General features: G+C 41.1%; 2 protein-coding genes across 2 annotated transcripts; one reads left to right on the top strand and one right to left on the bottom strand.

Moving 5' to 3' along the window:
* Positions 1–43,113: 43,113 nt before the first annotated feature.
* NRSN1 (neurensin 1) lies at positions 43,114–44,965 on the top strand (the record flags this gene model as incomplete). Its single annotated transcript, XM_081325388.1, has 2 exons — positions 43,114–43,305; positions 44,567–44,965. The coding sequence occupies 2 exons, from the start codon at positions 43,114–43,116 to the stop codon at positions 44,963–44,965; spliced, it is 591 nt and encodes a 196-aa protein (XP_081181514.1).
* Positions 44,966–62,359: 17,394 nt separating this feature from the next.
* DCDC2 (doublecortin domain containing 2) lies at positions 62,360–114,866 on the bottom strand (the record flags this gene model as incomplete). Its single annotated transcript, XM_081325389.1, has 11 exons — positions 62,360–62,464; positions 63,331–63,627; positions 65,709–65,809; positions 72,713–72,863; positions 73,205–73,259; positions 74,648–74,794; positions 82,299–82,430; positions 82,787–82,863; positions 94,077–94,091; positions 113,120–113,171; positions 114,574–114,866. 11 exons carry the CDS (start codon positions 114,864–114,866, stop codon positions 62,360–62,362), a joined length of 1,425 nt encoding a protein of 474 aa, XP_081181515.1.
* Between the last annotated feature and the right edge of the window lie 12,447 nt (positions 114,867–127,313).

Below are 127,313 nucleotides of genomic sequence, written 5' to 3' on the forward strand. Positions count from 1 at the left end.
ATTGCTACCATTTTGATAGCGTATAATTTTAAGCACAAAAGGGACTTGTTATGTAAAATGCTACACATAGCATCTATGTGCCTACATATACATATACATATACATATACATATACATATACATATACATATACATATACATATACATATACATATACATATACATATACATATACATATACATATACATATACATATACATATACATATACATATACATATACATATACATATACATATACATGCACTGTGTGTGTGTATCTTAGTACATTCAAAAAATGGCTCAGAAAAAGGATTTCAAACCTTGAGTGTTGTGTCTGTAAATAGTTGCAAACATGGAAAAAAAGCAGGTTGCAAAAGTTGGGTTTAGAAGCGGGAGATTCTGGTGCAACCATTGGTTAAAGTAACAAGAAGCGGGAAAATAGCGTTTGATGATTGGTTACAGTTTAAACAGTTCTACTATAAAAGCTTGAAACATTTAACAGTTGTCAGTTGACTTATGCGTATTCAATAAACTCATTCATTGTGAACCACTCTGAGTCCTCGTCTATCTGAACCAAACAATTGGCGACGAAGGTGGGATAGACGGAAGACCAGAGAAGATTGGCGAAACAGCTGCGCAAAGGCGGCAAATTTGAAAGGTGTCACAGTCAACCAAGCGGCCGCGGCGGAATAAAGAAAAATTCTCCGAATGGCGCAAATCGGGTCATTGAAAGAATTCGACCCAAACTTCCCAGAGGACTGGGAAGAATATATTGGACAGGTCGAAGGGTTCCTGCTTGTGAACGGAATAACGGACAACCGGAAAAAGGCGGCAGCGTTACTGACAATTTGCGGCACACCAGTTTATCGGATCGCTGTAGGACTTTGTCAACCACAGCCGGTCTCAAGTGTTCCGTATGCTGACCTGCTAGCCAAACTAAAAGTACATTTCACGCCTAGGAGATCCGAACTCTTTTGGCGTCGTATTTTTGAAAAAAGGAACCAGAGACCTGGAGAATCAATTCAAAAATTCGTTGCTGCCGTCAGGGAAGCCGCAGTACGATGCAAATATGACAATTTGGAAATAAGAATTCGGGACCGAGTAGTACTGGGCTTGCGAGACGAGCAGCTGCAAAACAGAATAATCGCCAAACCCACCGGCGATTTGCAAGAAGTGTTGGACGAACTTTTAACATACGAATCCACCGGGTATCGCGACACACCCCCCGTAGTAGCATGGCCGTGTCTGCCGAGATCAACCAAGAAGGCTATGTGGACTGCGGGGAGGTGGACCAGCAATGGGAAGACGACATCGCCGAAGTCTCCAAACGATTCGGAAAAATGGTGCCAAAACCATCCCGAAGTGAGGGGTCTGAACTGAATCGCCGTCACCAACCCGCAACACCGCAACGACAATCGACAGGGGCCCAACGACCATGGAGAGACTCCACAACGAGACCGCACGACAATGACAACCGGTGCGGCAGCTGCGGGGGCAACCATCCCCGCGCCACTTGCCGATTCCGTACCGCCAGATGTAGATCGTGTGGGAAGACCGGCCACATCCAGGCCATCTGCAGGAGTCGAGCACGCGACAACCGCCTTCATGAAGTCGATGTGTGGCCCGAAGGTAAGGTAACCCCTTACTATAGTGGCAAAGAGACCCCTAGACTGAGGGCTAAAATTCCAAACTGCGGGGAGGTGGCGCGAGTCAATCGCAGTAGGAAAGGGAAAAATAGCAATTTTCCAGAAGGGAAATTAAAAATCATAGTCCAATTGCAAGGGGTTCCTTGCAAAATGGAAATAGACTCAGGGGCTTCAGTGTCCATAATATCCAGTGAAACCCTTGAAAGGATTGAACAAATAAGTGGAAGAAAAATTCCACTTAGTTCAACAAAAATCCAATTAACCGATTTTCAAAAAACCCCAATAAAAATAAAAGGGAAGATTACCCTTAGCGTTAAATTTAAAGGGTTTAAGGGGGTTTTAGATTTAATAGTTACTGAGGGACAGAGGACTAGTCTAATTGGCCTTAACTGGTTCCCGGCCCTGGGCATTTGGATTGGGGGAATAAATTCAGTTATTAAAAATAAGACCCTCGAATCAGTCTGCAATGAATTCGCAGACGTATTCGATGGGTCTTTAGGTAAATACAAAGGGCCCCCAATTAAATTTAATCTAGACCCGTCGGTTAAACCCATCAGGCTTAAGGCCCGAAGGGTGCCTTTCGCCCTGAAGCAAAAAATCGAGGCCGAGCTCGATAAGCTTGTAGGCCAAGGCGTCCTAGAACCAGTCGAGGGTGGTTTGTGGGAAACGCCGATCGTCACACCCCTTAAACCTAATGGGGATGTGAGGATCTGCGCTGACTACAAGGCCACCCTGAACCTGGGAATGAAAAAACACGCTTACCCGGTCCCGACGGTGAAGCAGGTCCTCGCCACGATACAGGACGGCGCCATTTTCGCCAAGCTCGACTTGGCGCAGGCGTACTTGCAATTAACTGTTTCTGAAGAGGCTGCTGAAGCTCAGACGATAGTTACCCACAAGGGGGCGTTCCGAGTCCATAGACTGCAATTTGGTATTGCAGCAGCTCCAGGCATTTTTCAAGAAGTGATGGAGAGGACCTTAAAGGGCATACCTGGTGTATGCCCTTACTTTGATGATGTCTTGATAGCTGGGAAAAATGAAGAAATATTAGCAGAGCGGCTGGAAAAGGTATTGGAAAGATTTAGGAGGGCTGGACTGAAATTAAAAAAGGGAAAATGTTGCATTGGGGTTAAGTCCACTGAATTCCTTGGATTCAGGATAGACAAAAATGGAATTCATCCTACCCCTGATAAAATCAAAGCAATTAAATTGGCTCCTGAACCAAAAAACAAGGCTGAATTACAAGCCTTCCTTGGCTTAGTAAATTTCTACCATACATTTGTGCCACACAAAGCTGCCATTGCAGAACCCCTCCATAGACTTTTAGATAAAAAGACCCCTTGGCAGTGGCTTAATAAGCATAGAGTTAGTTTCCAAACTTTAAAGGACATTCTTTCCAGCCAATCAACAGTAACCCATTTTATTGAAAATAAACCAATTTATTTAGCATGCGATGCTTCACCTTATGGTGTGGGGGCTGTTATCAGCCACTTAGACAACCAAGGTATCCAAAAACCAATCGCATATTATTCCAGGACGCTGACCAAAGCAGAGCGGAATTATGCACAGATAGATAGGGAAGCATTAGCAATCGTGGCAGGAGTAAAAAAGTTCCATGATTACCTTTATGGTAGGAACTTTACTATACTCACTGACCATAAACCCCTATTGGGACTGTTTACCACGGATAAACAGACACCCCAAATCATGTCACCCAGGATGCTGAGGTGGTCCATTTTCCTCTCAGCATATTCATTTTCTCTCCAACACAGACCGGGCAAGGACATGGGACATGCTGACGCCCTTAGCAGACTGCCATTAAATATCACTGAGGAAGACCCTGCCCCTGTGGGACAAATAATGTCCCTACTGGACATTCCTGACTGGCCTTTAACCGCTAAAGATATAGCTGTGGCAACAAATAATGACCATACTCTAAAGAGAATTATGGCCTGGGTCCTTAGTGGGTGGCCAAATACCAACCCGGACGCCAAGTACATTCCTTATTTTAGAAGGAAGGATGAACTGTCAGTTCATTTGGGATGTGTACTTTGGGGAAACCGTGTGGTCATTCCCGAAATCCACAGACCCTCAATTTTATTAGAACTACATGAGGGGCACCCGGGAATAGTACGTATGAAGGCATTGGCTAGGAGTCACTTGTGGTGGCCAGGACTAGACAAAGACATCGAAGAATGCGTTTCTAATTGCTATTTGTGCCAACGTTCTAGGCCTGAGCAGCAACACACACGTACGCATAAGTGGGAGTTAGCCAGGAATCCTTGGTCCAGGATTCATATTGATTTTGCTGGACCTTTCCAAGGGTTAACCTTCCTGGTAGTAGTGGATAGTTTCTCTAGATGGCTAGAGGTAGTACCCGTCAGTTCATTAACTTCAGGTAAAACAATACAAGTATTAAGGGGCCTCTTTGCCACTCATGGGTTACCTGATGTAATTGTGTCAGATAATGGGCCCCAATTCACCTCTGTTGAATTCCAGGATTTCCTCAGGGCCAACTCGATTAAACACAAGACATCAGCACCCTTCCACCCGTCCACCAACGGCTTGGCTGAACGGAATGTGAGGACCACTAAGGACGCATTAAAGAGAATCATCCGTGGCGACTGGCACCAAAGACTGGCCGAATTCTTGCTGACCCAACATACGACCCCTTGCACGGCTACCGGTAAAAGCCCAGCTGAAATGAGGTGGGGGAAGAGACTAACCACCAAATTGGACAGGTTACACCCTGACAGACTTCTACCAAGTGCGGAACTGGACATTCCAAACAGATCATTCAAAATTGGGGATTTAATCTGGGCCAGGAATTATGCACAAGGGGACAAATGGGTCCCAGGGGTGGTCACTGAAATATTGGGTCCCTTGTCTTACACTATTGAGGGGGAAGGGAATAGGATCAGCAAAAGACATATAGATCAGCTAAGAAAGAGAACTACTGGCTGTATGCCAGTTGAAGGGGATCAAAGTTTACACGGGGGAAACTTTGCTTCAAGGCTTATTGATAATAACACGCCAGATAGTGGGGAAGCAGGAACGCAAAATAACCCGGCCACTGGTAACCAACAACAACATAGTCAAATTGACTGGGAAATGCCCCCTCTGAGTAGGCCAGCAACAGCTGATCTTCAAACACAACAACATCCACAAAGTGTTAACAGAGAAGCGTCAGAGCCAGTTAGCCAAGAGTCCAGGTCCACCAGAGTAAGCCAGCCAAGCAGACAATCAGATAGGAATGACTCTAGTATCAATAGCAATAGATACCCTTCAAGAGTCCATAGACCGCCCAAATATTTAAAAGATTATGTCCATAAATAACAACAACTGGGGGGTAAGGGGTGTTGTGTCTGTAAATAGTTGCAAACATGGAAAAAAAGCAGGTTGCAAAAGTTGGGTTTAGAAGCGGGAGATTCTGGTGCAACCATTGGTTAAAGTAACAAGAAGCGGGAAAATAGCGTTTGATGATTGGTTACAGTTTAAACAGTTCTACTATAAAAGCTTGAAACATTTAACAGTTGTCAGTTGACTTATGCGTATTCAATAAACTCATTCATTGTGAACCACTCTGAGTCCTCGTCTATCTGAACCAAACATTGAGTAAGTACACATCTTCTCTTTTATACAATACAGGTCCCCCTCAACTTACAATCATACATTTAGCAACTGTTTGAAGTTACAACAGTACTGAAAAAAGTGACTTACAGCCAGTTCTCATGCTTATGACCATTGCAGCATCCCTATAGTCATGTGATCAAACTTTGAGTACTCAGCATATACTTATGAAAGTTGCAGCATCTTGAGGTTATGTGATCACCATTTGTGACATCCCCAGCTGGCTTCCAACAAGCAAAGTCAATGGGGGAAGCCGGAATCACTTAAGGCAGGGGTGTCAAACTCGCAACATCACGTGATGTGTCACGACGTATCACAACATTTTTTTCATTGCCAGCAATGGGGTGGGCACGGTTTCGCCATGACGCATCTGGCCCATGGGTCAGCAGTTTGACACTCCTGGCTTAAGGCATGATTTGCTTAACAACTGCAGTGACTCACTTAAAAACTATGGGGGGGAGTCATAAAATTGGGTGCAACTCATTTAAAACTGTCTTGCTTAGCAATGGAAATTCTGATCCTAACTGTGGTCATAAGTTGAGATCTACCTGTATAGTGGATGGATTGGTTTCCAGTTTTGGCATGAGCCAGAAAAAGGGATACCGCTGGGTCAAGAAACCCTATTCCCCACTGATGCCAAGTAGTGGGTTCTTTAAATAAGGTTAAAGTTCAGTTTATTTACAGAATAACTCTATGTATAACAGAAATAAGTCTCATTCAGTTCTATCTAACCTGTTTTGGTTTTGGATTTTTTTAAAAAAAACTGCAACCAAGCAATGACAGTGTGAATTGAATATAAGAGCATTTACTCTTACATAAACAGGCCTGGGATTTAACTTTATTTTTAAGTTTGCATTGAAACCATTTCTGTGTGTGTGTGTGTGTCATTTTTAGGGCTTGGAATTGAACAGTGTCTGAGAAACATTTTCTAAAGTAAAAGATTTCTTGCTTTCAGCCCTCACTCCTCTCTCCTCCATCCCAATATAATATGTCTAGGTTATTATTATTATTATTATTATTATTATTAATAATAATAATAATAATAATAATAATAATAATAATAATAATAATAATAATAATACATCAAGAAATTGCAGCTTCCTGCAATAACTCCAGCAAAGCTACAAAAAACTGCGCTCCTCGGAACATCTTACATTTTAAGGAGACACATGGTTGATACCTAGGATGCTGGCAGCAACCCGTGTCAACCATTAGTGCCAGTCAATTTGAGTGTTCAGTTGACTGAGTTTCATGTTTTATGAATAAAAGTTTTATATAATAATAATAATGTTGGAAGGGATGTTGGAGCATTCACCACTTCTGGAGGCAGGTTGTTCCACTGGTTAATTGTTCTAACTGTCAGGAAGTTTCTCCTTAGTTCTAGGTTGCTTTTCTCTCCTTGACTAGTTTCCATCCGTTGCTCTGCCTTCAGGCGCTTTGGAGAATAGTTTGACTTCCTCTTCTTTGTGGCAGCCCCTGAGATGTTGGAACAGTGCTATCAGGTCACCCCCAGTCCTTCTCTTCATTAAACTACACATACCCCACAACACTAGACCACCCCGATGCCCTGCCTGGCAGCCCTGTTGGTTCACCCCACAGTCTGGTGTCCCAGACGAGACTGGACGAACCACCAAAGGCCGCCGGATTGCAGCAGCTCCGAACGCTAGCCACCGAACAGCTCCCGGGCGCGTTTGCACAGATGGACCTTTCAAGAGGCCCCGCAGGCGCTCGGAAAGTCAGGCCGGGCTGCATCTATGCTTGCTTGACAGTAGAGAGGTCTGCACGGATGGATTCTTCAGCAGGCCGCGCAGGCACCCAGAGGGGCAGGCTGGGCTGCATTATTGCCTGCTCGTTGGTGGTGGGGGCCATGGCAGAAGGGCCAGTATCTGGCTGCATTCTGGCTTTGCTGGCCTCCTCAGATCCAGGTGTTTGAGTTTGAGTTTGAGTTTTATTAAATTTTTATACCGCCCTTCTCCCGAAGGACTCAGGGCGGTGAACAGGGCATATAATAAAAAATACAAAAATACAAAAGTTAAAATAGAATTAAATTAATGCCCAAAATAAAACAATAAAATATACAAATATTTAAAACCCTAAATTAACTCCCCATCAGGCCAGGCCAGCTTGTTCGAATAGGTGGGTCTTTAACCCGCGCCGGAAGGAGCGGAGATCCGGTGCCATCCGGAGCTCAACCGGCAGTTGATTCCACAGAGCCGGGGCGCCCACAGAGAAGGCCCTCCCCCTGGGGGCCACCAGCCGGCATTCTCTGACCGGAGGCACCCTGAGGAGGCCCTCTCTGTGGGAACGCACAGGGCGGAGGGGAGTTGACGCCAGCAGCAGGTGGTCCCCGAGGTATTCCGGACCCATGCCATGTAAGGACTTGAAAACCATCACTAAGACCTTGAACCTCACCCGGAAGACAACTGGTAACCAATGCAGCTCGCGGAGCAAAGGTGTAACATGGGAGTACCGGGAAACTCCCAAGACAACTCTCGCGGCCGCATTCTGTACCAGTTGGAGCCTCCGAGTGGTCTTCAAGGGAAGCCCCATGTAGAGAGCATTGCAGTAGTCAAGACGAGAGGTCACGAGCGCATGAGTGACCGTACACAAGGCCTCCCGGTCTAGATAGGGCCGCAACTGACGCACCAGGCGAACCTGAGCGAAAGCCCCCCTAGTCACGGCAACTATATGATCTTCTAAGGTAAGCCGCGAATCTAGGAGGACTCCCAAGTTGCGCGCCCTATCCACGGGGGGTAAAGACTCACCCCCCATAAAAAGAGATGGAACATTTTGAATGTCCCGGGATGCCGGAATGCACAGCCACTCAGTCTTGTCAGGGTTGAGTTGAAGTCTGTTCCTCCCCATCCAGACCCGAACCGCCTCCAGGCAACGGGACATCACAGCGAGGGCATCACTGGGGTGGTTTGGGGTCGAAATAAAAAGTTGGGTATCATCAGCATATTGATGATACCCAACTCCAAAACCACGAATGATCTCACCCAGCGGTTTCATGTAGATGTTGAACAGGAGAGGCGAGAGAACCGACCCCTGAGGAACTCCACAAACGAGAGACCTAGGGGCCGATCTCTGCCCCCCTGCCAACACCGACTGCGAACGTCCCAGGAGATAGGAGGAGAACCACCGAAGAACCGTGCCTCCCACTCCCAATCCCCTGAGACGCCGCAGCAGGATACCATGGTCGATGGTATCGAAAGCCGCTGAGAGGTCTAATAGGACTAGGACAGAGGAACATCCCCTATCCCGGGCCCTCCAGAGATCATTCACCAGAGCGACCAATGCCGTCTCCGTGCTGTACCCGGGCCTGAAACCCGATTGGTACGGATCCAGATAATCCGCTTCATCCAGGACCAGAGGGAGCTGGTGCGCCACCACACTCTCAACAACCTTCGCAAGAAAGCGAAGGTTGGAGACTGGACGAAAGTTGTTCAACACAGCTGGGTCCAAGGCTGGCTTCTTGAGGAGGGGTCTCACCACCGCCTCCTTCAAGACGGTGGGGAAATTACCCTCACTCAAAGAAGCAGATATCACCGCCTGGAACCAGCCTCGTGTCCTCTCCCTAGCTGCATAAACCAGCCAGGAAGGGCACGGGTCCAATAAACATGTGGTGGAGCTCAGCCTCCCCATAATCCTGTCCACTTCATCAGGGGTCACAGAATCAAACTCCTCCCAGATAACATTGACAAGACCGCCCGTGTCCTGATCGTCAGACTCTGCCCAGCTGGAGTCCAAACCGGTCCGAATCCGAGCGATTTTATCCGACAGATGCTGACCAAACTCCTCGGCACGACCCTGCAAGGGATCCCCCCTCACCTCCTGATTAAGAAGTGAGCGAGTCACCCTAAACAGGGCGGCCGGGCGATTATCTGCGGACGCGATGAGGGTGGAGAAGTAATTACACCTCGCCGCCCTCATCGCTGCGAGATAAGACCTAATATAGGTTCTTAACCGCAACCGGTCGGATTCGGATCGGCTGGACCTCCAGCAGCTCTCTAGGCCCCGTTTCCGACGCTTCATCTCCCGGAGCTCCACGGAAAACCATGGAGCTCGCTGGGATCTGCACCGGGTCAGGGGCCGCAAGGGTACAACTCGGTCCAGTGCCTCAGTGGCTGCCCTTTCCCAGGCTTCCACTAAGGCATCCGCCGAGTTGTGAGCGACGGAGGCAGGTGGGGATCCCAGCGCTGCCTGGAACCCGTCAGGGTCCATTAAGCGCCTGGGGCGGTACCATCTGATTGGTTCCGTATCCCCACGGCGGGGGGTGGTAAAACGGAAGACCAGCCGCAGGAGGTGATGATCGGTCCATGACAGGGGCATAATAAATGGAGAGCCCCCACCAAGATCATCCAACCATCGTCCAGATAAAAAAACTAGGTCCAGGGTGTGGCCCCCCTCATGAGTTGGTTCAGAAATTACCTGCGTCAGGTCCATGGCCGTCATGGAAGCCATGAACTCCCGAGCTAACTCAGATGACCCTCCCAGGGATGGTAGATTGAAGTCACCCAAAACTAAAAGTTTGGGGAACTCAATCACCAAACCGGAGAGGACATCGAGTAGCTCAGGCAGGGCTGCCGCTGTGTGACTAGGCGAAACGTACACCAGCAGCAAGCCCAACTGCGCCCCCGAACCAAACCTCAAAAAGAGAGACTCACACCCGACTATCTGAGGGACGGTGGTCTCCCGCGGACATAAGGTCTCCCTGATAACTACCGCCACTCCCCCGCCCCTACCTTGAGCCCGAGGCTGGTGTAACGCTCGGAAACCTGGTGGGCAAAGATCAACCAAAGGGACCCCACCCTCTGGGCCCAACCAGGTTTCGGTGACACAAGCCAGGTCCGCATGCTCACCCTCCACCAAATCCCGCACAAGGGGAGCCTTATTAACCACGGACCTGGCATTCAGGTAAACCAGCCGGAGCTCAGGAGGCTGCACATCCTCGCTCCCGGCACCTCGGGGAAGAACCAGAGGTGGTTGCGAGCCAAGCCCAGATGGATTAGTGGCTATGGACACATGGACCGGGGTTGTAGGTCCCTTGCTGGGTTTGGCTAGGGGTGAGCGGGGGTCAGCCGGTTGGGGAGGGGTGGTCTCACAGTGGGGCCTATTTAGCATGGCCGCATGAGGTGGGTCTCCAGGGGGTTGCGCAGGGGTCACCCGGAACACTTACCTCATGGAGGACGGCACACTGGGGAGCACAGTCACGGGAGCACATGCGGACAGAGCACAGGGGAAGGGGAGTTTATGTGCACATGGCCGGACACTAGCCTGTGCCGGGAGGGGGTGGGGCCGTTGTGTAAATAGGCCATAAAAGAGCGTTGGGAGCGTGTTACTTCCAATGCTGACTTTTTCCTTGTTTCGCGGTGACAATAAAACGTTTCTTCATTGTTACCCGTTCCTACGGCCTACTGTCTGTGATTACGTCGAGGACAGAGTTGACAGTATTAATACTTCATGTGATCTTGATTCTAGGTATAGAACGACAAAGTAATTTTATATACATGCTCATATATATATTTTTAATAAAACTTTTTCTTTTTAAAATGTCAGCATTTTGTTAATCATTAAGAATAAACCCTAGCTGAAATCGCTACTTGGAACTATTTAGGTGCATGTTATGCTTTGTTGAAAAAGCTAGAATTGGCTAACGTTGCACAATCCCTAAGGGTTACCAAATGTTAAAGCAGCACAAGGAAGAATATTTACTTTGCTGTAAACATTACTTAGCGTAGCATTACCAATTTCCAAGTTAATATACTATATACTGTAAATCCTGGGTTATGAAATTCTGAATTGCTTCTTCCAGTCTTTCCAAAAAATAGTTTTGAACTTTTGCTACCTAGATCAATATGCAGTTTCTGAGATGGTGCTTTTTGAAGAGTTGGTGAAAAGTACTGCATACATTTTCACTAGACAAGAAACTGAAGGATAAAAATAAATCCCTTAGACATTTTGGCCTAGAAAAAAAAGCAATGTTCATTTAATTTTGGGCCTGGATGAGTCAGCAACTAGAAAATAGGTCCCAGTTATAACTGCTGGGATGCAGGCAAAAACGTACATCACGAAGCAAAGTTGAAGGATTACCAGGCTGGAGAAGAGAAAAACTAACTCCTCTTAAGAAATTACCAACAAGGTAATTTAAAAAGTCGAGGACTTTTTAAATATAGTCCTCAATGTACGACCACAATTGTGCCCAACATTTTTGTTGCTAAGTGAGACATTTGTTGACATTTGCCCCATTTTAAGTTCTTTCTTGCATCAGTTGTTAAGTGAATCACTGCAGTTGTTAAATTAGTGACATGGTTGTTAAGTGAATCTGACTTTCCCATTGACTTTGCTTGTCAGAAGGTCTCAGAAGATGATCACATGACCTGGGACACTGCAACCATCATAAATGTGACTTGGAATTTGGTAATTTCTTTGTCTCTTGACATTTTTATCAATTTTGTAGTGCTATGTACAAAAAAACTCTAGTGTATAAATTACATGGTTAAAATAAAACTTTTTTTTAAAGATACCATTGTTCTGTCGTTACTACACATTACTAGCCTGACATGCAGCTAGATTTGAATGCTTTATTAAAGGAGCAGGATGAGTGAAACCGGGGGAAAATAGAAATACATATAATAAAAATCCAAATACAAAATAAGCGGTATTGTTCTGTACCAGCCTGCTACCGGCCCTGCAGAAAAGGCAGGGACAACCCCTTTTACAAGAAGGCAAGAGGCTGGAATTACGCCTGCCAAATTTATTGCTACAAAAACAAATAGAACAAGACACGAACCATGAAACAGGAGCTTTTCAAGCGGTTGCCTTCAGCAAACCAGCCCTCCCACGCATTTCCCCTTAAATACAGTTCAGGGCGTGGCTTCTCTCTGCCTCCTTCCGAGGAGCCCCATTGCCTTCCTCTGTTTACTCCTGATTGACTGCCTCCTGCGTCGGGCGTCCTTGAACAGGGCCAGCTGTGGGTCATCTTCATCTTCGGACCGGTCTGGACTCTGACTGGGCAGAGTCTGGCGATCAGGACGCGGGTGGTCTTGTCGATATCACTTGGGAGGAGTTTGATTCTGTGACTCCGGAGGAAGTGGACAGGATTATGGGGAGACTGAGCTCCACCACATGTTTATTGGACCCGTGCCCTTCCTGGCTTGTTTATGCAGCCCGGGAGAGGACACGCAGCTGGTTCCAGGCAGTTATATCAGCTTCTTTGAGTGAGGGTAGCTTCCCTGCCATCTTGAAAGAGGCGGTGGTGAGGCCCCTCCTCAAGAAGCCTGCCTTGGACCCAGCTGTATTGAACAACTTTCGTCCGGTCTCCAACCTTCGCTTTCTTGCGAAGGTTGTTGAGAGTGTGGTGGCGCATCAGCTCCCTTTGGTCCTGGATGAAGCGGATTATCTAGACCCGTACCAATCGGGTTTCAGGCCCGGGCACAGCACGGAGACGGCATTGGTCGTGCTGGTGAATGATCTCTGGAGGGCTCGGGACAGGGGTCATTCCTCTGTTCTAGTCCTATTAGACCTCTCAGCGGCTTTCGATACCATCGACCATGGTATCCTGCTGCGGCGTCTCAGGGGATTGGGAGTGGGAGGCACGGTTTTACAGTGGTTCTCCTCCTATCTCCAGGGACGCTCGCAGTCGGTGTTGACAGGAGGGCAGAGGTCGACCGCGAGGTCTCTCGTTTGTGGAGTTCCTCAGGGGTCGGTCCTCTCGCCTCTCCTGTTCAACATCTATATGAAACCGCTGGGTGAGATCATTCATGGCTTTGGAGTTGGGTATCATCAGTACGCTGATGATACCCAGCTTTTTCTTTCTACCCCAAACCACCCCAGTGATGCCCTCAACGTGATGTCCCGTTGCCTGGAGGCGGTTCGGGTCTGGATGGGGAGGAACAGACTTCAACTCAACCCCGACAAGACCGAGTGGCTTTGCATACCTTCATCCCGGGTCTATCTGGATATTCCATCTCTTTTTATGGGGGGTGAATTATTACCCCCCATAGATAGGGCTCGCAACTTGGGAGTCCTCCTAGATTCGCGGCTTACCTTGGAAGATCACATGGTGGCTGTGACTAGGGGGGCTTTCGCCCAGGTTCGCCTGGTGCGCCAGTTGCGGCCCTATCTAAGCCGGGATGATTTATGCACGGTCACTCACGCGCTCGTGACCTCTCGTCTAGACTACTGCAACGCTCTCTACATGGGGCTTCCCTTGAGGACCACCCGGAGGCTCCAACTGGTACAGAATGCAGCCGCGAGAGTTGTGTTGGGAGTCTCCCGATACTCCCATGTCACACCTCTGCTCCGTGAGCTGCATTGGTTGCCAGTTGTCTTCCGGGTGAGATTCAAGGTGCTAGTAATGGTGTTCAAAGCCCTCCATGGCATGGGGCCGGAGTACCTCAGGGAACATCTGCTGCCGGCATCAAGCTCCCTGCGCCCTGTGCGTTCCCACAGAGAGGGCCTCCTCAGGGTGCCACCGGTCAGAGAATGCCGACTGGTGGCCCCCAGGGGGAGATCCTTCTCTGTGGGCGCCCCGGAGCTATGGAACCAGTTACCGGTTGAGCTCCGGACGGCGCCCGATCTGCGCTCCTTTCGCCGCGATCTGAAAACATACTTGTTCGAGCAAGCCGGCCTGGCCTGAGGGGGGATTGGTGGGGGTTTTTTATCATTTTTATTGGGGTTTTTACTGTGTATCAATTGTATTTTAATCGGGCATGCATTTAATTATTTTTTAGTTTTTGTAAATTTCTGTGTTTTATTCTTGCCCTGTACACCGCCCTGAGTCCTCCGGGAGAAGGGCGGTATAGAAATATTAATAAATTAAATTAAATTAAATCCACGCTGTCAGGCTCACACAGCTGGGTCTGCGTCGTGACCAGATGAGAGGGGCCTGGCTGAGGGCTCTCCTCAAGCTGTCCAATCCCCTCAGCAAGCTCTTCAACACCCCCCTCTTCCTCCTCCTCTGAGTCGTCCGACCCAACTGCCGAACCCACAGGCTGACCCTGAATCACAACAGGTATTGAGTCACTGGTGGACATAACAATTAACAAATATAGATAAATCTAAATCTCAACAGCGATGCTGTGTGTATAGGATGTGGGTTTTGTCCTCAGATGACCATGTGCCACAGATTAGGCTGGATTCTTCCTGGTGTTTCTGCTTCCCTCCAAATGCTAAAGGAAATGAAGTCAGGCTTCCCAGCATGCACTTGTTCTGGGAGTGAGAGTTCATCAGTGGTGGGATTCAAATACCTTAACATCCAGTTCTCTGCATGGATGCAGGCCTGGGCCTCCGAGGCCTAGAATAGACTTCTGAAAGTGACATCAATGCACTTCCTGTGGGTTATTCTAGGCCTGGGAGGCCTCCTCTAGGCCTCCCAGGCCTAGAATAGACTTCCGGAAGTGACATCAATGTTGTGTTGTGGGTTCTGAAGAGCAGTGAAGATGCCAGGCAGATGAGTACAGAAGAAACATAGCTTTATTGTAATGAGACTGGACTGTACTGAGGCTTTGGGGTAACGTTGCACAATATATATAGTCCACATGCTCTGAACAACCAATCAGATTGAACCCATTATTCCCGCCACATTAACTGCTGCCAGGACTGGAGACGTCCTGTCTGGGTTGCTGGAGAACCATTAGTTCTCCAGCAGCACACGTGATTAAACCCCCAAAAGCTCAGTACATAACACCCCTCCCCCTTTTAAGAACAAATAATATAACCCTCACAAGTTTAAACAATTCAATTCACTCCCAACTTCCAATATATAAGTGAATGTTTGACCCCATTCAAGGTAGTAGATTCATAATGTGACCTTCTCGGACGTGTTATGCACAACTGCATGCAATGAGACTAATGACAGTTCTGCTGTTCTGCCAGTAGTGTTACAGTACCTAACAGTACCTTATGATAGCTACAAAGAAATTAAAGAACGTCTCGATGAAAAGACCCGCCCTCTGTTAATCCCTTTTCAGTGTGCAATGCATCACAACTCTTGTGTTGATTAACAAAAGAATCAAAAAAATATCTTAAATGAGCAGGTATGCCTAAGAACTGGTAATCATTTTACACAATACATTGTCCTTTATTTAACAACATAGTCTGTAAGATTTGCAGCAGGTTTGTGTGGCCATGAGGAATGCCTTGGGGTTCCAACCACTTTGTGGTCTACCCACTTATCTGGTATGCCATGTGCATTCATGTTCTCCTGTGCTGCAGAATCTGAAGACGGAGAACTGCTCTAGCTGGCCTCTCCAGGTTGGCCCACCCCAGAGTCAAGACTTGGAGCAGAGTGAGCACAGCTGTCACTGATGCATGGCTGATCCGACTGATCAGGGGTCCCATGTTACACCTCAGATAAGTTTTGGTCCTCCTCGGACTCGAATTCTGCTGTGTGCTGAAAATACTGGTGGTACGGATGAGAGCTAGCTTGTATGCCAGCTGGAGAACTACGGGAGGGACTTGTGCCAAAGTTCTCACTCAGTGACCGTTCTGGAAATCTTTTCCTTAACTGGTCAACATGCCGTCTGACCAGTCACCCTCCCTCCACCCCTACTGTGTAATATAGGGGTCCAGTTTTGTCAACCACCTGTCCTGGGACCCACAAGTGTCCGGGCCTCCCACAGGCCCTGCACGTGGCCATACGGAATCTGCAGTTTGCGCGGGAATGGTTGCCTCTGCACCCCATACATCTAGAGAAGAGAACTGCCATGTAAGTGTTTTCTTTTTGTTGATTTCCACGTTCTTGTGTGCCCGGCTGTTTCTGTAGGTTGTCTATCTCCGTCTCTTCTTCCACTGCTGGTTCACTGCCAAATTTAGCGACCTCGTGGTGAACGATTTCTTCGGCCTTGATAGGTTTGGCGGTTTGCACTACTTGCACGGCTCCTCCGGCTGCTTCGTCAGCCATTATTTTGTCTTGTGCTTCCAAGAATGTTAAATTGGGTCTGGCAAATAATCTCTGTTGGAGGGCTTTGTCTCTGAGGCCACAAACGAGCCGATCCCTCAGGAGTTCTTCAAGGTTTGAGAATTTGCAAAGATGCGCAGCCTGGCGCAGGCCCACAATGTATTCTGACGCTGATTCTCTTGGACGTTGTACCCTCTGGTCAAACTTGAATCTCCACGCCATTTCTGACATTTTTGGCTTAAAATGTCCATTAAGTTTTTGTTTGAGGTCGGCAAATGATACTGTTTCAATTGGTGTGGAGGCAAACAGGTTTTCTGCGAGGTCGAATGTTGCTGGCCCACAGACGCATAGCAGCTTTGCAGCTTTGAGCCCATCTTCAGCGATCTGATTTGCCTTTAAGTAATTCTCGACTTGAGAAAGATACGACGACCATTCTTCTGGGTGGCGAATGTCAAACTCCCTTAATTTGCCAACCTTTGGCATCTTGACTAATTCCTGCGTTTCTGATCCTGCTTCTTGAGCTCAGATGGGTAATTCTGAGCAAATGGCCACTAGCATAGTTTGCTAGCCAGCCGAGGGAGAGGGGGGGGAGATGCCTCTTTCCACTAGCACGTAAAGCTGACCCCTCGCGAGTTCAGCTCTTTAAGGTGAAGCAGGATCCCACCTTCGTCGCCACTGTTGTGTTGTGGGTTCTGAAGAGCAGGGAAGATGCCAGGCAGATGAGTACAGAAGAAACATAGCTTTATTGTAATGAGACTGGACTGTACTTTGAGGTAACGTTGCACAATATATATAGTCCACATGCTCTGAACAACCAATCAGATTGAACCCATTATTCCCGCAACGTTAACTGCTGCCAGGACTGGAGATGTCCTGTCTGGGTTGCTGGAGAACCGTTAGTTCTCCAGCAGCACACGTGATTAAACCCCCAAAAGCTCAGTACATAACCATCAACACACTACCAGCAGGCCATTCTAGGCCTGGGAGGCCTCCACCAGGCCTAGAACAGACTTCCAGAAGTGACATCAATGCACTTCCTGTGGGCTGTTCTAGGCCTGGGAGGCCTCCTTCAGGCCTCCGGGGCCTAGAACAGACTTCCAGAAGCAGCATCGGTTCAGCCGGTTCTCTGAACTCAACAAAATTTAGCTACCGGTTCTACTGAACCAGTGCGAACCGGATCCCACCACTGGGGTTCATGGGCAAAAGGGTTGGGTTAGATTCAAAACAATAGATTGGTATTTGCTCCCTAGACCACTAGATGGGGCTAGAGAGCAACAACAATATATACAGTATATACAAATTATATTCTGAGGCATGACAGCCATGCTAGTCCATACTGAAGTTTTTGAATTCAGAGTGTTCACTAAATGATTGTCTGGGTTTTACACATCATTAGATTTTGCAAAAGTTGTCGAGAGTTCAGTGCTTGGAAACATACCTTATGCTGAATATTTGTCCTTTGTAGAACTGGCATTTACCAGATCCATAAAACCACATTAAACGCTGGCCTCTTACCAAGAGCTTACTAAAACAATCACTAATTGGGGGTTATTTCAGGATTTCCTATCTACAAGAACAAACAGTTCTGCAACCTGCTAGCTATACTCTAACTGTACCAACAGTAGTAGATTACACTATGGTTTATATTCTCTTTAGTCCTTTTTGCTGGATCTTTCTGAATGCCCTTTACTAGAAGTACTTCTTGAATTATCACCAGGAATGAGATGCCTTTTTTCTTTTCACTTGCCATTTTCTCTAGGTGTCCCTGAATTCCTGCCAGGCACCTTTAAGACAAAACACATGGCTTAGTTGTGGAGAGAAAAAAGAGAAAATTTTGGCTCCTTTGGTGTATTACTCACAATATTTTAAAAGTATGCCCTGCGACAACCTAGGACAGATTTAAGGAATATGGTTTATATCTTCCAAGAAATCCCTGTTAGCAATATATGTGGTAGCTCTTCCTGCAGTTTATTTTCATAACAGCCCTGTGAGGTTTGTCAAAATAAGTAATTGTAACAAGCCTAAAACCGTATAGTGTACACTGTAATTTTGAATTTGGATTTTTCCAAGTCATCTGACACTCGGATAGCACACTACTTTCCTAATTTTTTTCATAGACAGTTGATTGGTATGTGCACAATTGCAGAAGAACATTTGATTTGATTCACACATAATGCTAACCTGTGAATCATTGTTTAAAAAGCAAAGTGGCTAATTGTATTAATTAGGCACTCTATTGATCCATAATTCAGTTTGTTTAGTTTGGAGTTAGTATAATGTCTAAACTGAGCTATCGTGATTTATTTCACAAGCCTAGATAAAGGAGAGCTTAGAATGATGGGAAAAGAGTGTATGGTGGGCACTTCATAGATGTTACCATACAGTTTATATAAAGTAGGGTGATGCTTCAGTAGTGCTTTGGTGATGCCAATTCTATTTTAGTATCCTATAACCAAAGAATAAATTACAATATTAAGGAACAAATCACATTTTTAAATATGTACTGTGTACATAGTGCACTGAGATTGCATATTTCTCTGACAGTATCTCAAAGAAGAGGTGTCATCTAAGTGAATGGGACCAGCAAATAAATGAATATTGTTCTGTTCAAGATGTAGCTCTTTAATTCAATGACAGTTACCAAAATTATCAAATTATATTGGCTAACTCACACAAACACCAGCCTTCCTGGGTGTTTTGCACTCAGTTCATCCCAAATGAATGTACAGGTGGTCCTTGACTTACAACCATTCATTTAGTGACCTTTAGAAGTTACAATGGCACTGAAAAAAGTGACTTGTAATCAGTTTCCACACTTCCACTGTTACAGCATTCCCCATGATCATGTGAACAACATTCAGATGCTTGGCAACTGGTTCTTATTTATAACCGTTGCCGTGTCCTGGTGTCATGCAATCACCTTTTGTGTTCTTCTGACAAGCAAAGTCAATGGGGAAGCCAGATTTTCTTTGCAACTTAACAACTGCACTGAATCATTTAACAACTTTGAGAAGAAAGGATATAAAGTGGGGCAAAGCTCACTTAACATCTGTCTCACTTAGCAATAGAAATTTGGGGTTCAGTTGTGGCCAAAAGTCCAGGGCTACCTGTATAACAATCAGTGCTACTAACACTGTATATATTGTTCTGCCTTCTGTCAATGGAAGGATGGGAGGAGGAACAAGAACAAAAAAGGATCTGTGTCTAGAGGAATAATAATAATAATAATAATAATAATAATAATAATAATAATAATAATAATAATAATAATAATAATAATAATAATAATAAAAGTTGGAAGGGACCTTGGAGGTCATCTAGTCCAACCCCCTACTCAGGCAGGAAACCTTATACCATTTCAGGCAAATGGCTGTCCAGTCTCTTCTTAAAAACCTCCAGTGTTGGAGCATTCACTGTTGTGTCCATAGTTAATGGGAGTGGTTTCCCTAGGCGGGAAAACCTGGTGCAGTTATTGGTTGTTACATTCTCGGCGGGAGATTCTGGGCTGCGGCCCTGCGGCCCTGCGTTGCAAATACGATAACCTCGAAATTCGAATCAGGGACCGAGTAGTTTTGGGACTGCGAGATGAACACTTACAAAACCGGATAATCGCAAAGCCCACGGGCACACTGCAAGAAGTTTTAGACGAGCTACTCACGTACGAGTCTACAGGCAGACGCGACCCCCCCCCCTACAACAGCATGGCTGCCTCGGCTGAAATCAACCTCGAGAGCCATGTGGACGGTGGGGAGGTGGACTACCAGTGGGAAGCCGACGTTGCAGAAATTGCCCGAAGGTTCGGGAAGATGGCGGCGAGACCCTCACGCTCCGACGGACCCGACCAAGGGAGAAGACAGCAGCCTCCAGCACCACAACGACCCCAGAAGGACAACCAAACCAGGCCTCGCGACCCCGAAGCGAGGTGCGGCAGCTGCGGCGGAAACCACCTCCGAGCAACTTGCAGGTTCCGAACCGCGAAATGCCGAGGGTGCGGAAAAACGGGCCACATCCAGGCCATTTGCCATAGCCGACCGTGCGACAACCGTCTCCACGAGCTCGACGCATGGGCCTCAGGTGAGGTAACCCCCAAAGGGAGTGGCGGAAGACCCCAAGACCTAAGGCACGCACTTCCAACCATGGGGCGGGGGTGGGGGTCAACCACGTGGGAACCCCTAGAATTAATCACACCCCTAGAATTAATCACATTCTGAGGCCTAAATTAAAAATTGGAGTCCAACTGCAGGGCATCCCCTGCAAGATGGAAGTGGACTCGGGGGCCTCAGTATCTATAATTTCCAGTGACACCCTTAGATACATTGAGAATAAAAGTGGCCGTAGAATTCCCCTAAAACCCACTAAACTACAGTTAGCCGATTTTCAAAAAAACCCCATAGAACTAAAAGGCGAGGCCACTATTAAGGTAAAATATAAGGGGTTTAACGGATTTTTAGACCTCTTAGTCACCGAGGGCCAGAGAACCAGTCTAGTAGGCCTCAATTGGTTCCCGGCCCTGGGAATCTGGGTAGGGGGAATTAACACAATCAATAGTAAGACCCTTAAGTCTGTCTGCGATAACTTCGCAGACGTGTTCGATGGGTCATTAGGGAGATACAAAGGACCCCCCATTACTTTTAATTTAGACCCCGCTGTTAGGCCCATCAGGCTTAAGGCCCGGAGGGTGCCTTTCGCCCTTAAACAAAAAAAACGAGGCCGAACTAGATAAGCTAGTAGGCCAGGGCGTCCTAGAACCCGTAGAGGGAGGCCTCTGGGAGACACCAATCGTCACACCCCTTAAACCGAACGGGGATGTGAGGATTTGTGCCGACTATAAAGCTACCCTAAATTTAGTGATGAAAAAACACACTTACCCGGTCCCGACGGTGAAGCAGGTCCTCGCGACGATCCAGGACGGCGCCATTTTCACCAAGCTCGACTTGGCGCAGGCGTACTTGCAACTCACTGTGTCTAAGGAAGCCGCCGAGGCTCAAACGATAGTTACCCACAAGGGGGCATTCCGCGTTCACAGACTTCAATTTGGAATAGCAGCAGCAGGTGATGGAGAGGACCTTGAAGGGCATTCCAGGTGTTTGCCCTTACTTCGATGATGTCCTAATCGCTGGAAAAACTGAGGACATCTTAGCAGACAGGCTGGAACAGGTACTGGGGAAATTTAGGGATGCAGGGCTTAAATTAAAAAAAGACAAGTGTTGCATAGGTGTAAAATCAACTGAATTTTTAGGATTTAGAATTGATGCCCTGGGTATACACCCTACTGAAGGAAAAATTAAGGCAATCAAATTAGCACCTGAACCCAAAAATAAGGCGGAACTACAAGCCTTCCTAGGCTTAATAAATTTCTACCATACTTTCTTGCCTCACAAAGCAGCTATTGCTGAACCTTTACACAGGCTGTTAGATAGGAAGACCCCTTGGCAGTGGCAGGAAAAGCACAGAATCAGTTTCCAAACATTGAAGGACATATTGTCCAGTAACTCCACAGTCACCCACTTCATTGAAAACAAACCAATCTTCCTAGCATGCGACGCCTCTCCTTATGAAGTAGGGGCAGTCATAAGCCACATGTACGACCAGGGTCAACAGAGGCCTATTGCATATTATTCCAGGACCTTGACTAAAGCGGAACGGAATTATGCACAAATTGACAGGGAAGCCTTGGCCATCGTGGCAGGCGTAAAAAAGTTCCACGATTACCTGTATGGTAGGAACTTTACAATATACACAGACCATAAACCCCTCCTAGGACTATTCACCACAGATAAACAGACACCCCAAATCATGTCTCCTAGGATGCTGAGATGGTCAATTTTCCTTTCAGCATACACGTTCTCCGTCAAACACAGACCTGGCAAAGAGATGGGGCATGCAGATGCCCTTAGCAGATTGCCCCTAGCAGATACTGGCACGGACCCAGCACCTGTGGGCCAAATCCTGTCTCTACAGGAACTCTCAGAATGCCCACTGACAGCCAAGGACATTGCAGCAGCTACCAGAAAAGATCACATCCTTAGCAGAATAGCAGCGTGGGTACAGGGGGGGTGGCCTAACAAAAATCCTGACCCCAAATTCACGCCATACTTTAGAAGGAAGGATGAATTGTCATCACACCTGGGATGTATACTGTGGGGAAATAGGGTTGTCATTCCTGAGGGCCATAGGAACGCAGTGATTGGGGAATTGCATGAGGGGCATCCTGGGATTGTTCGGATGAAAGCCCTAGCGAGGAGCCATTTATGGTGGCCGGGGTTAGACACAGCAATTGAGGACAGAGTAGCCGGGTGCTATCAGTGTCAACGGTCTAGGCCAGAACAAGCGCACACACCTGTACATAAGTGGGAAGTGGCTAGGAACCCTTGGTCTCGCATTCATATTGATTTTGCAGGCCCATTCCAGGGCCTCACATTCCTAGTTGTTGTGGATAGCTACTCCCGGTGGTTGGAGGTCGTGCCTGTAAAGTCCATGACTTCAGCAAAAACCATACAGGTCTTGCGGGGACTCTTTGACACCCATGGGTTACCTGACGTGATTGTTTCTGACAATGGGCCCCAATTCACATCCAATGAATTTCAGGACTTCCTCAAGGCCAACTGGATTAGGCACGCGACATCGGCACCTTTCCACCCCTCCTCCAACGGATTGGCTGAACGAAATGTCAGGACAACCAAAGACGCCTTAAGAAGGATCATCCAGGGAAATTGGCATCAGAGACTGGCTCAGTTCCTGTTGGCCCAACACACGACACCTTGCACGGCCACAGGGAAAAGCCCAGCTGAAATGAGGTGGGGCAGACGTCTAATTACCAAATTGGACAGACTACACCCTGACAGGCTACCTGTGGAACCTGAACTGGACATTCCGACCCGGTCTCTAAATATCGGGGATGCAGTCTGGGCATGGAACTATGGACAGGGGGACAAATGGTCACAAGGGGTAGTCATTGACATAACTGGACCGTTATCTTACTTAATTGAGGGGGAAGGGAATCAGCTGATCAGGAGACACATCGATCAGCTAAGGAAAAGGTCCCCTGAAATCGTTCAGGCCAACAATGACAGGAGCATCACTACACCAGACAATGCATTCAGTCATGACCAGTTAGGGGCAGCACCAGGGGGTGAGGGAATGGGAATACAAATCAGTGCAGCTGAAGCAACTCCCCAAAGTAGCACAGCAGAAATTGAACCATGTTCCCCGGGCAGCCCAACAGAGTTCCCTGGACAGTCCTGTGAACCCCAACAACCCATAAGTGTGGCATTGCCTGAATCAGTGCCACAAGCAACAGGCCCTGAAGCAGAAACAAATAGCAGAACAGTAGGCACCCCAGTTGCCGGCACAGCTGGCAGATACCCAGCCAGGAATCATAAGCCACCAAGTTATCTAAAAGACTATGTTAAGTAATTAACATTTATCTGGGGGGGAAGGGGTGTTGTGTCCATAGTTAATGGGAGTGGTTTCCCTAGGCGGGAAAACCTGGTGCAGTTATTGGTTGTTACATTCTCGGCAGGAGATTCTGGGCTGGGGATTGGTTATGTTTAAAGGCACCTTAGTATATAAGATAGGGCTCAACGGCTGCTAGCGAGTTGACCCATGTGCATTCAATAAACGTTCTCTTGTTCAACCTCGCTGTCTACGCCCGTCATTCCGGACGTAACATTCACCACCTCTGGAGGCAGGTTGTTCCACTAGTTAATTGTTCTAACTGTCAGGAAGTTTCTCCTTAGTTCTAGGTTGCTTCTCTCCTTGACTAGTTTCCATCCGTTGCTTCTTGTCCTGCTTTCAGGTGCTTTGGAGAATAGCTTGACTCCCTCTTCTTTGTGGTAGCCCCTGAGATATTGGAACAATTGCTATCATGTCACCCTTCACCCTTCTCTTCATTAAACTACACATACCCAATTCCAGCAACCGTTCCTTATATGTTTTAGCCTCCAGCCCCCTAATCATCTTTGTTGCTCTTCTCTTTACCCTTTCTAGAGTCTCGACATCTTTTTTACATCGTGGTGACCAAAACTGGATGCAGTATTCCAGGTGTGGCCTTACCAAAGCAGATGCTGGAGCACAAAAGAAAACATTACTCATTTGACCAGAGTGTTCCTGAATATCGGTCATCAAAAGCCCATGATCTTCAGTCTGCCTGAGGCAGTACAATAAAAATTCACAAAGCAGCTCCTTTGTTATAGTTTCGCACTCTAAAATTACAACGTAGTGTTGCCAGTATGAGTAAGCTTTAAAAGATAGGAGGTTGGAAAATAACCTGTGAAACCATTAAGTTCCTTCCTGAAAATTCTGAACAAGTTGAAGCCCACAACATTTTAGGCTGTATAATGATAGTTCCAGCACAGCCCCATTTCTAAGTAACCATGCAAGTTTTGAATCCATTTACTTTGCCCTGACAGAAGGAACAAAGTGAATACAGGTACTTCTCATTTAGCAACCACAATTGGGACTAGTAACTTAGTTGTATATAGTATGGTTAGGTGTGTGTCATGTATGTGTTCCACTTTGAGATCGGGCAACTAAATTTCATTTTTGATGTGTGCCGTTGTGCCCACGGTAAAAAAAATGACAATAAAGGTTATCTTATCTTATGTGAAACTGCAGCTGTGCTTACAATCTTGCTTCAGCTTACTTTTGTTTTGCAGACCTGCAAAGGTGGTAAATGCAAGGATTAGTTGCAAAGTTACTTTTTAATCCCTGTTGTAATTGTGAATCGTCACTCTACAAAGCAGTTGCTAAATCAGGACTCCCTGTGCAAAATTAATTACCACAACAGGACAATAATATAGAACAGATTCTCCCTACAAATGTTTAATATATTATTTTATAGATTCTTCACATATCTATTTTGGTGCCAAAGTATTACATGTCAACATATCTGCCTAGAAAATACTCTAAAATTGTGAGGATTCCTCCAATTTTAAAGCTGCATGACCACCAGGAATTCAACAGCTGAGGTTTTTCTCAACAAAAAGGTTTTGCCAATAAAGGTTTTACCTGTTAAATTTCTTCTGTTTTTTGTTTTTGTTTTGTTTTGTTGTTTTGCTCTATAACTAAAAGTAAGGGTAACGCCTGAGAGAAAATGGAATATTAAAGATGAGTATGTTGTGGGTTACAAGAAAGAATTATAGGAGCAGAAAACATCCCTTGAAAATTAAAGGATCAGTGTCACTCCCAGAAAAATAGTTCCACCTATGTCACAAAGCCACATGATCACCTTGGGCCAGTCACTCTCCCTCAGCCCTAGGAAAGAGGCAATGGTAAACCATTTTGAAAAACCTTGCCAAGAATACTGCAGGGATTAGTCCAGGCAGCTGCCAGGAACCAACATTGACTCAAAGGTACAAAATAAATGAAGTTACTTTGACACATAGGACAGTGAAATACAGTATAAATGCTCAAATAAGTGAAAGATAGGGCTGGCCAGCCGGAATACCACAGAAATGCAACCTCAATAATTTCAAGCATCACCTTGGAAATATTAAAACTCCCCTGTCACTGCCAAAAGTACACCGTGCGCTATCAGCTGGCTCCATCTGTATTCCCTTGGTGTGCAGATCTGAAAGAAAATAATTTTATGTATTCATACCTAACTGGACATTCTCTGTCTACTCTGTACCTTATTTCATGTTCTTAAATTTCCATACTGCTTCCCAACAGGACATCAGCCGCAATCATCTGAATACTTTATCACATTTTAATTAACCTCATGAGTATTTTGACTAGAGACAAAATGAAACTCTGGACATACCTCATTTAGCATCACACTACAGTTACTGATGCATCAGTGCTACAGTCTTTGACTATAATGTGTGAACTCAGCTACTGTCATTAAAGAGGCAACAAAAAAGGCTACTTCAGATATTTCAATGTGGCTAATCCACTGAAACAGATTCCCAATCAGTTTAAAATTAAAGTAACATTAAGTTTGCCTAGAAGTCCCATTGAGTTCAAGGGATATTTTTTGCCATATGCACAAATATGGCATCAGTGACATCAAAAGGATATATTTTTAAATAGGCATTAAAGTATGGGATTAATGTATTAGAAAAGGCTATATTCCTGGAGGTTATTAATTACTATAAATTTGGAGATGTCCTGAAGTTCCTCTATGAGAAGAGTTTTACAAGGCTCTTATTGGAACAAACAAAAAAAACCCCTCAAATCCATGATCCTATGTCTGAGCAGCATTAGTGTTTGGATACTTAAATAAAGCAAAGTAAGAGGCCTTTGATTTTACTGTTTTTACTGGTTTATTAACCCAATAGTCTGAGATTCTAGCTCCATTTACCTAATACCACCAATGTGAGAGCTAGTTTGGTTTAGTAGTTAAGGCACCAGATTAGAAAGCAGGAGACTGTGAATTCAAGTCCTGCCTTAGCCATGGAAGCCAGCTGGATGACTTTGGGCCAGTCATTCTCTCTCAGCCCAATCCACCTCACAGGGTTGTTGTGGAGAAAATAGGAGGGAGACATATTGGATATGCCTTCAGTTATTTGTAAAATAAATAAATAAATGATGATTGACAAACTTCTACCCATGAAGCAGCCTAATCCCCATTTAATATTACCCCAATATTTATTCTCTTTTTTAACTTAATGATGCAGATTTGATCTCTGCTAATGCATGTTTCTTCTTGCTCTTCTTCTTCGCCGTTTAAAGTGTTATAATATTGATCAAGGACACTGTAATTTTATGCTTATAGCATAATTTAAGTTTTCTAATATTATTTTGTATTCTTCTATGATAGGTAAGAGATTGTTATTTTTTTAAAAAAACATCCTAGTAATAAATACACATAGTAAGCATATAACTACAGAATGACTGTAAGAGAAGAGCAGGCAGAGCTGGGAGGTGGAGTTAAATGTGCTATCAGCTTAGAGTCCTTACATTACCACAAACCCATTTTGAATTCATTGATTCTTACCTAGCAGGATTTTAGCTAACGAGATTGTTGTATATAGGCTTGAATAATTTTTTTGTGCTGAAACTTAATGTATGGTCCTGATCCTTTGCACCTGACAATGACATAATTACTGAACAAAGAGTTGACTGTATAAGAGGGTGAGAGACAGGTATCTTGGTCTATATACCAAATGAATGACCCATTGGGATCCCCATATCAAAACAACTTACCTTATGTCTGGCCAGAACTTGAAAATAACATTTAACGCAGCACAGTATTAAACAAAATGGTTCGGTTGAGATCTGCATATGTGGGACTGATTGGGGGTAGATTGCAAGGGTGACTCCAAAATATAATTTTATCATATTTTATCTATATCTTAAATTATTGTACAAAATTACAATTTCATTTTAGATTGTATTTTATTCCCATTTCCTTTTAAATCGTATTTTATTCTAATTCCATTTTATATTGTATTTTATCAATTCCATTTTAAATTGCTTTTATCAAATTTTAGTAACATTTTGTTGCTGGAACTTTGCACTTTGATATGGCCCAAGGGCTAATCAATAAAGCCTTATTATTACTGAACTCAGAAACCCAGCCATTTATCCAGGGAACAGCATGCTCATTTTATCAGATGTTTAGATGTACATTTACACAGATGTTTGAATTTCTCTCATAAACACTTCTAATTCAGCTTTCCCAACCAGTCCTCTCTCTCTAGATCTATTGGACTACGGTTTCCATCATATCACAAGTCAGTGTGACATGATTTGTAATCCAATACATAATAGGGGGTTTAGAAAAAAGGCTGGTTTAAATAGATTAGCTACAAGAAGTCTCTGTATATTAAAGTTGTTGGTCAAAAGTATCTGTGTCCTTTGGTGAACACCTGATGTAATCCAAAACTGTCTAACCCTAAAATCTTATAATGTCATTTGAATAGAATCTTACCAAGTAGATATTTACAAGGAAAACTGAGTATTGCAATAGTAAGATACTAGTGAGGAAGCCAAATTAGGACTAGAAAGACTATGGTTTGAATCCTCATTGACCCTGTCACTCACAGAGTGTTTTGGAGGCGCTACTTCTTTATCAGTCTCACTGATTTGTGAGGATATAATTATTGTGAGAATACAATTAATTGAGGGACAAGAATCATACATATTATCCTGAATTCCTTTAGGAAGGAAACATGTTAAAAAAACAATATAAACCAGGGGTGTCAAACTCAATTTCATTGAGGGCCGCATCAGCATTGCGGTTGCCCTCAAGGGGCCAGGTGGGTATGGCCAGGGTGGGCGTGGCCTACTGGCTAGGCGTGGCTAGAGTGCGTATGGCCTACTGGGTGGGCATGGCCAGCTCTATAACATTCACATCAAGGGTGCCTATGGGGGCCTGGGCAGGAGTGGGACAGATCCGAGGGTCTCTGGCAGGAGGGTCTCTGGGCCAGGGCCAAGGCAGTGGGGGCCGTTCCCTCACTGTTTCCAGGATGGCTTCGTGGGCCACATGGGACCACTTTGTGGGCCGGATCCGGCCCCTGGGCCTTGTGTTTGACATGTCTGATATAAACAATGAAGTCTAACTAAGGCTAAGGAATGGCAAATCTGAGTGCAAAAATCCATGTAACCACTATATGGCAACAGGAACTTAGAGAAAACTGTGATTATCCTTAGTGTTCCTGCCCTGATACAGTATTCCTAACAACCCCATTCCAATCAGCTCAGAAACTTTAACGTGGTAGTATTAGATCTTTATAGCACTTAAATGAATGAAATTAATTTGCATTACTAGATTTCATGGGTGAACATCTAAAAAGCAAAGTGGAATGCGATTTTATCCAGACGTTAATATGCTTTTCATCAACCAAGTCATCTTCTCTGCTCAAAGAAATCAGGTATATTGCATGCATAAACTGACAAATGAACCTTTGGCCATCTCAAATCATGATTCCCTTTTATAAACAAGTAAATATCTTATAAAGAACAAAATAGAAGTCTTGACCAATTTCAGATCAGAAAGGAATGTCTGCGCAGATGTGTTTTTAAAAATATTAACATACAACACAACCATCTGTCTATCCCAGATCCCCAGGAAGTACTCAATAGGCAGACAAAAATGCCAAATCCAGTCTGAACATCTGGCTGACTTTGAGACAAACCACCATAATAAATTATTAAATATTTTAGTAGTTGGAAACCAACCAAGAGGCAACTGTGGACTGTTGGATGAAAAGGGAAAAGAAAAGCAAACTAAAACTGGCTAAAGATGTGTAGAAACTGAATGAATATGCTCCAGATTGCATTAAAAAGCAAATTAATTCACTTAAATATGAAATGAATGATCTTCAAAGACCCTAACAGTGATCTCTAGATCAAAGGATTGGAAAGTAGCCAATGTAATAGCCATTTTAAAAAAAATGGATTAGGGACAAATGCAGGAAATTACAGTCTAATCAGTTTTTTGTATGTGCTGGAGAACTTAGTGCTAAACAAATCAAGTGGTAGGTGGTAGGGGAAGCCGACTGTCAAGCCCCGCCGGTCCGCCGCCCGCTCGGGCCTCGACACTGCCACCGGCAAGTCCCGAAACCGGCTGTGATGGGCGTGGCTTCGCCCGAACACCGCGGAGCGCGCCGCGGCTCCGCCGAACTGCTGGCCAGCGCCCAGCTGACCGGCGCGCTCCCTCCGGATCGGCGGCAGTCCCCTTGTCAAGCCCCAGAACCCACCGGGATGGGCGTGGCGTCGCCCGAACGCCGTGAGGCGCGCCAAGGCTCCGCCGGCAAGTTGGATGCCGATGGGATGGGCGTGGCGTCGCCCGAACACCGCGGAGCGCACCGCGGCTCCGCCGAACAGCTGGCCGGCGCCCGGTTGGTCAGCGCACCCCCTCCGGACCGTCAGCTCCGTCGGGTCCCGGGAGTTCGGTCGATGGGCGTGGCCTCGCCCGAATCCTGCAGGATGCGTCGCAGCCCCGCCGCACAGCTGGCCGGCGCCCAGCTGATCGGCGCATCTGTCTCACCTCGGCGGCAGGACTCTGGGCCGCAGGAGGTGTCCAGGCAGGAACAGACTGGGGGCAACGCGGGACCGAACGGACAGACAGGGCCGCCCCAGAAAAACGTGGAGGGGGGTGTGGCTATGCCCGTGTTGCCACCCTCATTCCCTGAGCGCCTAGAAGGACTGGGGGGGGAGCTCGCAGCCGCAATGCCGGCACGGATTGGGGCGCACGAGGGAGGCTTACCGGGAAGGGGGCTTGGCGGGCCGCAGCGGTGCACACGGTGGGTGGTGGCTATGCAAGGTGATGGGTGGGGCATTTATGGGGAGGCGGGCGGATGCCGGTTTGCTTTGAAGGGGTGGGGTCAGGGCGTGGTAACCTGATAAAAGAGCGTTGAGGCTGGATGCCTCAACGCTGACTTTACCGCGGTTTGCTTTGGAGAAGAAATAAACCTTGTTACTCGTTCCTTTTGAAGTGCTTTTGTTTCCTGGCAGAGGACGTTTGTGACAGTGTTCTCCTTCTAAACAAATTTGGTTCCTACAAAGTCAAATCCGATCTCACCAATCCATTAGGATGTTTTGAGAGTCATAAGTAGCACATGGGTAAAGGGAGCCAGCAAATATTGGCAGGGTTCACTAATCACATTGTCACTGTGCAATTTGGGGGCTTTGGCTTAATATAATATGTAATCCCAGCCAATAATGACTCATTTGTTAAATCATTATTGAGCCAAACCTTGTACTAATAGGGATTAAATAAATATTGCTACTTTATTAAAGTCTGCTGGTTAATTCAGTTGCATATTGACGTTTAGGTATCTCTGGTCAAATTTTAATGAATCTATAAGCAAACAGAAGTTAACAGTTTAGCCTAAATGGTAAAAAGTTAAATCGGATGCTTTTCTGCAAATTTGGATGGTTATTTACTACACAGGTGCAGTTTACAGTTGCAAAATAACAAAATAGTAAGGCGAATGCAAAAGTTTGGACTTCTTTCCAGCCACTGCTTTGTAACACTTCCTTTGGCAGAAATAGCACTTCCCAAATGATTTCTGCAGACAGCTAAGAGTTTTTCTAATTTGCTTTGGAATGTTTTTCCCCACTCTTCCTTAAAGAATTCTTTTATTTCAGAAACATTATTAGGTCTTCTTGTATGTACTACATGACTGAGATCACCCTACAGATTTTCAATATGTGTTGTTATGAATAATATTCTGGTGATTTGCAAAGGCCATTCCAAAACATTTATTTATTTATTTCTGCAATTGGTCACTGACACAATGAACATGAATTTGGGCAAACTGCAGGAGACAGTGGAGGACAGGGGGCCTACTGTGCTATGGTCCATGAGGTCATAAAGAGTCGGACATGGCTTAACAACTCAACAACAGCAATACAATTCTCATATTATGCCATCCAAAAGATAGCATGTAATTGCATTCCTTCTTCTTTTGTTGCTTAGGTGCAAGCATTGTAGAGCATGAAGGCCACAGAACTGGTCATGGGAACATATCAATATATCAATTTGTTTTTGTTTTAAACTTTTGGAGAGGAATAAAATGCTCTGAAATAATAACCTTCTTCAGACTTATAGGCAGAAAAGCCCTACAGTTCCTTTCAAGCCAAAGGTAACATCGTAAGATCTAAAAGTAGAATAGTTCTCATGCACAAAATTGATTCTGAAATTGCTTATTGGCAGTTCTATGCATGTGTATAAAAGGGGAAAACATTTCAAAATGAAACACCTAGAGAAATAAAACATAGCCAAAATCTTATTCTAGCCACATAACAAAACCCAGAACACATTTTTTAATTGTTTTCACATAGGAGCATTCTAACACACGGGTGTCAAACTGCCAGCCCACGGGCCAGATACATCATAGGGAAACTGTACCCACCCCATTGCCGGCAATAGCAAAAAAGTCGTGATACGTCGTGACACGTCACGTGACGTTGCAAGTTTGACACCCCTGCTCTAACAGATACTTTTGGTATTAAAACAGCCTCTTTCTGATGTTGTTCTCTATGCCTGGAGTATTGTTGCTACATAAAATATAATACTGAAAGCATGTGTTTTGCATGTTCATTATTGAGTTCCAAATAGGGTGAAGTAGGTTGCACCTATAAGACACTGTTTCCCAATCATTATTATGACTTTCTCTTAAAATCCCACAGTTATAATTTAGTGAATGTGTAGAATTCATATTTGTATACCCACTTTTGTCAACTGTCCTTCAGATTCCCTAAGATAGCAGGAAAAGTAAAAGGTAAAGGTAAAGGTTCCCCCACACATGCATGCTAGTCATTTCCAACTCTAGGGGCCGGTGCTCATCTCCGTTTCAAAGCTGAAGAGCCAGCGCTTGTCCGAGGACGTCTCCGTAGTCATGTGGCTGGCATGACTAGATGCCAAAGGCGCACAGAACGCTGTTACCTTCCCACCGTAGTGGTCCCTATTTTTCTACTTGCATTTTTACGTGCTTTTGAACTGCTAGGTTGGCAGAAGCTGGGATGAGTAACAGGCACTCAACTCTGTTACGTGGCACTCGGGATTCGACCCGCCAAACTGCCAACCTTCTGACTGACAAGCTCAGCATCCTAACCCACTGAGCTCATTGGAATAATTATTCCAGAGAATATCAGAACAGCAGCTGAGATGAACAGAAAAGAGCAGGTGCAAAGACCAAGGAGTCTCAGAAGCCCACTTCTGAATTTCTCCTGGGCCCAAGAAGATGCACATCAGAGCTAATATCTTCCCTTTGTATACAAAGGGCAGATGTCACAGAGGAACCTCTTCTTGCAGGCCTTTGAAAAAAAGGCAAGTTAGGAGATGTGCAAATATTTACTCCGGTCTCCAAAAAGTTGTTTATCCTCCAGGATGAATGGGTCACCTATGGGAAGAGGGCAAAAGGACCATCCACTTTCCCTTCATGCCCCTTCCCCACTTCCCTTTGAATGGCAACAAGGAGAAATTATAAGAAATAATTATGTAACGCTTGAACACACTTTTCCTTCAGGAGGTTGTATCTCCCTACTTTCCTTTGTATTGGATAGTGCAGCTGGAAAGATTGGACCCAGCTGGATTGCACTGAGTCAGTGAGAAAGCAAAAGCTTCTTTCTCCAGTCTCTTTGTTTTGGAATGCTCTGGGCTCTTTGTACCGCTTTACACTATTGGATATTTGGAGGGAGGAAGCAAATGAGCTATCTGTCAGTTCTACCCAATTGCACTTTTACACCCTTTCTCTGTGAATCATAGTAATGTGGATGAGACCAAGGTGCCACATGGTTCCAAGATGTCTTCAGTTGTACAACAGACTAAGCCTCTAGTTACATAACCTTGCTTTATTGGATATCCCAGTGGTGTGGGTTTGTACCGGACAATGAACTAGAAATTAGCCAACCAAACTGAGATTGCTAGAGCTTTCAGTCTGTTCCTAGTTGAGTAGCAGGAGTTTACTGCTACCATTGGAGGAGCCGAAAGGGACTTTCTGGACTGTAGGCAAGCTTTGCTCATGTGCCTTTCCACATCTACAATTCTAGTGAGATGTGTATGCGTGGCAGAAAGAAAAAGGAGTGTGTGATGGTCCTGCCCACTGAAGCTTTGGCCCCAATGCATTTTCCATCTTCTTTTCCTTGAGCCAGAAGGAACCCCACCATGCCTGACAGTGAGAACAATTAATCAGTGGAACAGCCTGACTTCAGAAGTTGTGGGGGGGAGGGGCTCCATTACTGGAGTTTTTTTAAGAAGAGATTGGACAGCCACCTGTCTGAAATGGTATAGGGCAGGGGTAGGCAACCTTGGCTCTTTTATGACTCGTGGACTTCAACTCCCAGAATTCCTGAGCCAGTCATGCTGAGGGGAAAGGGAGAGGTTTCCAAGCTGAGCCATGCTGGCTCAGGAATTCTGGGAGTTGAAGTCCATGAGTCATAAAAGAGCCAAGGTTGCCTACCCCTGGTATAGGGTCTCCTGCTTTTGCTGGAGATTGGACTAGAAGACCTCCAAGTCCCTTTCAACTCTATTATTCTGTTATACTCCTCAAGTAAATAGCATGTATTACCCACTACTTCTTTGCTACCTCTGACAGGGGCGACGGGCAATATTTTGTTGGCAGTGGGGACCTGGGCTGATGAGATCAATGGAGGCAGAGTGACCAAGATGCATACAGCCAAACGCTGGAGACAACAGCTCGTCATCTATCAGTCGTGTGCCCTAAAAAGAGCTAAGACTGGGCGCTAAGACGATGGAACGCCTTGGTCTCGCCCGTTAAGCGAGGCCTGCGGAACGAGCGAGAGCCACTGAGGCCGGCCGAGCGGTCTTCGGAAACGGCGGCAGCGGCAGCTCCTCCTCCTCCTCCTCCTGCAGAGCCTAACGGCGGCGTGACTCTCAATGCGCAGGCACCGGGGTGTAAATAATACGTGGCTTCTGAGGCTGGAGCAGCTCAGAAGAGAGATGGCAACCGAGCGAGAGATCTGCAGCTAACCCGGCTGCATTTGCTCGCCCGGTAGGAAAGACGGAGAAAGAAGAGGCGGATCAGGTAACCAGTCGCTTTGTACACTGCAGTCCGCTCACACCCGGGCTCCGATTGATGTTTTTTTTGCGTCGTGCCATTTCCTGATCCGTACCTCCGAAGCAAGCCGGGCTACAGAGCACAGAGAGGAGAGCCGGGAGAGGGAGAAATAATCTCTGCTATGCAAAGTGCGGGCTCGAGTTTGTGCGGGCAACTCCATCCTGCCGTTTTAGGAAAAAGTAGCGAGGGAAAGAGACAAAATGCAAAACAAAAAAGAGCAGTAATAATGAATTCATGACCATTTTTTAAAAAAGAAAAAAGAAAGACAGTTGTTTGCAGCGCGGGTGGGATTTGGGGAAGGGGGGGGGCGTTTCTGGAGCGCTATACTGTCTTTGTTTGAGTGGCATTTTATTTTCCAGACTCCCGGTTTTCAAAAATATAATCAGGTCGACCGGGGCGGGGAAGAGAATGGACTAAATGGAAGTGAAGGGTTTAGAAGGCGAACCATTCGTTTGGAGCGTCGAAGAGCGAGACTCTTCAAAGGTTTTATGGAAACAAATATCAGAGAGAGGGAAAGAAGTTTGACGTTGAAGAATAAATGAGAGCCTAGGGCGCCACTGAAACCATTTGCAGAGCTCGTTGCTGGCCTTTAGCACCTTGGACAGCTCCCACTTGTGAGCGACAGGACAGAATGAAGGACATGGCCGGAGAAAAATTCACACTCTAAAAAAGACAGCAAAAGCTACCAGTTGTGGATTTCTTTCCTAATTGCTTCTTTTCTTCCTTTCAGGAAGGCAATACTTCATTTATTTAGACCTCCCATGTCTAAATTCATTTATTATAAATTCATTTAGCCCTCCCATGTCTTCTAAAACTATCAGATTACTCCACCCCTTGAGTTTAGTGGAGGAGACTTAGAAGAATATATTCTGCCATTTTTGAAGAGTGCCCATCAAATATCTGATCATACAGATAATAACCATTACTTCTGTTATTATTTACAAAAATGAAATTCACATCACATTTTTAAAATGGCTTCTGCATAAAATGTATTGGCTGTCATGTTAGATTTTGTTTGATGTTATATTCACGTATTACAGTCTATTGTAAACATTATTATTATTTTGCTAAGGTAATGTCATGCATAGTATAATAACTCATGTCATACTGTTGGATAACACAATTTCTCTAGCAGGCTTTGTGATTTGTTCACAGGCAATTCAGTATGTGATTCTAAGCTTAAAAAATAATCGTTCGGTGAATATGTGCTTTATGTGTCATTGATTTGTTCACGGGCAATTCAGTATGTGATTCTAAGCTTAAAAATAATCATTCGGTGAATATGTGCTTTATGTGTCATTGGCTAAAAATAAGAAAGTGTTTTCTTGATCAAACTTTTGGGGAAATGTAACAGAAATTTTCTTTTTTTTTTCAGCTATAAAATAATAGTTTTAGAAGCATTTTCCTTGTGATGATGATTGCTCTGTAGAACATGAAAATATAACTAGCCAGTGGTATTATAAGTAAAACACTATCTGCCCCTCCTAACTGGACCTCAAGGTTCATTTTTAAGTACGTTTTGCATTATTGGTAAGTGTTTTCACTGCCATATTAGTAAAATGTTAATGAAGTGTAGAGGTACTTAAATTTGTGCCCATCACTAAGCCCTCTATGTCCTTCTCAATGACAATAATAGTGTCCTTTGGAACTCCTTGCCTCTTTTCCATGCTGTGTATCTCATCTCCATTGCTAAAAGAAAAAACATTTTTTTAAATATAAAAAAATATTTCTTGCAGTTCCTCTGACTATATACATTGCTTCTTTGTATGGAAGGGGGCAGAAATGCAGAATCCATGAGCATAATGGACAGAGAATACCATTTGATAAAGAAATTAAAAATGTCTAAAGTTGTGGTATTAAGGTCATAGTTTTAGTCAAAGAAGTCATCTAGCTTAAGGAATTTGTTTTAGCTGTTTTTAACTTTAAAAAAAAATAGAAACATGGCATGACAGATCAGTATATAACAGTGATAATCAAGCAAAATTAATTAATTGTTCAATATCAATATATGGAAAATATTATCTGTAATTTTTTTTCTCAGAACATATATTAATCATAATCTGAGCACACATGCGTGTATGTATATAGATTGGTTTTACTTGAAAAATAAAACTTGGTATTTTAAATCAACTTGAATATCAATTATCAATTGGAAATAAAAATGATACTTTGGAAAATAGATGCATGCATATAAGCTCTCATCCCAAAGTTATTAAAATTGCTTGCTTGAATAGAGAATGAGATCATTTGCACTGAGATCATTTGCACTGAGTTTTTATTTAGGCATTTTTTTAATGAACTGTTCTTTCTTGTTAGTGGTATTTACACTAAAACACAGTTTTTGGAATTTTTTTCTTAATATAAAAAGTATTATAGATCAGAAAGAGCAGTGTGCATAACATTAAAAGAAGCTCTATTTTCTTTATTTGTCCATACATTGATTGTGACAAGTTTTATTAATTTTTCTGTTAGTTTAGTGTTTAAATTAAGAATTATTTCTGGTTATTCATAAAAATGTCACAAATTGGGTTAGAAGAATTCATTTTAGTCTTCTTTCTCCAACTCTGTCCTGTACACTGCATATAGTTGATTTATTCACAAATTTGATTATGCCTACAACGTATCTCTGTAGTAAAATCATATTGGAAAATCATTCAAGACAGCTTTTACCATGGTAACTGAAGATGCTGTAGGATTACCTAATATGAAACTACATGTCCTAAAAAACTGATTGCATTTTTTGTCAATTTTTGGTGAACTTACTGATACTATTGTTTAGCCATAGTTATAAATGCTTGTACAAATTAAATTTAAAAATTGTTTTTCCTTTGGAAAACTGTTTTTTCCCTTTGGACAGGCAAATGGTTTGTCATATCTTACCATTCATGTTTATCTGTGAAAACAGGCATCTGTTGTTATAGTTTCTTCCTCTGTAGTTATGGCAGCTTATTTTTCCTCTGCTTTGCTGATCAATTTACTTTCTTCCTCCTGCTAAAATCACTACTGTAATTTGTTGCTGGCTGTCCCTATTAGATTTGCTCAAGCATAAGACAAATAGCTGCCTTTATAAGATGGTATTATGAAATGGATTCACTGAATATGAATATTTACAGTTGATTTGAGAGCTTACTTAGGAAATTCCTTTAGCAACTCCTTTTCCCCCCCTAATCCACAGTGTATCATTTTCAGAGAAAATCCATATACCATTCTTGAATGCAATCACTCTCTTGCTGTGTTTTGCCTTTCCATTTTCTTTGATTGGCTTGTCCACACGTGGAGCAGGACACTATGGCTGCAGATGAACTTTGCACAGCTCCAAGCATTCTCTTCTCAGTTGAGAGGATTGCTTGCACTGCCAAGCTGATAGCAGAGAGCATTAAGTCCTTGATGTCAAGAGAGAAATGGATCCTCAGAAGAATCTGTCTCTATGACTCCGTTTGGCAGTCTATAACTTAAAACATTCTTTCTAACAAATTTTTATAAAAGTTCTACCTTGGATTCAACATCATGGATGTATATAGTCTGAAAGCTAGATACTTACCTGAACCCTTAATGTTCCAGAAATCTTTCTGGGTATTCTCCCTAAAGCTATTAAAGGGTGGTTGTTTTTTAATAATGACACTTCAGTAGTGGATTATTATCCCAAGAGGGTTCATCATGTACCATATTATTTTTTCATTCCAGACAAAGGTGTTTTGTTTTTTTTCCCCATGCATTTTATAGCCTGTGCCAGAGGTCTCCAAATTTGACAACTTTAAAACTTGTGGGCTTCAACTCACAGAATTCCTCAGCTAGCCATTCTGGCTAGGAGTTCTAAGAGTTGAAGTCCACAAAAAGTTGCCAAGTTTGGAGAGCCCTGTGCCTATTGATTTATAATTTTATAATGTTGGAAGAGCTGCTTTTATTCAATATCCCTCCAGTGTTTACTGCAAGTGTTGCATTCATTGTCTACCATTTTAATTTTTAGTCTTATGTAATTTCTGTAATTTTAGATGAACTAAAATTAAAATACCTGTATGATTTCCCCAATACAATTAGTCAATATATTTTTTATTTATTTAGATTTTTTTTAATCCACCCTTTATTATTTTTACAATATACATACCTAATACTCCTTCCTCCTCCTATTTTTCCCACAACAATAATCCTGTGAAGTAAATTTGACTGAGAGAGAATCCAAAGTTCCTCAGCAATGAATTATGAAGCATACCAAGTTGAACTTTGCTTATGTACATGAAATACCAATTGGACCAATAGATCACATAAAAAATTGAATACATTCAACATCTGTGAGAGTTGGTAGTAGATGGATGCTATTGCTTAGCCAAAATCCAAGTGGGAAATGAGTTTCCACATCATTTTTAATAAGCTAGTTTTGACAGAATACCTCACTGAATCTGTCACTGTTAAATGAGACATGAATTGCTTCCTTCCCAAAGTTACATACTGGATGGACTGGAATACACCTATTGTTAAGTATGATTTATATCGCCAGTAGTGCATATAAATAATGCTATATGAGTTTGACTGCCTCCAAGAAATGTCCACCAGATAAATATGGGACATTGTTCAGTGGCCATGATCACTGACTTTGATTCAGAATGAATTAGATTGATAATGTGTGCAGTATTATAAAGAGATATATTATTGTTCTCATTGATATTTCTTTCTCATTGGTGGAGGGAGAAATGGAAATCGAAGATTAACGAGAGATAGGATGCTACATTAGAACGATTGTGCGATCTTTTGAATTAACTGCTTTCTCTCCAATTAGGAAGTCTAGAGTCTAAAGAAATTCCAACTGTCCTATAAAGGTAAAGGTAAAGGTTCCCCCGCACATGTGTGCTAGTTGTTTCCGACTCTAGGGGCCGGTGCTCATCTCCGTTTCAAAGCCGAAGAGCCAGCGCTTGTCCGAGGACGTCTCCGTGGTCATGTGGCCGGCATGACTAGACGCCAAAGGCGCACGGAACGCTGTTACCTTCCCACCGTAGTGGTCCCTATTTTTCTACTTGCATTTTTACGTGCTTTCGAACTGCTAGGTGGGCAGAAGCTGGGACGAGTAACAGGCGCTCACTCTGTTACGCGGCGCTCGGGATTCGACCCGCCAAACTGCCGACCTTCTGATCGACAAGCTCAGCGTCCTAACCCACTGAGCCACCGCGTCCCATAACTGTCCTATAGACAGCAAAATTAACACTAACAAAAGATGATGTTACCAACCACAGCCGTAGTAGTGTGTGAACTTTGTCAGACTGAATAGACTGTTGCTAAAGTGTGCACAAATGGGTTAAATACACAGTAAGGGCTTCATCAGCCTATGGATGAAGTTGATAACATTTGTGTGGGTTATTAATTGCTTTATCACATTTGCCAGAGCAGATTGCAGTGAGCCCAGTTGCCAGTGGAAAGGTTTTGATATATCACTACTTCAAGTGTAATTCTATGATAGCTAAATCAACTTTCAATGAACTGCAAATATCATTTCCTAAAGGGTAGCCAGGTTATCTGTTGCAATAAAAGCAGGGTCATAGGTCAGTGCTTTAAATTTAACATCACTGAGATATTATCTTCCACAGTAGATAATTGTGCAAATAATAAAGCTTATGCCACATGGTAAGTTTTAAGATTAGTCTTTGTTATTATTAGCCTTATTAACCTAACAGTATTAACAGTATTTATAGGCTGACAGTACAATTATTAACAGTATTTAGAGGCCAACTTATTACAGAATGGATGTCTCACAAGAAGAAATAATTGAATTATTTAAAGTACAACAATAACAAATGCAGTAAAAGTTAAACACCATGTGGTTGCTAAAACCAGCTAAAAAGTAAAGCAGAGAAAGTGGTGTGGGAAAATTTAAAAGGAAAATGCAGTTGTCAGGCAATTAACTCTCTTGCCCCCAAAATCATCATTCAGTCCAATCTTTTGTGAAGAACCAAGTGCTATAAAGACAGATGGCTTATGCATATTCAAAGGACTTGTTGGCTGTAATTCAATTGGGTAGAACTAAAGTTGGACAAGCAATTGTATCTCTCTGTCCAAGTTTCTGGTTTGAGTTCAACATATTTCAGAATTCTTTGCCAATGCAGTAATTTCTTCACATGTGATACAGCTTTTCTATTGCTATTGCTACTCCAAAAAAGAAGCCACAAACATATTATTCCCCCCACAACTACAAGAGTTTGTCTCTACAATAAATACTGTGGCTATGGACTCATAATTCCAATGCAAGAGTGATTCAAGTTGGCATGTCCACCAAATATATTATACATGCTCTTTCCTTGCCCTGATGCAACAAGCCATTCTCACAAATAACTCCACATACAATATTGAGTCATAAATTGCCCATTCAAAGGACAGTTCATGATAAAAGAAAGTAATAGAACATCAGAGCAAATATTTACCAATACTGTTTTTAAAAGACTTGAATAACACTAACAACCAATATTATGGACTTTGAAATTCTCTGGAGGTTTTAAATTCAAGCTATTGAAAAAAGCGTTTGCACATTTAAAAAAAGGAATCAATCTGTTACAGCCGAAAAACACAATTTTATACAAAATTGCTGTCCTATGCTCGTTAACAAAACATAACTCATAAGAGGTTGAAACAATACAGTGCACATTTACCCCAAACCTTGATATAATCTGTTGAATTTGAGGATGGTTGTCATAGTGATGAAAATATCAGGATCTATGCAAGGTTTTGTCATTTGAAACTGATTGCCTTCTGATTTTCATATAATTTAAATATGAAGGTTGCTGTTCTTCCCCTTCACAATTTATCTGAGCAGCAAATTGTTTTGCAGCAAATTGTTCTAATTGCCTAATTGAAAAGGGATGTAATATCTGAACTCATTATAAGAATAAACTTAAAAACAAGAGTAGTGAGACGTTTCAATCAAAATGTTTCAGGGAGTTCTATAAAAGGAAATCACATCCAGTTTTAGGTAGGAAGTGCAGTGATTCACTTCAGATTCTGTTGATCTTCACACTTCGCACTTTTTTTAACATTCTTCCGATTAAACTCATTTTCATGATTCAGTGCTTGACTATATTCACAGCTCCATTAGGCCTGCAATAATCTCAACCATATGACTTTTGGGTTTTGCCTGAAATCATATTCTAGTTATTTATAAATATGAATGGATTTAAAATTCAAGAGTCTTAGATGCTATATTTATTAACAATAAAGAGTCTTATGGATTGAGTATATGACCTGAGAAAAGTTTGCAAGCATTTTTCCTGCAAGTTGGTTTGGTATGCCAGTACAGAAAAACTATGAATGATACAGACATTTTTTTCAGTGACTATAGCAACATGAAAAGCTTTCTTATATTGAAGAAATATAAGTCAGTAATGGTCAATACTGTCGGATTTACTAAGTGGGTCTAAGATATAGTTTCATTTTGCTTAATGTGTGGACAAAAGTGAACTATACTGCTCTCTAAGCCACAGTTTATAGCATGTTATGTTAACCCTGCCAATTTAACAAACTATACTTTATAGTTTTGGAAATTATGTTTAGGACAATATACCAAGCAAACTATGTCTGCTGTTGGCTTACCTAAATGGTTTAGCTAATATTGATCACCTGCTCTAAACCCAGAGGACTCTGGGTGGTGTAAAGAAATGCAATAAAATAAAAAATACATAATCATAAAACCCTAATAATAAAAAATGATAAAAATGATAAAATAAAAAATAAAGAACATGAATGTCTCTACTCAGAATCCTTAGGCACTATAATCTTGCTAAAACAATACCACGATTTAATTGATTGGTTTGAGGCTTTGATTGAGGCTGTGCATATTTTATAGGAGAAGGCCTGTCACCCAACCCATAATCCACAAACCTCATAAAGTGTTGATGGGGGAGTGGACTTTTAACAGGTCCTCTCTAAATTATTGACCCGGTCATCTAGAAAATAAGAGGTCTGAAAGAACCCATAAGCATGTGTTGGTGTTATTTTAAGAACCAGCTATTCTAATCTAAATGTTGTTGTTAGCTGCGAAGTCGTGTCCGACTCATTGCGACCCTATGGACAATGTTCCTCCAGGCCTTTCTGTCCTCTACCATCTGCTGGAGTCCATTTAAGCTCACGCCTACTGCTTCAGTGACTCCATCCAGCCACCTCATTCTCTGTCGTCCCCTCAATCTTTCCCAGCATTAGGCTCTTCTCCAGTGAGTCCTTCCTTCTCATTAGGTGGCCAAAGTATTTGAGTTTTAGCTTCAGGATCTGGCCTTCTAAAGAGCAGTCAGGGTTGATCTCCTCTAGGACTGACCGGTTTGATCGCCTTGCAGTCCAAGGGACTCGCAGGAGTCTTATCTAAATATCTAACACTAAATATATTTCATTGGAAAATTTCTCTGGTGAGGTTTTTCAACTTTTTAGAGATCATGTTGATGATTAGCCCAACCCGATTCTAGCTCTGTGGGATCCCAGTGTCCATTCTGTCTCATTGCAGGTGGGAAGGATGAGTGCGTATGCTGACATTTATGCATCAAAGCAAGGACATCAGGGTTCCACTGAAGGTGGTTACCAGCGCTATGGAGTTCGCTCTTACCTGCACCAGTTTTATGAAGACTGCACAGGATCCATTTGGGAGTATGATGATGATTTTCAGATTCAGAGGTCACCCAACAAGTGGAGCTCTACATTTTGGAAGGTACAGCTCCTACCCAATAATTGTCTTGCAGCAGATCTGTGGAGTCTTGACTCCAAAGACCTCACAACCCATCGTCACTAATGACTGATGAGTTTTTAGCTTTTCCATTATAACTTGGTTGTTAATAACTTCAATGGAAAGGTGGGGTGTTTATTTAATAAATCAGTAAATACACAATGTATTTATTCTCAACTGTCCATCTCCTTCTATTTTGAAAGCAGAAAACTGGAAGGCTTTGATGTGGCATGTTAGGCCAAATGGTAGATACAAGCTATCTTCATTAAACTCACTATATTCTAAACCAGGGGTCCCCAACCCCCGATCCGTGGACCGGTACCAATCCGCGGCATGCCAGCAACCGGTCCGCACAAACAAGCAAAGCCCCATCCCGGGATGCAGGCAGCACATAAAACCACACACTCTCCTGTCCACGGAAAAACCTCTCTCCATGTAACCGGTCCCTGGTGCCCAAAGGTTTGGGGACCTCTGTTCTAAACTATTCCCCCTTCAAGGTACAGGAATCTGTTCTGGAACATAAAAAAGATCAGATGTTCAAAATGAATATTGAACCAAAAAGCAGCCCTTTTTCTTTCAGAATAAATTGTCCCAAATTCCATTATTGGGATAGTAATAAAAGGAAAATACAGCATTCAAATTAGAAATGCAAATGTTTACAGGAAGGATAATTTTTATTAAATCAAAAGCTCACACACACACACACACACACACACACACACACACACATATATATATATATATATATATATATATATATATATACACATGTATATATATATATATATATATATATATATATATATATATATATATATATATATATATATATATATATATATATATATACATATACACATACACATACACATACACATACACACACATATATATATATATACACAGAACAATTTATTTATTCTTTTTTGCTTATTATATATGTCTACTGATTTTCATGGGACTTAGGCACTGATAACTATGGTGTTTATAGACAGCTATCCCTGATCTCAAAACTCTCCAGATGTGATAAGACAGCAATTGCCAGCAAAACTCCAAACTTTTCCACAAGAGAACAGATTCATCCGTCAACAGGATGAAAGCCTTAAGCAAATTAAGTTTCATAGAAGTGACTATAAATACCAGTGACACATTAGGTATGTTTAACATCTAAGACTATAGCCACAAAGCAAAAGCCATTAGAATAGAAACTTGCCTTGTTGATTTCTGAACTCTCTCTATTTTTCAGGTTGGACTCATCTCGGGGACAATGTTTATGCTGACAGGGATCATAGTTCTTGTAGTAGGGTTTCTGGTAACCCCCAAAATTGAAGCCCTTGGAGTAGAAGATTTTGTGGTAGTGGATACCCATGCCGTCCAATTTAACAGAGCCCTTGATGTGTGCAAGTTGGCAGGAGCAATATTATTTTGCATTGGAGGGACCACGATGGCAGCCTGTTTACTTATGTCTGCATTTGCAAAAAGCTATTCCAAAGAAGAAAAGTACCTGCAACAGAAATTTAAAGAGAGAATAGCAGATATGAAAGCCCAAACATACCCAGTCACAAAAGCCCCAGCACCTGGAGAATCCAAGATACCCGTTACGTTGTCTAAAGTTCAAAATATCCAGCCCTTATCTGAGACCTGATTCCTCTTCTCTCTATCCTAACACACCCTTCTTGTGAATTTGAAAAGGTTGCCTTGATTAGCACTTCAACCTGGGTTTGCAGTGCGGCAGTTCTGCACTCAGCAGGAAAAGAAGCAGGCAGGGGGTGAAAAAAAACCTATTTTGATAGGAACTACAGGAACGATAAGGAAGTGAAGGTTCAGCCATCACTGGTTTCAATACAGCGTTATTGTGTATGTTGTGAAGGGTTTTTTTTTGTTCTCCCCTTCCAGAACATGGTTCATTCTTCTCCACTTATCTCTTCCTTGTTACATATTTTATTCCTTTTAAATAATGAATATGTCTGTCTGTTTAGTGTGAACAATTTGAATCGTGTCCTGTTCAAAAAGAACTGTCAGAGTCCCACAAAAACTGTGTGTGTGTGTGTGTACCAGACAGTAGAAAGCAGGCAATTTCTGTTTCTATTAGACATGTTTATTCTCCTGGAGTGCAAGCAGAAGCACATCTTGTGCAAACTTTTTTTTTTAAAAAAAGCCATCATATGCATGTGATTCTATTTTTTTTAATACCCAAAGCTTTCTATCCATTCTAAATTTAGAAATTTAAACCCCTTTATCTTTGGCCTTCAAAGCCTCTTCCTATTGCAATTGTGGTTTTTCAGCTTGCCACTCTTTTGAGAAGGGAACACAATTTGCTTGTGTTTTGTATCTCAGAGAGGCTTAATACTGTTTTAAAGACATAGAAAACCTCACTCCCCAAACCAGAAAACCACAGTCACTTCCTCTTGCACAAAGCAGCCCGCTCTTTCTTCACCATGCGAATTCATTCCCAACCATTCTATATAACAACAGTAGCAAATGACAGTGCGACTTTTAAGTCAAAATATATAATATTGAAGGCCAGTAATTTTATCATATTTATCAAAAGCTCATCTTTTTAAAGAGATTACAATGTTTTTAATCGTTGAAAGAAAGGCTGCATCAAACCGATTTCTTCTGGGGTCATTCTCAATCCCTCAGCCAACATATATCTTTATTTTTTTAACTCTCCATTTGTATTAACATCCACCAAGGCTATTATGAAAGGTGCCCAGTGTTTAGCATGGAAAAGAATACAGAATTAATTAACTCAGTGGCAAGTCTGGCCTTGAGCCCTTAGGAAGAAAAGAAAAAATGGTCTGGTTATGCTAGACAGGGTGCACAGTTTTACTAGAACAAGGCAAGGGCAATAAAAAAAATTCATCCCAGGCATTTGGATGTGTACATAGAGCTCTTATACTGTACATAGGCATATGGAAATTCTTCCTTTTAATGTCATGGTCATCAAAGACATACTACAACAGCATCAAATAACCAGAAGAGCAAGAACCAGAACTTTGTATCTCCCTCGACATCCAAAGCAGTAAAAGAGGGAGTAAAGAAGAATGTCACATACATACATACATACATACATACATACATACCTGCATACACAGAGAGAGAAAGCCAGAGCAAAATTGGCCTACTCCATTTGTGAACGACCATCAACCAACAACAACATCCCTATCCGTGATTTGTTATTAATTTCAGCAGGACTGTTGTAGGAAAAATGTCAGGAAGTATCACATTTAGTTTGATGTCTGAGATATTCTTCCATCTTTCCTTGAATCTGTTGGATCTTGAGTTGAAGTACCAGATATTACATTTCTGATTAAGAAAGCAAGCTTTTCCTTAAGCAGAGAACAGTTGTGAAAATGCTTACTTACTGTTTTACCTTGTCATTAAAATATAAATCACACCTGTCTCAAGAGACAGTTACTGTCAACACTTTAATCAATGGAACTAAAAAAAAACCTATGTAAAAATGTGAACTTTGTATTATTTGACAACATGTGTTCCCCTACAATTCCGTATATTTTTTCCAATGGACTAATAAAATTATTGAGAACTAGCTTTCTTGATGAGGGATTGATTGATTGATTGATTGATTGATTAATTTATAACTATTCAATGTTCACAGTGTCACCTAGGAGTTACTGACTGGGTTCACACATTGTATGTTTAGCCTTAGTTTATTAAGCAAGTTACAGTTGTTTGGATTCACAAAACACATTAAGCTATACATTAAATAAACAATGCTATGATTCAGAGTAATTTGTCAACTTTATTTTATGGAAGTTGGGGAAAGGAAACACACAGTTTTACAGTGATGTCTCAGAAGCAGCTTTGGGGGGAAATGGCAATTGGACTTCAGTTCTACAATAAAATTGAAATAGCTTGTTGGATGAGAAGTGAAAAGTTTTCAAAGAAAAAAACCAAGAAAATCCAGTTGCCTTTTGGAAAAAGCACCTTTGGGACAGCCATGACCTGGCTGCAAAGTTTAACCTAAGAAACCTTTAAGAAGGTTATTGTTGTTGTTTGCAAAACAGCTAGACAAATACACACAGCATATACTGAAAACACAAGCCTGAGAGATTATTATTATTGTTATTTTAGGAACTGCCATAGCTTAGACATGGAACCCTAACCATAGGTTTTGTATTCTGTCACCAATTAGCTGAAAGGAGCACTTCATGGAGCTTCATTAGACTGAGGTAGAAAGATAAGAAGCACAATTATGACACTAACTCTTATCTTTAATATAGGGTTACATAAACACTTGCAAGACTGTATTTTTTTTTCCTTCCTCTCCTTTTATTCTCTGAAAAACTAGGGAGGATTCTGTTGTAAAGTGTGCGGCCACATGGACACAAGAATGAGACAGGGTACACGAACTGTTCCTTTTATTGATCACATAATGGAAGCACAGTCCTACCCTCGTCAATCCCTTATATACTACTGATGCCCGACGAGCTGACCAACCCCATTGCTCTGTTTTCCCACTGGCCAGGTAACACCCAACCTAGTGTAGTATATTTCCTGCCAGACAGGTTTACCAATCACATCACCTGAGTGATGCCAGTGATGTTAGGTTGGCTGTGCCAGCCAAGCATCCTACATACACAACAGATTCCTTCTGAAATGCTTCCTATGCCCCCTCCTCCTCCCTGTGGACTGAGATTCCTTTTACAGGACAGTTGTTCAATCTGTGGCTCTTCTCCCTGCCAAGGTCATTCCCAAATAACAGAATAACAGAGTTGGAAGGTACCTTGGAGGTCCTCTAGTCCAACCCCCCTGCTCAAGCAGTAAACTACACAGTTTCAGACAAATGGTTGTCCAAACTCTTAAAAACCTCCAATGTTGGAGCATTCACAACTTTTGGGGGCAAATCATTCCACTGTCAGAAAAGTTTTCCTTAGTTCTAGTTGGTTCTCTCCTGGATTAGTTTGCATGAGCAGTAGTGATGACAATCGCGCAGCCCACTTCAAAGTATTTTAGAGGGGCTGGCAAATAGAAAGGTATCATGGGAAAATGCCCTCAGCTACAAACGTCATGGGAAATGTTAAGCACTCCACTGCCCCACAACATCCTTTTCTGCATTAAAAAGTTAATCACAGCAGTCAATCTTATGGGAGGAGAGACTGCAGCTATTATTAAGACAAGGTATCTGAAATACGTGAGACAGAAAAATAACTGGGTAAGAATTTTGGTAATTTTTGAAATACTTCAAGAAGTAATTCAGTAATTCCTCAAGAAGTAATTCTATAAAATGATTCTATCACTCTTTTCTTTGGATGTACTTTAGAGCCATTATAGCAAACCTTAACTGTAAGTCTGATCTTGCTGTTTTCATGGATGTCTTATTCACTGTAGTTTTTCCTCACTTCTGTCAAGAAGGCAACATAAGGGCAATAGGAAGATAGGGCTCTGTGGCCTTTCCAATGGAACTTTGATTAAAGACTGGGAAGAACAGAAATGTGACATTTTGAGTCTCCCGGTGGAGTTCCATGAAGGACATTCATAGTGACATCTGAGATAGTCACCATATTTTTCAGTTGCATTTCGATAGCATAGTGTCTTGAAGTTAGATTGAAAAAATAATTTACATGAATTTCTAGGAGAAAAAAACCCCTAAAGCTGTCAAGAAGAGTATTGTTCAGAAAAGGGCAGATGCGTTATCAAACAGCGAAGTTGACATGAATGAAAAGCCCTCTAGAATTTCAATGTTTTGGCATATTTGGTCAATACAAATTCTAAAACTTGGGCAATCAGCTTTTGACCTTCTTCAATGTCCATAGCTGTGGGAGCAAGCATAAACCACTTTTATAGATACTTAAGGCACAAAGTTGCCTTTTGGTCACTAGGACTAAATTATTAAGTCTTTTTTAGAAACAAAATAACCTATTTTAACTTGTTTCAGTAGCATAGTTTCAGAAGCAAAGCGTTTTCTCATATTGTTATTACTTTCCTCCCTAACACGAAAATGTTTCACCCTTAATTAGATTACACAGAAATAAAAAATAGTAATGTTAGAATTTTACCCCATAATAGCATTTATCTTGATTCTTTCTATCAAAGGACCAATACAATATTTTGCACTAAAGTCCTTTCCTAGAGAGCTTTGCAAGTCAACATACATCTGATCTCATCATTATGACTGCAGATGCAGAAATAATAAAAAAGGAACAACTTGAGGGGAAAGCATAAGTATTGTTGACCCACACAATAAGAGGCAAATAACCTTGAGCAGAACAAGATGGCAAGCAAGAAAATGCTACTACCTCTTAAGCAACCTGGCTGAATCACAATCCATATTACCATATAATATAAATTCCCCTTGTTGCACCGTAGCATTCAACCAATCCTATCAGTTCTCTACCAAACAACTCCAGCCGTTGTTTCTGGATTTTGAAATCCCACAAACACAGAGAGCAGAAGACAAATAGCTCGTGAAATTTATGCTGAGCTCTAATTTATAGTAGCATAGCTTGATTAGCAATCACTGCTTTTTACTTCATGTTAATGAATGCACTCTCAGTTTAGGCCATTTCTTTCATTTCTTGATGACCAGCCTCTTCTCCTTGTTGTTGTTGTGTTTTTTTCAAAAAAAATAAAATTATTCCCATAGCATGAGCTGAAGGATGGGAACATCTCTGCTCTCTTCTTCAGGTATGTGGCAATAGAAAAGTTTCCATTATGATTTTGTGCAGTAGCTCCAAATTGGTTTTGATAGCATCACAAACATTATTTGGTAGCCTGATGCATTTCATCTTTACAGTATTTTGTAAAAAAAAAAAGGGTGGGGAACATAAAAATTTGGTTTCCATTTTCTTAATTATCATAACTTATTTTTTGTAATAGCGTCTATATATATATATGGGTAGTCCTTGTTTAGTGACTGCCTTGTTTAGAGACTCTTCACAGTTACTATGGTATGAGAAAATAACTTTATGATCACTCCTCACATTTTTTACCTTTACAAGCAAAGGGAAGCTGAAATAAGATCATAAACATAATTGCAGCTTCACTTAGCGACTGCTTTCCTTAATGACTGAGTTCCTGGTCCCAATGATGATCACTAAATAAGGGCTATCTGTGGCAATATTAAACAGCATCATAAGTCAAAGCCAAAAAATATATCCCTGTTTATAAATTAAAAGCTGAACTAAACAAAATCGATAATATCGCATTGTTTTATTGTTCCATTTGTCTGATCCATTCATAAAGGCATTTGTTATTTAACAAATTTGCTATCCTGTTTCCGAAAGGCATTGGATATATTTGCATTGAGAGAATTAGTGCATTGAGAGAAACGCATAAAAATACGAATAGGCAAATAGATTAAAACATCATTTAAACCAGATGCAGTAAATACTAGATTCAAATGTATGGCCAAAATAAAAGAAAGAAGTTGGGCCCAAAATGTCATAAGCGAGCCATAGAAAAAACTGACCTCAGCAATTGGCAGATGGTGAAGAAGGACTTCAACTGTCTGACAAGCTGCTTTTAGGAAAATTCATTCTTAGACAACAGAAATAGGACAGAGTTTGCCAACAGATTTAGCTGCCTGAGGTTGTATTTCCCTCAAGTCAAAGAACGTAGTAATCAAGGCCAGCTAATTCATTGCAGCCTCTGAATCCCTTGTCCAAGGGATGTTGATCCTGTTATACAGTAATACTATATTATATCAGGATCAACAGGATGTTGATCCTGTTATAATACTAATGATACAATTTTAATTTATTAATAATTTGTTCTCCTTCATGGCACACTAACTATGATAGGACCAGTCCAGTATGATAGAACTATGATAGAACCAGTATCCAGTATGGATACAATTGATAGAATTACTAGGAAGGTAGTTCAACCCTGTGACTTCTTAGTCCCCTTTAGTCCATCTTTTACAGTGGTCTTCTTCCCAGCTTGACTTACATGAATTATCAACACCCTACTGAGAAGAAAGAGCCTGAGGTAATGTCTCATAGTGAGATAAAAAAGAGACGGAGACAGAAAGGCTACCTTAGCTCTTCTTGTCTACATATGCATGACTTACATATCACAGGGAGACAGATGTGAATGTGTATAGCGACCCCATTAGCCAGAGGGTCTCTTAACATCCACACTCTAGTTGATGGGAAATGGAAGGGACAAAAGCAGGCCTTCCTGTCACTTGGGTTAACAATCTGAAAACAGTCACCCAATGTCACATAATATTAGCTGACTCCAGGCAGGAGTTAGCATGGGCAGACCGCATGCGATATGTTGTCTATCTCTGTACATTGTTCAAAAGTTAAAAAGTCACATTAATTAACAGGTAAATGTAACAGGATCCAATCTGGTTCGGTCACAGGAACCAACAGCTTTGTCTTCCGAGCTTTCGGACTTGTGCTAGAGACACACTCTGCTAGAGAGACATTCCCTGAGGATGGGCTCCATCACAAGTCCGAAAGCTCAGAAGACAAAGCTTCTGGTCCTGGTGACCGACCCAGATTGGATCCTGCATCATTATCCTGGGACGCATATATTTGCCTTCTTTCATGAGGTAAATGTAAGTAACACAATCAACGTTACTATTAGCCACAGTAAGTTAAGACATTTCAGACAGCCTATGCTGGGTGATGAAGAACAGAATTCTAATAAAGGAGTATATTTGTTGCTCAGGTTTGAGCAAGAGCCTTGGTGGAGCAGTGGGCTAATGCCTCCTTAAGTAACACCAGCTGCCTGCAATTAGTGCAGGTTCGCATCCCACCAGGCTCAAGGTTGACTCAGCCTTCCATCCTTCCGAGGTAGGTAAAATGAGGACCCAGATTGTTGGGGGCAATAAGCTGACTTTGTAATAATGCCGCTTGGCGGGGGCCGAAAGCCCTAATAAGCAGACATATACATAGAATGAAGGCTATTGCTAAGCACATTGGTTTGTGCTTAAATTGTAAGCCGCCCTGAGTCTTCGGAGAAGGGCGGGATATAAATGGGATTAAAATAAAATAAAAATAAATGAGGGGTCCTTGGTGTTCTCTGAGCTTGGTAGTTTTCTTGCAGACTTTTCATTACCCAAACTAGGTAACATCATCACTTCAAGAATAAAGCTGTGAGGGGCTGCTGTGCATCACTCATACATGAGGGTTTGCGGGGGGGGGAGTTGCCCTCCTGTGCACTGAAGATGTTGTACTATTATCAGAGCTGATGTATCATTCAGTTACCAATTTGAATTGGAAACAGAATAATATCTTGGACTGGTTAGGGTTTATTTAGCAATAAAATAAAATGCAATCAATGACCATCAGGTTAAAAGAGGGAATTAAAAGACAATACAGGTAGACAATACATTTTTGTTGTCAAGTGAGACATTTGTTAAGCGAGTTTTGGGCCATTCTAGACCTTTCTTGCTACAGTTGTTAAGTGAATCATTGCGTTTTGATAAGATAGTAACCCAGTTGTTAAGTGAATCTGGCTTTCCCACTGAAGATGGAGGACGCGCTCGGCTGAGCTCCGCGAGCTCCAGCTGATAGGCGTCCCCTGGGAGCCCCTCACAAGCCTTTACGGCTTGCTGAGATGGGATTGGGGTTTGCCGAGGGGCAATGTGGCAACGCGGAGGCGGACGAAGGCGGACGAAGCCAGCAGCGGTCTTTTTGGATTTGTGCTGTTTGAGCGACCGGCTGCTGGCTGCTGGCCCTGCTACCTACCGGCTGCTTCCTCCCGCCGTTTCTCACTCTCTCCGGAGCGTTCGGGCTGCTCATAGCTGGCGTGGCGCTCCCTGCTGCTTTCGGGCCGTCCGGGCCACTTTGGTTGTTCTCGGGCCGGCTCGGGCTGATGAGGAGGACGCCCGTCGGTGAGGAGTGTGCCCGTGAGGCCCGTTGGGCTGTCCGGTCGGCGGCGGTGATGATGGTGGCGGCGGCGTGGGCGTCGGCCTTGGCGCGGGTAGCAGCCTGCGCGACGATTTTTTGGGCCGCGCTCGGCGGTGATGGCGATGGCGGCGGCGGCCCGGGTTTGGCGGCGACGGTGACGACGATATGCTCCGGACGCTCGGGAATTCACCAGCTGGCTTTAGGGCCATTTTTGTCTGTACCGGCGTTCCTGAGACTGTTGCCCCGTCGGCGGAGGCCGGCTGCTGACTCTGGTGCCTTTGGGCTTTTGATCTTTTCGCCGGCGGCGGGACTTCCATGTGGCCCCAAGCCGCCTTGGCCCGCTTTGGTGGTGGTGTCGCCCTCGGGCCGTTTTGGCGGTGGAGAGGGCGACTATTATTACTTACCTTGGCGACGATGGTTGACCTATACCCTTGCTTCAGGCCGCCTCTTATGGCGACGGCGTCTTCGGACCGCTTGGGTGGCGAAGAGGACGACCGGGAGTTATCTTACCGGAGCAAGGACGACATGGGGCTCCTGCATCGTGTATCATCTTTGGACTGCTCTTGCAGTGACGCCGGTGATTCAGACTATTTTTATTCTGGCCTGCCTACCCTCCTTGCCTTGGACACACTTTTTACCATCTGCCTGCCTATCCTCTCCCCTCTCCCTTTGGACTTTCGACATACCTGGGTATCGGCCACGGTGGGAGAGTGGCTGGACCTCTCCATTTGCAACCTCATAGAGGTGGGAGCTCTATGGGGTTTGCCTACCCAGAGGATACCTGGTCCACCCCCAGGAATGGAGTCTCTACCCGTTGTGAGAGAACGGGCTGCGGCCTGTCTTGGGGGCCACCCAACTGAGTGGCAGTGAAGTTGGGTGGGGATCCAGACTTCTGTCATGTTCAATCCTCCCATGGACAACTCAGGGATGCCTATCCTGGACTGTTTGGACTTTTTTATACTTATGCGGCAATATACGAGCACGCGTTTGTACGCCCTCAGGGGTGCCCCCCTCTCCTGGGTGCGACCTGCCTCCTTAAACGTTGATAACCTTGATGACGGGCCCGAGTTTTTGGTCTCTGAGAGATGGCTGGGCAGGGGCAGGGGCTGTTCATGTAAATCTAGAAAGCCTCTGATTATTTTTTTATCCAAATTTTTTATAGGGCTAGGGAGCGGGGTGGGAGATACCGGTTGTTTGGCTATGGGGGGTGGCCGATCTACCATGGTTCAGACCAGCCTTGGGTCTGATAGCACGGGGGGAGAACGGGGTGGCGTTGTCGCCGGGGCTCATGAGCGGGTCGTGGGATTATCAATTCCCACGACGGGGAATGGCAGCAGGCGGATAGACAGGGGCCGTATCGCTACCGGGAGGGCCGTCCCCGCTATTTGCAAGCGGTGAGGCACTCCGACCCTCTGCTTCTTCCCCGAGATCCCGGGAGCGAGGATGTGCAGCCTCCTGAGCTCCGGCTGGTGTACCTGAATGCCAGGTCCGTGGTTAATAAAGCTCCCCTCGTTAGGGATTTAGTTGAGGGTGAGCATGCGGACCTGGCTTGCATCACGGAGACTTGGTTGGGCCCAGAGGGTGGGGTCCCTTTGGTTGACCTCTGCCCACCAGGCTTCCGGGTGCTACACCGGCCACGAGCTCATGGTAGGGGTGGGGGAGTGGCGGTTACCATTAGGGAGACCTTATGTCCGCGGGAGGCCACCGTTTCTCAGATAGTCGGGTGTGAGTCTCTCTTTATGAGATTTGGTCCTGGGGCGCAGTTGGGCTTGCTGCTGGTGTACATTTCGCCTAGTCACACAGCGGCAGCCCTGCCCGAGCTGCTCGATATCCTCTCGGGCTTGGTGGTTGAGTTTCCCAAACTTATAGTTTTGGGAGACTTCAATCTACCATCCCTGGGAGGTTCATCGGAGCTAGCTCGGGAGTTCATGGCTTCCATGGCGGCCATGGACCTGACGCAAGTAATTTCAGAGCCAACTCATGAGGGAGGCCACACCCTTGACCTGATTTTTTTATCTAGACGGTGGTTGGATGATCTAGGTGGGGGCTCTCCATTTATTATACCCCTGTCATGGACCGATCATCATCTCCTGCGGCTGGTCTTCCGTTTTGCCACCCCCCGCCGTGGGGGCACGGAGCCAATTAGATGGTACCGCCCCAGACGCTTAATGGATCCTGATAGATTCCAAGCGGCGCTGGGGTCCCCACCTGCCTCCACTGCTCACAGCTCGGCGGATGCCTTAGTGGAAGCCTGGGAAAGGGCAGCCACTGAGGCACTTGACCGGGTTGTACCCTTGCGGCCCCTGACCCGGCGCAGATCCCAGCGAGCTCCATGGTTTTCCGCGGAGCTCCGGGAGATGAAGCGTCGGAAACGGGGCCTAGAGAGCTGCTGGAGGTCTAGCCGATCCGAACCCGACCGGTTGCGGTTAAGAACCTACATTAGGTCTTATCTCGCAGCGATGAGGGTGGCGAGGTGCAATTACTTCTCCACCCTCATCGCGTCCGCAGATAATCGCCCGGCCGCCTTGTTTAGGGTGACTCGCTCACTTCTTAATCAGGAGGTGAGGGAGGATCCCTTGCAGGGTCGTGCCGAGGAATTTAGCCAACATCTGTCGGATAAAATCGCTCGGATTCGGACCGGTTTGGACTCCAGCTGGGCAGAGTCAGGCGATCAGGACACGGGCGGTCTTGTCAATGTTACCTGGGAAGAGTTTGATTCTGTGACCCCTGATGAAGTGGACAGGATTATGGGGAGGCTGAGCTCCTCCACATGTTTGTTGGACCCGTGCCCTTCCTGGCTGGTTTATGCAGCTAGGGAGAGGACACGAGGCTGGCTCCAGGCGGTTATATCTGCTTCTTTGAGTGAGGGTTATTTCCCCACCGTCTTGAAGGAGGCGGTGGTGAGACCTCTCCTCAAGAAGCCTGCCTTGGACCCAGCTGTTTTGAACAACTTTCGTCCAGTCTCCAACCTTCGCTTTCTTGCGAAGGTTGTCGAGAGTGTGGTGTCGCATCAGCTCCCTCTGGTCCTGGATGAAGCGGATTATCTGGACCCCTACCAATCGGGTTTCAGGCCCGGGTACAGCACGGAGACGGCATTGGTCGCTCTGGTGAATGATCTCTGGAGGGCTCGGGATAGGGGATATTCCTCTGTCCTAGTCCTATTAGACCTCTCGGCGGCTTTCGATACCATCGACCATGGTATCCTGCTGCGGCGTCTCAGGGGATTGGGAGTGGGAGGCACAGTTCTTCAGTGGTTCTCCTCCTATCTCCTGGGACGCTCACAGTCGGTGTTGGCAGGGGGGCAGAGATCGGCCCCTAGGTCTCTCGTTTGTGGAGTTCCTCAGGGGTCGGTTCTCTCGCCTCTCCTGTTCAACATCTACATGAAACCGCTGGGTGAGATCATTCGTGGTTTTGGAGTTGGGTATCATCAATATGCTGATGATACCCAACTTTTCTTTTCGACCCCAAACCACCCCAGTGATGCCCTCGCTGTGATGTCCCGTTGCCTGGAGGCGGTTCGGGTCTGGATGGGGAGGAACAGACTTCAACTCAACCCTGACAAGACTGAGTGGCTGTACATTCCGGCATCCCGGGACATTCAAAATGTTCCATCTCTTTCTATGGGGGGTGAGCTCTTACCCCCCGTGGATAGGGCTCGCAACTTGGGAGTCCTCCTAGATTCACGGCTTACCTTGGAAGATCATATAGTGGCCGTGACTAGGGGGGCTTTCGCCCAGGTTCGCCTGGTGCGCCAGTTGCGGCCCTATCTGAACCGGGATGCCCTGTGTACGGTCACTCATGCGCTCGTGACCTCTCGCCTTGACTACTGTAATGCTCTCTACATGGGGCTTCCCTTGAAGACCACTCGGAGGCTCCAACTGGTACAGAATGCGGCCGCGAGAGTTGTCTTGGGAGTTTCCCGGTACTCCCATGTTACACCTTTGCTCCGCGAGCTGCATTGGTTGCCAGTTGTCTTTCGGGTGAGGTTCAAGGTTTTGGTTACGATCTTTAAGTCCCTACATGGCATGGGTCCGGGATATCTCAGGGACCACCTGCTGCCGGCATCAACTCCCCTCCGCCCTGTGCGTTCCCACAGAGAGGGCCTCCTCAGGGTGCCACCAGTCAAGGAATGCCGACTGGTGGCCCCCAGGGGGAGGGCCTTCTCTGTGGGCGCTCCGGCATTATGGAACCAACTGCCGGTAGAGCTCCGGACGGCATCAGACCTCCGAACTTTCCGTCGTGGCCTGAAGACCCACCTATTTGAAATGGCTGGTCTGGCCTGACGGGGGATTATGGGTTTTAATTTGTTGTTTTAGATTTGTATTACTGTTTTAACTGGGCATGGGTTTAATCTTTTTTAATTTTTGTATTGTCTTTTTTATATATGCCCTGTGAACCGCCCTGAGTCCCTACCAAGGAGAAGGGCGGTATACAAATTAAATAAAACTTAAACTTAAACTTAAACTTTGCTTGTCAGAAGGTTGCAAAAGGGGATCACATGACTTTGGGACCCTGCAATGGTCATAACTATGAACCAGTTGCCAAGCATCTGAACTTTGGTAACATGATGATTATGGGTAATAAAAAAATATGTCACTTTTTTCAGTGCCGTTGTAACTTTGGACGGACACTGAACAAACTATTATAAGTCTAGGGCTACCTGTAAAGTACAATGAAACTACAATACAGGTAAAGACTAAAACAGAAGAAGAGCCTAAAAAGAGAAACAGGATATATAAGAACTTAACCAGTTTTTGTAAGTGAGTTTTGATACTGCCAGAGGTTGGTATACAACCTCTACCTGTGAATGAGATACTGTAGGAGTTTTATGAATGAGGGATGTTACGAAGGTAGAATGAATGGTGTTATAGAAGAGACACGAAAAAGGGCAAGGTTTTCAGGTTTATGTAAAATCACAAGCTCAGAGTATCTCTACAAGGATTTTCTGGCATCTATTCTGGCATCTATTCTATAGGGAATATGTGGAAATGGACGAGGCAAGATGTTCTATGATGTGAAACAGATGTAAGACGGAATAAATACTTAACAGGAGCAAGTGGGTCAGGTATAGCACTTGCCTGTAAGAATTGCCCATAATCTTTAAGTCCATCTGCCATGCTGTATCATAAACATACTGGAGAATTTCTGTATTGGGTTTTCTCTAAACTTAAAGACAACAGAAGCTGGGAGGACAGGGACCACAGAAACACAGAAAAACAAGTTGTTCAAAAGAGTTGTCTTCTGTTATGAAGCAGAGTTGTCAAAATTACGGGGGGCAGTGAACAGTTAGTAAACGTTTAAGAACTATGACAGGTGACAAATGAGTAGTCTTTCCTCGAGGAGAACCATTCCTGATATCACACAAACCAGAGCATTTAAGTCACAACATGGGATCTGAAAGCAGTACACAAAAGCTTGTGAGTGGACAATCTCTAGACATTTAAAGGTACTATAGATGCAGACTTGTAAACTGTAAAGCATCTGCAAACTAGGTTTGGCTTTAAACAGTATCCTTGTTGCCCCTAGAGTGAGGAAAAAGCCAGCCGAATATTGCCTTGGTGCTGTTATTAGCTTCGTCAGAGACAACTTTGTTTCCACCAGGCTCCAGAGGCTTGGAATGCAACACCAAGATAATGAAAGGCAGGAACGTATTGTTATCAGTGTGCCATCAATCTTTTCAGCATCTAAGTCCCCTTGAGAATATCTTGATTTGGGGGGTTTAGGGTAGTTAATTGTGAGCTTTTTCTCCTTACAAAAGTCCACCAAGACCCAGACTTCTAAGGGTAACCTGAGGAAGTGAAAAGATGGCAGCATTATCTGCATAAAGCAGCAGAGCAAGATGTCCATCTTTGAATTGGCAGGTGGAGGTGGGGGAGGAGATGAAATTCTCTTTTAGTTAGGGCTGCTATTATAGAGTTTAGACACTGCAGTTTTTGAAGGGGGAGCCAAGGTCCAGCTCTGTTTCACCCTTCACTTATTGGGATAGCTGCAATGAAGGGCTAGTATTACAATTTTAATCTGCATTCAGAAACTTCAAATGATGCAGTTTGCAGTGACCTGTACACTTAGGGCCCAGTTTCCTTACTGTCAGGTAAAATGATTGCTTTGGTAACTGCATAAGATAACAGTTTGCTTCTGAATATAGTTCAATGTACTGTTTATATAAAGGCCCAAATGTCTCAGGCATCTGGGTATCTATGAAACTACCTTCTGTCTTCCCAGCCCTACTGAAACATATGGCAGAAGGGAACCCAAAGACAGGAACTCCAGGTGGAGCTCTCCTTCTGGGGAATAGCTTGCCTTTTAGAAAACTATCGAAAAACATGATTGTTCCAGAAGACCTTTGGGACTGACAGGAATAATTAATGGCAGATATCTTGATTTATAATTATTATATTATTAATGTAATTTTGATATTATTATATCTATTGTTGCGTTGGTTTGTTGCTGTTATTCTTTGTGAACCACCAATTTTAATACTGAGACGGTTTAAAGGCTTTATAAATAAATACAGGTAAAGACTCCTGTACCTGTAGATGGTTATTACTGTATTCCACGAAAAAGTAGTATTTAATAAGCTAATCTAGTGAAAGGTAAGGGACGCGGTGGCTCAGTGGGTTAGGACGCTGAGCTTGTCGATCAGAAGGTCGGCAGTTTGGCGGGTTGAATCCCGAGTGCCGCGTAACAGAGTGAGCGCCTGTTACTCGTCCCAGCTTCTGCCAACCTAGCAGTTCGAAAGCACGTAAAAAAATGCAAGTAGAAAAATAGGGACCACTATGGTGGGAAGGTAACAGCATTCCGTGCGCCTTTGGCGTCTAGTCATGCCGGCCACATGACCATGGAGACGTCCTCGGACAAGCGCTGGCTCTTCGGCTTTGAAACGGAGATGAGCACTGGCCCCTAGAGTTGGAAATGACTAGCACGCATGTGCAGGGGAACCTTTACCTTTACTTTTATAGTGAAAGGTTCACCTTGTTTCTTGTAGCAAATATTTTTCCTTTATTATTTAACTAATTATACCATTTTGCAGGACAAAAATGATTACTGTTACTAAATCTTTCTTTTCAATTAATCATCACATTTGAAATTCCTCTGGAAAAGGAAACTACCAGACATACTAGAAAAAGTCAACAACTAGAATCTGGGCATATAATTTTATTTTTAATGTTTTCATTAAACATGTTTGACAAATCTTACAATATAGTATTTATTTATATAAATATATATATGCTTCCAAAAGTATATTTTCTTTAAAATATATTTTTAAAAATATTGATGTTTTAATAAGTTGCATCCATTTATCCCTCCTATGTACAAACAACCAAAGCAGTTTTAAAATTAGTACCGAAATAAATCCAGAATCTGACAGGAGAAGAATTATTTTCAAAGGTCAATTAACCATATTTGAAACATCAGTATATAATGAATAAATGTGTTCGGTGGCCACAAAACAATATCTATTACTTCTATCACTGAAAACAGAGGGTTGAGGATCTACGAACAGCACTTCTTCAGTGTCACATCAGTTTAGAGATACATTAATTTCTAGGAACACTCATTGAACTGGAAGGGACACATTTTGAATTGAGTTACATTCCTTCTGACTAAAATGGCATTAGCTAACTATGCTGTGTGCACAGTTAGCTAATGCCATTGGCTAACTATAGCATAAATATGGATACTGTTATTAGAATAGGCAAGATAGGAAAATGACAAAAAATCAGACTAGTTGTCTGTATGTCAGTCTCAGGACTACATGTTAAAGCATGTTCGGATATTCATATATAACAATAACAACAAAGTATTAGCAACCCAAGATATTTTAAGCTGGGTCCAACTATTTATAAAGAACAAGCTAAACATATCAACTTAAAATAAAGATTCAACCTATATAATTAAAATGGCTTGAACAAGGGCTATTAGGGAAATTTAGAAGTAGTAGGTTACAAATCTCACATAAAACAAACATAGGACCCTAGTGAGCATTAATTCCCATGACAGTTTAATACTAAACCTCTTTCCGGAGTCTGTGAATCCAGCATAAATGGAGCTATATACAAACCATCAATATTTTTTCCAGTATTTGAAAATGTCAGTTTTTCAGGAAATGAACTTTAAGTCAAAGGGAACATGATTTGCAAGTTGGAGTTAATTTTTAAAATAATGGGGTTTTTTTTAAAAAAAATTACCAAGCCATAATATTGTGATTGGTTATGTGTCCTGGATTTTAAAAAGTGGACATAAATGGTAAGATTATATAGGAACTTGCCGTGATTATTCAGATTGTTCCTTGTGGGAACGATTGGAGGAATCTTTTGACTTGGAGGAATCTTAAACTTAAACTAGCATAACCTGCACAGAAAAAAATAATGTTGGATGAACTTATGAATCTGTTTACTTGCAAAAAAAAAACAGTTTGGATCCAACCATCAAAATTCACTGTAATGCAACTGCATATAGGGTATGTCAAATAATGTGCATGGAGTGGGATTTCTATAGTTAATTGACCTAATAAACATTCTCTGTCTTGTGACCACATTCTGTCAATTCAGCAATTCATTCCAGGCATGAGGGTTCCAATCAATATACGATATATCTTATATAGGCAGTGCTTTCCCATTCCTTTCAGTGGGGAGAGAAGATCCACATGTAACTATAAAATGAGTCTAATAGGAAAAGCCCTTAAATGTAGCAGAGATCTGTTAAGGTTATGGATCAAGTCTAATGTAGTCTTCACTACTGAAATTTCCTACCCACGTTCACCTTACCACAAAGAGTCATAGCTCTAATAGTAATGTAAATTATTTAAATACACTGCAGCTTATATAAATAGAGATTAAATCACCTTAAAATGTTTAGTCTTTTTAAAAAACACAAAATATGATTTACCTCACTCACCTGTTTTTTTAATCACTTTCTTGTGAACTTACCTAGGGTTAATGTTTCAATATTTCATCTTCCATAATGACCCTATTCATTAATATATTACCTTAAATTTTGTATCCCATGTCAGCATTTACAATTTAAGCTTCCTTTTAATGAACATCCCTTTAACGATGTATGTCTGAATACTATTTTCATGTCAAGCCTTAATGGGTAAAAAGTTCCATCATATTATTATATTATAAATTAATCACATGCAGAAGATGATGCCCTGTGTTTCAAACATAAAATTCTTCATTTTCTGAGAACATACATCTTCTAAACTATCCCTATGCTACTGCTGCATAGTCATTGGTTTGTTCATTTTTCTCACTTTCTTGTGGACTGGTGATGGTGACTCTTGGAGCTGGGACTTTTTCATAATTGGAATCAACCTAGAAGAGAGAAAAAACACATTTGAATTTGACATATTTGTATCATAAAGCAATATTTAGTGTATATCTGTATTCATAATGATAAAAAGCTCTGAATTCTGCAAGTTGGAAGTCATCACTGAGTATGCCAATTGCTTTTGCTTATCAAAGTTCTAACCCTTCTCTACATGTATGGATTAGCTTAATTAGATCACAGCAAACACAGTGTCTAGTGATAAAGCAACTAATCCACGATATATATATGGATGATCAGAAAAATAATTTTTCTTGCTAGCAAAAATAACAGTAAAAATGAATAGGTTTGCATTCTTAGTTATCTTGCAGAAATAAAAGGAAACAGGACAACTGAGGATTAAGTTAATTATAGGATTAGGGGGGAAAAAACCTCATCCTTCCTTAACAACCTATTTAACATAACTTCCTACAGATTATTCTGGGAAAAACCATCATGGTGACTAAGCAGCATCTGCTTTTGACTGGTATCAGACATTCTGAAAGATAAAGTACATGATGCTTCACAAATATCAATACTTTTGTGGATGCATGTTTCCATGGTTTCGCATAAAGCAAACACACTCAGTTTAGCAAATGCATTAAGTGCATTATTTGAAAGATAGTGTTATCAATTCTAGTGTAAAACTTTGATCAGAATGCATAGAGGTGTTTTGCAGATAATATCCAACATTCTTTTGCTACTGGATTCAGTATCCCCTATGAAAATACCAGTAGAATCATCCACAATGAGAATGTTTTCCCTAAAACTGCAACACCAAGGATAATGTAGATTGATTGCAGACTAACCTATTGCTATAGCAGACCAATGGAAGCATGTTCACACAGGTACATAAAAGACAAAGACATGTTACCTGGATCTGATCATCAATACCTTCTTTTGTTTCTTCTGGATGACTACTGGGATCCATTTCCTCACCATTTTCTTCATTTGTGTTACCATGCATGTTGTCATTAGACTCTTGTCCTGTTTGGTCAAGGTTCTGCCCTTGTAATTCATCTTCGTAATGGTCATTCTGTTTCTCTTTGCCTTCCTCCATTCCATTAATAGCCTCCCCATCTTCTCCATTCATTGTTGCATATTCTCTTTGGTTTAAAGCTTTATGTTCTAGTGCTTCATTTTCCTCCTCATCCACAGTTTCTGCTGGTCGCTGATGAATACAGGAAAAAAAATTTAATTGAAATAATCTAGAGAGAATCATCAGAAAATAAAAAGTAAAAACATTACAGTATGCACATTGCAGGATATAGTATTAAATTGCCAAAATTGAATCTGAACTTCCAACATCAAGAAAAAAAAATCAGTCAAAAATGTCAACAAATAGTGGAATATAAAGAAAAGGGAAGCGAGAGGGGTTTTTTTAAAGAAGATTAAAGCAATCAAGGAAAACTAGCACAAAAATACTCAACAGTAATCACAGAAGTATAAAAAATCTTAAGAAATGTCAGAAGGACCTTACCAACAGGGTATTAAATAACATAAATATTTGCAGAGAAAGAATATATTCATAAATCAACTCCATTAGAACTGTGAAATGTCAGACAATAGGTCAAATCAATTATCAAGTAAAAGAAAACACCCACTGAATTGTTTAAAGTGGCAAAGGGCCAGTTAAAGTGTTAGAAATTCTATATCAACAAATATGAAACAAGGCTCTGAAGCCTGGAGACTGGAAAACCTAAGCATGTAAGAAAAAAAAGCAAATTATTGAATCGGCACTAATTCCTCATGTCACAGACATTTGCTTAAAAATTTACAAAAAGAATCTACCAAATTTACAAAATGAAATACCAAACAAACAGTGACGTTTCAGACCAAAGGTGGATAATGAAGAGAACAAAATAAAAAGATGTTATCTTTGTTTTGTCAGCTACACTAGTTTTCTGATTGTGTAGATCAGAGGGTATCAAACTGCTGGCCCGCAGGCTAGATGCGTCAAGCCGGCAATGGAAAAAAAAGTCACAATACATCACAACACGCCACGTGACGTTGCAAGTTTGACACCCCTGGTGTAGTTCATGTTAGAATGCAGAATAGACTACAATCCATCTGCTAGAACACCTATTTTTTTGAAGAACTTTTACAAAGAACAATATACCTAATATGTACAGTATAAAATGAATTTGGGAATACTGAGTAGTTCAGAATAGGGAAGGGAAATAGTGAACTAGACATATCTGTTTAAAATATATAACAAACATATTATAGATATAGCAAAATTGGAAGATATGTCAGTTGAATCAAAACAGGAAGCAGGGACATATTTTGAGATATGCAGATATTTCATTTTCAGCCAAAAGTAAATATATAGGAAAAGTCATAAACAAACAGAAGAAGACAAAATGTATATGTTTAGCAGGGGATTGATTGGGGTAACATACCCACCCCAACAACATGACTCTGTTCCTTAGCAAATATGACCATCTTTCAAAACAATAGTGGGCATTATTGCTATCTTATGTCCAGTTGCCCACCGATGCCATAATAAATTGGTATTTGCTTGTCTATCTTTGAAAGTTTACACTGCTAACTAAACATCCTGACTTTTTCAGTAGTGGCTAATTCGTTCTTATATTGAAAAGATATGTAGAGTGCCTTATTACTGATTTAAGAGGGAAAGCTCAGTTTTCAATTCTGCAAACATGCTGTACCTTAAAAAAAAAAACCAAGTAATCAAATTTAAACTGTCCAAAGCTACCCAGAAGAAGGCCTAAGTTACCTTCGGAGGCTGATAAATTGTAGGAGAAGAGCAGGCAGAGCTGGAGGACAGAGTTAAGCACGTCATCAACTTAAATAAATCTTCTACGCTGCAACTTAACATTAATTTAAGTGTAAAGGATCACAAAAATCCATTAAGTTGGAGCCAGATAAGGGTCAACAGAATTCAAAGGTGGGGGGTGGGGGGCTAGGCATGGACCACTTGTGGGAATGTAATAACTCTAAGCTGATGTTGCACTTAACTTTGCCCCTCAGCTCTGCTTGCTCTTCTGCTACATAAATCTGCCAAAAGAAAAAAAATCAGATTTCTTCTTCTAATGCAGCATCAAAAAGTGATTCTTTTAAAAGCTATATTTTCTCTTCTGCAATCCCTGCATTAGGGAAGACTAGTTTCATTATCTTTTTCCCAGAACTTCCTAGAATGTCACATCAGTAAACATCCAAAGCATGCAATACCAATGTGAAAGTGCAAACATTTAAACCACTGCCTTTTATCCAAACTTTTGAGATTACCTGGTCAACTGGGACCTCAGTTTGAGTGTCTTCATCTTCCTGGACTTCTGCTGCCCCTCGCATTTCAGATCGCTTTTTTCCAGCTTTGTAAATACCATCATCTGGAGTGGAAGGAAGCAGAGTCAGTTTTGTGACACTGTGTAGGGAAATGATAGCACTGCATCCAAATGATATCTCATTGGTTATCTTTTTTGCATTATAACCATTATTACTAACCATCATTACTAATGAAAAGGTAACTTGAAGCTGTTTCTTCTTCAAAATTATTTTTCCAAACATATACAGTATAACATTCATGAAAATAACACACAGATAAGTATTAACAGTTTTATCAATATAAAGACTTACATGTGGAGAAACTCCGTATCTGTGTCACTTACACACATTAAAAATGCCCCTTGAGGTTTTCCTTAGGTTTGCTTTATTTATTCAATCAATACAGCCTCAGGAAGGCAAAGTGGATAGAATAACATCACTGATGACACAAGCGTTCATTTAGAGGAACTCAAAGAAGCACTTACTGTAAGGTCATCCTAGTGAAAAGATGTCCATTCAGAATGATTAAATGAATGAACAACTGGTACCACACTATAACCATCCGAATACAATAACTGCCAGCAAATCTACAGTTGAACTACTTGAAAACAATGTTTGGATTTACTAGAAATAAAAATGGCATTTCATTATGTAATTTATTAATTAAATTATCAATACCACATGTTCTCTAAAAAATGGAAAAGCTAGAAAAATATTTTAGTATTGATAAACTTGAGTGAGAAGAACAGAATAACTGATCTAATATACATTTAGAAAGTAGAAGCAAAGATAAATATATTTTGAGCTCCTTAAAACCTGATAAAATCCATCCCTTGCTTTTGAAACTGAACACAGACATAGAAGAGGCTTTTTTCAGTAGTTGTGTATAAATAGTTCTCTACTTATGATCATTCAAAGTTACAACAACCACAGAAGGGGTGCTACACAACCGTTAAAGTACTCCAACTGTCATAAATGGTCACATCAGCCCCCATGCAGTCACATAACTGAAAATCAGGGGGGGGGATCAGCTTTATGACCAGTCACTGCTCTGCAGTTACATGACTGTGGTTCATGGTTTTGGTCAGTTTCTGGCAAAAAAAATGGCCATTCAAATGAGTGGGTTCAATTAACAACTGTTGTGTTTAATGACCACCAAATAAAAGCCGGAATATTACTTTCACTCACATGGTGCCTCAGCTTATGACCATAATGAGTTACAATGGGATTGTAACAAATCCAGTCCCAATTACGGTTGTAAGTTGAGGACTACTTGTACAGATTCTAGCACAAAGTGACTGCACAGCTCTCTTTAGAGAAATATTTGGCTACTGGGTGAAAAATTCTGTTAGGCCTCTGCACTACCAAGCTGAAGACATTTCTTCGGTGTTGCTGATGTGTTTTATTTAAGTGGCATGCTATAATATCTCTGCTTATTTATTTGTTTTATTGTATTGTATCATATGTTGATAATTTTTACTTTGCTCCAAAGTATACTTTTAAACCATTATTTCTCAAACTGTGCGTCAAGATAATAGATGGGTGATCACCCGAAAGAGCTTTTTTCACATGTTCTTTCTGAGCATGATGACCTATCAGCTTCAAGAACCCGTATGGAACTTAAATACCATTTATGTTTTTTAACATATGCCATTTTTCAAAGGAATAACACATGGAGGGCACAAAGTTTCTGTGTAAAGCTCTGAACATTGACCTGAAGCTCACGCTACAGAGGAAATTACAACAAAGGGGAACAAGCCGAAGTGAGATTACAGCAAGGAGGAAATTGAAAGAATGGACAGAGAATGTTAGAAGCAGACAGCATGAGGCTGGAAAACAAAGAAAACAGGCTACAACTGGCATCTTACTGTGGCTGCACTGGGAGAAAAGAGTGCAAAAAGCAAGTTTTTTCAAGCCACCGCATTTAATGTCATTTTTCTCCTGTCACATTTTTCATTGATTGCTAGTGGCAGTTTTATCTTCATAATTTTTAAAGACCAATCACTGTTTAGCTGAATGTATAGATTAAAATCTAATTAATAAAAGTATATTTCTTGATCAATTCTTACCCCAATTAAATCATTACTTTTATTCACAAGGTGGTGTTGCACAAATTCATTCTGTCATTTAGGGGGTCACAGTATTGCAAGATTGAAAAACTTTGATGAAAATAAGTATAGCTAAACATAAATTAAATATAAAGCAATTAAGCAATACATGCCATCTATCAGCAATTCATACAGCTCATATAAGATGCTTCCAATGCAAAGTACGCCTTAATGGATACTATCGTTCCCAAAATTCCCAGCCTGGCTATGGAAGATTGAAACTAAAGTTTTAAATCTGCATGCTATGTTCATCTATCTTATGAATGACATTGATGGATATTAAATTTGAAATACGAAGACCAATGAACCAAATCATTACACGTCACACACACCAAGTTATAATTGCCACTACTTTTTATAATATTAATAAATCTGAGCTGTTAATAGGCATTGAGTCTGCTTAGAAAGACATTTGGAAATGAAGTATCTGTTCTGTACCAGCCTGCTACCGGCCCTGCAGAAAAGGCAGGGACAACCCCTTTTACAAGAAGGCAAGAGGCTGGAACTAAGCCTGCCAAATTTATTAACATAAAAACAAAAACAGAGCAAACAGAGCAAAGAGAGCAAACACGAACCATGAAACAGGAGCTATTCAAACAGTTGCCTTCAGCAAACCAGCCCTCCCACGCATTCCCCTTTTAAACAGTTCAGGGTGTGGCTTCTCTCTGCCTCCTTCCGAGGTGCCCCATTGCCTTCCTCTGTTTACTCCTGATTGACTGCCTCCTGCGTCAGGCGTCCTTGAACAGGGCCAGCTGTGGGTCATCTTCATCCACGCTGTCAGGCTCACACAGCTGGGTCTGCGTTGTGACCAGATGGGAGGGGCCTGGCTGAGGGCTCTGTGGAGCCTCAATATTCTCAGCAAGCTCTCCAACACCCCCCTCCTCCTCCTCTGAATTGTCCGACCCAACTGCCGAACCCACAGGTTGACCCTGAATCACAACAGTATCTGTCTACAGCAATGTTTCTCAACCTTGGCAATTTGAAGATATGTAGACTTAGGCTCCCAGAATTCCCCAACTAGCCATACAGTCCGCATGTTTGCAAGTTGCCATGGCTGAGAAATACTGGTCTACACTAATTGATCATTCCCAATAATTTCTTTGTTTAGAGGTAACTGTTTCTGCTTGTAGAGCCAAAATAGTTCTACACAGAAGGCAAACCCATGACGTTTGGGTTCCTAACAAGCAATTTGTGAAAAAATGTTTAGAAAAGGAAATATGCAAACAGTGTCCTTTCAGAGATGCCAACTGAATTTTGAGCATGATGGTTATTCCCTCATCTCCCAGAGCTCTCAACCCCCCAATAGGGGGTTGCAACTGTTTGGATCACTTAGAGGTAATCTCAAGTCTTCTCCTTGTCTGGTGAGGAATTATTGAACAGCCAGTCTACTAGCAGGCTCTTCATTCCACCACAATAATCAGTCTACCATTTCTTCCCCAGAAGTCCGATAATTTCTGAAAACACCGTGAATTCTTCTGTCTACTGAAAAATATTTCTTCTTTTATGACACTCAGTTCCTGCATTCAGTTTGAAAGAAACTGATGTATTGTGATAATAGGAAATATTAAATAACACGTTAATTAGAGTTTCAAAGAATTAATAAGAAATCAATATACTTTAATTACAACCAGAAAATTAATGTTCCTTGCATAAGCTTATTTCTTAAGCAGGGCTAACAATAAAAAACATATTGCACACAAATGATGTAGATACAACCATTTAATGAATTTCAAATTTGAAGTTCAGCATTAGGGAGAAAATAATCTTGGTAATAATAGCTTGCTTCCCCTGAATATTTTATGTAAATCAATGACATTTACAAAGTAAATGTAAGTAAGCAGGAGAATTAATGTAACTTCAAAAGAAAAAAATCAGTGTAATTTACCACATGCTATCTTATTTTTTTGAAAAAGAATATATTTTTCATTAGCTCTAATAGATATATAAAAGGAATAGAGAAAAGATTCTATCCTATTCTCTAGGATAGCATACAAAGACACAAAGAGAGGTAGAGAAATTGTCATTGCTCTATTTTTTTTTTAAAAAAATATCCTATAAGAATTATAAATTTATCACGAAAATGGGGCAGTTTTCTATAGAAAAAGCAGCTCAAGCCAAGTTATCTTGGGTACAAAACTTCTTGCAGAAGAAGATGACACTTATTTTACAAAACGTATGTGAGATGAAAATGAAGGTATAACACATGCCAGTGCTAATAGTAATAACAGAAAAATATGGGAATACTATTAGAACTTACGTCCTTGCTTAACGATAGTATTTGGGATAGACAACTCTATCACTGAGCAACACTGTCATAAAGCATGATGTCATATGACTGCGCCATCAGACAGCAGTTGCAGCACCCCCAGTTGCTGTCACTAGGTGACTCCTTCACGGCTGCAGTATCCCGCGGTCATGTGATTGCTGTTTGCAACATCTTTCCAGCTTCCCCACTGACTTTGCTTGTTGAAAGCTGGCAGCAAATATCACAAATAACATTCCATGTTATTGTGGAATGCTGCAATGTAGTGAATGCAAGCTCATTGCCAAGCACCCAAACTGCAATCATGGGACTGTGGAGATGCTGCAACAGCCATAACTACAAGGATCCACTGTTCAGCACCATCGTAACTTCAAACATTTGCTGAACAAGTGGTCCTTCAACAAGGACTACCAGTCCTGCCACTTCTTCAGTCAGGATCTTGTTTGCAATGATGCCACTTTACCCTTGCTTGACAAGTGGTAAAAGTACCCGTGGAAAGAACAAAGTAATGACATCACAGAATCTAGCATGCATACATGGCACAAAGCAAATTTAATACCCCTTCATGAAAAGCTCTATGAGGGTGGGTAGGATTATAACCACACTTCACCACAAACAGCCAGAACCAGATAGAAAGGAAACTTTCTCAATGTAATACTTTTATTAATCTATTAATTTATGACATCTAGAGTCTAGCTTTCTGCCAACAGGCCAAACCTAATACAGTAAGGGTAATTTTATAACACCATCATTGAAACACCCACAAAAATGTAAAAACATTTCTCTTGTGACATTCTTAGTAGTCAGACGATCAAAATGGAGGTAAATTCTCATGCTAAAGAATCTATTTAGAAATATCCGAAATGAGCACCAAGTGGGAGGGACCCATATCTGCTAACAAATACAAGAACAGAGCCGTAGCTGAAAGAGTCACAACTTTTATTGAAAAATATTAATGACACACAATGCATTCATTCATGGAGGGCCCATGAAAAGATAGCCAAGTAACAGATGCAGATATTTCCATCATATGTTTTTTTCTGACCATAACTGCACCTGTTACATTTCCATTTGTGAAAGGCCCAAGAATCTCAGGACAAAGATAGCAACTTCAGAAAGGAACAGCTGCTAATCCTTTTTTTTCTTTTTTTCTTTTTTTTTTGCAATCTGTGGATGTCCTTGTGGGAAATACTTAAGCTTCTGGGAGTGTTGGGTGGCTGCCGTCATCTGTGGAAAGACAAGAGAAATAGTGCTACATAATGCATAGTACTTATAACGGAATTGCAAATGTGTGATTATTGAGCAAGTGACTGAAAAGGTATACTTATCTGAGTATTTTTTTTAATTTCATCTCTCACAATCAAATTTCCCCACCCTTCCCAGGGATATAGACCTAGGCCATGTAATAATAAATGTAATAAAGTAATACTCACCCATCCATGGGGAATTGAACAAAACTTGATTTGTGGTTTATAATTTGTTCTGCAGCCATGTGCCATGTGCCTTGGCTTTGCCTCTATAAGAAATAATGAGTTAGCAATGTTTGGCTCCATATCTATTTTTCAATAAGAAAAGAAACTGGGTTGCCCACCGACGACCCCATACAGAGCTCTGAGCTTTTGTTAGAACAAGGTCTCTCAGACTGAGACAGCATACCACATAGTATACACGTATTCTGAAGGAGCAGATAAAAGCACACTATATTCTTGCATTTTGCTTTGTTCTACAAATCTCAGAGATGGTTTTGGGGCCGTAATTTAGAAGACCCAATTTAAAGCCAGAATTCCCCGGACTACAATGCTCCCTTGCTTACCTTTTTTTTCCTCGTTTCCCTGATTGTAGGAAAGAATAGAAGTTCCTTGTGTTTGATTCTGAAGTCTACAGGTAGAATACCTACAATAGTTCTGAAAAAATATATTCTCAATCCAGTCTTTCTAGTTTGTTATTGACCTTAGTTGTTTACTTTAAGCCACGTATCACAAAGTTCTCATCACCAAGTTGTGTACATTCACATTATGGGGAAAATAGAGCTTAAATGATGCAAACCCCTGTCATTAAATGTTGATATACGAACTCGGTTTTCTTACTTCATTTATATAATCCAATATAATCGACTAAATTATGATTGATTAATAAGATGGTCAAAACTCTTTCCACTGTAGTAATGTAATTGAGTAGCATGACTCACAACTAATAAGTAGCAGTCTTGCTAATATCGATGAGTCTTCCTTTATTTACATTTCTTATCTCATTAACTGAATGGATTTGAATAAATAAAGTATACAAATTCAGAAATAGCAAATTGGGATATTGTGTGACAGCTACATTTACATACTTACTTATTTAATTATATTTGTAATGTGCCTGGCAACAAGGTGCGGGAAGAAAAACAAGGTGACTGTGAGTTTTAATCCTCCCTTAGGAGTAGAAACCAGTTGCGTGATCTGGGGCCAGTTACTCTCTCTTAACCCTATTCATTTTACTCAGTTGTTCTTGAAGTAAGAAAAAGGAGCCTTTACTGAACAAAATAAAGACCATATATAAAACACATCTTATCAAATACAAAATAAATGGTACCCTAATTTTTATGTACTTACCATTAACAGGAAAAATGTAAGATTTGGTTATAATTTTTGCATCTGCTTTTGATTTTGTAGGTTTTTTAGACTCCTGATTGTGTCCAACCTTTTCCTTTCTCTTTGGAGGTTGTGGAGAAGACAATGTGTCCCCTGTGTCGGTAGATTTTGACTAACATAATAGAGGGGAAAACAGATAATTTATTTGCAGAAACCTGAAAAGGTGTTATTAAATATAAACTTCAAATGTATGCGTATAAAGGTCCTTAATATAAACATTCCTAAACTGCAATATTAACACCATTGTACTTTAGCTTTACTATGAAAAAGGCAACTTATTAACAGCTACAGAAATTCCAAGCAAACAAAAGGTCATGCCTAAGCCCTGTCTATGTGCTTCCTTGCCATGTTTCGCAATATATCTGTGAGTGAATCTATAAAGGAAATATAATTTTTATCTGATCGGATTAAACACAGTAAACCAGGTAAGCCGTTATTATAGTTGATACTCACACTCCCCTTTGATTTTCCAGATCCACCAATAGGTGGCAGCGAGGATGCCTTTGAGCTACAAAAACAAATAAATGTTTATTTATTTGCACACTAAAACAGCCCAACTAATTGCTAAAATGTGGATGTTTGGACCTCCTAAGCCTGGAACAGTCCCATCTTTGCTCCTGAATGTGATTGCACTTCCTTCCTCAGGACTGGTACGCAACTGCCATGACTGACAAGTCCTTTGACAAATCCATAGACCCTCAGAACTGATCATTTCATGACTGAACTACGAACTGAACTGAACACGGCCTGCCCGTATGAGACATCTGCTCTTTGAGCTACATTGTTTGCCAGTAAGCTTCCATGTATAATAACCCTCATAGAAAAGGACCTGTTTATCCGTAGACTGCTTGTCTCTTATAGTTTCTATTTATCGCACACAATCTGACAGATTCAGCTTACTTTGGGTGTAATTGAGCAAACAACTTCACTTGGAAGCAGGAGTTTTCTGTCATTGTGCTTGTCCTCTGGAACACCATTCCCCCTGAGATTTGTTCATCTCTCTCTACCGAGTCCTATTTAAATGAGCCCTTAAAATCTGGCTCTGTTCCCAGACTCTGGGTTAAACTGGGTAATAGACCACTTGTATGAAGTTCTGTGTTTTTTTTTAAATTATTGTTGTTTTCTGGACTTTTGAAGTTTTTGTGATGTTTTATGTATTGCTACTATAGATTTTATAAGCCATCTAGAGTTGTAATGTGTTGGGGCAACACTTATTTTCATAAATAAAAAATCTTATTAAATATTACAACATTTAACCATTTCACTAATTATAGTTAACTATGCACTGGTAGTATGAGAAACAAACATTAGAGCCTGCCTGCTTCTCTCTGTGTCTCTCTCTGTGTGTGTTTCTCTCTGTGTGTTTCTCTCTCTCTCTCTCTCTCTCTTGTTTGTGTGTGTCTGTATGTAGGGAGGGGAAGAGGGAGAGGGAGAGAGAGAACCTGGTAAAATGCTGTTAGCCTGAGTCAACCTCTTCAAAATGGCTGGAAACAGCATTCACACGTAATTATTCATCCTGTGTAATTTTACATAATCTGCAAAGGAATATTACAAGCTTTTTTGTTTTATACTATAGCTTTAAAGGTTCAGCCTAAAATATGTAGTTGTATGTAATCTCAAACATTGCCAGGTATAAATGCTTCCTTACTACAAATATGACATGAATTAGGCAATCAAGTGAACAAACATTATCAGCCACTATACCCAGCTGCTCCTTCATATATCCATGGAAATCTAGAATCAGCAGAATCTGAGTTATGACCACTCTGGTGATATCTCTTTGTTGTTAAGGACTCAGAATTATTAACACTATGGTAATTAACCATGTTAATATCAAGTACCAATGCCAGAATTTTTGTTCACCAATAAAGCGAGGGCAAAAACACATTTACATACCCATAAGATCTCTTCACCGTGGACTTGCTGAACAATAGTTCATTATATGGCAATTTTTTAAACTTATCTCTGCCAACTGCTACATAACACTGTCCATTTTCCAAATCCAGCCCGCTTTCCACAGGTTTTCCACCTAAAGTGTAAAGCCTGTAAAAGAGACATACCTAATAGTACCATAATAACCTTTTTAGTAAATGTGTTATCTAACAGTTGAATTGTACTACCAACCAAGAAACACCTAATAAATCTCATAACAGATTATGAACTTTATTTCAGAAAACAAATGTTGAGTCTCATCACAGGAAAAAATATAAGTTATACATAAATAAATTTGTATAAGAAAAGTTCTCATGAATGTGCTGTACTTTGTAGAAAACTGGCCTTATACGTATATCTCCAAAGCCATGTTTACAAAGCTATCCTCATCAGCAGTACTCATTAAAATTGTCTATTATTGCTCCATAGCAAAAATGAAAAGTAAATTTGTATTCTGCATATAGCCAGTATGAAAGGTTTGCTTGCCTCACAAAGCCAACAACAATGTCAAGAATAAACAACTTAGAATAATGTAGTAACATAAAACAATCTAAAATCAAGCAAATATCACAAAATTACTACAACAGAACAGTAGCCAGGAACATTAAAAACACAAAATCATCTGTTATCGCTGTGAGTAATTAAGATATAAATTTTTAGGAAAAAACTAAAGAATAAAAATAATTTTTCACAATTTTTTAAATCATGTCAATGTAATGACTGAGCAAATAAACTGGGGGGGGGATTGGAAATAGAGAACTGCCACCAACAAAATCCTAGCCCGTGTTGACACTAGGAGGACTTCTTCCCAGGATGCCATTTGCAAGAAACTATAACAGCAGAAGAAGCTTCTTGAATGAGAAGCGAAACATCTTCAAAGAAAAACAAGGACGTCCAGCTGTCTCTTGAAACAGCCCATTTGGGGCAACCATGACCTGGATGTTTAAAAATCTCCAAAGACATTTAGCTCTGATGCTCAGAATGTGATGCTCAAGTAGCAGCATACAGAGGAAGATGTTCTATCACGTTGAAGGGGTCTAATCATATAGAGATTTAAATGTAGTAAGAAAAATACGGAATTTAACTTGGGAAGAAACAGGAAAAAGGAAACCTATGCACTTTAATCAAAACAAATAATACATGCTCCTCTGGTTTGCAAATCTTTTTCAAGGCCATTTCTGCAGATAAAAATGGGCACTCCTGACTACCATGCTGAACAAAACATTCAAGGTAAGAATGGGGCCAAGAAGCTTCCTTGAACTGCAGATCTGACCTTCACCCTCTTGTGTGACAGGAAAAGTCCCTTCAGTTGGTTGAGACCTCTCCCAACCCCAAACCTCATACTACTCTAAATTCAGTTTCAATCTATTATCAGAGCCATTAGCATAATTCATCCAGTTTGCAAAGGGTAGGAGGGGAGAGGGAGATGGGGATGAGGGGAAAACTCTTCACATAACTGTGGTAGTTACTCCCACCTGTCCTAGTGTTAATTAAATGGCTCTCTATGTTTAAGAGGCAAGAGAATTTACCTGTGCTTCAGACTTAATTGTTGTCTTCTCTCTCTTCTGGATATAGGTTAAATAAAAGCAAGTTTCTACTTTCATGTATTTCTTGATAAATGTTTTACTATAAACACATGAAATATATTCAGCATTTGATTATGTCAGGAACATATCGTCTAAGAAAGATTCCTGCTGAATTCATATCTCCAACATGAGGGCACTAGAGAGGATAGCCTGGCCACTGCAATTTTTAGGAGCACAACTGCATACATGTTACTCCTATCATGCTCTTGCGGGCCGGAAGCATCATGCTGAAACCGCGCCCACCACATTTCTGGCCATGGAAAAAAAGTCACGATACGCTGTGACACATCACATGACGTTGCGAGTTTGACACCCCTGCTCTGGCAGGTCATCCATCAGAGTGACCAATGCCATATCTGTGCTATGATGCAGACCAAAGCTAGATGTTAATAATCTGTCCAATGGAGAAGTATTTAAAACTATTCCTAGCCGTCTCTCAACTACATTGGTCAGGATAACACATTTGAAACTGGCTTGAAGTTACTAATAAGCATTGTTTTTTTATCAAGTTGAAGCACCAGAAAATATGGCTTTTTACTGTACATAAAATACTAGTACACAGGCAGCCTTGATTTTAACACTTTACTATTAATTAAATTGAGAGAAATTTTGGTGCTGTGGTAAAGACATCAGGCTAGAAAACTGGGAGAGTGCAACTTCAAGTCCCACCTTAGGCATGAAGCCAAGTGAGTGGCCTCGGGCCACTCATTCTTTCTCAGCCCTAGAAAGCAGATAATGTAAAACCACTTCTGAAATCTTACCAGGAAAACTGCAGGGATTTGTCACCAGGAGTCAACACTGACTTGAAGGCACCCCCACCACACACACACAGACACACAGAAACACTCAACCTAAATTATAGCTAAAAAAAATACAGATTTAATAGAATGCCTTATATACCAAGGCATCTATAGCTTGAGAAATAGTTTCATATCTGCACCGCTAACAATAACCACTAGATGGGATATTAGGCCAGCTTATTTACCAAATTATTCAAAATGTTGATAGGGTAGTTCAAAATATACACTGAGCTATAAAGATACAAATCAAACCCTTAAAATTTTCTGCGGATGCAAGTAGTATTTAAGGATCAAGCACAGTTTCAGGGTAAGTACACAGAATGGAGTTCCTCCATGGATCTCCATGTTGGTCCTTGAATATTTAAATTTTTCCACATGCTTCTCAGATTGAAAAATGTTTCAGTTTTTCAAAAACATAAAACAAAGCTAAAACTAAAAGCAACATAAATTGTTAGATTTATATTGATTACCTAGTAGCAGATTTGTTAAATAGAACACAAATATTAAATATTTGAGCTTTCCATAACTTATTCAGCTATTATGTACTTAGCAGAACTATATTTTGACAGTCAAAACAAATATTCATCGTAGAGGATCTCAGATATAATTGCTGCTTGCTGACTGAAATTCACCATGATATTCTAAAACAAAAATATGTAGTATGGGCAGAATTTATCAAATGGGCTTGATACACAGTACCTCATTTTTTAAAAAACAAAAAACAAATTTAGCTAATTTTCCAGTGCTGTGATTCTAACACATCAATGATGTAGAATTACTCTTCCATGAACTAAAGCTGTACAGCAGAACTATTTAGGATGGGGATTATCACTGGTTTTCAAAATTCATGAAAAAAATAATGACATGAGCCTTAATGTGCTTCTATCTAAGGCTTTTATTGTCCAACTCATCTAAGCTATTCACAGAATATTATTTGGAGAGGGAAAGCCAAGTATAATTGTATTATATATTTCCCCACTATTGTTTCTATCCTTTTTTCTAATGAGTAAAAAAAACCCATTAAGGAAAGACAGAAGAGGTGAAACATACGCTTGACAGATAGCTCTAGGGCTCTGTATTTAAGAAAAAAACAAAGTATTTTGGCATTACTGTATGTGTCTCTGATAACACTATGGTAGCGTCATTTCGACACCCAGTTCCTAGACCACAGGCAAATGACATTTTTGTAGTCAGGGATCACTTTTTAAAAACTCTGTTTTATTTTAGTCTTCTACGGTCACAATGATAGTGATACAATTATGTTGACTGACAGGTCAGAATAGAAATGTCTGTCCTTTTCAGTGGTGGGATTCAGCCAGTTCGCACCACTTCGACAGAACCGGTAGCTAATTTTTTGTTGCCCAAGACCAGAATGGACTTCCGGAAGCGGCATCCACACAGAGAACCGGTTGTTCACATATTTGAATCCAACCACTGGTCCTTTTTATTGCTTTTGTATTATTTTAGCATTTGGTTTAAGTGCACCCATCATCTTTTAAAATTGAAAAAATCCACGCCAAAAATTGACAATTCTACTACATTTCAGCAAACTGAATCTGTAGGGCTTGACAAGAAACATAAGAGACTATGGGCTGCAAATCGACCGTCCCTTTTTTAGCACCATGCTCCTGCTGTTTTCCTACACCGCCTCATCTGATACCCTAGCTCAGGGGTAGGCAACCTCGGTTCTTTTATGACTCATGGACTTAAACTCAGGAATTCTGGGAGTTGAAGTCCATGAGTCATAAAAGAGCCAAGGTTACCTACCCCTGCCCTAGCTTGTGTAATTTTTATTTGCCAATAAAATAAGTGGGTTTCCATCTTCATTTTCAAATCTAATATATTTCAATTAGATGGGCTCAATTATTTGTGCTAATCCTATAAATGAAGTGCATAACTGAGAGAAGAAAAGAACCAGTATGGTTGCTGTGCTGTACTGAAAAATTAATTGCCCATTCATTTAACACAGAGTTTTGTCTTTATCAGAATTAACAGTCTTTACTGGAATTTTGACTAACGGAGTTACAATAAATCACAGTAACTAACCTGTTAATTATTAAACAGTAATGAATTTTAGTAGCTTTCGTGTACTCTCTTAAGATATCAAATACAAAAACTTGATTTATAGAAAACTAGGAAAACCAAATAAATAAGCACAATGCACTGTTGAAATATCTCTTAACTGCACACTACTAAAACTCTTATGTCTGAAACCTTTAACCGGCAAAATGGTGCAGCATAGGACAAAATTTTATCAACCAAGGTACTTCAAATGGGCTAACTTGCAGAATGCTGGGACCCCTCACTCTCATGGAAATGAAATTTTGAAAAGTTCTTGCCGTTTCATGCTGTGTTCAGCACCTCTGCCACGCTGCGATAGTCACGTGATCCTCATTTACAATGTTCCCCTGACACCTTCTCACAAGTCAGTGCCACTGAATGAGAGCTACTAATGACAGATCCTCATAGCTGTGGCCATTGCAGCATTCCTGTGCTCATGCGATTGGAATTCGGGTGCTTGGCAACAAGCTTTGCAATTATAACATCACAGCATCCCGGAATCATGGCATTGTAATTTGCGACAATTTTCCCACAGACAAAGGGAGTGATTTGGATTGAGTTAGCAATTCTAAAAAAAACACAAAAAAACCCAATTGTAAATTGGAAATTAATGTCCTTCAGAGTTACTATCGCTAAAAAAGAATAATAGCAATAGAAGGGACTACCAATTTGGAACTTGTTTTTCATTCTTTGTGTTGAATAGTTGCTTAAGAGTAGCTTACCTAAGAATGGCTTAAAATGCAATAATCCAAAACTAATATACCCTCCAAAGCAGTTTCTAAGGTTAAAGATAAGTAACTGAGAATCACATCATAAATCTTGCAGAAATAAGATAATTTAGCTCTTAAAATTGTAAAATACAAAGGAAAAAGCAGAAAGACTGCAGTGTAATGGAAAGCATTCACAAGGAAAAGCGATCATCAATATTGTCAATTATTAATTAAATGACATAACTTTAAGTTTGTCAAATATAACTCGTTTGGCTAGAATGGAGAAGAGGATCATAACAGAGGGCTAAACTGTTCTTAACAAATGTTTGGATAAATAGGTTCCCTCAGTTTATTCTATTCATGAGAAAAATGCTAGCTGAAATCCCCAAAAGAGATATTTTATAATATTTGAGCTACTTCAAACAGAAAAGCAGAAATACAGTAAAATAAACCAAAATAAATAATTTGTGTAATAAGTGCCATCCCAAATGTGATATGAAAAGAGAATGAGATAAACAGGATGTTAAAGAGACCTATTCTATGTGGTACTAAAAAAAATGCCAAATGAATTGAGGTACCGTACTGATATAATTTTGGAAAATTTGGGTCCATTTCATAAAAATTTTCTCAAACTAAAGGCTATACTGAATCCACAGGTATAATCTATCTGATTTAGTCCAATTCCTGCAAATTGCTCATAAGGGTTTTTTTTTTCTTTAAAATGAAAGCATAATATAATGATGAGTATAAAAAAACAATTATGGTAATATACTACTTTTATACCCCAAATAAGTACCTGCACATTCTTATACTGCATACTCTTTGAACAGTTCTAATCATCTTTTCATGCCAAATATGATCATGTTTCATGGGTTTTCCCACTACCTATGAGAGAAACCAGCTCCATATGAAAAGGTAGTTTATACATTCCTGTTCCTACATTTTTAGTATTTGAAATGGAGTGTGTTGTGTAGTGAATGAAACAAGAAAAAGCTGTTTGTATTTAATGTGAAGATGCAGTTCATAGGTTAACAGAAATCATATATTTTAATCTATTTTTAAGCACTTTCATGCTGAATCCCTTCATAGTGAAATGACATTACTCAAATTAGAGAAATTTGTCTAGCCTCTCACATAAGCAATAGCCTATAAATATGAGCAGGGAAAGTCTAAGGCAACAGCAGAAACTATAAAAGTAGCTTCACAAATCTAATGTTTGGAGGAAGTGATATAAAGTCTATAGAATAGAGAGTCATTCTGGTTTGAAATCTCTGATATCTTAGAGTTTAGCAAGCTTATTGTTGCTAAAGCATTGAGCTTTAAATATAAGACAATAGACATTTTGCACTGAAGATCTAAAAGTTAGGTTCTTGTATATTATCTCCAGCACCAATGAAACAGCTTTCTGATCAGCATCTGTTGATTCTATGCCTGATCATAACATCCACGAAAGCAATGAATTTTTACTTGACTTTAGAAAAACTAAAGTAGATGCTCAGAGAATAAGGAAAATCTCTTTTGACTATAACTTTTTGACCCCTGCCCCTTTCAGCCGTAAGGGGATAAACATGTCAAATTATGGTCAAAACCAGTTATTGCTTAATTTAGATAATACCTTTACTGAATCAACACACATTTCTGAAAATAACAAATAAACAATTAAAGCAAAGAAACTATTGACATATGTGTCTAAATAAAACATTTCCTTTCACTTTCTGGGCCTTTCTTTCTTATATAGATCTTAATAATATGCATGCTATCTGGATTTCTCCCTAACACCATAAAGAAGGGTGTAGGACAACTCGCCACAGCTATCTCGCCATGGTCGACTTGCCCCAGCCAACTCACTGTGGGACAATTCACCACAGCCAACTCACCGCAGGACAATTCAATGGGGGATAACTCAAGAAAGAGACATGTGAATTGCAGCAGGCCTTGTCTTGCTTTAGATCTGAACCTTCTCAAGGCAGAAGACCGCAAGGCTGGGGTGAGCTGAAATTCTACTTGAGTTATCTCATGCTGACCTGTCCCATGGTGAGTAGGCCGGGACAAGTCGGCCGCCATGAGTTGTCCCTTTCCGATGCAAAGATGTACCTTCATAATATTATTGCTACCAAAACTTACTTCTGCAATATGTTTAGCATCAACCACCCCTTTGTAATCAGAAAATACTTTATGTCCCCAAAGCCTATGGATTTTCTCTAGACAGAAAATCACTTACAGGACTCTACTCACCAGCAGAAATCCAGGCAACAACTGTCAAACAAATGAATACTGAAAATGCACATACAGAAGCTTCATGAACTTCTTACTATCAAGTAACAAAGGTGACAAAGAATCTGTTGGAAATATAAAATTCTACATCACATTCCCATTAGAAGCTGTTCCTGCTGAGTTATAGTGCAAAGGAAGGTATCAGAAAGTACAATAGTATCTGTAATAGACAATTTTATCTTACCTATGTACAGCTCCGCTTCTGAGTGTAACTTTTTCAGTAACCATTTCAAGAACCCGATCCCACTGATTTAGTGCTTTTCTTGGGATGAAAAGACGCACTGCTGGGTTTACAAGATCACCATTAGCAATCAGGCTAAAAAAAATTATAGAAAACTAACAATTAGCTGAATATTCAGCAATAAACATGCTTACGGTATTAGAAAACAAGCAAGGCTGGCTTATATGTCAATTTTTTCAGACTTGGTCACACCCCCAGTGGCCATTTCACCAGATGAAGGAAAGAAAAAAGCATTCTACTTACATCTTTATAATGTTAAGAACGTTCACATGAATAATCTCTGTTTTTTATACTCTACTACCTTTTGCTTTTTTATTATGTCTTTTTAGGCTGTAAGCTGCAGGGCAGGAACTCTTTTCATTAATCTGTACATTATACTGAGAGACTCTCCGGCTAAAATAAGAATATAAATGATTTAAATAAATACTTACAATACAGTGCATGGCTCCTGAAGTGGTTTTCGAAAGCGTGCAGACACATTAATTCTGCTGTGGGTAACTGGCTTCACCTGAAAGACACCCCCACCCAGGAAAGTCAAGTATTTATACCACATTAATTTGTTTTAAAACTATTTTTAAAAAATCTCTTCCATCAGTATTTTAAAAGACTTTGCACATCAAAGAATGGTACAGTGCACACCACTGTGTAATTATAGTGGCCTTTTAGATATGCATTTGCAAGGTTTCTCTTTTGCTTTTCTCATCCAGCCTTTGGTTTTTCTTGTTGCTACGTAATTGACTTGAGCTTCAGAAGTGAATTAGTGCCATTATTAATATGCCAGGGGATGTTGTGGAATGAGCAATCACAGAAATGCTGCCCTCCCACTGTTGTCAGTTCTACTAATTTCTTAGCTGTTTTACATAGTTCATGCCTAGTGGCTCGGAAAGACATCTCTCTCATTTGTCACTATGACCTAGTGCCACTAACTGGAAAAGGTTATGTTTATCTTTAAAGTTTCTTATATTCAAAAATGTTGAAATATGCTATCTGTTGTAAATGCTGCTTAAGAGTAATTTGGATGTAATATGTATTAAATTATTAAACTGCAGTGTGCTCTTTCAACACACCATGATTCCTGAGATTAATTCGTCAATTTTCTTTATGCCCAAAATAAGAAATTGGAGTTACTAGATACGCAACTCAGCAAGATTTGAGAAGAAAACTTCCACCTATGCTTTCAGACTGTGTTTTATTTGAACCCACGAACCAGTTTTACATTTTAAACGCAAAAAGTATGCTTCACTAACATTATTGAACTGTAATCATGACAAGCAGACAAAAATATCAGGAAATGGAAAAGATATTGCATGACAATGTTATTTTAGAACTCGATCAGGACACAGAACCAGGAGTAAGAGAAAAGGAACAATCACAAGATTTGTGTTTATGTATGTACTTGTGCGTATGTGTACTTTACATATACTATACAGACACAGGCCCATTTTAAATATGTTATTTTTATATAGTATGATAGTATGATTAAATACTATATATAGTATGATTAAATACTATATATCCTTCCATCCTTCCGAGGTAGGTAAAATGAGGACCCAGATTGTTGGGGGCAATAAACTGACTTTGTAATAATGCCGCTTGGGGTGTGTGTGAAAGCCCTAATAAGCAGGCATATACATAGAATGAAGGCTACTGCTAAGCTTGTAAGCCACCCTGAGTCTTCGGAGAAGGGCGGGATATAAATGGAATTTTAAAAATAATAATGTTATAGTTACATAGATAAATAGCAATCTCAGACTTTTCATACTGCATTCCAACTGACAAAAAGCAGAATACAGGTAGTCCTCCTGAACATTCATCCATTTGTTCACCAACCACTCAAAGTTCTGGCTGTTGCAGCATGCCTATAGTCACATGAACAAAATTCAAGCCCACTCAGACCCACCTGCAATTAGGACCACCCTTTGGCTGGCTGCCTTCCACTGAGGTCAATTTCCCTTACCACCCAGCCTTGCCCATCACCACTTATGCCCACCACATAGCACACAACTACGGTACTAGACGGGGACTTCTTTCATGATGGTGCAGCTGGGGTTTCTTCTGTGCTCTGCCCAGGATGTCCTTTGGCATTCCAGCATTCAGTATTTCTGTTGTCACCAGTGCCTTTTTTTCATGCCAGCAGCCTTAAATCTTTCTTTCACATGCCAAGCATTTTTTGTGTGAAAGAAGACCCTGGATGGGACACAAACAGGGGGCCTGAATGATGTCTAAACAGGGCCCCTGGCTGGTTCACAGTAGTGGTACAAAGTGTGGTGGGCAGAGCTGGGTGTTGAGGGAAGTTGTGGACAGCAGGCAGATGGAAGGCCAAAGGGTCAGGTGGTGGGGGAGAAAGGCAGTTGAAGGGAGTTCAAGAGCAGGCAGTCCCTTATCTTACCAAGGCTCAGGGCTGGGAGAGACCAAGCCAGCTTGGATAAGGATGGGTCCTACATAACAAGCAATGGGATTCAGTTAACAATGTCAACAAGGATTTGCATCTCGCATCGTATGATTGCCACATCACACTTTATGGCCCCATGACTTAGTGGCAGAAATCTGTGTCCCAGTTTCTATCATTAACCAAGAACTGCCTGTCCATGCTTTTCTTCCTCTATTGTACAGTAATCATTAGAAGAGAACTGCCACAAAACAGTGTTTAACTTCTCCAGAATTCTGAAACCCAGTGGGTTTTGAATCCGATTTTTATATTGACATCATAACTTTTTAGCTTCGTTAGTGTTGAAATAAATCAGTTTTTTTTCTTCCATGCTGCTTCTGCTTTGAAGCATAGTAATTTCCAATTTGTAGCTGAGATTAATTGGTTGAAATTGATTGGTTTTTGATCTAAGCTCCTTATTTGGAACCAAGATTTTGTGCAGAACATAAACCTGAAAATCATACAAATAATACTATATTATTCAGGATTATATATTTAGATGTCTATATAAATATGAATTCTTTTCATCTTTTTCTTAATTATTAATTTATAAAATTATGTTCTTTAAACACATACATGAATAAATACCGTAAAATAAGCATTTGGGAATATATAGGAAATTACATAACATGTTTTCTTTGTTTGAAGATATTCTCCCATTTGATAGCTATCCATAGTTAAAATCTTTTTTGGTACTAATTACTAGAAACAAAAAGTAAAACCCATATAGCATCAGCACTTTTATATATGCATTCTAAAAACAGATTTTTTTCAATAAATATGCTTCCAATTTCAATCCTTTCAAAAATCCAATGCTGAAAGGCCTTTGGAGATATTCAATAACCAATATGTACAATTATAAGAGATTCAAACTGCCCACTTATTCTAAAAACCATTTAAAAACTTGGTTGACAAAGTTGGGATGTACCACTACTTTAAAATCATACTTTTTTGTCAGGCACAAGCAGCCAGAACCACTCATGATTAAGTCTCAAGCAGAAGCTTTATTGCTAGTCACTATGTTACAAGAATCTCATTGGACTAGCTGCATTCCCTTGGGAATGGTCAGATAAGACTTCAGGGATTCTGGGGAAAGTCAGGCCTGTGCCGCTTCCTGCACTGCAAGGACTCTAAGCTTGGCCCCCTCTTAATACCTCCCTTCAGTCTAGCTGTAGATTCCACCACACTTTTCTATATACTCTGCATTTTTATGACTCTTTCAAAAATCTTTGTCCTATATATTGAAGAGCTATACTATTAACAAGTCACTCAAAATATTCCCAAGAGTGTGCAATTATATTCTCTCCATGCTGATGAAACCTAACAAATTGTCTCAACAAGGAAACATATTATAGAGGACAGTTGTCTAAGCTACACATACATCAACAGTACCCACAAGAGCCTTGAATGTGAAATTTCCCTAGAGTCCTTTCAAAAACTGCTCTCAATTTATTATTTTAATATAACAGAATAAACATATGATAATAGAATAAGTATGCAAGAAATACTGTACTCATATTAACTGAATTTAATTAATGTAAATAATGTTTAAATTAATTGGGATAAAATCATACTTAGTGTTCGTCCTGTCTCAACATTTTTGCTCCTGATCTACTCACTTTCCCTCAGCCCTAGAAATTAAAAGGCAGCGGCAAACACTTCCAAAACCTAGGGAAGAAAACTGAAAAAAAATGTCCAGGTAGTCGCCAGGAGTCAATACCGATTCAAAAGTATGTGAGCGAGCACATGCGCGTGCACACACACACACATACACACAAATCAATTTATTGGAGTATGATTCCTAGCTTGCCAGTAAAAGTCCAAGTATAACCCCTTGCTCTTAATTAGTAATAAATTATCTGAACTTATTATTGATGGTGTAGTATCTTTAAATACTTCTGGAAAATTCTGTATCACAAATATAAATATTGCAGAAACCTCTTTTTAGACAAGTCTCTAATAATAAATCATTAATACTTCAGACTGCCTTAGCGTTTCTAGAAAACAACAGGTTCTAAAATAAGGCAATCCTATGGGAGTACATGGTATGACTGGGGCATTTGAGATTTGCAAAGTTATGCTGATTTGTAAAGTGCATTGCATTGGCCTATACTTCATTCCATTCCTCAAAAAACTATCTATTCAACATTTAGATACCAAATGGAATACCTTAAAATGTACTAAAACTCAAAACATGTTTTATAATTCAAGTGTTTGCATTCAAAATGTAGCATGTAGTGTGATGTAAGCCCACACTTGGAATATTTCATTCAGTTTTGGTCACCACGATATAAAAAGAGACTCTAGAAAGAGTGCAGAGAAGAGCAACAAAGATGATTAGGGGACTGGAGGCTAAAACATAAAGAACGGTTGCTGGAATTGGGTATGTTCTAGTCCAGGGGTGTCAAACTCAATTTCATTGAGGGCTGCATCAGCATTGCGGTTGCCCTCAGGGGGCCGGGTGGGTATGGCCAGGGTGGGTGTGGCCTACTGGGTGGACGTGGCTAGAGTGCGTATGGCCTACTGGGTGGGCATGGCCAGCTCTACATTGTTCGCATCAAGGGTGCCTATGGGGGCCTGGGCAGGAGTGGGACAGATCTGAGGGTCTCTGGCAGAAGGAGGGTCCCTGGGCCAGGGCCAAGGCAGTGGGGGCCGTTCCCTCACTGTTTCCAGGATGGCTTCGCGGGCCACATGAAACCACTTCGCGGGCCGGATCTGGCCCCCGGGCCTTGTGTTTAACATGTCTGTTCTAGTCTAAAGAAGAGTAAGGACTAGGAGTGGCACGATAGCACAATAGCACAATATTTGAGAGGCTGCCACTAAAAAGAGGGAGTCAACCTATTCTCCAAAGTACCTGAACACAGGGCAAGAAGCAATGTATGGAAACTTACCAAGAAGAGATCCAATATAGAAATAAAGAGAAATTTTCTGACAGTCAAAACAATTAATAAGTGGAACAGTTGGCCTTCAGAAGTTGTGAGTGCTCCATCACAGGAGGTTTTTAAGAGATTGGACAGCCATGTGTACAGGGTCTCCTGTTTGAAGAAGGGTTTGGAATAAAACCCTTCTACATGGGGCTGCCCTTGAGGACCACTCAGAAGCTTCAGCTGGTACAGAATGCAGCCGCGCGAGTTCTTTTGGGGGGTCTCCCGATACTCCCATGTTACACATCTGCTCCGTGAGCTGCATTGGCTTCCAGTTGCCTTCCGGGTGAGATTCAAGGTGCTGGTGATGACATATAAAGCCCTACATGGCATGGGTCCGGATTACCTACGGGAGCACCTACTGCCGGCGTCAACTTCCCTCCGTCCTGTATGCTCCCACAGAGAGGGCCTCCTCAGGGTACCACCGGTCAGAGAATGTCGACTGGTGACCCCCAGGGGGAGAGCATTCTCGGTGGGCGCACCAGTCCTTTGGAACCGCTTACCGGCTGAACTACGGATGGCCCCCAACCTTCACTCCTTCCGGCGTGATCTAAAAACTTATCTATTCGAACAAGCCGGCCTGGTGTGATGGGTTTGGGGTTTTAACATTATTTTAACTAACTTACTACATTGGGCACAATCATTTAACTTTAAATCTTGTATCCTGTATTCTTATTTTTATTGCCCTGAGTCCTTCGGGAGAAGGGCGGTATATAAATCAAATAAATAAATAAATAAATAAATAAATAAATAAATAAATAAATAAATAAATAAATAAATAAATAAATAAATAAATGACAGACCTCCAAGATCCCTTCCAACTTTGTCTTTCTGTTATGTTCACGTATGTGTATGAGACAGGTTATATCTATTTTTTGATTCTAGAATACAAAAAAATGAATTCATCTTCTGGGAATCCCAGCTTTAATTTTGTTTTGAAAGCAAAATGTATGTCAACAAATATATATATATTTAGAAAGTGGGCAATGTTTGTTCAAAACAGTGTTTTTGAAACATTTGATTTCATACAATTTTCCTCCCATTGCAATTGAAGTAATTATTACTCTTAAAGACAACAGATTTATTTTTACTACAAATAAGGGAGCAAAAATAAATATAATTTACATACAAATCATAGATAAATTGGGAAATTTACTTCAAGGAGCAGACATGAAGGAACATGGGCCTCAAAGCCAGATTTCTCGTTACTATGCATAAAACATTGGATGCTTTTGCTTTGACAGCAGTATTGTGTATCTCTTTACCATTCATACTCTATTGCCATCTTTCCCAGGAATATTTTTGCAATTCAGTTTCCTGCCTACCTTACTTTCACTCTTACATGCCATTATATTAACAAATTATCAGATTGCAGCAATCTCTCTTTCTTTACCATTCCCCACATATCTCAAAATGTTTCAAAAACCTGATATTCTTCAATATAAAAGATACTGAATGAAAACACAGCTGCCATGAATTTACAAACACAACCCTCTTCCACGTTTTATCACAAAAGGAGGAGAGCTGGATCTCTACAAGGGAGAAATCCTTTTCTGTGATGGTACTCTATATATAGAAGGTTCTCCCAGAAAAGGCATGACTTGTGTCTTTTTATATTGATTTCCCAATGATATTAATTCCTATGAAATAATTTCTATAGATTATTTTGAAACAGATACACCTTGAAAAATTATCTCTTTCCCCATTACTGAAGATCATGCCAAGCAGGGTAATAGATTCATGCTAATTTTCCAATCTCGTCTGCAAAGGGATAGCTCTTGCAGGTTATATACATGCATGATCTGTTTCAGAAAATCAGTGGAATATACAGAAATCAAGTATAAGGTTATCCCTCACTTCTTCCATTCAATGATTATTTGGAAAAGTTATCTATTGGTACTAAGAATATAATTTCTATAGATCAATTATGGATTAATCCTCAAGTACCAACCAAGTAGGTGCAAAAAAAGCTGTAACAAATTCTTGTGCTGAATGCATAAGTGCATACACTCAGACAGAGTAACTACTCATATATCTTGTCTGTCTGTCTGCCTGCCTGCCTGCCTGCCTACATCTATCTTGCCTGAGAATCAGCATTCCTAAGCACAAGAAGGAATCCATATGATTCCAGTGAGCCAATAAGGCATTTTGGTGCTGTTCTCTAGCAAAATTTAATTTTTATATTGTTAGATCATTTACAGTCAGCATAGGTTATTTATGAACCAGCATAGATAGTTACATTTTCTGTGGAAATTCTCTCTCCATTAATGAAAAGCTTGCACAAAAGTGAAATATTAAGGGGAAAACTGGTAACATGGGAAAAGAAAGGAATTCTTTAGTCCTGTTAATCATTTGCCTGATCTAAATTTCATTCCTATCCCACACATTTGAGTGTCTTTCCTTCAGTGAGGTTGAAGCAGAAACTATAAGATACTCAGTATGTTATGTATGCAGGCATCTGCATAGCAACAGCCATCAGGGGGCGTTGGCCTGGACAGTTTCGGCGGGAAACCTAGGGCCAACCCCATTGGCTGTTAGCTTTCCTGGCCAGGTATATAAGGAGGCCAGGTAGCCCTCATTCCTCAGTTCACTTCCCCTTCCAATAAAGAGCTGAACTCACACACCGGCTGGCGTCTCTCTTGCGTCGGACCCACTACACAATACAGTAGACAAATGGATGATAGGGAGAAGATTAAACAACTCTGACATCTGTCCTCTGTTCAAGATGACTGTCATTTCTAATTAGGTTTCATAAAAATTAGGAGTGGGGGAAATTACATAACTGCAATCATAATTGGACTATTAAAGATTGAATAGGGTCAAAAATGAAGCAATATGGTCAACAATGAAGCAGTAGGGTTAAGAATAAATGTGTACTAAATGAATGTTTGACTGAATGGTCATATGACCATTACAAAAAAAGTAAATTGAGTTTGGTTTTACAGAGACAATAAATCAGGATTGCATTCCAATACTTATATCATATCATATTATGTTATGTTATATACTGTACACACAAAATGACTGAATGAATTGAGAGGAAGAGGAAAAAACCAAGAAAGTTGTGATTGGAGAGAGCTGATGAGCTTCTCAAAGAGACAGATATAAATTCTAAAAAATAAAAGTCATTTTACAAAGTCATAGATGGACATGATGGAAGCAAAGATAGATTCCAAGAATAAGGTATGGATAGAAATGAATAATGGTGTTGCTGTCAATTAGATTTGGCTATGTTTTATTTTTTTATGTGGAATTCTTGATTCTCTCTGAATTGCATTACACAAGTAGATAACATCTTCATTATTGAGTGTGGGGTTTGCTTCCAATTTGTATAGAGTAGCATGCCCTACAAATTTTGGGGAGGATATGGTCTTCTTCATGGTGACCACATTGCTTAGCAACTGCAATCCCAGCAAACCTTATTGCCATTATTCAGCAAATTTTACCAGTCATTAGCCAAGGACATCCAAGCCATTCCTACCTTTTCCTCATCTTTGCCCTCTGGGCTGCCCTACACCCTACATGCAGGATGGCAAGCAGCCCCAGAACCGGATAGCTCTGGAGCTGCTTTCCATAGTCTGGGAAACCTCAGTCACCACAGCTTAGTCCAAATCACACTTACTACCTGTCGGCCCGCCCAAGTAAACCATATAGGAAACATGAATAGATGAACTAATTCTACTTTATTGTGAAGCTACATTAACAGAATCTTGCAAGTCGGAAGGTACAAACCCCTCGCCATTTTACTGTAATTGCCTAAACCAGACATGTCAAACACAAGGCCCGGGGGCCAGATCTGGCCCGCGAAGTGGTTTCATGCGGCCCGCGAAGCCATCCTGGAAATAGTGAGGGAACGGCCCCCACTGCCTTGGCCCTGGCCGAGAGACCCTCCTTCTGCCAGAGATCCTCAGATCTGTCCCACTCCTGCCCAAGCCCCCATAGGCACCCTTGATGCGAACGATGTAGAGCTGGCCACGCCCACCCAGTAGGCCACGCCCACCCTAGCCATACCCACCCGGCCCCGAGGGCAACTACAATGTTGATGCGGCCCTCAATGAAATTGAGTTTGACACCCCTGCCCTAAACAATTACGGCAGGTCCTTCCTAAGTTTCTCTCTCTCACTGTTAATCTATTGGGGTCCTGCCTCTCTGAGATTGTTTCCTGGGCAGTATCTCTTCCCACCATCCCACAACGTCATGCTCATATTTCATTACATCACCCGGCACTTCAAGACCTCTGGTGCCCTGTCCTCTGCTATCCCAGCTGACATTCGCTGCCTTCTTACTATCCCAGAGCTGACAAGGCCTACTGGGCCTGGCTGCGGAGCCAGACTGGGGGCAGGCTTCATGCTGTGAAAAAGGGAGGGGGGGAAACCTGAAAGCAATCCCCGAATGCACCGTGCCAACATGCCCCTTTGCAAAGAGCTGCTGGGTGGGTCTAGTGCTGGCTTTGCATTGTGAAAAAGAGTGGGGGGGGGAAGCAAAAACAGCCTCTTTTTTCTTCTTTACAATGCAAAGCCAGTCCTGGCATGGCCTAGCAGCCATGCCAGGCATGTCTCATTAGCAATGGGAACTAGAAAACAGTAAAGGTGAGCTGGGGCAACAGAGCATAGGGCAATAGGTGCCACAAAGGACATACAGAAAGGGATGCTGGAGTTGCAGCACCCCTGTAGTTGTAAGTGTGGGTGATGTCAAGGGCCCATATTTTGATCACATGAGCACATGGATACTGCAAGGGCTATAACTTTAGACACAAGTCCTAAGTCCCTTTGTTCAGTGCCATCATAACTTTGAGTAGTCGCTAAACAAATGGTTGTACGTCGAGGACTACCTGTAGGTAAATTAGTTAGTAGTTTAACCCCAAAAGTAACTTGCAGTGTTTTTCCAATATCTGAGATACAAAAGTAAGTTCTCTTTCTAGAGTAGTTCAATTTCTGGTGACTTTATGGACACCTGCAAGCAGTTTACTCAACCACAATGTGGAAATAGTTTGCTAATGGCTTCTGCTTATTTTAGCTCCAAATGTAGTTATAACCATGGTATTTCCTGGTAGATTTCCACCAAGGCACTAACCAACTTGGTTTAACAATGTAAATGACCTTTCAAACAATCTTCCATTTTAAAAATGACATATTCATTTAAAAAAGAGTTTGCTTGATTCAATATTTTATTTTAAATTTTGACTTTAACTTCCTTGCCAGAAACAGTAAATAAAGGTACAGGTAATCCTCAATTAGTGACTGTCTCATACTGCAAACATTTGCAGTTATGATTGTGACAGAAAAGAAATGTTGTGAACAATTCTCACATTTACAACCTTCACAGGTCTGTAAAGCAAAGTAAGTACTGTGAAGTAAGATCTTAAACACAGTCATGGTTTCACTTAGTGAGCACTTCACTTAATGACTAAGTTACCAGTTTCAACAATGATCAATAAACGCAGACTACCTGTACAGTTTAAACAATTCATGCCAGGGTTTTTCCTCATTTTTCATGGGCAGAGGTGATTAAGTAAAAAAAAAATATTTTCACCAGACCTCAGTTTGAAAAGCTACAGTAAAACCAAAAAAGCACACAGTTTCCCAGTATGAGCCCAGCAGATCTAAAATAAATGCCAACAAATAGAAAATACTTTTAAAACCCTTCAAATAAAAAGATGTAGGAATATACTGTATTGCACACATCTATATCAACTTGAGCAGTGGGCTAATGCCTCCTTAAGTAACACCAGCTGCCTGCAATTAGTGCAGGTTCGCATCCCACCAGGCTCAAGGTTGACTCAGCCTTCCATCCTTCCGAGGTAGGTAAAATGAGGACCCAGATTGTTGGGGGCAATTAAGCTGACTTTGTAATAATGCCGCTTGGGGTGTGTGTGAAAGCCCTAACAAGCAGGCATATACATAGAATGAAGGCTACTGCTAAGCTTGTAAGCCGCCCTGAGTCTTCGGAGAAGGGCGGGATATAAATGTAATTAAAATAAAATAAAATAAAATGCTGTGGAGTTCTGAAATTCCAGCTGTGATTAATTGTCTACAACTGCAAAGTGAAGTTCTTCAGAGGAGTGCAGGGGAAAAGAAAGGTCTAAAATCAGTTTCCCAGTGAAAAAGCAGTTCCTAGGGACTATGCATACAAAAGCCTACATCACTGATTGGATGTAGGAAAGTCATTAACAATTCTCAACTTATGCACATATAGTCAGACATTACTCATAGTGACATATGATGACATTCATCCTGATTTTATTTTAGGTGTTTACATTCTACTTTCTGCTTTCAAGAGTTGGATGCTTTACATGCAGCCATATAGACTGTCAAATATTTCGGCAATATTTTAATAATAAATGTATAAATAGCCAGTATAGACACTTACATCTTCCAGAGATAACTGTTGGCAAAAAAAAAAAAACATGTTTAGCAACTAGGTCATAACTTTGCAGTACACCACATATAGTATATAAAGTTTTATGCAGTTCACTCAATATCATGTTTATTAACAATGTTTTCTTGATGCTGTCATTTCAATATTAATGAACAAGATATACATTGCTCAGAAATGAAAATTATTTTTTATTTAAAAACAATTAAAAAAATTAAAAAAAATCATTAATTATTACTCTCACATTCTCAGGCTTCAGCCTTTAGCATTTGGGGGCTTTCATTAAGGCTCTGAGTCAATCAATAAGGTGCAAAAAAGTGTAACTTCTTCAATGATTTTGCTCTGTATAATAAATACCTTCCATAACTATCCAATCAATAGGGTACAAACACAAGTGTAAAGTAAACTCAGTTTATAAAGTATGGCCTGAAAATGTTAAATTAAATGTTAAATTAACAGTATTAATATATTAACATTTTTCAGCTCTTTTGATTATGGTATCATAATGTGATGTTAATTAACCAAGATTTTAAATCATGTTGTGTGTTTTTCAAGATAAAAAACAAAATGATATGTTTAGCACCTTGGTCATAACTTCGCAATATACCACATATAACATATATAGCATATACCTATTCTTTAAGCAGTACAAGATTCAAGCTTCTACCTCAAGAGTTAGATATTTCTATTCTGCATTGGCTGTCAGTTTGCTTCCAGGTTCAATTCAAGGTGTTGGTTGTTATCTTTAAATCCCTGATCTGGAGCCAGGTTATTCAAAGAGACCATCTTTCCCCAGTGATATCTATTCAACCCATCAGAACAAAGATGTAGGGGTACATATTGGATCCTTTCTCTTAAAGGATCCACAGAGCCTTGGTGGAGCAGTGGGCTAATGCCTCCTTAAGTAACACCAGCTGCCTGCAATTAGTGCAGGTTCGCATCCCACCAGGCTCAAGGTTGACTCAGCCTTCCATCCTTCCGAGGTAGGTAAAATGAGGACCCAGATTGTTGGGGGCAATTAAGCTGACTTTGTAATAATGCCGCTTGGGGGGGGGGGGGTGAAAGCCCTAATAAGCAGGCATATACATAGAATGAAGGCTACTGCTAAGCTTGTAAGCCACCCTGAGTCTTCGGAGAAGGGCGGGATATAAATGGAATTAAAATTTTTAAAAAAATGAGGGTCATCTGATGGGACCAAGAAGAAGGGCCTTCTTCACGTGGCTCCCTTTCTGGGGAACATCACCACTACATAAATAAGATTGGCTCTCTTTCGAAAGGCAACCTGAAGGCATGGTTTTGCTAATGGGCCTAAGGATCCCAACATGATATGGAGCTCATTAAGTGGTTGGCCCCTTCATGGATTACTGCCTTGTCGTGGCGAAGGGGCTTGCGTAATTCAATGAAGCTATGAGCTATGCCGTGCAGGGCCACCCAAGACGGACAGGTCATAGCAGAGAGTTCTGACAAAACGTGATCCACTGGAGAAGGAAATGGCAACCCACTCCAGTATCTTTGCCATGAAAACCCTATGGACAGTACCAAAAGGCAAAACGATATGACGCTGGAAGATGAGCCCCTCAGATCGGAAGGCGTCCAATATGCTACTGGGGAAGAGCAGAGGGCTAGTACTAGTAGCGCCAGAAAGAATGAAGCGACTGGGCCAAAGCCGAAAGGATGCTCAGCTGTGGATATGTCTGGTGGTGAAAGGAAAGTCTGATGCTGTAAAGATTTTTTCTCCATAGGAACCTGGAATGTAAGATCCATGAATCAAGGAAAGCTGGACGTAGTCAAACAAGAGATGACAAGACTAAACATTGACATCTTAGGTATCAGTGAAATAAAATGGACAGGAATGGGTGAATTTAATTCAGATGACCATCAGGTATACTACTGCGGGCAAGAATCCCTCAGAAGAAATGGAGTAGCCTTCATAGTCAATAAAAAAATAGGAAAAGCAATACTGGGATACAATCCTCAAAATGACAGAATGATCTCAGTTCGAATCCAAGGCAAATCATTCAATATCACAGTAGTCCAAGTCTATGCCCCAACCACCGGTGCTGAAGAGGATGAAATTGACCGGTTCTATGAAGCTCTACAGCACCTTATAGAACTAACACCCAGAAATGATGTCCTTATCATCATGGGGGATTGGAATGCTAAAGTAGGAAGCCAAAAGATAACTGGAATAACAGGCAAGTTTGGCCTTGGAGTACAAAATGAAGCAGGGCACAGGCTGATAGAATTTTGTCAAGAGAATACGATGGTCATAGCAAACACTCTTTTCCAACAACCCAAGAGACGGCTTTACACATGGACATCACCAGACGGTCAACACAGAAATCAGATTGACTATATGCTCTGCAGCCAAAGATGGAGAAGCTCTATACAGTCAGTAAAAACAAGACCAGGAGCTGACTGTGGCTCAGACCATGAGCTTCTTGTTGCAAAGTTTAGGCTTAAATTAAAGAAAGTAGGGAAAAGCGCTAGGCCAGTCAGGTATGAATTAAATCATATCCCTGTTGAATATACAGTAGAGGTGACAAATAGATTTAAGGAATTAGATCTGATAGACAGAGTGCCTGAAGAACTATGGACAGAGGTTCGCAACATTGTACAACAGGTAGCAACCAAAACCATCCCAAAGAAAAAGAAATGCAAGAAAGCAAAATGGCTGTCTGAGGAAGCTTTGCAAATAGCTGAGGAAAGGAGGGAAGCGAAAGGCAAGGGAGAAAAAGAAAGATATGCCCAATAAAATGCAGAATTCCAAAGAATAGCTAGAAGAGATAAGAATGCCTTCTTAAATGAACAATGCAAAGAAATAGAAGAAAACAATAGACTAGGGAGGACCAGAGATCTTTTCAAGAAAATTGGAGAGATGAAAGGAACGTTTAATGCAAAAATGGGCATGATAAAGGACCAAAATGGCAGGGACCTAACAGAGGCAGAAGAGATTAAGAAGAGGTGGCAAAATTACACAGAAGAACTATACAAGAATGAGCTTAACGTCCCTGATAATCACAATGAGGTGGTCACTGACCTCGAGCCAGACATCCTAGAATGTGAAGTGAAGTGGGCCTTAGAAAAGCTGAGCAACAACAAAGCTAGTGGAGGTGACAGTATTCCAGCTGAGCTATTCAAAATCTTAAAATCTTAATGCCTGGCAACAGGCTGCTTCGGAGGCGCTCGACCGCGTTGTCCCTTTGCGGCCTCTGACCCGGCGCAAGTCCCGACTCGCTCCTTGGTTCTCCAAGGACCTGCGGGAGATGAAGCGCCAGAGAAGGGGCCTAGAGAGCATTTGGAGAGCCAGTCGGTCCGAGTCTGACCGAACACAGTTAAGATCCTTTTCTAGATCCTATCTTGTGGCAATGAGGGTGGCAAAGCGCGCCTACTTCACCACCCTCATTGCGTCCGCAGATAATCGCCCGGCCGCCCTATTTAGAGTGGTCCGCTCCCTTTTAAGTCAAGAGACGGGAGAGGACCCCCTACATGGACGGGCTGAGGAATTTAGTAAATATCTGGTGGACAAAATTGCTCAGATTCGGGCTGGTCTGGACTCTGACTGGGCAGTATCTAACGAGAGGAAAACGATGAAGTTGGCCAAGTACATTTGGGAAGAGTTCGATCCTGTGACTCCGGATGAAGTGGACAAGATCATGGGGAAACTAAGTGCCGCCACATGTTTGTTGGACCCGTGTCCCTCCTGGCTAGTCTATGCTTCTCGGGAGGTTACACGAGGCTGGCTCCTAGCAGTTATCAATGCCTCACTGAGTGAAGGGTACTTCCCTGCTGCCTTGAAAGAGGCGGTGGTAAGGCCCCTCCTCAAGAAACCGGCACTGGACCCAGCTGTTTTAAACAACTTCCGTCCTGTCTCCAACCTTCGCTTCCTTGCGAAGGTCGTTGAGAGCGTGGTGGCACGACAGCTCCCTTTGAACCTGGAGGAAGCTGAATATCTAGATCCGTACCAATCGGGTTTCAGACCGGGGCACAGCACGGAGACGGCATTGGTCGCGCTGGTGAATGATCTCTGGCGGGCCCGAGATAGAGGTTATTCTTCTGTCCTGGTCCTATTAGATCTATCAGCGGCTTTTGATACCATCGACCATGGTATCTTACTGCGTCGTCTTGAGGGGCTGGGAGTGGGAGGCACCGTTCTGCGTTGGTTCTCCTCCTACCTCTCGGACCGTTCGCAGACGGTGTTGGCAGGAGGGCAGAGGTCAAGCCCTAGGCCTCTTAATTGTGGAGTGCCTCAGGGTTCGGTGCTCTCGCCCCTCCTGTTCAACATCTATATGAAGCCGCTGGGAGAGATCATCCGTAGCTTCGGGGTGAAATATCATCAATATGCTGATGATACCCAGCTATTCATCTCCACCCCGAACCAACCCAGTGATGCCCTCGATGTGATGTCCCGTTGTCTGGAAGCGGTACAGATTTGGATGGGAGAAAACAGGCTTCGACTCAACCCGGCCAAGACTGAGTGGCTGTACATACCGTCATCTCGTTTAGTCCAAGAGGTTCCATCTCTGACTATAGGAGGAGAGATGTTACCTCCCATTGATAAAGCACGCAATCTGGGCGTCCTCCTAGATTCACGACTCAGTTTTGAAGATCACATGGGAACCGTGGCTAGGGGGGCATTTGCCCAGATTCGTCTTATATACCAATTACGCCCCTTTTTGGACCGAGATGCCCTACGTACAGTCACCCACGCACTCGTTACCTCCCGTATTGATTACTGTAATGCTCTCTACATGGGGCTGCCCTTAAAGACCACCCGGAGGCTTCAGCTGGTGCAGAATGCAGCTGCGCGGGTTGTGATGGGAGCTTCCCGATACTCCCATATTACACCCCTCCTGCGGGAGCTGCATTGGCTACCAGTTGCCCTCCGGGTGAGATTTAAGGTGCTGGTACTTACCTTTAAAGCCCTACATGGCTTAGGTCCGGGATACTTGCAGGACCATCTGCTGCCGGGAACAAATTCCCATCGTCCAGTACGCTCACACAGAGAAGGCCTCCTCAGGGTACCGTCAGCTAGGCAATGTCGGCTGGCGACCCCCAGGGGGAGGGCCTTCTCTGTGGGAGCACCAACCCTATGGAATCAGCTCCCCCCTGAGCTTCGGATAGCCCAAAACCTCCAATCCTTTCGCCGCGGCCTCAAAACACACCTGTTCCACCAAGCTGACCTAGACTGACAGGCATCTTAATTAATTTATATTTAGTATTTTTAATTCATTTTTAAATTCTCTAATTTTTTATTGCACTGATGTTCTCAATTTCATTTATCTTGATTTATGCACTTATTATATGTTTTATTGTGAGCCGCCCTGAGTCCTTCAGGAGATAGGGCGGGATATAAATCCCATCAATAAATAAATAAATAAATAAAAGACGATGCAGTAAAAGTGCTACACTCAATTTGCCAGCAAATTTGGAAAACTCAACAGTGGCCACAGGATTGGAAAAGATCAGTTTACATTTCAATTCCAAAGAAAGGCAGTGCCAAAGAATGTTCAAACTATCGCACCATTGCACTCATTTCTCATGCTAGTAAAGTTATGCTTAAAATTCTACAAGCTAGACTCAAGCAGTATGTGGATCGAGAACTACCAGAAGTACAGGCAGGATTTCGAAGAGACAGAGGAACTAGAGATCAAATTGCTAACATACGCTGGATCATGGAGAAAGCTAGAGAGTTCCAGAAAAACATCTACTTCTGCTTCATTGACTATGCTAAAGCCTTTGATTGTGTGGATCATAACAAACTCTGGCAAGTCCTTAAAGAGATGGGCATACCAGACCATCTTATTTGTCTCTTGAGAAATCTATATGCGGGCCAAGAAGCAACAGTGAGAACTGGACACGGAACCACTGATTGGTTCAAAATTGGGAAAGGAGTCCGGCAAGGCTGTATACTGTCGCCTTGCCTATTTAACTTATATGCAGAGCACATCATGAGAAAGGCAGGGCTAGATGAATCAAAAGTTGGAATTAAGATTGCCGGAAGAAACATCAACAACCTAAGATATGCAGATGATACCACTCTAATGGCAGAAAGTGAAGAAGAACTAAAGAGCCTCTTGTTGTGGGTGAAGAAGGAGAGTGCAAAACTTGGGTTGAAACTAAACATTAAGAAAACCAAGATCATGGCATCCGGCCCTCTCAATTCCTGGCAAATAGATGGGGAAGAAATGGAGGTAGTGACAGATTTTATTTTCCTGGGCTCCAAGATCACTGCAGATGGGGACTGTAGCCAAGAAATTAAAAGACGCTTGCTCCTTGGGAGGAAAGCCATGGCAAATCTAGACAGCACACTAAAAAGCAGAGACATCACCCTGTCAACAAAAGTGCGTATAGTCAAGGCTATGGTCTTCCCAGTTGCAATGTATGGCAGTGAAAGCTGGACCATAAGAAAGGCTGAGCGCCAAAGAATTGAAGCCTTTGAACTATGGTGCTGGAGAAGACTCCTGCGAGTTCCTTGGACTGCAAGGCGATCAAACCGGTCAGTCCTAGAGGAGATCAACCCTGACTGCTCTTTAGAAGGCAAGATCCTGAAGCTAAAACTCAAATACTTTGGCCACCTAATGAGAAGGAAGGACTCACTGGAGAAGAGCCTAATGCTGGGAAAGATTGAGGGCAAGAGAAGAAGGGGACGACAGAGAATGAGGTGGCTGGATGGAGTCATTGAAGCAGTAGGCATGAGCTTAGATGGACTCAAGAAGATGGTAGAGGACAGGAAGGCCTGGAGGAACATTGTCCATAGGGTCGCGATGGGTCGGACACGACTTCGCAACTAACAACAACAAGTGGTTGGATTTTTTGTTACCAAAGGGACGGGGGTTTAGAAATAGAAATAGAAAGACTAGACTAGACTAGACTAGACTAGACTAGACTAGACTAGACTAGACTAGACTAGAATAGACTAGAATAGAATAGAATAGAATAGAATAGAATAGAATAGAATAGAATAGAATAGAATAGAATAGAATAGAATAGAATAGAATAGAATAGAATAGAATAGAATAGAATAGAATAGAATAGAAGAGTTGGAAGGGACCTTGGAGGTCTTCTAGTCCAACCCCCTGCTCAGGCAGGAAATCCTATATCAATTCAGACAAATGATTGTCCAATCTCTTTTTTAAAACTTCCAGTGTTAGAGCACCCACAACTTCTGGAAGCAAGTTGTTCCACTGGTTAATTGTTCTAACTGTCAGGAAAATTCTTCTTAGTTCTAGGTTGCTTTATTGAGTTTTGTATTGGAGTTTTATTTCTGTAAACTACCTAAAGTCACTGTGAGTGAGTTGGACAGCCATATAAATTTTCTAAATAAATAAATATACGGACAAGTCCACTGTAATGAGATGTACTTTACATGTTGAAATTACTATGATTTTCTAAATGTACTGTGTATTAATAAATCAGCATAGGCAATTTTACTGAAGGTTGGAATCATCTCTTCAGACACAATTACAATTATCAGTACACATGTAAACTAGAAATAACATTTTTGTTTTCACAGGCATTCTGGTCAATACTACAGTACATTGAATCCTCAAGGTATTCACTTCAAAAGAATAACAGTGTATGTCTTGCAGTGCTCATTAGGTTACCAAGATACTAACTACCAAACAACTTAACGAGCTACATTTTCAAAAACATGCAGTAGTTAAGAGCTGGATTATTCAAACCATATAAAAATCAAGAGTTTTCTCTCTCTCTCCTGTACAGATTACAATATTTTCTTGTTTATTGTTTACAGTGCTGTTCAAAAAATGCATTTTTTAAAAAAAGCACAAAAGGTTCATGAAACAACAACTATTTTGAATGCCATTTTTTTAAAAAAAATTGTCTTACAAAAAGAAAATTGTTGTTCTGGCATCTTACAAAACAAGAGGTTTCTGTAAGATTCGAGGCAGCAACTTTTTTTGTACTTGTGGAATGACATATATTTACAGTCTTTATATTTATAGTCAGGCTAACAATTATCCTCTGGGAAGATTATAAAATTATAATCCAAAACAAAAACAAAACAATTGGTACAACAGCAATTATTGCAGATGTTTCCAAGTAGTAGTAATGGGAAGCTTCGTGATAACTACTAGAAGCTAAACTCTGCTAAATATTCTGCAGAATTGCCTACTTTTCTTACTGATGGCTTTTCTTTCAGAGGATGAGGAAGAGCTATTCCTGACTTGATGATAACCCAAAGGGAATGCTTTCACTGTTAAAGAAGAAAGCAAGAATACCTGAAGGCTCAGAGGAAAGCGGTCATATAACAATGGAATTCCTGATTTTAAGGAAACCAAAGCTGAATGTAATTGAACACATAGTTGTTTCAAAAAAACCATATTTCAACAAATTCAAGCAATGATAAATAGGATTCCCTAGCAAGAGCAGCTAATTGGAAAAGGAGCTCAAGATTGGTGAGAGTTTCTAAGGAGATATTAAAAACACAGCTGGAAATATCCTAATGAGGAAAAGAATATAGGACAGTAGAGGCAGACAAAGTAACTGCACAAAAGATTTATTGGAGCCCTGAAATATTTTTTTTAAAAAGATACCGATAGGAAGATTATGTACAGATCGTTAAAAATTGTAGAAATGTATCAGAAGAGTTACAGCTTCAAATAAACTGAGATTTGCAAAGAATATAAAAGAAATCCAAAAGGATTTCTTTAGATATGTTCAGAGCAAAAGGAAGAGGGGGGAAAATCAGTACATAGATGCTCAGGGAAAATGAAAAATTGCTAACAGATAAAAAATAAAGAACTATTCAACATTTATTTTGATTCAGTCTTCTCTAAAAAGAGGGCATGTCTTCCATGAGGCAATTGTGAAGAAAAGGAAGAGGAGGCAGAAAGAAGATGAAACTGATAGAAACCCAGTCAAAGAATACCTACGTATTTACTGCAAATGAGTTTAAATCTACAGGACAAAATGAATTGCCTTATTAGTACTAAAGGAACTAGCTCATAGTTTAGATAAATCTTTTATCTTCTCTCTGAGCAAACCTGAAGAACAGTACAACACCAGTGAAAAGATTACAAAGATAGCATAATAATAATAATAATAATAATAATAATAATAATAATAATAATAATAATAATAATAATAATAATAATAATAATAATAATAATAATAATAATTTAATTTCTATACTGCCCTTCTCCCGAAGGACTCAGGGTGGTGTACAGAGCAATACAATAAAATATAACATATAAAAGTTAAAAAAAATATTAAATATTACAGCCCAATTCAATACGTTAATACAATAACATTAAAATACCCCTAAACCCATCAGACCAGGCCGGCTTGTTCAAATAAATATGTTTTTAGGTCACGTCGGAAGGAGCGAAGGTCGGGAGCCATCCGGAGCTCCACCAGTAAACGGTTCCAAAGGTCTGGTGCGCCCACAGAGAACGCCCTCCCCCTGGGGGCCGCCAGGGCATCGACGGCACCCTAAGGAGGCCCTCTCTGTGGGAGCGCACTGGACGAAGGGAAGTTGATGCCGGCCGCAGGTGCTCCCGTAAGTAACCCGGAACCATGCCATTTAGGGCTTTATAGGTCATAACCAGCACCTTGAATCTTACCCGGAGGACAACCAGAAGCCAATGCAGCTTGCGGAGTAGAGGTGTTACCTGGGAGTATCGGGACACCCCCACCACCACTCGCGCGGCCGCATTCTGCACCAGCTTGAGCCTCCGAGTAGCCTTCAAGGGCAGCCCCATGTAGAGAGCGTTGCAGTAGTCCAAACGAGAGGTCACGAGTGCATGAGTGACTATGTGCAAGGCATCCCGGTCCAGATAGGGCCACAACTGGCGCACCAGGCGAACCTGGGCGAAGGCCCCCCTAGTCACAGCTCCTATATGATCTTCCAAAGAGAGCTGTGAGTCTAGGAGGACACCCAAGTTGCGAGCCCTATCTACGGGGGGTAATATCTCACCCCCCATAGTTAACGATGGAACAATCTGAATTTCCCGAGACGCCGGCACACACAGCCACTCAGTCTTGTCAGGGTTGAGCCTGAGATGTTAATAACATGGAAGTTAATGACCAGAAGACACTAGTCATGGTTATTCTATTTGATACTATCTCCAGAATCAGAACTAGCATGGTTCTGAATAACAATAGAATATCAGTTGCTATTAAGCATACATAGGAGAGTGCTTTGTGTTTATGGCCAGAAACAGAAATCTGGACTGCATGGGCCTTTTCATAATCTACAGCAATTCTAGTGTTGTTAAAATTTGTTCCTCGGCAAAACCTTAACTCAAGGAATAAAACAACTCAGTTCTAGCCTTTCTCATAGTTCTTCCATCAGAATTAAAGCTATTATTCAAAAGAATGAAAGATACAGTAATTCTATTTTTTAATCTGTTCACCGACATTGTTGTTGTTGTTGTTAGCTGCGAAGTCGTGTCCGACCCATCGCGACCCTATGGACAACGTTCCTCCAGGCCTTCCTGTCCTCTACCATCTGCTGGAGTCCATTTAAGCTCACGCCTACTGCTTCAGTGACTCCATCCAGCCACCTCATTCTCTGTCATCCAGTTCTTCTATTGCCCTCAATCTTTCCCAGCATTAGGCTCTTCTCCAGTGAGTCCTTCCTTCTCATTAGGTGGCCAAAGTATTTGAGTTTTAGCTTCAGGATCTTGCCTTCTAAAGAGCAGTCAGGGTTGATCTCCTCTAGGACTGACCGGTTTGATCGCCTTGCAGTCCAAGGGACTCGCAGGAGTCTTCTCCAGCACCATAGTTCAAAGGCCTCAATTCTTTGGCGCTCAGCCTTTCTTATGGTCCAGCTTTCACTGCCATACATTGCAACTGGGAAGACCATAGCCTTGACTATACGCACTTTTGTTGACAGAGTGATGTCTCTGCTTTTTAGTGTGCTGTCTAGATTTGCCATGGCTTTCCTCCCCAGGAGCAAGCGTCTTTTAATTTCTTGGCTATAGTCCCCATCTGCAATGATCTTGGAGCCCAGAAAAATAAAATCTGTCACTACCTCCATTTCTTCCCCATCTATTTGCCAGGAATTGAGAGGGCCGGATGCCATGATCTTGGTTTTCTTAATGTTAAGTTTCAACCCAGGTTTTGCACTCTCCTTCTTCACACGTAACACGAGGCTCTTTAGTTCTTCTTCACTTTCTGCCATTAGAGTGGTATCATCTGCATATCTTAGGTTGTTGATATTTCTTCCGGCAATCTTAATTCCAACTTTTTTTTTATTGAAAAGTTTTAAAATACATTTTATCTTTAACAATCCCCCCCTCCCCCTCCCCAACCTATCCCTCCCTACCCCTCCCCCCCCCTTTCCCCCCTCCCCCCCCGACTTCCCAGAGCTAAGTACAGGGTATAAAAACAAAGAACAATCATAAACATCCATATGCTACCAACAATAAATTCTTAAATCTATCACTCTCTAGCTCATATAAAATAACTACAAGCAATATTAATATTACATATAAAAAGAAAGAAAAAAGAAAAAAAAGAAAGGAAGACTTATTCAAATGCTAAGTGAAACTTTTTCGTCCCATATTTCTTCTGAATATATTCAATCCATTTTTCCCACTCCATAATATAACGTTCTTGCGAATGATCTTTCAAATAAGCCGAAATCTTTGCCATTTCTGCCAGGTCAGAAACCTTTAAAGTCCATTCTTCTATAGTCGGCAGCTCCTCCTTCTTCCAATACTAACCTATTAAAAGTCTTGCTGCTGTAACTAAATTTAACATCAACTTAGTGTCCACAACAGTAGCACCTGTAATTATACCCAACAAAAAAAATTGCGGACAAAACTTTATCTTTTGCTTGAAGATCTTCTGCATATTCCACCAAATTTTTATCCAAAAAGCCTTGACCTTTTTACAAGTCCACCATATGTGAAAATATGTTGCATCTTCACCACCACACCTCCAGCATTTTGGCTGATAATTCGGATACATACTTGCAAGCTTTTTAGGATCTAAATGCCATCTATAAAACATTTTATAAAAATTCTCTCTTAAGTTTTGAGCTTGTGTAAATTTTACGTTCCTCACCCAGATCTTTCCCCACGTATCCATTGTAATAACTTCTTGGATGTTCTGGGCCCATTTTATCATACAGTCTTTAACCAATTCTGTTTCTGAATCAATTTCTATCAATGCAAGATATATCCGTTTGATATGTGCTGGACCCTGATTTCTAATTTGCTTTATCAAATTTTCATCAGTCATTGCAAAACCAGTTTTCTGATCTTCTTTCCACCTGGCCCGTAATTGAGTATATTGAAACCAGGTTTGAACAATCTTATATTATACGATTTTAAACACCATACACTTCTTTCCAAGCTTAAAATCTCCTTATACGTAGTCACGTCATGTTTAAAACCAACATTTATGTTTTCTATTGCGTGTTTTGGAATAGCCCACAATGGTATCTTGCAGTCTAGCTTGTATCTATACTTTTTCCAAACTCTCAACAATGCCTCTTAAAATATGCACTTTAAACACATTATCTACCTTCTTATCATACAACAAATACGCATGCCAGCCAAATAACAAGTCGTGGCCCTCAAGATTTAATAATCTCTCTTGTGTCAAATTAATCCAATCACTTATCCCTGCTAACGCAGCAGCTTCATAATATAATTTAAGATTGGGCATTTTAAGACCACCTCTTTCACGAGTATCCTGCATAATCTTAAGTTTAACTCGTGGCCTTTTCCCTGCCCAAACAAATTTATTGATACCCCGTTGCCATTCTTCCAAATTAGAATCTTTCTTAAGAACCGGTATCATTTGAAATAAGAATAAAAATTTAGGCAGGACATTCATTTTCACTGCTGCGATTCTTCCCAACAAAGACAATTGCAATTTTTCCCAACTCTCCATTTCTTTTTGAATTTTACCCCATAGTTTTTCATAGTTATTTTTATATAACTTTGTATTAGAGGGTGACAAAAACACCCCCAAATATTTGACCCTTTTAACAATCTCAAATCCAGTTAATCCTTCTAAAAGAGCCTTTTGCGATACTGTCATATTTTTGGCCAGAATTTTAGTTTTTTGTGCATTAACTTTAAATCCAGAAACCCTCCCATATTGCCTTATCTCCATCAGGTCCACAACAGAATTTTCTGGCTGGGTCACTGTAACAACCAGATCGTCTGCGAACGCCCTCAATCTATAATCCTGATCTCTAATTTGAATACCCTTAATTTTTCCGGAGTTCCGAATTTTTATCAATAATATCTCCAATGTTAAAACAAATAATAAAGGTGATAACGGACACCCTTGTCTTGTGCCCTTCTCAATATTACATGCTTCAGTCAAACTATTGTTAACTATTATTCGGGCCGTTTGTTTTTGATATAATGCCCTAATTGGTTGCAAAAATTTATCCCCAAAATTCATTTTATCTAAAACTTTCATCAAAAATTGCCAATTCAATTGATCAAAAGCTTTTTCAGCATCTAAGAAAATTAGCGCCGCAGGGATCTGGTTGTTCCTTTCCAAAAACTCTAACACATCAACTATATGCCTCACATTATTTTTCATTTGCCTACCACTAATAAACCCAGTTTGATCCCCATGAATCACCTGTTGCAGAACCCTCATCAGTCTGTTAGCCAACACCTTAGCAAATATTTTATAATCTGTATTTAGAAGTGATATCGGTCTATAATTTTTAACTTGAGTAGCATCTTGATCTTCCTTCGGAATCAAAGAGATAAAAGCAGTTCTCCAAGACGGAGGCACCTTTCCCCCTCTCTGAATTGACTGAAACAGTTCCTTTAACGGCTTTATCAACTCCATTTGTAAATTTTTATAGTAAACCGCAGTCAAACCATCCGTACCTGGCGCTTTATCCAACTTCAATTCCTTAATTGCTATAAGAATTTCTTCTTCTGTTATCAACTGGTTAATCTCCTCTTTTTGTACTTGCGTAAGAACCAGGATGCTAGCATTCTCCAAATATACATCAATGTCTTTTTCATTAATCTTTTCCTTAGCATATAATTTAGAATAAAAATCCACAAAGGCTTCCTTAATAAGATCCTGTTGAAACACAACCTTTCCCTTATGTTCAATTTTATCTATATTAGAAGCCCTTTGCTTTTTCCTTAGTCTATAAGCTAGCCATCTACCTGGCTTATTAGCATTGCAAAAAGTATTATGCCTAGCAAACCGCAAGTTGGTTGCCACTTGATCAGCCATCAATTTATCGAATTGTCCTCTTAATAGCTTAATAACTTCCTTAGTCTTTACATCCGATGGATTCAAAATTAAGACCTTTTCTTTTTCCCTAATTTCATTCTACAGTTCTTTCCTTCTGGCTTCCAAAATACGTCTGTATTTATTATTCATATATATCAACACCCCTCTCATATAGGCCTTGCTGGCATCCCAAACCATGTCCATAGAAGTATCCTTATTCATATTAATTTCAAAAAAATCCTTCATCCGCTGCTTACATTCTTCCACATTTCTCTGATTTCTAAACAAATTCTCATTTACGCGCCACGAGCGCCTATCCCTATTGTCCTTATTGATCTCTAACCAAACTGGACTGTGATCCGAAATAGTCCTTGCACAAATCTTTACCTTCTTAATCCTAGAAAAAAAATCATTAGTCAACAAAATAAAATCAATCCTAGAAAAAGATTGATGTCTGTCAGAAAAAAAAGTATAATCCTTTTCACGTAGGTGTATGTCACGCCAGATATCTCTCAATTCCAAGTCGTCCTCCATTTCAAAAAAAGATTTAGGCAATCTGGCATGACTCGGAGCACGCTTAAAAGAACCCGCCTTGTCCATCTGTACATCCAATACACCATTCCAGTCCCCCATAAAAATAAACGATTTATAATCCAATTGAGTGAGCTTTGTATGAAGTGAACTAAAAAAATCCACTTGTTGTTGATTAGGAGCATACAGTCCAACTAAAAGCGTTTTTTTACCTTCTAACAACAAATCTATCATAACATATCTTCCTTGCATATCTGCTTCAATTAATTCCGCTGTTAGAGTACTTTTAACGTAGACAACCACTCCATTTTTCTTATTCATCGCAGAAGCAACAAATTGCGTGCCCAACCTTGAGTTCGATAAATACTTTTGGTCCATAACCCTAATATGCGTTTCTTGCAAACATATAACATCAATCTTAAATTGTTTTAAATATTGAAAAACTTTCTTTCTCTTCTGTGGTGAATTTAATCCATTGACATTCCAGGTTAGGAATTTAGTCGCCATGCGTGGCATCCCGAAGCTTTTAAAGCACATCTTTAATAGCCCCTATATTTTCTTTGGGCCGTGCTCCTCCCACAGCTTCACTATAAGTACGCTTTGAGAATTCCATAAACTTCTGCTGGTCTTGCTCTTATACTTGTCTTGCTCGTTTTACAGTGGCGCACGTCAACCTCTGCTCTCCAGCAGCCACCAATGAAGCTGTAGTTTGATCCCCTCCAGCACCATTCTCCTCTGTCTGTCCATCGTCAGCCTCTTGAGGTTTTCCCTCTCCAGATCCCTTTGCTGCTTCCAGGAGTGATAGTGGGGTTGCTTTTAAAACATTGTTATAAAAATCACGCGCCTGAGTCACAGTAACCAGACGGTATCTTTTACCTTCGTACATCACCACCAGTCCAACTGGAATCTCCCATCTAAACTTGATATCACGTTGCTTAAGTTCCTGTACGAGGAATGCAAAATCCTTCCTTCTCCTTAAAATCTTTGGAGGAATTTCTTTTAGAACCAAGACTTCTTGCTCAGCAACCACAACTTTAGTATCATAAGCAGCTTGAATAACTTCATCTCTAGTTGCTCTCTTTGTAAAATAGACCACCACATCTCTAGGTAGCTTCCTCTGCCTTGCAATCCATGAGTTTACACGAAAAGCTTTATCCATACATCCCTCTATTTCAGATGCTGGCTGGCCCAATACTGCTTCCAAAGCCTCAGAAATCAGCTGCTTTAGGTCTTCTTTAGGATTCTCTTTTAAGCCCCTGATTCTTATAGCATACTGCATCTGATGATACTGAACAAGACTCAATTCTCCGTCCATTTTGTCCCTTAAATTTTCATTCTCCAGTACCTTTACTTCTAATATAGTGTTCTTTTGACTAAGATCCTCCATTTTTTCTTCCAAACATTGCACACATTCAGCCACGCTTTCCACTGTAGACAAGATGTCTACCCTCATTGCACTAAACTTCTCGTTAAGCTTCTCTTCCATCCTCTCCTCCAATTTCTCCATTCTCTCCTCCAACTTTGCCACCTTATCATCCAGCATTTCTGAAATTACCTGGGATTGCCTTGCAAAGGCGTCTTGTAAATCCTTAAGCGTCAATGCCACATTAATTCCAACTTTTGATTCATCTAGTTCTTCAGGCACTCTGTCTATCAGATCTAATTCCTTAAATCTATTTGTCACCTCTACTGTATATTCAACAGGGATATGATTTAATTCATACCTGAGTGGCCTAGTGCTTTTCCCTACTTTCTTCAGTTTAAGCCTAAACTTTGCAACAAGAAGCTCATGGTCTGAGCCACAGTCAGCTCCTGGTCTTGTTTTTACTGACTGTATAGAGCTTCTCCATCTTTGGCTGCAGAGCATATAGTCAATCTGATTTCTGTGTTGACCGTCTGGTGATGTCCATGTGTAGAGCCGTCTCTTGGGTTGTTGGAAAAGAGTGTTTGCTATGACCATCGTATTCACTTGACAAAATTCTATCAGCCTGTGCCCTGCTTCATTCGTACTCCAAGGCCAAACTTGCCTGTTATTCCAGTTATCTTTTGGCTTCCTACTTTAGCATTCCAATCCCCCATGATGATAAGGACATCATTTTTTGGTGTTAGTTCTATAAGGTGCTGTAGAGCTTCATAGAACTGGTCAATTTCATCCTCTTCAGCACCGGTGGTTGGGGCACAGACTTGGACTACTGTGATATTGAATGATTTGCCTTGGATTCGAACTGAGATCATTCTGTCATTTTGGGGATTGTATCCCAGTATTGCTTTTCCTACTCTTTTATTGACTATGAAGGCTACTCCATTTCTTCTGAGGGATTCTTGCCCACAGTAGTATACCTGATGGTCATCTGAATTAAATTCACCCATTCCTGTCCATTTTAGTTCGCTGATACCTAAGATGTCGATGTTTAGTCTTGTCATCTCTTGTTTGACCACATCCAGCTTTCCTTGATTCATGGATCTTACATTCCAGGTTCCTATGGAGAAAAAATCTTTACAGCATCGGACTTTCCTTTCACCACCAGACACATCCACAGCTGAGCGTCCTTTCGGCTTTGGCCCAGTCGCTTCATTCTTTCTGGCGCTACTAGTACTAGCCCTCTGCTCTTCCCCAGTAGCATATTGGACGCCTTCCGACCTGAGGGGCTCATCTTCCAGCGTCATATCGTTTTGCCTTTTGGTACTGTCCATAGGGTTTTCATGGCAAAGATACTGGAGTGGTTTGCCATTTCCTTCTCCAGTGGATCACGTTTTGTCAGAACTCTCTGCTATGACCTTTCCGTCTTGGGTGGCCCTGCACGGCATAGCTCATAGCTTCATTGAATTGCGCAAGCCCCTTTGCCACGACAAGTCAGTAATCCATGAAGGGGGTTCACCGACATACTAAACTCTAATCTAGATTTAAAAATATATTTTTACATGTTTCTAATATGCTACAGGCAGTCCTTCACTTATGACCACAATGGAGTCAGACTTTGGGAAGGAAGTCATTGCAGTCATAAGTCAAGGCACCATGTGACCATGGTAAGGCAAAAATTACAGTTTGATCTGTTTAATTTTGGTTTAGCATCATCTGTAAATCTAGCCACAATGGTTTTAGTAAATCATGAATGCCACAAGCTAAGCCTTAGCGCACTGCTTAAATCCAGTCTTGAGAGAAAAGTTAAGAGATCATTAAAGGTTATGCAAATCTTTAACACATGGCTTTGTTTCCCCAGACTAAATGCAGATTAAGTAATATTAAGTACATTGATAACCTCCAACTTTGGAAAAAATACTATTTCAGGATATATATTGAAAAGATAGGGCTGTTAGTTTACAATGATTTAAAAGTTCCAATTTAAATCTTTAAAAAAATTCATTCAGCACATTGTGAAATATTTTGAATATTTCAGCGTCAGAAAGTTGTTCCAATGGAGAAAAGGTGCACAAAAATAGCAACTGTGATAAACATGGAGCGGGCACCTTAGTTTCCCTAGGAAAGATACATCCTTTGGGAAATGTTAGCTGAGAAAAAGGCAGCTAACATGATATAGCTTTGGAAATGATTAATTATATAAAATACATTATCCAAAATATATTCAAAATAAAGAAAACAGATTTTTAACACCTGTCACAAAATTAGACAGTTAATAAGCCATTTCTTAGCTTCCATCTAGTGATCATCTGGATGTTTCCATCTCAGAGATGGATATCCTAGCTTGATACAGAGCAGGTAGCAGGAGCACAGGATACAAAAGCTGTAAAAATAGCATCTATTCATCAGACTGGTTTGACAATGCAGTTTTCTAGATTTTAGCTTTCTAAATCTCTTTAAAAATTAGAGCATATTGCTGAGCTCAGACAGCACACTACTTGTTTAACTATTGCTGCATGGGCAAACAAAAATATCTGTGTTCACAAATCTCAGTAAATCAGAGCAAACAAACCATCTTAAGCTTTAATCTAATATATAAAAGCTGTTTTATAAAACAAAGCTATAGACCAGAGGCCCCCAACCTTTTGGGCACCAGGGACTGGTTCTGTGGAGAAAGGTTCTTCCGTGGACCGGAGGGGGCGTGGTTTTGTGTGTTACCTGCATCCCACGGATGGGGCTTTGCTTGTTTGTGCGGACCGGTTGCTGGCAAGCCGCGGCCCGGTGCCGGTCCGCGGACTGGGGGTTGGGGACCCCTGCTATAGACGTTTGCTCAGAAATGTCCCTTTGATTTCCAAATAAATCAGAGCAGACTGAAATCTAAATCAATAAAATTTTGTTTTGTTTATACTTCAAGTATAATATATTTATATTAATATGTAAAATACACTACCTCATTATTATTTTCCATCGGTCTTTTCTTTGGCTCTCCAATATCCAAATAGCTGAAAAACAAGAAAACAAAAGAGGTTCTATACTAACATAAAATGAAAAAAAACTTATAAAGTTTCAGCTATTCAATAATATATTTACAAAAATATTCTGTTTCTTCTTGTCTTATATTTTCTTATTTTCATGGTTTTTCCTAATAACCAACCAAAACATTATACCCATGTGACAAACTCAATTCTTAGTAGGCTGTTTAGAAATATTTCCTTATTTTTTTTAATTACTACAAAAGTTTGACAACTTTGGTTGGCTTTGCAGTGCATTCACTAGACAAGTGCTTAACCAATAAGCCACCTTATAGTGATTATAAGCTTAATATGATTTATGATTCCAGCAACTAACACTGACAAGGAAATAATATTATATGATCATGGGGGTACTCTACATTTTAGGATATTTTATTATATATAAACATATACTTGTAATTTGATGTAATGTACTATACTTGCTTAATTTAAAAAATATAATTTTCTGCAGAATTTGGAATTTTTTTCTTAATAATTAACTAGACCGGAATTAATTAGCTATAGGAGAAGATTATAGGCAATAGTGTTTAAACCAAAGACAATGCAAAGTGCAGGGATGGAACTAACAAAAGGCATGTTTGTGTGTATACAGTACATATATATTACCTCTGACATTAGTTGTTAAAAACATATTATAAAAACACAAGAACGTCAGCAAGTTTTACTTCTAAAAGTAGGCAACAAAGGGTAAACTTATACTAAAGCATACCTATTTTCTAAACTCATATTGGTTTACATTATTTTATAGTAAACCCCATTTCTACTTCCCATGACAAATTATGGGAATTGTAGTTTGGCTTCAATGCTGTAAATGTTCTGTTAATGATCCATGAACTTTCATCAGGAGTAGCTTGCCTGACAAGCTAAGTCTGTCATACCAGTGTGTTCCACTGCTATCAGTCCTCTACTGTTACCAGTCCTCTTTTGTCTTTTAGTCACCCTAGTATGTATACTAAAATAGGTAATGTGGCACCTTTCAGAGATTTAGGACTAGATCTACGAACTCTTTTTTTATTGGTCATAGTAACTGCAAGTGAGGACCCCTGACATTAAAGATATATGGCTTGCTTCTGAATGGTAGCTTTAAATCAAAATTCAGTTAATCAAAATTGTTAATGATGTTGGAAAGGTACTTTTCACATAAATATTCCATCATTTCTGAAAGAAAAAAATGTATAGGGAGATAAAGATACATACATGGAAAGACAAAGAGAAAGACTGGGGAACTGGGCCTATGAACCATTGTTTAGTTAAAACATTTAAATCTAAGGGAAAACAATGCTTTTACCCCTCCTTGGAGGACTTGTATATAAAAGATTGCACATTTCAGTTTCTATGTCATGTTGGTTGGAATAAATATATGACTACTTACTTTAGTTTTTTGAAAGCTTCTCTGCCACCAGCAACATAGTGCTCTCCACTTTGAATCTCATCTAGCTGATGAATGCGATGCCCACCACGGGGTGTATAAATATTCCGCACAGCCCCAAAAGGAGCATTCACACCACCTGTCACTTCCTTTAGAAAGACATCAAAATTGGAAATCTTCTTGTCATGGATAACAACACGCCGCCCAGGGAAGAAAGGGTCTCCATTGCGATACATCATCACACTCTTCACCACAGGCTGAGACAGACATGTTGGCTTGGCACTGGGACTACTCATAGCCGTCTTTGCACTCTCCTGTCCTGGGTCCTGTTGGTAATGAACACAGTGGTTTGCAAACCTGTAGGTTTAAGAAGAACAGAATTTATTTTCTTTCACTATTTTTCTCTGACAATTATCTTTGAATTCCAGTTTGCAGTACAGGCACTGCATACACAGCTACAGCATGACTGGCACGCCAGAGCAACCGCCAATAGTATTTCTATTTCTAAAAAAACAGGGAGGTTCTTAAGTTCTCCCAAAGGTTTCACTTCCATAACAGTTCAAAGAGTCCTTCTGCTAGGCAACCAATTCTTGCCAGTCTCTTAAGAATAGTAAAGTCATCCTTCTCCCTACATATTCACACAAAGTAAAGATGCAAAGCAGAAATGCTTATTGCATATAATGAAGAAACCACATCCCTCCCCAACTCTGCTGTTATGGAAGCCCCAGAAAAACCATTTTTTTTTAATTTTGCAATTAAGTATCACATCTTCACTTGTCTTTTTATTCATTCTTTTCTGTTTTGCTTATCTTCTTCACTTAAAAATATAAATAGCCATAAAGTGGCTGTCTAAAGAAACCTACCATGAAATTCAGAGATGGAAGAATAAAGGAAGTGTTTATTATCAAATATTAAAACACATGCATAATGTAATTTACAGTGATTTTAATAGCAACTGACAGAAGCACAAAAAATGGCAAAGGATAGAAAAATCACATAGGGACAATAGTTGGGAGGTTGCAAAATTTATTTAGAAAATGTTCATATTAAAATGGAAATTTTTCAATGGAATAAAAAGTGAAAAAAATAAGACAGAGTAGAATGAGATATTAGCATTCTTCACTGCTTCTACTGAAGAGATTAAACAGTAAGCAGAAAGGGACAGTCTTAAAAATGATTTCAATTATACAATTCACTTATACTGAAGTTAAAGGGTACCATGGTTACCAGCATGTTAAAATGCCACTCCCAAAACTGATTCTATTGAGAAGAAAAGGTTTTGCTTATACTATTTATCAATTTATATTAACAGAAAGGGGTGCTTTTTTTTAACAAAGGGAAACATTAAAAATTATGAGTTCCCTACAAATAACCCTCCAAATTTATCATACACTGAATCACCTCAAGATCACTACATTTCATTGTAATTTGGTTTCAAGGTATGTGGCTATAGTCTCCATTTTGGCCCATTTCATTCATTCAGATTTTGTTCTCCACCGCCTGAGTGAAGGTAAGAAGGAAAACATAGGACGCCAACCTGCTAGTCCAAACTTCTCTCTACTTTTTGCAAAGATGCTCCTACTACATCAGGGGTCTTCAAACTTGGCCCTTTTATGACTCGTGGACTTCAACTCCCAGAATTCCTCAGCCAGCAAAGCTGGCTGAGGAATTCTGGGAGTTGAAGTCCACGAGTCATAAAAGGGCCAAGTTTGAAGACCCCTGTAACTACATACATCACACAGACACACACCTGAGTGAACACCAGGCCTAAGGCTGCTTTGATGCTACTACAATGTTATTAGATCTTCAGCAGGATCCAACCACCAAAAAAAATTGAGCTGTTTCCTTTCTTCCTGCAAACGCACTCAGTCTGCTCTCTCTCTCTCTCTCTCTCTCACACACACACACACACTCACACACACACACCAAACGCAAAAACACACTCCCCCCCCCCTCTTATATCTCCCAAGAGGGTCTTTGCGTTTCACCACCGCCAATTTCGATCACTTGGAACTTGATTCCCAAAGGAGAGAGGTTTTTGCCAACGGGACCGAAAGCCCCTCTGCCGTTTCCGCCCACGAGCTACCGTAACTGTCAAAGTAGGAGAAAAGAGGCGGCTTTCCATCCACCTTAGACCACGCCGTCGACTTTGCAGAATCAGGCGCTTGCCTGGGTGAGAATGCCCTCCAAAGCCACCAAATGCGAGGACGGGGAAGAGGGAAGGGAACCGCGCCAAGCCAGGACCGCCGTCCCGGCTCAAGTAAAGAGCGGAGAGGGACAAAGCGAGCGAGGCACCTGAGCGCAGCAAAGTCCCGAAGCCTCTTTTTCAAGCCGGGAGAAATTCGGCCGCCCTCTCTCTCTCTCTCTCTCTCTCTCTCTTTCCTCTCCGCCTACCAGGGCTTCAGCTTTGGGCACCGTGAGCTCTCCCCAGGGGCGACCGAGGTTTCGGGGTGGTGCCGGAGCCGTGGCGGCCACGGGCAAGAAACGCCCTCATGTTTCCCCAAGTTGAAGAGAGGCGGCAAGGAAGGCGTGGCGGTTCCCGGCCGCGGGTTTCTGCTCCCAGAATGCTGGCCTTTTTTTTTTCCCTGTCCACCGTTGCCACGGCAACGCACCTGGCTCGGGAGCAAGGGTGGTGGTGGTGGGGTTGTAGTAAACCCGGTGAGGCAACCTGGAAGCCCTGCCAGGGACCTCTCGGGAGAAGATCGTGCGGAGCTGTGGCTTCCCTAACCTGATCCCCGAGAAAGGAGGGATGGTGGCACCTGCAGGGTTAGGGGCAAGAGGGCCAAACAGCACCACTGATATCCTGGTCTAAGCAGGGTGAACTCCCAAGTACTTGTGAGAGTCGTCTGCGCCCGGGGAGATAAGAGTGGAAGAGATTCTTGTAAGCCAGGGGTCTCCAACCTTGGCAACTTGACGGCTTGGCTTGGCTTGACATATTCTGGGAGTTGAAGTCCACAGGTCGTCAAGTTGCCAAGGTTGGAGACCCCTGTTTGTAAAGAAAAATGGCAATCGGGACTCCCTGATTGCTCCCTAGGGCAGGGGTCAGCAACCTGAAACAGTGAAAGAGCCACTTTGAACCGGTTCCCTCACAAAAGGAAAAACTGGGAGCCGCAAAAAATATGTGTGCATGCGCATACATGCGCGCATGTGCAGAACAGGGTTTGACTGAAGAGTGGAGCCAAGGCGAGATATGCACCTGCCCTGCATATTTGAATTGATTGGTTGAACTTTTTTAATCCCACTTTTTTTTTGGACTGCACATGGCAGAGGACTGGGAGCCGCAGGAGACGGCTGAAAGAGCCGCATGCGGCTCTGGAGCCACGGGTTGCAGACCTGTGCCCTAGGGGATGGGGTTCCAAACTGCTTTTGTCGGCCATGATTCATTTCTCCATTATGTCCTTGAAACACTTGTCCGTCACCCACCCACCACCCCCAAAGATGTTCTAAGTGTCAAGGTTACCATTTCAGTGGAGAGGCATTTGGCATACCTCCCCCCCCCGAATAGGAATTAAAGGAAATGGTAATTTGGCAACCTTTCATGGAACAGTGTTCCTCTGACAGAGAGGTGGTGTGATTTAGTGATAACAGTGGGTTCAAGTCCACCCTGGGGAGTGATTTGAGTCAGTCATTGTCAGCCCAACTTGTAGATGAGCACCAAGATAGCCTTTTTTAAAGGTTTTAATCCAGTTTATTTATTTTAAGAATTATAAAAGATTTCTTATTACAGAATACTTAAAATCTTTATAATGATTACACTTACAATCTTTAAAATCATTTATTCATAGTCAATTAGCTGTGCCATTAAAAATACATTTATAAGAAGCAAAGCCAAAGGGTTAAGTCATTAAAAAACACCTCGAGAATGGATGAAAAATATATTTGGCACTTGTTTATTTTTTATGTTCTCTGAGTGTTGTTCTTGGGATTTGTTGGAGCCATTCTTCCAGCCTATCACCACTAGGATTACTTTGGCTTTTACTGTCCACATCCTCTCTAGTTCCTCCTTTTGTTGTTGTTGTTAGTTGCGAAGTCGTGTCCGACCCATCGCGACCCTATGGACAACGTTCCTCCAGGCCTTCCTGTCCTCTACCATCTTCTGGAGTCCATTTAGGCTCACGCCTACTGCTTCAGTGACTCCATCCAGCCACCTCATTCTCTGTCGTCCCCTTCTTCTATTGCCCTCAATCTTTCCCAGCATTAGGCTCTTCTCCAGTGAGTCCTTCCTTCTCATTAGGTGGCCAAAGTATTTGAGTTTTAGCTTCAGGATCTGGCCTTCTAAAGAGCAGTTAGGGTTGATCTCCTCTAGGACTGACCGGTTTGATCGCCTTGCAGTCCAAGGGACTCGCAGGAGTCTTCTCCAGCACCATAGTTCAAAGGCTTCAATTCTTTGGCGCTCAGCCTTTCTTATGGTCCAGCTTTCACTGCCATACATTGCAACTGGGAAGACCATAGCCTTGACTATACGCACTTTTGTTGACAGGGTGATGTCTCTGCTTTTTAGTGTGCTGTCTAGATTTGCCATGGCTTTCCTCCCAAGGAGCAAGCGTCTTTTAATTTCTTGGCTACAGTCCCCATCTGCAGTGATCTTGGAGCCCAGGAAAATAAAATCTGTCACTACCTCCATTTCTTCCCCATCTATTTGCCAGGAATTGAGAGGGCCAGATGCCATGATCTTGGTTTTCTTAATGTTTAGTTTCAACCCAAGTTTTGAACTCTCCTTCTTCACTCGCAACAAGAGGCTCTTTAGTTCCTCTTCACTTTCTTCACTTTCTGTTCCTCCTTTAGGCCCTAGTATTTCTGCAGCTTCTCATATGCCTTCTTCCTGATGTTGCTGTCATTTGGTACCAGTACATCTAACACATTTGCTGTCTTCTGGTCTTGTCTGCTACCATGATGTCTGGCCAATACCTGCCTGTCTGTCTGGATCTGAAAGTCCAACAGAATCTTAGTTCTCTTAGTCTCTACAACCTTCTCTTGGATCTCCCATCTGGCCTTGGGAGGATCTAGCCTGTACACCGTACAGATGTTCTTTTACACAATGTCAGCTGCTTGCTTGTGCCATTCCGTGTATGCTGCTCTTGTCTACATCTTACACTTTGCCATTATATGTTGGACTGTCTCTGAGGCCTTTTTGCATAGTCTGAACTTCAGGTCCTGCTTCTATGGATCTGGTGACTGTTTTGTGCTGCAATGATCAACGCTTCAGTGCTGTCTTTTAGTCCAGTCCTTTCCAACTACTGTTAGGTTTTCCCAATGTCTGCCAACTTAACTATCTGTCTTAGTCCGTCAGTGGTATATCCCATGCAAAATCATGTCTTCCCATGGTGCTTTCTTTGCTTGATCTTCCTCCCAAGTCTGCTGCTGCCTCAGTAGTTCATCTTTGGATGCCATGTATTCTTGGATGTTCTTGCTTTCTGCCAGGACATTTATTTATTTTATTTATTCAGTTTATATACCGCCCTATTCCCAAAGGACTCAGGGCGGTTTACAAGGCAAAATTTAAAAACAATCCAATATAAAATTAAAATAAAATTAAATTAAGTCTAGCCGCAAAAATTAAATCACAATTTAAAAACATTAAACCCCTCAGTCCAGACCAGATAGCTCAAAGAGCCAGGTTTTTAGGTCCCGGCGAAATGAACGAAGGTCGGGGGCAGTCCGGAGTTCCGTTGGCAGTTGATTCCATAGGGCAGGCGCGCCCACAGAGAACGCCCTCCCCCTGTGGATCGCCTGTCGGCAATCCTTGACCGGCGGTACCCTGAGGAGGCCCTCCCTGTGGGAGCGCACAGGACGATGGGAAATTGACGCTGGCAGCAGGTGTTCCCTTAGATAATCCGGGCCCATGCCATTTAGGGCTTTATAGGTCATCACCAGCACCTTGAATCTCACCCGGAGGGCAACTGGAAGCCAATGCAGCTCGCGGAGAAGAGGTGTTACATGGGAGTATCGGGAGACTCCCATCACAACTCACACGGCTGCATTCTGCACCAGCTGAAGCCTCAGAGTGGTCCTGTGCGTAGCACATCTCGGTCCAGATAGGGCCGTAACTGGCACACCAGGCGAACCTGGGCAAAAGCCCCCCTGGCCACGGCTCCTATATGATCTTCCAAACTGAGTCGTGAATCCAGGAGGACACCCAAGTTGGTGACATGGCTTTGACTCTTACCAACCAATAAATTTGCATTCTTCTGTGTTGCTCTGGAAGCAGAAAACCGAAGAGAGGCACACTCTGCTCCCATCTCTCAGCTGTGGACTCTGTGTTCTTCTCAGGAAGAACATTACGGAAAGGAGCAAAACAAAGAAGACTCTTACATCAGCCACTGGTAGACGAGCTGCTAGGCAATTGCCCCTTTCATTGGCAACTGCTCCAAGAACAACCTCTTCCTTTTCAGTCGAGCATAGCAAGTGAAAATCATTTGATAAGAATGCCAATATGAAGAACCACCCCCTCCATTATCCTTTTGCTTTTGATTGTTTAGTCTGACAGAAGGGCCTATTTTTCAATTTTAACAGGTTTGGGATACTTTGGGGGACAATAACTTCTAAAAAGTAGGATAAAATTGAATTCCTTCCTATACCCTCTTATCTAGTACTTTTACTGAGGACTTTTATCAAGGACTTTGTAGGAAATGACTAGGCTGCACCCGAGGGAGGGGTCAAACATGTCATCAGTTTCGAGTCCCTTTGCACCCACAAGAGATCTACGTCCAGCCCAGTGAATTCCATTGACTCTTTTTTAATGCCTGTTCGTTTTAACTCTTAGTAGTTCAGATTTTTGTAGAGAGCATAAGCTTGCAATAAACCCTTATATTCATCTGAACTGTCTTCATAATTTTTGCCAATTGATTTGAAGCTCAGCTATAGCGTGTTTGAAATTAGCAAGTCTGTTATTGGGGGTGAGGGAGGATAATATTGTGACTCTGGAACCTGGATGTGATCTGTTTCCCCATTTGTTAAGCACTGACTCAGAACTGCAGGACTTCAGATCTTTTGAGGAAACAAGTGAATTGACCCTTTCCAGTTCCACTTTTCCAAACTCTTGGAATTAATTTAAATATGACAAATGCATCCAGGAAATAAAAGTGTGGATGAGGGCATGTAAGCAATAACTTTAGTGTGGAATTGGAATATCTCCCACTGAACACAGAAGGTTATTTTTTAATAGGCAGACATATGCTTGCACTCCAAAACATAGCAGAAGAGTCTCTCAAATCAAAGTGTGACTCATAATGATTTCATTCAACATGCTCATGCTGTTTTCTTGCCAACAATAGAGAGGTTTGCCATTGCCTTCTTCTGAAATGTTTTCTTCAAAGTTTAGACTACAGTCTTGAGATGTTTAGGAGCCTCCCATCCAAAAACAAATTCTTAACTTCCTCAAGATCTGCTGTGACCAACACACACACACACACACACACACACACTTTTTTTCAATAGCAGTGTGTTGCACCTAGCAATTCTTTGGAAAGACAGATACTGAAGCTGAAGCTCCAATACTTTTGCCCACCTAATAAGAAGAGAGGTCTCACTGGAAAAGACTCTGATGTTGGGAAAGATTTAAGGTAAAAGGAGAAGGGGGTGGCAGAAGATAAGATGGTTAGATAGTGTTGTCAACACGATGAACGTGAATTTGGGCAAACTCTGGGAGACAGTATAGAACAGGAGGGCCAGCATGTTATGGTCCATGGGGTCACAAAGAGTCAGACACAGTGACTGAACAACAACAAGCATCTAACCAGGAGCTGATAATTTTAAAGGTTAATTCAAATTTGGCTTATGCTTCAAGTTCTTGTCATTATCTAGAATATCTCCATTTGTTTGAATGGAATCACCCCACGCAAAAAATCAGGTAGAGTTAGATGAATTCTACATAATTCTATGCATGACAGGAAAAAATATGGACCATCGTACAATATCTTCAAATAGTTATGGTAGGAACTTTCATTTTGAAAGATCAGAATTTCTTCTCATGCTCAGTCTTAAGACTTTACCAATACAAATTTTATTGAAAGGGGTTTTTTTTAAGAAATCAAAGGGTTATTGGCAATTTTCCAATGTTCTTGTTCTTTGTAATAAAGATACTATCCTGGTCTAGACATATTTTTCTTGTGAGTGAATAATGATTTCCTTTCATTTTATGAGAAATGGCTGGATTGCAGAATGAGGAAGTAGGAAAGGAGGAGGTTGAAGTCGTAGGGCATTTTTTTTGCTGACATGCAATATACCTGACACACAAAAGATGTGATACACAAACGAGAGGATCCAAATAAGTGTGAGACAGCGTTGTGGAATGTTATCTCTGAGAAGTTATTAGTGAACCGAATGTGATTTCATAGTTAAATTTTAGCTCAGGAAAGGTCAAGTATAGTTACTGTAGGCAACCTTTCATAACATTGTGACTGCTAAAACGATAGCATTTCCAGCTGTGGAAGTGGACTCTGAGAAAGAGAGTAAAAAAATAGACATTTTCAAATTAAGGATTTGGAGGTAGGGGTCATGGACTATAAGACAACCAATCAATCAACCCTGGATCATTGCTCCTTTGTAGCAGCTATCAGCAAAAAGAATCTCACATATTGTACTTTGGGAAAGATATGAGCAGAACATAGATAATGAAAAAATAATTGCACTTGGCAAGACTAAGAGAACTACTGTACATTGGCTAGCAGATAGATGGAATCAAATAGGAAATATATGAATTTCTGGTTAAAACAGATCAGAATCAGTGGTGGGATTCAAATATGTGAACAAGCTGTTCTCTGTGTGGATACTACTTCCGGTTGTCCATTCTGGGCCTGGGCAACAAAAAATTAGCGACCATTTCTGCTGAAGTGGTGCAAACCAGCTGAATCCCACCACTGATCAGAATGATATGTGTGTATAAAATCATGTAAAAACACCATATGTAAAACATGACTCAATGGAACACAGAATTGAAGAATTTTATTTTACTCAGTCTAAGGTTAAATCATGATTTCCTTCTATCTATAATCTATCTTTTATAATCATCAAATCCAAAATTCACAAGCTGAGTTTTCCTTTATTCAGCAAGAAGTTTCAGCAAAAACGTATTTTATTGGTTTGTATGTCAGATTGTCACAGTAGTTGGGTGATCTAGTAAATTAATATATTGTTAATATTAATAATTGTTAATATTAATAATATTGTTAATAATATTGCTAAGCACATTGGTTTGTGCTTAAATTGTAAGCCGCCCTGAGTCTTCGGAGAAGGGCGGGATATAAATGGGATTAAAATTAAAATAAAATAAAAAATAAAAATATATATTTTATTGCTTTTTTAAAAGACAACAAATGAAAAAATACAAAGATAATTATGATAAAAGTACATACATTGTCAAAGAAAAGAAAAAATGCATACAATGTGCTTTAAAAAAACTGAAAAATACAATAAAGAACAAAAGAAAAAAGTATATCCTTTTAGCAGTATAGTTACAATTCTGTGTGTGTGTGTGTGTGTGTAGACACATAGAATTGTAACTATACTGCTAAAAGGATATACTTTTTTCTATATATATTGTATGTGTATGTATATGTGTGTGTGTGTATGTGTGTATTGTAATTATTATTCCAGTATATATATATATTCCTAATAATTATATAACTATCAAAACCTACTGTATTTTGTATTAATGAATTCTATATGTTATTATACTTGTCCATATAAATCTATATCTATTGGCAATTCACTCATAGAGGAATATATACTTTTTTTTAAAAAAAGGTTGAATTATACTTTTAACCTTTTTTGTAGCTTTCTTATGTATATTTCAAAAGTCCTCACACTGTAGTTCCACACAGCAGCACTGATTATAACACTATGCTAGTAAAATTAAAATTATTCTGAATCAACAAGATTATTCGTGCTTTTAAAAAAGTACAGTTTATGCATTCAAACCAGGGGTCTTCAAACTTGGCCCTTTTATGTCTTGTGGACTTCAACTCCCAGAATTCCTCAGCCACCATGCCTGGCTGAGGAATTCTGGGAGTTGAAGTCCACAAGTCATAAAAGCGCCAAGTTTGAAGACCCCTGCTTTAAACACTCAATATTATAAATGAACTTTCTTCCTCCTCTCTGAATAAAGATTGCAATATAATGCACTGTTCAAAATTAACTTAAGATTTTTACTTCAATGGACCTTTCTCGTACTCTAAACTGGGTAAGTGGTTAACAAGAAACATGTGATTAACTAGGTTTCAAAATTAATATCAAATCAGCTGAGCTGAAGTAGACTCCAAAGCTAAGAAACATCAGGCCTGGGTAATATGATGAAGGAAGACCACCATGGCCCAACAGGGCTCTAGGCTAGATTGGGAAGTTTAGAACACATCCCCAGGGAAGCACATGGCAAACCAATTCCATTTTGCTGCCCAACCCCCACCCAACTCCAAATCTGGATGTGTTGGTTAAGTCACAAGATATGAGCTCAACTCAATAGATGATAAAAGAACTCAGGAATTTTTCCTTTCTTTTTATCTCAGCATTCAGGAAAGAAAATAAACTCTCCCCTGCTGTGAGGTACAAAGAAGATAGTTAACCATTACCAAAAAAGTAATTTGGTGTAACGCAGCTTTTGATGTACTGCAGTTACTGGTTAACACTAGTTGTGTTTTTCAATTTAGTCCTAAATTAATACATATGAAAGTGGACATTATCATTTCATCTACAAATTCCTTACACGTGTGCTTTTAATTTTTTTTTTATTTTTTAGTCAGTGGGACAAATTGCAATGTTTAAAGGTTTGTGTTGCTGTACTCAGTGTCCCAGCTAGCTCTGCGAAGTATTAGACAAGGATACCATTTGTTCACATTATTCCATAATTAATATCTATAAAAATACTGCTAAGGAACATACGGCCCAGTTTGATCCATGCTTCGTTTCCAATCAACCTATAAGCTGTGGAGAGGAAAGGTTTTGCCACATGGAGAAAAAGTTATTTGGTTTTGATAGTGCTAATCATGACAGTGTTCAGTTTTAGTTTTGAAATTGTCTGTACAGTGATATATATAGAATAGAATCTAATACAGTTGAAAACCATGAATTGCTATACTCTCATAGTTGTTTATAAATAAAGCCACTTTCCATTTATATAAATGTTATAATATTTATACACATTTCTTAAATATATAAAGATTATGTCAATTATAGTTATTGTTCATGCTATTTAACTCAAGTTTGGAAATAGCTTATAATGTAAAACCTGGAAGGCAAGAAATAGTGTTTAAGTACTTAAGAATAGTTAATCTATTAAAATCAGTTTTGCCTGATAAACCCAGCATTTCGAGGTTTTACACCTGGAGACACACAGACACACACACAATCACTGCCATGAATATATTGCATTGACAGGTATATCTACATATGCCTGGGTACAACCACTGTAAGTTTCATTTGAATATTATTATTTCTGAATTTAGTGCCACTAGTAATAGCTTCTCAGTGATTTGTATGTTAAGTAATGTTTAAACTGCTGTGCTGCAAACGTGTTCTGAATACGTTTGTAGCGGATTTTGCAAGAAGTTGCCCCAGTACCCCATAAGAAAGAGCTGCAGTATACATAATTGAAAATGACCTTTAGCAAAATAATTATGTGTTTTATTTTTAAATAAACACACTTTTCTAGGGGTATATTTAAGAAGATCAACATTATGAAAAATAGCCCAGATCACAAAACCAATATAATCTAAGACTACGAAAAGAAAGGAGATAACTAGGAAAATGGTATTCCCAGTGCTTTTTTTTTGTCATAGAATGCACCAGGACAGAGTTCCAGCACCTTTTTACAACGGATTTTCCAAGTTTTAAAAGTAACTTTTGAAAATTTGATGTTTGGTCCATGTGGACTTGAATCACCCTGTCAAGCGTAGCAGGTTGGCGGCAAAATCATTAAAATGGTGCATGTGGGCTGCTTGTGTGTCAAGTCCGATGCATACGTACTTCGTGTACGCTGGTTGTGATGACGCTGCTCGGCTTGTGACACTGCTTAACTTGTGATTGTTTGTGTGGTCATGTGCTGCGGTTGCGCGCTGTGGCTGGCGATCGTTATGTTTCATTACACAACTGACATGTGGGTGTGTGTACAGTGATTGACTATGCGAACAGTAAATCATTTCTTTATTTTAAAAAATCATTGAATTGAAAATCTTTTTAAAATTTTTAGTGTAAAAGTGTGACCCCAAATTTAAAAATGAAAAAAATAGTAATTATTTCTCAATCCTGCTAAGAACTATATGTATGTATGTATGTATGTATGTATGTATGTATGTATTATATATATATAATAAAAGATTAACAAGATGTGAGTTCCGGCACATATTTGATTTGTGCAACTCTACTGAATGTGCTCAAGAGTGACAGGAATGATTTACAGGCTCAAGATAATACAGAAGATTTGCTGCTTTTATTTTCCAGACAATAGTTTTGTTATGTATTTATTAAAGTTATATGCTGCCCACATCACTGTCCAGAGACTATTAATGGGGGAGGGGGGCTGTTTGAGAACCATGTCCTGACATCTACGGATACGATACTAAAATAAAGCATTTAACATACTGCCACCTGCTGCAGGCACACAAAATGACAGTTCTTTTACAGAAGAATAATATACAAGGTTTTAGAGATCTATTCTAAGCGGATTGTTCTCCATCTATAACACACTTGTGTTTACATCTTATGTCTATTCACACACACACACACACACACACACACACAGAGTAGAAATT

This window comes from Vipera berus (genome assembly GCF_964194415.1).
Source record: "Vipera berus genome assembly, chromosome: 3".
Taxonomy (NCBI): Eukaryota; Metazoa; Chordata; class Lepidosauria; order Squamata; family Viperidae; genus Vipera; species Vipera berus.